Genomic DNA, 144,179 nt, shown 5'->3' with positions numbered 1-144,179 from the left:
ATGCTCTAGAATGTGAATTAATTTAATCCTGATAGCCCCCCTATGAGCTAGACACTCTCATTCTCATACTGTATTTCTATGTGTCGAAACTGAGGGTCCACAAAATTTGTCCAGGGCCACCTAGCCCCTGGTGGCCCTGAGGGTTGAACCAGCAGCCTGGCCCCCAGAGCCTGTGCTATCTCTCCTTGTGCTTTGTCAGAGGGTGTGCTCCTTCAAGTGGGCTCTCTCCAACCAAGACCCACTGGAGCTACGTTTAGGATGTGCCATGTAGCCTCTAAAGTCATATCAATGAAAGCATACTCTGCAAAAATGATGAAAACCCACTCTGCTGTCATGAGAGAATATAACAGCGGTGAGGCCCTACATTTTATTAGAGAATATATATATGTTTATATATATATATATATATATATATATATATATATATATATATATATATATATATATATATATATATATATATATAAAACCACATGCTTAGGCTACCGGCTGTGGGGTGCCACATATTTTCATGACCCACCTCATGTCCTCAAGCAGCATAGACATGCATGGGGAAGAGAAGGGATGCAAACAAGACCAGGAAAAAGAGGAGACAGCTTACGTAAGGGCAAATGTGGGTAGTATGCATTCTAAACTGTGGAAAAATAGAGAGCCAGGAGCTTCTGGAACTTGGCAGTTCTGTTCTACCATGTTGAAACGGCTGTGCAGGTAGAGAAAGGAATCGTATTTCTGGTCAGCAATTCTATTCTTGTTGGATGTGGCTGGAGCGGTTCCGACCATAGAGACCCATGGACAACAGGAGGAGACACGCCTCACCTGGCGCCATCCTCGCGATTGCTGCTATGCCGGTACCCGTTGCTGCAGCCCCTAGGACCACCCATCTGGTTGAGCGTCTTCCTATTCTCAGCTCCCCTCCACTTTCCCACTCATGGCAGCCTTTTCCGGGGACTGGTTCTCTCTTGAAAACATATCACAAGTACATGAGGTGGAGTCTTGCCATTTCTCCTCCTCCTTTTCTTAATTTAAATCATTTAATTGGGGGTTTGGAGAACTCTTATCACAATCCATCCATCCATCCATCCATTGTGTCGAGCACATTTGTACATATGTTGCCACCATCAGTCTCAAAACATTTCCTTTCTACTTGAGCCCTTGGTATCAGCTCCTCATTTTTCCTCCCTTCCTATCCCCCTCCCAACCTCCCCCTTGATAATTTGCAAATTATTGTTATTTTGTCATGTCTCACACTGTTCGATGTCTCTCTTCACCCACTTTTCTGTTGTCTGTCCCCCAGGGAGGAGGTTATATATAGATCATTGTAATTGGTTCCCCCTTTCTACCCCACCCTCCCTTCACCCTCCTGGTATCACCAATCTCAGTACTAGTCCTGAAGGGATCATCTGTCCTGGATTCCCTGTGTTTCTAATTCCCATCTTTACCAGTGTACATCTTCTGGTCCAACCACATTTGTAAGGTAGAATTTGGATTATGATAGTGGTGGGAGGAAGCATTTAAAAACTAGAGGAAAGTTGTATGTTTCATCATTCCTACACTGCACCCTGACTGGCTCGTCTCCTCTCCGCAACCCTTCTGTAAGGGGATGTCCAGTTGCGTAAAGATGGATTTTGGGTCCCCACTCTGCACTTCCCCCTTCATTCACTATAGTAAGATTTTTTTTTTGATGGTGCCTGATACCTGATCTATTCGACACCTTGTGGTCAGACAGGCTGGTGTGCTTCTTCCATGTGGGCTTTGTTGCTTCTCAGCTAGATGGCCGCTTGTTTACCTTCAAGCCATTCTTCCTTCTAAGGAGAGTTCTGGCTGTACTTCTTTCAAGACAGATTTGTTTATTCTTGTGGCAGCCCATGGCACTTTCAATAGTCCTCACCAGCACCATGCTCTCCTTTGGTATTCCCCATTTTATGTCCAAATCTCATATGCATATGAAAAATATGATGCCTTGGGTCAGGCACACCTTAGTCCCAAAGCAATGTCCGTGCTTTTCAACACTTTAAAGCAGCGGTTCTCAACCTGTGGATCGCAACTCCTTTGGGGGTCGAACGACCCTTTCATGGGGGGCCGCCAGATTCATCACAGTAGCAACATTACAGTTATGAAGTAGCAACAGAAATAATTTTATGGTTGGGGGTCACCACAACCTGAGGAAAGGTATGAAAGGGCTCTGACATTAGTAAGGTTGAGAACCACTGCTTTAAAGGGCCTCGTGTAGCAGATTTACCCCATGCAACGCATCATTTGATCTCTTGACTGCTGCTTCCATGAGCCTTGATTGTGGAGCCAAGCCAGACAAAACCCCTTACAGCTGCCCTTTTCCCCTCTGTTTATCATCAAGTTACTTATTGGTCTAGTTGTAAGGACTTTGGCTTTCGTTACATTGAGTTGCAACATATATCAAAGGCTGAACTCCTTGATCTTCATCAGCACGTACTTCATGTCTTCTTTATTTTCAGCAAGCAAGGGTGTGTTGCCTGTATATTAAGGTTGTTAAAAGTCTTCCTGCAATCCTAATACCTCTTCCTTCTTCATGTAGTCCAGCTTCCCTGACTATTGAATAAGTATGGTGAGAGGATGCAACCCTGACACACACCATCCTGATTTTAAGCCATGCAGTATTGCCTTCACCTGCCTTTTGATCTAGTAGAGTTTTCCCATGAATCCCATGAAGGGTTCTGGAATTCCCATTCTTCTCAAGGCTATCCAGAGTTTGTTACGATCCACACAGTAGAATGCCTTCACACGGTCGATAAGAACAAGAAAACACAGGGACTCCAGGACAGATGGTCCCTTCAGGACCAGTGCTGAGACTGGCAATACCAAGAGGGTGGAGGGAGGGTAGAGTGGAAAGGGGGAACCGATTACAAGGATCTACATATAACTTCCTCCCTGAGGGATGGACAAAAGAAAAGTGGATGAAGGGAGACACTGGACAGTGTAAAATATGACATAATAATAATAATTTGTAAATTATCAAAGGTCCATGAGGGAGGGGGCAATGGGGGGTGGATGAGGAGCTGATATCAAGGGCTCAAGCAGAAAGCAAATGTTTTGAGAACGATGATGGCAACAAATGTAAAAATGTGCTAGACACAATGGATGGATGGATGGATTGTGATAAGAGTTGTAAGTGCCCCTGATAAAATGATTTAAATTTTAAAAAAAGAACAAGTAAGTAAACATCTTTCTGATATTTTGCTTTCAGCCAAGATTCATCTGACATCAGCAGTGATAGCCCTTGCTTCATCCTCTTCTGAATCTGGCAGCCTTGGTTGCCATGATAGTCACATGTTGGGCTGCCGACAGCAAGGTCAGCTGTTCGAAACCACCGCTGGGGAAAGATGAGGCTTCTATTCCTGTGAAGCGTTACAGGCTCGCTAACCCTCAGGGGCTGTTCTACTCTGTCCTACAGGTTCACCGTGGACTCGGCGAGTGAGGGAGTCAACAGCCGTAGACATACATAAGTCCACCACCAAGCCTGGGACGTTTATTTCACAAGCATTCCAGGCGCTAAAGATGTCTCTACTTTGAGCACCAGGTCACCCCTGAGTTGACTAGAGCTTCCTCGGATGAGGTTGGAAGGATTCTTCCTTTCCTTTGTTCTCCAATTGTGAGCGCCCATGCCATGCTCCAGTGCCCATGCCATGCTCCAGTGCCCATGCCATGCTCCAGTGCCCATGGCGATGACATGGAGACCCGTGTACCAACGTGATCCTGGGCAGAGAGTAGAGATGCTTACCCCCACCTGTGGGCCTCACCCAGTCAGTCTTCCCCTACCCTGACCTTGACTCTGTCAGTCTTCAGGGAAGATCAGGCACCGAATAACGAAGCTCGCTCTTTCTCATGCCAGCACCTTCCACGGCCTGGCTTTCGCCCACCAGGATGAAAAAGGGGTGAAAAGCTTGAGGGGGGATGGCTATCCCACCCCCTCCTCTATCTGGAGTGGGGTGTGTTTTTGCAGAGCAGTGAAGAGCCATCCAGGCTGCAGGGGAGGCTAAGCAACCCCCCGCGGTGGGAATGGACATGTACGGACACAAGAGGCAGGGGAGAGATGGACTTAATTGGGGCAGGGGCTCCTCGAGGGAGGAAGAGAGAAAATTGTGTGAGGTTAAAATGATGAGATTCTGCAGGGCTGGGAATACAATAGCCAGAGGGACAGGTTTGGGGACGTGGTCTAGGGAGTGACTGAAGTGTTCCATTTCCCAGCTCTCGGCCTATTTATGGACATTCAAGTGTGACTAGCAACAGGGAAGGTGCTTGCTGGAGGTGGCCCTGGGGCCACACACAGGGAAATCTCCACTCCCTCCACTCACAGCTCAGGAAATTCCACTACCGAAACCCTGACAGGGATCGCTGGGATTTGGGCATAATTGATACACGTCCTAGTCAGAATTGCAACCCGGACACACGGGTATGTCCTAGGGCGGACGGCTCGACGATTTGTCACGTTTTCCAGGAGGCTGCCCGGAGCCCCGCGCCTGCTGTGATTCTTGCAGCTGATCGCACACGTGTCGGCCCATGTTAGTGTTGAGCCTGTGCTGTGCTGTCACACTGCACTCCCCCCTGGAAACGTTTGTCTGCTTTCCCTGGTGAGAGCTGAATTCGATGCCCCCTGCATCATGGACATCGACTGTAAGAGGTTTCAGCTCAGGCCTTGGGTCTGCACAGACCACTGGGGTGTGGTGTTCTAAGAGAGGAGTCCATGAGGCATGCGCCTGGGCTGTTCTGCTCCCATGCACTGTGATGTTCCTTTGGTTCCCCACATGCCTAGTTGAAAGTTAGCGGTTCGAATCCACCCAGCGCATGGACGGCGGGGAAAGACCCAACAGCGCGCAGCAACGTGAAAAGCAGCAGGAGTCATATTTTTATATTGCTTGCAATGAATTTGGAAACACCGGGGTACATAAAGCGGCGATGATTCTGCAGATGTAAAAATTATGAACGCAATGTAAAAACGCTCAACTTTTGGATCATCATCAAGAATTCAGTACTTGCGTATTCCCTTCTAGGCATCCTGGCCACTCCGTTTAGCTCCATGGAGATGTCTCCCCAGTCCACAGAAGCCCTTCGACATTCTCTGGCCTGCACTGGGGCAATATCATGTGGTGTGTGTGTGTGTGTGTGTGTGTGTGTGTACTGTTTCAGGCGGTATACTGCTGCAGAATGTCGAGTGGGGCACTGAGGTGTTTTAATGAGGACCTTGAAGAAAAAGAGGCTACTGTCCTTTCAATGGATCACAGCCACCGACAGGCCTTTTTCTTCACTCTAAAGCCAAGTTGCATGCATCAGAATCGGTCCTCTGAGCACAGTCCTGGGGCACCTGGAAAATTAAGTGCTGGAGATAAAATAAGCGCCCCTTTCTTCCCCATGGAATAAGGCCCTGCAGAAAGAAAAGAAGCCAGGATACTTACAATTGCTCCCATGTAGGTTTTATGGGGAAAAGAGTGACAGCCGTCCCATGTAGGACTTAAAATAGCTGTACTTCGGGGAAGCCTAGCACACCGGGGAAATGATACTGGCGATGGTGTCGGCCTCTTCAAGGAAGATGAGTTCTCCATTCCCCATCGTAAGAAGATTTGCCTCCTGATTACAAACCACCATCTAGAGGAGAAATGATTTGGGAAGAGAGAGAGTGAGAGCCAAGTTGGGAAACAAAGAGGCGCTCCTGCTAGGGGTTGGGAATCCACATTTCTGATCCTTAGTGGTTTCGATGGCCTGCGTTGGGGCCTCTTCAAAGAGAGGGGGCATATCTGCCCAGGGCAGCGTCGTTGGTGCTATCAGGAATGAGGCAGGTGGAGAGCCAGGGGGAGGTCGTTCAGGAGGCAGCAACAGTACTCAGGAGAATGAAAGCAGGCCAATGTAAACAGGAGGCAAGGGACCAGAGAGAGAAGCAGGGGCCAGCAGGCATCCCTGCAATGCGTTTACAACGTGAACGGGCTCAGACAGAGAGTATGAAGATGGTGTTGGGCGCCTCTAAGGCACTTCAGGACCCTCCTTCAGATGGCGTGCTATGGAGTGAACTCATTCCTACCTGACCCAATGTCTGGGAGGGAAGCTTGGGGTGTGAGGAGACAGCTCATCTCCCAATCTCATTCTGTCTAAGGGAGGACGCCGCATCTCAGTCTGGCTTGATTCCCCATCTTTCAGTTCCAAACGACCTCCTTGCAGACTGAGCTATAGCTGCCAGGAGGGCTGGGAAATATTCTGGATGCCATGAGATCTCGAAGGGGAAGGAGCACCAATGAAGTTGCGTCTTGTAATTTTCTGGATTAGAGCGTCCCCAAAGTATATGTAAACTGAAGAGAACAGAGGAGCCACCTGAGACGATAAGATGCCTTCTAAAAAGCACCAATGTTTTCCCAAGTATCTCTTACCTTGGTCCAAATCTACCTATATGATTTCGGAAGAAGCAATCGCGCCTCCTCCATATATAGTTGAAGCCCCAAAGGGCAACATCGAAGGACCACTTTTCCTGATCCACTTAGATTTAGTTATGCTGCAGTGACAATCTCCAGATCTCAGTATCTAAAAATACGGAAAAGATTTTTGGGTCAGAGGTGCTCGCCCCAACTTCCCTGCCTGGGGGCCGAGCACGTCTCTGCACCCCACTTATAAAATGGCCATGACCTCTTGCCCTTGAGCAGGAGGCCTGGGTATCTCAGAGTTGTGCAGGAACCCCAGTTTGGTGAGGGGAGAGTGTGGACCGCGGTCAGGTGCATTCTTCACAGAGAAGCGTGGATGCTCTAGGCCTCCACGGAACACTCACCATTCCCCAGGGCTTCTTGCTTTGAAGGGCCCTTCAAGAACAATTTCTGCCGGGCTCTGTGTTGACCTCCTCCTCGTGTCTCAAGAGCCAGCCATGTAGCTGCTGTTTGTTGCTTTGAACGAAAGCCTCAATCGCTCTCCTACATGTTCTTCATTCCATGGGAAGAAGAAAGGGGAGGTGGGCAGAAACCCAAGAACCCCGCACAAAAATAGATGGTCCCTTTCCCTCTCCATGCACTCTCTACTGTCGCTCCATCCGGGACTTCTTCCCCTCTAGGCTTTGGGAAATCAAGCGGGGGAGTTTGTATCTGCTGGAAGGGGGGGGTGTACCCACAGTGCGGAGGATGTGATCAGCATTTGAGGACTGAGCTGGGGGTCTGAGGTCCGGAGTGACTTAAGCTCGTCGCTCCTTCTCTCATCTGCCGAGTCAATCATTTGGCCAAAGACCTTTCCTTCTCTGCCTCCCTTTCATGAGAAGCCACCTGGCTCCCACATCTATGCTCCCTTCTTCCTTCATTGCCAGAGAAACCACCAGGAAGGGGGAAGCCAGAGGAGCATAGAACATCCAGATGCTTCCTGGGGAGGAGGGACCCATGTTTGCTTTCCATGGAATATTGACTTCTTGGCATTTCTGGGCTCATTAGGGCAAAGCAACAAGCCCATTTCTGGCAGAAAATTCCAGGAGATCTTGGCAAGCGGTACCCCGAGGTTGAATAACAGCCTCAAAGAATCAGAACACAGGTGTGGTAGTTACATGATCTGGTGCCAACTTGAGACTATTAAGAGAGAAGGGGTGGAGTTTAACCTGTCAATCAGGTTGCGGCTTGATGACCTCATTTGGAAGCATCAAGCAGGAGGGACACACACATTCTCTGTTTCATGTTCCTGATGACAAGACTCATGCAGCTGTGATATAGCCCGGGAGCTGGAGGAGTCACGTGGAGACCCATGCCAGCACTGAGATGCTTCCACTGCCACTGGATCCGCAAGACTTTCCCACCCACTAGCCTGTGATCTTTCTTCCTGCATTCAGCACCATTGTATGTGCTGCGTGAGTCTGAAGAATTGATAGCCTGGCAACGGACATGTGGGTTAATATCGGATTTATGGATTTAACCTTTACTGGGCTGGGATGTTTTTTAATGTACAAATTGCTTGTTGATATAAAGAGCTCATTTACGCACCTATCAGTGACTCTGGGCTTGTTTCTCCAGTCTACCCGGATTAACACAACAGGGTTCTTTGATTTGGACTGAGTACGAAGCAGCTCTGTGGCTTTGGACAAATCACTAATATCCCTGGGCTGCAATGTGTCCAGGAGTTGTGAATGTCCATGGTTCAGGATTTTTTTTGAGAATTCATTCATGAAGCACGTGTGTGTTGAGGGCCTGTGTGCTTGGCTTCCATGAGCGCTCTACTGTGTGTGTGTTGGGAAATTGACACAAAATAGACAAAGCCAACACTGTTAATGACCCACTTACCTCCCTCTCCCCTCCAAAAAATTCCAGCTGCCATCAGGGGACTCCAGCTTACAGCACTCTCCTGTGTGCTGGTCTACCATGCTCCACAGGCTTTCGATGGCTCTGTTTCCACAAGTCGCTTGGCAGTCTGTTCCTCGGAGGCAGCACTGGGTGATCTCAAACTTCCACCCTCTTAGCTAGCAACCAGGGATACTTTCATAGTCTTGCCTGTCATGTGCCCCTGGAAATAACACGGGTAAATAGCAAATATCGTGCCTGGAGTTGAGCTGCTCTGAGACAAATGCACAAGGGGTCACATGGTTTGGACGTGTGTGTTGATTGCGTAGCATTTGATGCGTCTGTTGCTCTTGGTGTGGGCTACAGTTGGGGTGGGAAGAAGAGGGATCGTAGGGGGGTGCCTGAGCACAGAGGGATGCCGGGAGGCCAGCGCCGGCTGCCCAGAGAAGGGCCACAGCTCAAGTTAGAAGTGATGGGCGGAAGGCCTTGGCGGGGAGAAGGAGGCAGGGAGGCAAGAGCTGAGAATGGCTCTCCTAGAGAGAGGGGAGAGAGAGAGAGAGGCCATGGGGTCAGGCTTGGGGACAGCAGTTAACTGAAAGAGCAGGCTGGCACACAGTGCTGGGACTGACAGTGTTTCCAGTTCGCATTCTTGGCTGATGGTGGGGGGGGGGGGCCCGAACACTTTCCAGGGGAAAACTCCAACTCCAAGCTCACTGCCATCAAGTCTTTCCAACTCACAGCCACCTTACAGGCCCCGGTAAAACGGCCCCTGTGGGTTGCCGAAACTGCAACTCTTTACAGAAAGCCCATCTGTCCCCAAGGTGTGGCTGGTGGTTCGAACTGTCGACCTTGCAGTTAACCCAATGCATAAAAGCTCAGTGCTATAGGGGGGAAAAAAAACCCAAAACCAACCAACCTACCCCAAAACAATGTCTCTTAGACTGTAGGGTGGGATTGAAGCAGAAAGGATATGCGAGCGCCTCCTCTGGCAGCCCCTGCTTGCTTTTCTCGCTCCTGCTGTGGGCCTCCTGGGCTCACGTTGCTCACTCCTTTCTGTGGCATCAAGAAGCCACTTTTCCCCCTCCATTCAGGATGGACTTAGTCCAAGGGAGACTCCAGGGAGAGAGGAATGGGGCCCCCTGTTCCACAGCTCCCTCCCTGCCACGGTCTTGGGCTGTGCTCGCCAGCAGCATGGCCCACTCTTGCCTGGAGGCCCTGCCTCCAGCTGCAGCTGTCTCTCCAGGTTCTGCTCATGGCTCCTCTTGTCCCTTCACGAACAGACTCTAAGACTCCTCACACTTGCGAGGCCCACGGGGTCCCAGGTTTGAGGGTAGCAGGAGCACCAGGGGCTTCCAAGGGAGATCCTCAGCAGGCACTCAGCTACAAGGGTCTCGGATCAGAGGAGGCCTCTGGGCTGAAGACGACAGGCTATGAGCCATTAGCACACCTGTCATCACCCTGTCCACTCCCCCTGAACGCTATGGGGGCAGTTCTACTTGGTCCTATGGGGGCCAGTCTATTGCTGCTCTGGGTGGACACTGTAAAAGAGAGTGCACTTGCAGAGGCCGAGAATGTACCTGAAGAGGAGGAGGAGGAAGAGGAGGAGGAGGAGGAGGAGGACAAGGGAGCCATCTGGAGAAACAGACACTTTGGGCGGTTGGACAGGGGGCCTGGCGGCTGAGCATGTCCTCTCTGAGAGGGAGGAGGAAGCCCAGGGACTCTGAGGTGTCCTAAACGCTGCCAGGGGAAGAAGAGAGGCACAGGCACCAGGGAGTGGTCCTCTGGAGACACCAGGGAGGAGCGTTTAGCAGTAGTAACTCTGTGTTCCGCAACAAGGGCCTCGCTGACTTTGGCAAAAGCAATTTCCGCAGTGGTCCTGGAGACAGAGCAAAGATTCCTAGGCAAGCCTGTTGGAGACTCGGGGGTTGGCTGGCTATTGGTGGGTTGGGTGCCTCTGCATTAACAGCCGAGCTCTGCCGAGAGAGAGAGAGAGAGAGAGAGAGAGAGAGAGAGAGAGAGAGAGAGAGAGAGAGAGAGAGAGAGAGAGAGAGAGAGAGAAGATAGAGTCCCCCAGGACAATAACTCACGAAGCACCCACTTTTCTTTTCTTCCCTGCTCTTCGGCATAAGCAAGGAGCTCCTTCTACCCTTGAGTACATTTGCTGAGTTGAGGTAAGCTAAGGTAAAGGGTCGCCTCTCCCCTGTCCTTTTGGTAAATAGTGGTGGCCGGCGTGGCTATGAAAGAGTCTTTCAAATACAAACAGGGCCACCCAAGGTGGGCAGGTTTCAGCAGGGCTCCCGGGTGAAACCCAACTAGGAAGAAAGGTGTAGTGATGGACTCCAAATACTTAGCCCACAAAAACCTCCAAAACAAACAAAAACAAACTCACGGCCATCGAGTTGGTGCCGACTTACAGCAACGCTGCGGAACAGGCTCGAACTGCCCCGTGAGCTTCCAAGACTGTCCCTCTTCACGGGATGGAGTAGAGCCTGTGGAGTGGCTGGTGACTTCGAACTGCTGACCTTGCAGTGCAGCCCAACTCATAACCAGTAGACCATCAGGGCTCCTGGGGGAATCACTCACCAATACAGTCGGATGGAGGCCCTGGAAGATGAGGCCCCTGTGCTCGTTACATAACCTGCTGTCAATTTGAGGATTCAGAGAGAAGGGGTGGAGTCTAGGCTGTCAATCTGGTCACGGCCAATAAGGTCTCTGTGTGGGCATGGCTTTCTCCTGAGGATTCTGGGAAATCTGGTATTCCTCCCTGGAGGAGGGAGACTCTCTCTCTCTTTCTCCTCACTCTCTGAGAGATGCTCTACTGCCTCCACCGATGAGACACATGGTGCTATGCTCATAGAGTCCATGCCCTGGGAGCTGAAGGAACCACATGGAGACCCCTGCCAGCGCTGAGATACTTACAACGCCACTGGATCCACAAGACTTCCCACCCACTGGCCTGTGATCTTCCTGCATTTGGCGTCCTTGCATGTGTTTTGTGAGCCAGAAGAGGACTTTCTAGATTGGTAACAGATATATGAATTAATATTGGACTTATGGCCTTGATCTGGACTGGGCTGGGCGAGTAGTCAATTACTCTTGCATATAAAGCTCTTTCTTATGCACACGAGTGAATGAATTTGTTTCTCTAGTCTACCCAGACTAACTCACTCACCCCCGAGTTGGGACGACTGGGAAGAGGGTGTGCGAGCGGGCCATGCCTTGTTCTGTTGTGAGTGGGAGACGATCTGGTGGCAGCTCACGATGACAAGGTTCTAGCAGCCAGAGCAAGGAAACCACAGGTGCCACGTGGCTCTGCGAATCCTTGCCTTTTCCCATGTGTACCCAGCTCCGACGACCTGCTGCCTGGCTCGCTGAGGGCTTCCTCCATCAGGCAGATGAAAGCCATGGGGGAAGGCCCCTTCCCATGCCGTCAACGCTCTCTGCAGCTCAAGGCCCTTGCTTTGCAGGTGCAACCCCAGAGTGAAGTGGAAGCAAAAGACAGTGCTTCAATTCAATGCGGATTTATGGAGTGTTTAGTACAGAGAAGTTGCAGACCCCTACCCCCTCTCCACCCCCCTGGCCCAAACAGAGCATTCCTATTCTAACACATGCCTGCGCGGGGCCGTAGCATGTTCCCGACTCACAAAGGCCTTTCACAGCCCCCGTCCCTCTTAACACGCCTTTTCCTCTCCTTGCAGCCCCGGCGCCATGATCACCCCTGGACTGCAGCTGAGGAAACACACCAAGCAGCCTCAGGACCACACAGAGAGGCTGGCCTGGGACCAGACGCAGGCCTTTGGTCTGTGGGCCACTGCATAGCTGTGTTTGCAGAGCCGGCGCTTGGACAGACAGACAGACGGATGGACAGGCACGGGTGCGGGGAGGGGGTGGGAGAGAAAAAGTCAGGTCATGAGACCTTTACAAGGATGGACTCTGAATCCTAGGCCAAGGGAGGCAGAGAACCTGACAGCAAGCCCGTCCTCTTTACTCCCGGCCAGGTTGGTTGTGGCCCAGGGAAGTGGGCAGCATGGGCAGGCTTTGCCGCGCGCTACTGGCTTCTGCTTGTACAGGGAGCTGAGGAGGCTGGGGAGCAGGTTTGACCAAGGTGCAGTCCCTCCCTGGAGCTGGGTGATGGCAGAGCTCTGCAGGCCTGGCAACCCAGGCAGGGTGAATCCTCAGAGTCATTAGTCAGCGGGGAGAGCAGCCAGACAGGAGAGGCAGATAACGAAGAAGAGGTTTGTGTTAGCCCAGGCAGAATAGAGAAACAAATTCTTCGACACTCTTATATGTGTATAAGAAAGAGCTTTATACACACCAGCCTTTGCAATCACGAGGTGCCAAAGGGACCAGGTATAAGGCATCATGCAAAAAATATATAGATATAGATATACTATATATACCATAGTGAATGAAGGGGGAAGTGCAGAGTGGAGACCCAAAGCCCATTTGTCAGCCACTGGAGATTCCCCTCATAGAGGGGTTTAGGAGAGGAGATGGGTCAGTCAGGGTGCGATATAGTACCAAGGAAGAACACAGCTTTCCCCCAGATCCTGGATGCTTCCTCCCACCCCCCCAACTACCATGATCCGGATTCTACCTTGCAGGACTGGATAGGGCAGAGGTTGTACACTGGTGCATATGGGAGCTGGAGGCACAGGGAATCCAGGGTGGATGATATCTTCATGACCAGGGGTATGAGGGGCGATACTGGGAGAGTAGAGGGTGAGTGGGTTGGAAAGGGGGAACCGATTACAAGGATCCACATGTGACCTCCTCCCTGGGAGATGGGCGGCAGAGAAGGGGGGGAAGGGAGACTCCAGATAGGGCAAGATATTACAAAACAACAATCTATAAATTATCAAGGGCTCATGAGGGAGGGCGGAGCGGGGAGGGAGGGGAAAAAAAAGAGGACCTGATGCAAAGGGCTTAAGTGGAGAGCAAATGCTCTGAAAATGATTAGGGCAAAGAATGTACGGGTGTGCTTTATACAATGGATTGTGATAAGAGTTGTATGAGCCCCTAATAAATTGTTTAAAAAAAGAAAAATAAATTAATTAATTAATTAAAAAAAGAATAATTTTATATTAAGAAAACTTCCCAGTCCAGTGCAGATGATGTCCATAAATCCATTTTAGCCCACACATCCAGTACCAATCTATAAATTCCTCTTCAGACTCACACAACATAGGTAATGACGCCAAATGCAGGAAGATCACAGGCCAGTGGGTGTAAAAACTTGTGGATCCAGTGGTGGTGGAAGCATCTCAGCACTGGCGTGGGTCTCCACGTGGCTCCTTCAGCTCCAGGGCTCTGGCTCCATCAGCGTGTCTCCATGTGGCTTGTTAACAGGGATGTGCTGGAGGGAGAGAGTATCTGACCTCCAGTGAGCTATTTACGTCCTTCAAACGAGGTCGTCAAGCTGACTTCGAGGCTAGACTTTACCCCTATAACCTATTTAAGAAATCAACAGTAGATTATGTAACTGCCACAGCGTTTGAACTATGCGGTGCCGGCTTCGGGCACGCAGTCTCACCGCACTGTCAATGGATGTGAGACGCTCACTAAGTTGAGGGCTCCCAGTGTGCTGGAAGGAGTCTATTCTGGGTGTCTTGCTGGGGTTGGCGGGGCTTGCCTTTGAAGTGCCCCGCCACCAGGCGTGCATGAGCAGCTATGTGGGTACAGTCAAACTCCCAAGCACTAAAACCAAGCCTGGAGAACCCCACAGCTGGCATTGAAGTGAGGCTCTCAGGGGCCCGTGGGGAGGAGGGAATGAGCAGGAGGGTGCCGCTGTGGGCTCCCCAGAAGGAACTGCGTCCTACACGGCCCCACCCAGTCCTCCCATCAGAGACTGTTCCAGAACCGGGGCTATCTCTCTAGGTTAGTGGGAGGTGAAGAGTGAACTATTCATTGTCATTCCTGGAGCAGACTTCTAAGAATCAGAGTGCTACCATGTACCGTCAACAGCAAATTAAAGCAGCATAACATCATCTAGCTTTTAAATACGGAAAGCACTTTTATTTCCCTAGGAATATCATCGTGAACCCCAGGAACCAACGATTTGGTACAACATATTCGAGGGACTCCAGTCCTGGACGAACTGCTCTGAATGGACTGCCTGCGTCTTGACTGGGAGAGCCCCGGTGGCACAGTGGTTATGCGTCCGGCTGCGATCCAGAAGGTCAGCAGTTTGAAACCACCAAACGCTCCTCAGGAGAAAAACAGGGCTTTCTCTTCCAGGCCAACAGTTACAGTCTCAGAAACTCATGGTGCAGTTCTACCATGTCTTATGAGCCAGCATTGACTTGATGGCAGTGAGTAATGTCTTGACTTGGTCGTATATTCCTTTTCTGAAAAGACATTGAGTGTATTGGGGGAGCCAACACCCATCTGTCCATCTGTCTTACCATGGTGGCTTGTGTGCTACTGTGATGCCAGAGACTGAGCCACCACACACCCTCAAATACCAGGATGATCAGCTGTAGTGGGCAGGTTTCTGCAGAGCTTCCAGACTAAGACAGACTAGAAAGAAAGGCCTGGTGCTCTATTACCGATTATTAGCTGATGAAAGATCGATGGATCACAATTGAATATTGCCCAGTACTGTGTTGGAAGCTAAGAGTTGCTTATTATACTGTTGGAAGAAGAGATCACTAATTGGAAGTCATTCAGTACAGTGTCCTCCTCAGCCGAGTGTGTCCACAGCACAGGGCTCGGCAGTAGGTCGTTTCCTTGGGCATGGGGTCCTCATACGCTGGAACTGCCTGGATGCAAACAGTGTTTCCCAAGGTGGACAATACAGCCCCCCTGGAGCATGTTGCAGGCTATAGTACACGAGTTTTTTTATTGCCAGGGGGGTTGGTGAGTAATTTTTTTTCTGAAAAGGGGTTAGTAGGTTAGATGAATTTGGGAATTATGATGGCCACAAACAACATCGTTGATGGTGATTAAGCTTCACCAAGTTAATAGAAGATAGTAACTTTCAAGACACCTTAGAGCAACCGTGTTGTCGATGCAGAATTCCTCTCTCCAAACGTCTGACCAATTTCCCCCCTCCCTTGACTCCAAGACCTCTGGTGACAGGGAGCTCCCTTCTCCATTCTGTCTATGGATTTATTTCTTAAAAACCCACTCATTTTGGCCTCTGGAGCTGTGGAAAATAAGTCCTGTCCCTCCGTTGTATGACGGACACATCCTCTGATATTTACCACAGTCTGGTGCCCTGTCCCCAGTGTCCTTTGCTGAGCTTGACCCTCTAGCTGCCTTGGCTCTTCTTCCAATGCTGGCAGATCTTTCTTTGGACACGGTCAGTGCACTTTTAAATGACTTTTTTTTTTTTTACTTTTATAGTTTGGGTGAAAGTTTACAGAGCAATTAGTCCTTCCTTTAACCATGTATACACATTTGCGTGTGTGTGTGTGTGTGTGTGTGTGTGTGTGTGTGAGTGTGTGTGTGACATTGATTGCAGTCCCCTCCATGTAACTGGACTCTTCCTGGCTTCTTCCTGGGTCCTTTGGTGCCAGGCACCCATCTTTCCTGCTCCTTCCTGCCTGTCTTCTGAGCTTCCCTTTCTGGCAAGTCGGGCCCCTTTGACCTCACACCGTGGATCCCACCGAGGCGTTGCTCCCTGGTGTTACGCGCTCCTTCTTTATTTAAACGTTCTGTTTCGTATGAGTGCAAATTTACAGAGCACCCTTTTGCGTTCGAATCAACAAGGTGCAGGCATTCTGCAACTCCTCGGTGTAGGTGTAATGGCACCCTTTGCGCTCCCTCCTCCCTGGCGCCCTCTTCCCACGCCTCCTTCTTTCCCTGCTGGCTCTTTCCAGCCTTCTGAGTTTTGGTTTGGGGCGAATGGCCCTTTCCCCTCCCCTGCTGATTGTTCCTTGTGTGTGGTAGCGCTCACTTCAGAGTCTGTCTGCTGCTGGGCTGAACAACATTCCCTGGAGATGATGTAAGTTCCCGGCCGTGCCTGAGGCACATCATCTAGGATGACGTCTCACCACTGCCCACCATACCAACAAGCCCAGCCTTTTGTAGTTTTGAGTGTCACTCCACATCTTGCGCCTAGTCCCTCCAGGTTGTGGCCAGGGCTTGGCTCCAGCTATTTCTTCTGGTCTCAGGGTCAGGAAGGCGTGAGTTCATATGGTCCCTGGACTCTTTGTTTACCTGAATCTTTGATCTTCTTGACTCTGCTTTGCTCCCAACTGGGAGATTCCCATAGTGGCTGCTTACATGGCCCTTAGATGGAGGATCTAGAACATTGTCTTGGTGGAGTATGTTGTACCAGTTGACCTTGATGTTCTCCAACATTACAGTCTGTGCCTCTCCAACCACCCCACTTCATAGTTTTATGTTTTAAATTTAGATCTTTAATCCACCTTGAGTTAGTTTTTATGTCTATGGTGTGAGGTAGGAGTCCTGCTTCATTTTTTCTCACAGATAGACCTCCAATTTTACCAGGATTGATTAGAGAGACTATGTCTTTCTCCATTCAGTGGACTGTGGCCCTTTGTCGAAGAACAGCTGTCTATCAGTAGACTGGCATATGTGTGCTATTCCATTGGTAGGTGGTTCCACCAAGGTACCAGTACCACACTGTTTGGATCACTGTGGCTGTGCAGGAAGTACTGAGGCCAGGCGGTATGAAGACTCCTACTTAGCTCGTCTGCAATGCTGTTCTGTTTTCCCAGGGCCTCTCTCATTTCCTTAGGAGGTTGGTGATTTGCTTTTTCACCTCATTCATTTTAGAGGCCTGTCTATTGCTTGGCTCAAAGTTGACCCATACTGTCTGGTACAGAAGCTATGGGTGCCGAATTGCCCCTTCTCCCAACCAGAGGTTAGTTTTATCACTTAAGCAAACCCTGAACTTTTCCTTCCCCTGGGCATACATACTTTCCTTCAATGCCTAACCCAAGCTTCTCTATGTTTACGTTAACCTGACTTTATCTACTGTGTTGGACAGGGTTCTCTAGAGAGACAAACCAGCTTGCTAGTAATTATATATAAATATATTTATAAAAATAGATATATAATACAAGAAATGAACCGTTAAATTATATACAGATCGACAATACAAGAAATTAATAGTTAAATTATAAAGCAGTGAGACACTAGCAGTCCTTTAAGGCTTGAGAGCCGCCAGTTGCCAGTCACCTTCTGTAGAGAGAGCTGGGCTGTATATATCCAGGCAGCAAACAGCAAGGCAGGTCCCCAACTGTCATCAACTGTCGGTCCCCAGCTCCAGAGACGAACATTCCAATCCTGTGGGATTGGAGGGACCTCAACTTACAGCGACATAGTTCACAGGCTAGGCATCCCACAGATAGTGTACCCCTTTAAACTGAGGCACAGAACAAGCAAGGCGAGGCTCATCAAGCCATTTATCCCTCTGCCCTTCAGTTAATCCTACTTGTGTTTATCGGCCAGGCTGGCACAATAAACTATCGCACCTACAATAGAAGTATTGAGCCAAATCACCCCAGGTAAAGTCAAAAGCAAACAACTAGAGGAAGTATCTGCAGTGCGTGCTATGGACAAAGTGTTCGTATCAGTTGAGAAATGGGGTAAAGACTAGAGGTCAGATGTAGAAATGGGCAAAGAACGTAAGCAGGTACTGCACAAGCAACTCCTATGCTTCAGACATAGTTAAAAGGGAGCCTAAGAAACCAGGCCATCCGAATTCCACCTTGCAAGTCTGGGTAGAGCAGAGAATGTGCACTGGTGAAGATAGGAGCTGGAGGCACAGGGAATCCAGGGCGGATAACACCTTCAGGACCAGGGGTGTGAGGGGCGATATTCGGAGGGTAGAGGGTGAGTGGGTTGGAAAGGGGGAACCGATTACAAGGATCTACATGTGACCTCCTCCCTGGGGAACGGACAACAGAGAAGGGGGTGAAGGGAGACGCTGAACAGGGCAAGATATGACAAAATAATAATTTATAAATTATCAAGGGTTCATGAGGGAGGGGGAGGGGGAGGGAGGGGAACAAAGAGGACCTGATGCAAAGGGCTTAAGTGGAGAGCAAATGCTTTGAAAATGATGAGGGCAAAGAATGTACAGACGTGCTTTACATAACTGATGTAGGTATGGATTGTGGTAAGAGTTGTATGAGCCCCTAATAAAATGTTTAAAAAGAAAGAAACCAGGCCGATGGCCATCGTGTGGATCCTGGCGCATGCTGACCCCATCGGTTGCGGAGTAGAACTGCGCTCCAGAGGCTTTTCTGGGCTCTCACTTCAGAAACGGGTTGCCAGGCCTTTCTTCAGCTGCACCTCTGGGCGAATTTCAACAGGAGCCTCTTCCTTAGTAACTTTTCATGTGCTTAACCCTATGAGCCACATAGGGACTCCTAAAAGGTGCTGTCCTTCCCTACCAATCACAGGATTGAACATACACAATAAAATGGAAAAAGAATTGTTTTTAACCTCTTGGTTTGACAAAATCAACAAAGAAAGACAATAACCAACATCGGGTGGACCTAGAAAATAACACCCCCCCCCCCAAAATCTAAAAAACTATGAAATAGTGCCATCTTCAAAAGGGCACTTTAGCAATGTTCATTGAGAGCCTTAACCTGTCTGTCTGTACTGTTGATGGTATCATTTCATTGTTACAGATGTGTCCCTGGGGAGAGGGGCGGCCTGACCATTGTACGCAGATGCTCACAGGAGGCCGATTGTGGACGAGAGGGCTGCTGATAATAGCAATAGAGAACTCAGATGGAATGCAAGTCTCTACCATCAAGACTGGATACAATGAAGGCATCAGCCAGGGACTGCAGGGTTGCCCTGGATTGGATTCTTACTTAGATGACTTCAAGGCCGTCCTCTGATGACCTGCCCAGGTACTCAAGAAAGACTGTGCTATTCTTATCTCCACCATCCTGTTTCTGAAGCCGATTGCCTGGGTAACATGCGGATGTAATGTAACCCTCAGACCCCAAGAGATGGTCAATGAGGTTGCAGTCCTGTTCCTGTCACAGCCCTTGACCTGTTGATCTGATTGCCAGAATCGACGACTACTCCCTGTTAGTCTGGTAGCTATCTGTATGTTGGTGTGTTTGTAAAATTTGTTTGTTGTTGCTGTTCTGTTTTTTTCCCAATTATTTTACAACTATTTTGTTATTGTTTTGTTTTTGTGTGTTCATCTATACAAGAAAAGCAGGATGGGCAGTGTGGTAGCTACATAATCTAGTGTGATTTGGGGACTTGAGAGGATTAAGAGTGAAGGGGTGGAGCCTAGTCTGTCAATTGGGTCATAGCCAATGAGGCCTCTGCGTGGGCATGGCCCTCTCCTGAAAGGTCTGGGAAATATGGTATTTCCTCCTTGGAAGCTGGAGACACTTTCTCACTCTACTTCACTCCCTGGGAGACCCTGCAGCTGAAAAGACACATGGAACTACTCTAGTGCACTGAGCTGGAGAAGCCACATGGACCTACCCTGATGCAAGCAGACCTCTGAAGCTGGAGAAGCCACGTGGAGACCCCTGCCAGCACTGACATGCCTATAACGCCTCTGGACCCACATGGCTTCACACCCACTGGCCTGTGATCTTCCTTCATTAGGCATGTGTTTTGTGAGTCAGAATATGACTTTGTAGATTGGACATCTGGGCTAATATCAGATGTATGGACTTGGACTGGTCTGGGTTGGGATGCTTTCTTAATTTACAGTTGCCCTTTATATAGAACTCTGTCTTATACACATATGAGAGTTTCTATGGATTTTGTTTCTCTAGTCTGCCCAGACTAACACAGGCAGTCTGACCGATTGTTCTTGGGAAGCAGAGGGGTGAAGAGTGGGAGGTGAGCAGGAACGGGAAGCCAATAATGACAACTACAGGGGAATAGTATGAGTTCTAAAGTGGACCATGAGGAGGGTGTAGCTTTTCTGGGTGTGTTTGATCAACTGAATTGTATCTGAGAGAAATGAGTAAGGTGAACAGCAGGCAAGCGTAATAATGTGGTAGGAAGAAAAAGCAAAACCCAATTCATATATATATATACATATATGAATGCGTATGTTTATGTGTCTGTGTGTACAACAAGGAAGCAGATGGACTTTGGGCCTCTACTTAAATCTTACCTCAATACAAGAATGGATTGTTCTAATCATGTAGCGCTGTATGATACTCACGCTCCCAACACAATCACTGAAGACAAATGTGTGCATAAGCAAATGTGGTGAAGAAAACTGATGGTGCTCGGCTATCAAAAGATATAGCATCTGGGGTCTTAAAGGCTTGAAGATAAACCAGCAGCCATCTAGCTGAGAAGCAACAAAGACCACATGGAAGAAGCACACCAGCCTGTGTGATCATGAAGTGTCCATGGGAAAAGGTTCAGAAAACAAGCATGCAAATAGGTATGAAGGGGACTGGATATAGTGGAGACCCTAAATCCATCAGCAAGACAGTTGGACAGTCCCTCTTAGTAGGGCTTCATGGAACAGAGGATAAATTCAGGGTGCTGTGTGGCATTAATGAACCACATAACTATCCTCTAGTTCAGTGGTTCTCAATCTTCCTAATGCTGCGACCCTCTAATACAGTTCCTCAAGTTGTGGTAACCCCCCCAACCATAAAATTATATTCGTTGCTACTTTAAAACTGTCATTTTGCTACTGTTATGAATCAGGTGTCCTCTGTGAAAGGGGTCATGACCCACAGGTTGAGAACTGCTGCTCTAGTTCTTTAAGATCCCCTCCCCTTATTATGGCCTGTATATGATATACTCCACTGGTCATTTCAGACTCGAGTATGTTCATTTGTTCATTTAAGATCACTCAGTATCTGGAGGTCAAGTTAAATGACCCCTCAGAGGACCTGACTGGAGGTATGGGAAGTGAGGGTGGGGTGGGGGAGGAGAGTGGGGGAGCAGGAGTTGATAGTATTGATGTATAGCCCCACCTGATGAGACTGCACAACAGAATTGTATGGGAAGGGAAGGGGTATATTGGAATGAGTAAGATATGTCAATAAAAATACTTGAGGAAAAAACAAAAAAAGAAGGGATGACTAATGATGTGGCCTATTACTTCGGCTCTTCCTCCACACAGTATAATTTTCTTAAAGCACATGTTGGGTCATATCACTCCAGAGTGGAAATCCATCCAAAGTCAGCACTTCCATCTAATTGTAGTGACACGTTGAACGCTGTCGGGTGTTTTAGTTCCTGGATGATCTGGTCCTTGCCTACTTCCCAGCCACCTCACTTTCTCTCCCCTTCCCCACGATCCCTCCCACCTAACCCTGCTGCCTCCGTCTGTCCCTTGGGCAGACAAAGCTTGTATCTGTATCTTTTGTTTACCATGCCCTCTGCCAGGAATACTCTTCCTGTTTCTTCACGTGGCTCACTGCTTCCCAGTATCCAACTTCCAGTGTAAACGCTGCACCTTCCCTGCCATGTTTGACCAATGTTGTTATTCTCCATCACGATATACCATTTTCCCATCCTGGGAAGGATTTTATTTGTTCATATGTTTCCTTGTTTACTGATGGTCCCAACGAAAAGGACAGGTAAGTTAGACCCCAAAGAACTCCGTGGAGCACTCTGAGTCACGTGGCCACCATGTGGTAATAGTTCTACTCTGACACATGTGGCCAATATGTGGTAATGGTTCTACTCTGACACATGTGGCCAATATGTGGTAATGATTCTACTCTGACACACGTGGCCAATATGTGGTAATGGTTCTACTCTGACACACATGGCCAATATGTGGTAATGGTTCTACTCTGACACATGTGGCCAATATGTGGTAATGGTTCTACTCTGACACACACATGGGGCCATCATGTGGAGCACATTTCTACTCTGATACATGGAGCGCTGAAACATAAGTGGTTATACAATCTGTAAATACCTAAAAGCCATGTATTTGATTTCTTTTGTAAAATATGATTCTAGAATTTGCATCTAGGAAGCTATTAAAATTTTTCATTTTGATCTCTGCGTTCCCTATCAAATCTATCAACCAGACCTTGGCCCATCTCTTGTCCCTTCACCCGTCGCCTCCTTTTCTGATTCCATACAAGCCCTCCGCTCACCAGCCATACCCCCTGTTCCATCTTCTCTGAGCCCCTCTCCACTCCAGGCCCAACTCTGCTGCCAGCACACCAACATGATAACTTGAGAAACTGATAGGTGACCTTGTTCAAACGGCCCCTGAGATGGAAAAGAAAAACAATAATGAAATAAACTTTCGGACCAACAACATCATCTAAGAAGGACCCCGATGTGTTGAAACTCAATAACCAGTCACTCACTCAAGTCTGCATGCAGTCAGTAACATAAGCAAATCCCCTCACTTGCAGAAGACATGCTCGTTGGCGGGGGTGCAGGAAGCCACTGGGAAAGCACAAGAGAAATGAGTCTGACCTTCTCTCCACCAACAGACACATCACCTCTTCTCTGGCACTCTGCTTGCCGGTCAGTCTCCCAGCTGCACAGCACTGAGGCCCCCTCGGAAGAAGACATACGCCTATTTCTGATCCTGGGCGCAAAGCTTTGGGGGATTGTAACTCGATCCCCCCAAATATCCCCATAATCTAAAACTCCAAGTCCTTCCTACCCCCCAGGGAAATGGCCAGTGTCCACATCAAAAGCCAGATTCGTGAGTGTCGAGTTGCTTCTGACCCATGACGACCCCGTGTGTGGCAGAGCATGGGGAGAGAAACTCAGGTTGAGGCAGTGGGTAGGGGCGAGATCAGTCAGGAGCTTACACCTTGTCAGAGTTTAGTTAATGATCTGTAAGTGCAATGGGATAGAAGTGTCACGATCCCAGTCGTACTTTAGGGAGATGATACCGTGGGGAGGAAGATCAGTAAGGAGCCAAGAAGGCAAACAGAGAGGCAAGCTCAGGCTAAGGGTGGCGTTGACCGTGGAGACAGAAAGAGCTGGATTCTGGCTATAGACATGAACCGAGGGTTAACCGGATCTAGATAAGGATCTTATGGTTCATCTTCACAGAAGCAGATGGCCAGGCCTCTCTTCCACGGTGCCACTGGTTGGGCTTGAGTCATCCATCTTACAGTGAGTCGTTGAGCACAATCTGCTTGTGCCCCCCGGGGGACTTCACCAATGGCCAGAAGTTATGAAGGGAAAGGGCCACTTAGGTCGTGGGGATGACTCAATGCTCGGTGGTAAGGTCCCATCACTTCTAGGCCTCTCGGTCTCCTTCTGTTTGCCTGTAGTTTCCTGGGCACGTGGGGCATGCTAGCCTGAAGTCAATGCAGCTGGACTCTGTGCAGGCTGGAGATGGCTGCTCCTCACTCACTTCTCTCTTTCAGGAGGCTTGGCACACTCTCCCAGGTCCTGGCCTGCCACTGGGTGAACGGAGATGTAAGGCACTGAGAAGCCGAGCAAAGACTATGGAGTCTCCTCACGTGAGCGGGTCCTATGCATCCTGCCAAGCCATTGACTGTGGCCACCAGAGCAACAAAGACCAGCCTCTCAGTTCTGGACCTAGAACATGGATCAAGCTGTCTCATCTGTCTGTCTGTCTGTCTGTCTGTCTGTCTCTCTCTCTCTCTCTCTCTCTCTCTCTCTCTCTCTCTCACACACACACACACACACACACACACACACACACACACAAATTTACAATCTTCTCAATACCACGCAGTCAATTCCAACTCACAGTGACCCTATTGGACAGAGAAGAGCTGCTGCCCTGGGCTTCCAAAGCTGGAAACCACTCCAGGAGCTGCCAGCTCCCCCTTCTCCCGAGGAGTGACCGGTGGGCTCCAACCCCTGGCCCTGTGGCCCTTCTGATGTCAGCATAGGAGAAATGAGGCCACCGTGGCAGCCCTGGGGGAACCGGTCCACAGCCCGCCATGGGGTTGCTCGCAGATTTTCAGTCACCTGGTCCTTTGTTGCTGCTATTTCTTGAGCCCCAGCTGGGAGAACCAACTCTGACCTCCCAAAGGCTGGCGGTGGGGTGACTTCCCGTCTGCCAGCAGTGAGACAAAGGTGGAGCGCAGCCCAGAGCACCTGGGGGAGGGGCTTGCCATGAGGAGCTGCACTTCATGGCCCAAGACTGGGTCCCTGACGTCTCCTCTGACAGACGACAATTTGTCGGTCTCTGCGGGTCCCTCCTGAGACTGGTTGGAGCTCCTCGTTGGGTTGCCCTGGCTGCAGGATGGGCAGACTCGGGGCTGTGCTAGAACCAGCTTGCATTAGAGCCCCCAGCCCCGTGAGAATAAAGATCCTCTGCTGCTTCCTGAACCTTCTTCCTGACAGGTGCTGTGGAAGATAGACATGCCTCATGCTCCCCTGACAAAGTCCCTGTTCTGCAGATGAGGGAAACTAAGAGGCATCCAAGAGAGGATTAGTCAGAAGAAACCAAGGGGGGCTGTCATAGCAATATCAAAATCTCAGGAGGCTGAGACCACAGATGCCATTTCTCCCAGGCGCAGGCTCCTGCTATCTTCTGGGACAGCTAGTGAGTCACAAATCAAGCTGCTTTGATCCTGCTGGAGCTGCTATCCCAAAGCTGGTCTTTATGGTTACCCTGCAGGGTAGAGATGGGGGTGGGGGAGCAGTCTCCCAGGGGACTTTCCTTGCTTCAGGCCAGGAAACAACAGATATTACTTACAGTCACAAACCAAACTCACTGTCACTGACTCAATTCTGACTCACCGTGATCCTATAGGACAGAGTAGAACTGTTCCTGCTGGTTTCTGTGACAGTGACTCTTTAGGGGAGTAGAAAGCCTTGCCTTTCTCTGAGGAGCTGGCTGGTGGTTTTGAACTGCTGACCTGGCAGTTAGCAACCCAGCGGGTAACCACAGACCTGCTTTAATGCTTTCAGTTGCACTGGCATTGATGCCCACTTATGAAACCCAATAGGTGTCAGATTAGAACCAATGTTTTTAGAAGTAGATTGCCAGACCTTTTGTCCAGGCTACTCATCGGTGGTCCCAACCCATTAACATCTTGGTTAGCTGCTGAGTGCATGGACCATTTGGATCCCACAGGGACTTTGCTGGATTGCTGGGGCCTGGGAGAGCAAAGTTCCCTGCCTGTGGGAAGGAGGGGAGAACCTGATAATGCTGGTGAGCCAGGCAGCGTCCCCCAGAGAGAGGTCAGGTAGCCTTCACCACCCTTGTTCCCACTCAAGTCTGAGCTTCTGTCTGTCTGCCTGTATTATCCCTTCTGTCTTGCAGGCGGATTCCCATGAATTTCGTGATCCATGTGTTTAAAATAAGGACATCAGCCTTCAGAGAGTCTCTGCCACCAGAAGCAGCTTATTACCCTCCGTCAACTTCCTTTCAAAATGCCTCCTGAGTGGACAGGTTGGCCTCCGTTAGGATGCATGTGCTTTCTGGACCAGTGACCTGAGATCCAACCTCACATCCGGACGGGTCTTAAGGGACGGTTGTGTAATTGAAGGGAAGAAATTAAGAGACAGGCAAATGTTTTGGCACGCTCCCCTCCGCCATGACTCCAGGAGCCAGGTCCTTGCAGAGAGAGATTACATTTCATCATCACCATCTTATAGATTCACGGGGGGCAGGCAAGCCCCTCGAATGACAGATAACCACACACGTGACAAAGTGGGCTGCACCCTAACCCTAAAGGTCCCTGAGCTCAATGGAGGAGTAACCTAACCCTAGTGCTGGGGGCAGGTAAGGAGGAGTGACAGGCCCCTGAGCAGGCAGAGCAATCGCACCTGTCTGCTCCTGTAGATAAAGCTGCCGCCAGAGAGCCATCAGCCATGTGCTTGTAAGAGGTCACTTTAAGATAGCAGTATTATGAAAGGATATTGTGGGGATTCATCTTAATTATGAGAATGTGATTGGGACTCATCTCTATCTTACAAATGTGAAGGCCTCCCGCCACCTAGAATCCTGGCCTGGCAGGCTTCTTAAAACATGGGAAGAAAGAATTTGTCCGCATACGCTCTCTTCCCATTCCTCAGTTTCCCACACATGGGAGAGCAGGGGGCGGGGGAGGGAGGCCTCCCTGTGCCCAAACAGCAGTTACTGTTGTAACCATGCAGGTGGGAATGGGCGAAGAGGGGTGGACCCTCCAGTCATTAGAGGTTAAGTGGAAGAGGATGCTTCAGACCCAAGTTTGGCTCTGGAGCCTGTGGCTTTGTCATGACTGAACTTCTCCGAATTGTTTCAAAGTCAAATATTTGGAGACAGTCCTCGTGTGTACAAAACCATGGTGAGCACCAAACACCGCATCTCCAATTGGAATTGATTGCAGCCGGGACCACGGGGTCAAGGATGAAGGGGACACGCATCAATTGCTTTAGCTCTGTGGCTGTGGGCAACCCCGTCCACCCCCGTGACAGAACCATCCCCTAGGGCTTTCTAGGCTGTCATTTTGATGGGAGCAGACAGCCATGCCTTTCTCCCATGCAGCCACTGGGTGGGTTGGAAGTGCCAACCTTCCTGTTAGCAGTCAAGTGCTTCATTGTGGTGTGCCACCCGGGCCCTTAAATGTGGTGTAACCACCCCCAACTATAAAATAAGAGTGATCAATCGTCTTTCTTTTCTCCTCAAGGGTCTGGCAACCAGACCTGAACTGCAATCCCATGGCCGCGCGCCCGGCCATGTGTGGTCATTTACCTTTAAAGCCATTAAAGTGCAATACAATCCAGCTCTGGATCACACGAGTCATGTTTCAAGGATGAAAGGAGCCCTGGTGGTACATCGGGTTAAGCATTGTCCTGCCAACTGCAAGGTCAGCGGTGACTCGGGAACCCCATCTGTGAGGTGAAATGGACTCAATGGCGGTGAGCGAGCGATCTAGTGGCCCTGGGGAGGAACACGAAGACTCCGCTTGTATAAAGATTAGCTGCTCGGTGCCAACTCAGCGGCCCTCTAGCACAGAGTGGAACTGCCCCTGTGAGTTGCCGAGGCTGCAACTCTTTAAGATTGTTGAAAGCCTTGTGGTTTCAAACTACTGACCTTGAGGATTGCAGCCCAAGGCACAATCAGGGAGAGAAGGTTGGAGAGGGAGGGGGAAAAATTAGAAGCAGATACCAAGGGCTCAAGTAGAAAGTAAATGTTTTGAAAATGATGATGACTACAAATGTGCTTGACACAATGGATGGATGTCTGGATTGTGATAACAGTTGTATGAGCCCCCCCATAAAATGATTTTTTAAAAGATTGGTTGTCTCAGATCCCCTATAGAGCAATTATCCTCTGTCCTATAGGGTCCCTATGAGTCAGAATCCATTTGTCAGCAGTGGGTGGGAGAGCCACCATTGGCTCATGACCGCTGCATTGGACAGGTCAGCTATAGAACATTTCCATCAGTGCAGTAGAATAGTCTTAAACTCGTCATGGTCTAGGCCTTAAGCACCTAAGTCTTTTGTATGAAGAAAACATTGTCTGAGATACAGGGGCAAGAAAACTCAACATAAGAATGTAATCAAGGTGTTTCATATTAAAGGGAAAAAAGTTGTCTTACTACGAGTAATTCATCTAAATCCATCCAAGGGTCCCACAAAAGAGGAGAAATCAGAACTCAGTGCTCAAAATGACAGGAATAGACGGAACCAAGGGTTAACAATAACTCACTGTCATTGAGTCAATTCTGGGTCATCGTGACTCTGTAGGACAGGGTGGGAATGCCCTGTGGGTTTCTGAGACTGTAACTCTTTACGGGAGTGGAAAGCCTCTTCTCTCTCCCTCAGTGCAGTTGGTGATTTTGAACTTCTGGCCTTGTGTTTAGCAGGCCAATGAATAATCCATTATACCAGCATGGCTCTTACACTGAGAGTTAAGCAATGCTATATATGTCTCTAAAAGCTACTCTCCTATTGGGAACATTCTCCCTCATCCCCAGCCACAGATGAAGGTGGCATAATCTCCCACAAAGGCCACTCTCCCACTGCCAAATCTCTCTTATGTCCCGCCACCCCCTCACCCTCCCTCCTTTCTCCTCCTACATATTTTCCATTGGAAAGTCTTTACTCTCCTTTATGCATATTTCTGGACCATCTCCAGCAGAGTTGGAGAGCTAAGCATCTCTCATCCTTTTAAAAAGAGTGTCCTAGCATCTGAAAGAGGCCTTGTGGTATAGTGGTTACATGTTGGGCTGCCAACCTCTAGGTCACTAGTTCAAAACCACTAGTGTCTCTGTGGGAGAAAGAGGAAGCTTTCTCCTCCTGTAAAGAGTTACAGTCTCAGAAGTCCACAGGGGCGGTTCTACCCTGTGCTATAAGGTTGCTAAGAATCTGAATCAATTCGATGGCAGTGAGTTTGTGTATTTTTTTTTGACTCCTGGTATTTGGGTCACCATGAATCTAAGGCAGGATGACAGAGTCTCAAAGGATGATTGAGTAATCCAACATTGAATGTTGCCCTAAGTGATGTTCAGTGACATCTTGCAGGATGTCTTCTGAGCTACAGGGTTGCTGTGCGTTATCATAGACTTAATAGCACGCACCAGTAATACTGAACTGATATGTACAAGAAGACATCAAAGGGCTCATGGAAACAATTTCTTATCTTTTAATTCTATTGTCCCATGAACTTTTGGAAGCCCCTCCTATAAGGCATGTAAGTGAAATGGCAAAGCAATGTCAGTGTGCTCTGTGGAGTGAGAATTGTTGTTGTTGTTGTTGGCGTCATCGAGGACTTGTTGTTAGAGGTGCCATTTGAAGACTCAGGCACGCCTGACCCTCACCATGGTATTCTCCATTGTGTCATACGCATGTGAAAGTTGGACTTTGATGAAGGAGTGAGCATTATGCCCCCATCAAACCCAAAGACACCAAAACAACAGATTCTGTTGTCAATCAAGTTCTAGGACAACACGAGATTGGAGAGAGTAGTTGGGAACTTTTAATATGAAAGTGTGTCTCATAAATTTCGAGACTGTAATACTATGCCACATTTCCTAAAATTCCTTGACTCCAAGGTCCTCTAATTTGTCCACTAGACCCAAATAGGTGGCCCAAAATGTTAAGGCTTCTTTTCATGGGTGACAGGGCCCTGAAGATCATTCCAAAGGATAATTGTTCCAGAATATTTTCAGCTTTGGGGATGTCATAGTCATCAAAATATTCCCAAGTTGGTCAAGAAATCCAAACCCAGATTGAGCATGTGTTCTGTTGTTGCTGTTGCTGTGGGTGGGTACCACTGAGTCACTTTTGATTCCTAATGACCCCACAGTCAACAATGACACACTGATCAGTCCTGCCCCAGAGTCACGGCCGTTCCCATGTTTGAGACCATTATGGCAACCAGGGTGTCTCTCCATTTCTTCAAGGGTCCACCTCCTCAACTTTACCAAGCATGAGGTCCTTCTCCAGCGGCTGGTCCCTGCTGGAAACACGTTCAATGTTCTGAAGATGAAGTCTCACTGTCCTCGCTTCTGAGCAACCTTTTGGCTGTCCTTCTTCCGAAACAGGTATATTTGTTCTTCCAGAAGTCCAGGATAGGTCCACGTCTATGCACCAGCACCACAATTCAGAGGCACCGATTCTTCTGTGGACTTCCTTATTAACGGTGCAGCTTTTGTAGGTGTGTTTGGGTGCAGGCATAGTTTTTTGTTGTCATTTGTAAAAGTGACTTTCCAGGTACTTGCTACGTCGTGGTTGACCGAAAAGATTGAAGAGAAGAAACCAAGGAGAACAATAACAACAACAAAAATAGATAGGAAGTATAAAGCCAGATGGAAAGAAAAAAACTCAATCTTAATCTAGATTGAACTTGGCTGTGAGCGTTTACATTGTCATGTTTAATGGTTGGATAGTTTTGTTTTTAATTTGTTTTGGGTTAATTTTTATTTTTTTTGGAGATTGAGTGGTGATTATAAAGGGAATTCTATAGGGCCAAACTCAATGCCATTAAGTCTATGCCAACTTGCAGTGACCCTATAGGAGACAGTAGATAAGGCACTGTGGGTTTCTGAAAATGTAATGCTTTTTTATTTTCCAAAACCATTTTATTGGGAACTAATACAGACATCATATCATTCTATAGTTCACTCACATCAAGCAGCATTGTACAATCACTACCACAATCAGTTTCAAAACATTGTCTTCCTTCTTGAACTCCATGACATCAGACATCAGCTCCCTTTTATACCCAACCCACCTGTATACTGTGCCCCCAGAAACACTTATTCTACTTGCTGATTCTATAGGTTAATTAATCCTGTGTTTCATGTACTGGAAAACAGAAAAACATATAAAAAATTCAAGAAAGCCCCATCTTTCTCCCACAGAGTAGCCTGTGGTTTTCAACCACTCACTTTCTAGTTATTAAGCAGCCCAGCTTGTAGTCACTATACCACCAGGGCTCCTCCGAGCCCTCCTTGGTGATGAAGTCATTGATTTTTCTAGTCAACTCTTCACTGCCAATGAAGTCAGTGTCTTCCCATACTATCCACTAGTGTATTTGGTCAGGTTTACCCGCAGGGCACCTGGGCCATGCCTGCCCCATGTACGTCTCTGGGCTCCATTTCCTTCCCACGCTTTCTTGACTGACAGCTTTTGAGATGGTGGAAATGCGAATAATCCTCTTGCATCTCTTATCAGATGGAAAATCAACTGTTGGGATGATTTCTGAGGCTTTTGTCCATATTTGTCTCAAGAAATGCAGGGGTGAAAGGAACCAGGTAGTAACTATTTCTAATTGCCAAGTTTGCAATTCTAGAATGATTTGGCTCAAAATTTAGAACCCTTGCAATATGAGCAGTATTTGAGTGAAAGCAGACGCTACTCTACAAAAGTACAGCTGTCAGGAAATGTCAGGACAGATCAGATTTCAGGCATGTCCCATGCGTACAGCTTCCTCCTGTGTGGGAGGGAGCAAAATTGCCCACAAGACCACACATATTAAGGACTGCTGGCAGAAATATTTGAAACATAGGTTTAAACATGAATACAAAATTCAATAACTATCCACAGATCAAAATTCTTAGCAAAATAAGAATGGAAGTGATCATTCCAAATCTGGGAGAGATAAAAAAAAGACAAAGACGAAAAACCCTATAGCTAATCTCATACTTAATAAAAACCATGGAATAAATTCCTCTAAGACAAAGAAGAAGGAACCCTAGTGGCACAATGGGTTAAGAGTTGGGCTGAGAACTGTTAGGTCTACAGTTCAAATCCACAAGGGACGATGTGGGGGAAAGATGGGGCTGTCTGCTCCTGGGAACATTTACAGTCTTAGTATCCTAAGTAGCAGTTCAGATCTGTTCTGTAAGGCCACTATGAATCAGAGTTGACTCAGTAGCAGTGGGGTTTGAGAGAAAAGAAAAAGTACTCTCATCGGCTTTTGTCAGGTGTTGTCAACATTATGTGGAGGTTTCAGCAAACGGTAATAAGGCAAGAGAGAGAAATAAGAGACCTAAAGATTAGAGAAGGAAATAAAATTGCTTTATGATTTATACACATAGAGAATCCTAAGGAACCTACAGAATAACTGTTAAACAAGCATATACGTTTAGCAGATTTGTAGACTAGAGGCCCATATATGAAAATGAATTTTATTTTTATATGCCAATAGCAAACACGTTTAAAAAATTAAACAATTTATTTATAAAACAGGCAGTTCCTAGGTTACCAATGTTGATTTCCAGACAGTTTCCATGTGCCCTGGAATGTTCATTTGATCAATTAGAAACAATTGAATTCACTCTACTTACAACAGATTCTTTACCACCTTCACCTTGACTTGCTGCAAGAGCAGCTTTTAGATCCACAAAAAGGTATTAAAACCCACACCCCCGCCGTTGAGTCGATGCTGCCTCACAGTAATCCTATGTTGAGTTTCCAAGGCTTGATCTTTACAGGAGCAGACAGCTTCGTCTTTCTCCCAGAGCGAAGGAGGGTTTGCAGCCATCACTGACCTTGCAGTTCGTAGCCCCATGCCATCCACATCATCATTAGGGGTTCTTGAAAAACCATTACAACCCAGGGAAAATCCACTGTCATCAAGTGGATTCCGGTTTATAGTGACCATAGAGAGGCTTTCTGAGCCTGTCAATTGTTATGGGAACTCCTAGCCTCCATTTTCTCCCATGGAGAGACTGGCAGGTTTGAACTTCTGACGTTGCTGATAGCAGTCCAATGCTTACCTGACAGCCTCACCAGGGCGCCTCGAAAAGGAACAGAAGGAAATCTAATAACAATTGGGTGCCTCTGTTGTGACCTGACAGGCACAGTTCCGATGAATCTCGTCCACAGCCCTAGCACCGCCTGTAGAGGGAACACATGAAACACTGAGAAATAAACTTAGCAGAATTACACAATCCCAATGAAAGGAATTTAAGTAGTTTTAAATTAATAGAAAGAACTATGATATTTATGGACTGAAAAATACAATAGCTAAAATGTGAGCTCTCTACCAATAGATTCAATACAATCCAAATTTAAATCCCTGCAGACTGTTTGACAGAAATTGACATTCGTTCTAAACTTTGTGTGGAAATGCTAAGGACTGGAAGAGCCAAAACAACCTCAGAAAATAATCAAAATTTATAAAACTAAACTATAAAATTGTGAAAGTGCCATTATGATAGATAAATCAATTGGACAGAATAATGAGCCCAGAATTAGACTGACTGACACACACACAAATTGAATATATACATATATATATATATATATAATGTCCATATGCAAAAACAACTAAACAACTTTAATCAATATTCACACATTATATAAAAATGAATTCAAAATGATTCCTAGACTGAAACAAAAAGCCTACAACTGTTAATTCACCTGTTAAAGGAAACATAGGAGACAATCCTGTGACCTTGAGTTGGGGAAGGATTTTCAGGTATAGTGACAAAAAAACCCCAAGAACAACAACAACAAAATTTGACCAACTGGACTTAATAAAAATTACCATAAGTGTTCTGCTGTTTGAACAACACTGTCAGGAGAATGAAAAGACAAACCATGTGCTTAAAGAACAACATTAAAAACCACATAACTGGCCAAAGACTCTTATTCTGATTATACCAAGAAGTCTCGCCACTCAGTAATACAAGAGCGGGGCATTCAAGATGGTCCAGTAAGCAGATTGATGGTTCAGATTCAAATATTCCTTGAGGCCACTACTGAAAAAGAAGAGGTTTACACAGAGAAAGACTCATTCTCTGAAGGTTACCAGGGTGGGGAGGGGCAATCCTAAATCGAGGGTAAACCTGATTATTGTGGGGAAGGGCAATGCACAATAGGAAGTTGGTCAGCACGAGATGACCAAGGCAGAGGGGGACACTGGGGCACAAGTGTTGATGACAACACACACCATTACACACACAATTACAATCATACACTTTCACAATCATCATCTGTAGGTGGAAGCACAGTTGGACGCTCAAACTGAACAGGGGTGGGCGGGCCAATGGGACTACAGCCAGGATTATAGATGGACTTGGCAGATAATGTCTCTGCGTGTATTTGTGTGCGCTGCTAAGATATCCAGGAACCCAGTAGGGCACATAGGGCAAGAAGCTAGAAAACATCTTAATTATAACCAAACACCCTGGAGCGAGGAGTCACTGGACCCAGAGGCTTAAGGGACATCTAGGTCAACTGATATAACATAATTCACAAAGACAATGTTCCACATCCTACTCTGGGCACCAGTGACTGGCGAGTGACCATCTAAGACAAGACTCTCTCCCCATCTATAGTAAAGACAAGCAAAGAAAGACAAAGGGACAAGGAAAAAATTAGTCCAAAGGACTATCATGATCCTCCGACTTCATGACATTGAGACCAGGGGAACTAGAAGGGGCCTGACCATCACAGCTGGCCACTTTGAAAAGGGTCACCATAAGAGGTCATGGTCAGAGTGGGAGAAAAATAAACAAGAAAACTCAAAATCATGAATGTGACCAGTAAGCCTGATAGAGATTGGTTGAACTTCCAAGACCATGGCCCTAAGATCCCCTCCAATCCTGGAACTGAGCTCACTCCTGGAACCAGCTTTGAGCTAAAAGCTAAATAGGCCTGTCCTCCGACAGGTATGCACTCATTAGAGACATCGGCCCTACGAGAGCAAAAGTTCAGTGTCTGCCCGTGCGTAAAGCTCAGAAGGCCAGATGGGCTCAGAACGGGCATGCATGATAAACTACTCAGGGACAGAGTGGGAGCAGGACTGTTAGGCTGTTTGTTTGCAATCAGTGTCCAGCAGCAAAATGTGTATGGGTTGATGAATGGAACACCAATTTGCTCTGTAAACTCTCACCCAAGTCACCGTCAAAGTAACATAAAACCATATAAAACACTGAATAACGAGAAAACAAATAGTCCAATAAAGAAAGAGAGGGGCAAGCATTTAAACAGGCACCTTGCCAAACAAAATTACAAAAAGCAAGCATGTACATAAGAATTTGTTTAACATTATTAGTCATTAGGGAAATGGAAAGTAAAATCACTCTAAGATATTTCACTAACCAAACCCCAGAACCAATACCTCACCACAGAGCTGTTTCGAACTCACAGATGCCCTACATATGGTTTCGGAGGAGCCGACAGGCTAATGTTTCTCCAGCAGAGCAGCTGGTGGGTTTGAATTCCGTCCTGTAGTTAGCAGTCCAAAGCTTACCCTACAGCATCACCAGGGCGCGAAAGCTTGTTGCTAGAATGGCTACAATTAAAAATGGACAATCCTAAGTGTGAACGAGGCTGTGGGGCAACCGGAACTCTTAACCTCTGGTAGTTGAACTGGACAACGGTAAAGTCAGTTTAGAGACCACTTTGGAAGTGCCATTTCAGTTGAAGTTGTGACTCAGAAGGCATGCATGCATCAGAAGACTCGTACAAAAATGTTTATGTCTGATTTTAAGAACTAGAGTGCCAGGCCTTTCTTCCTAGTCCACCCTAGTCTGGAAGAACCACTCATGCCTGTTCTGCATGACAGCAACAAGCAAACATCCCAGGACAATCTGATGGTGGCATAGTTAAAGTTCAATGAATACTATGCATACGTAGGATCTGCTACCTCTCGTGATATGTAAGATTACCTTAAAAAGGATACTTTCTCTCTAAACATTTATTTTCTAAGCATTACTCCCGCAGAACTACCCCACCGTATGTGTTTCTCTTGTCTTAAGAACAAACACCGAGTTCTAGGTAGATTTTGGGTCCCGGTTTTCAGGAAAGGCTCTGGGGCAAAGCCCTCTTAGTTGATGGACACGCCTCCTTTCACAAAGGCGGAGCAAAGGGACTGGCTCCTTACATTGGCATCAAAGCAAGTCAGAGTCCAGAGCAAGTGCTTGGGGCTGACACAGAGCTGAGGGGCAGCCCTGGCTCGGGCATTCTCCACTCACCTGTGACTTTGGGCAGGCAAGTTCCTGAGCCTCTTGTCACCCCAGTCACCTCACTTCCTGTAGGTTGGAGGTCACATCTCTACCTCACAGAGTTAATAGACTGTACATCCAAAATGTGCACCTAGATGAATAGTGCAGGGCCTGTTACTAATTTTATGAATGAAGTAAGGCTTCTCCTTAGTATGGCTATATGAGGGTAAATACACTACATCTTCTAGAGGTATGGTGGCATGGGCTCTGCAGTGAGGGGGTGGTGAGAGGTAGGGGTGCTCTGGTTGATTCATGCAGGGGAGGGGTTTATTCCAAACAAAACATGTTCAACATAATCTAGGATCCGTGGATGGCTCAAAACAAGTTCTCTAAGTGATACACTTGTCTCCGTCTCACTCGTTAATGTGCTTTTTAAAAATGCAGTAAAAACACAATGGCTTGGAGGGGATCTGCTGGGCCAGGCGAACACAGGCAAGAAGTCAGCTCAGAAGGCTACAGTGACTATTTGGGGGGATTTCGAAGGGGAAATCGTGATGGGTTTTTTTGGAGGAGACAGGATGATCATGGGGGCTTGTTGTGAAGACACTTTAAAAGGTGGGGATTAAGCCTCTGGTGAATCCCCTCTGACCACGGGCCAGGATTTGCATAGCTTTGCTACCCTGCAGAATGCATGATGGTTGCAGGTGCCGTTGGTTTAAAATTTAGCACCCTATCCTTCAATCTCCCTGATGATCCATTTCAATTTGTTCTGGTTTTCAGTATTGTCTGCTTTCTTTTAGACTGAGGTTTTAACGTGATTCTTGTACGCTTCTGTTTGTTTGTTTTCTAATGCTTTTCTGTAAATGAAATCCATGATCAATAAATCTACTGGAGGAATGGTCCCTAGAGGGGGAATCGGAGAGGAAGTGGGGAGCGATGTAAGGATAAGTTGAAGAATGAAGAATGGGTTCTGAAGTGGAGGGTGGTGATGAGGTGTAACGCGTTTCGATGTGACTGAACTATGGACTGGCATGATAGGTGGCGTCTAGGCCAAAACACTGTTGGGGAAAAGCAGGAAGTTGGGAGACTGCATTGAGGAAAAGGCACCTGCTCATTCTTCAAAGATAGCGAGCGTTGCCTGGGGACCCTAACTCCTTGCTGCCCTAGTTTTGCCCCTTCAGCTGTTGTTTTTGTTCCACAAACTCCAAGAACATTGCAAAGGGACACAATTCGAGGCCCTTGAGGATGCCCAACTGCTGCTGGTGACCATAGATTTCTTGCGGGGAAATTGGAGAGGTGGAAACACTGCCTTCAGAAGACGGCACACCTAGATGGAGGCTATGTCAAGAAACAACAGCCTCACGTTTTGTTATTTATGCTTAATCAAAGTTTCTGTGGTTTACTATATATTTTATATATTTTTTATTTAGCCCCATATACCCTAAAGCAGATGAGTTTTGAAATTTGCATAGGGATTTGTCTGGGAAAATCCCAGAAATATTTCCCTATATCACTTCCTCACCTAAGTGGGAAAGCTAGGCAGTCCAGGATGACCAAAAAAAACATGTGGTCGCTTGGGTTCATATTCCTTGCCCTTCCCCGACGCATCTGCCCATGTGTCAGCCAGGTGGCTTGTAGGTTGCGATGAGTCTGGAAGCTATGGCATCAGTTCAGAGATCAGCAGGCCAGGTTTCATTAAGTGCTTCCAAACCAAGACAAACTAGGAGGGAAAAGGCCTGAAGAGATACTGCCAAAATCCAGCCCGAGAGAATCACAGCAGAATATTTACTGTTGGGCGCAACGCTGGCAGATGAGTCCCTTTGACTGAAACTCAGTAGCCACAGTGATGAACTCAAGCGAATCACCGATCATGACAATGGCACTGATCTCGCCACATTTCTTTCCCGGGGAGACCGTGTGTGGTAGCCATCTCTGCAGCAACGACCAACGTCAACACGCGTCCCACATGACTTTTTTCACGTTCCACTTCCATCTCTCTCCCTGGATCACCTTTGCCCTTAGATCCCCAAGGGAAAGAAGTTCTCGAATCCGGCTTTCACCTAATGAGATGCAACACTTCATCCCTCTTACACATCCGTCGCTGAGATCTGGACTGCTTCGGGCTATCGTCACCGGGGAGTTGACAGGAGAGCATGGAGCCTCAGCATGCTTTCAGAGAGCCCAGCCTCAAATGGGTCTGGGGTATCAAAGCCTGTGCCCATCTGAAACTCAAGGTACCCAAACACTCGCAATCCAAGAATTTCCTACAAATAACATATGCTTCTAGGCTGGCGAGCTGTATCCTGAGCCTTACGGTGGCCTGCTCTGACCCCTGTCCCCAGGACCACATTGCAAAGGTCATTTATTTACTTTTAGAACTCAGGTCAGACAGATCTGGGAGTGGCACTCATGTTGACAGTTCAGGTTGTCAGTACTCACGACTCATGTAGCCAGAACCCACCTGCCAGAGTCCCTGTTGACCTTGGACTTTGTAGTGTTGGTCCTGGTCAGGAAAGGTTTGGGACTTTGCTCATACAAAGTAGTCCACCAATTACCCTTTAGACTTTTTGGACTGCTCTGGGATGCAGTGTTTCGTCTGCACTTGGATGCGGTGTTCCATCGGCTCTGGGATGCAGTGTTCCGTCTGCTCTAGTATGCAGTGCTCTGTCTGCTCTGGATGCAGTATTTTATATCCTCTGGGATGCAGTGTTCCGTCTGTTCTGGGACGCAGTGTTCCATCTGCTCTGGGATGCAGTGCTCTGTCTGCTCTGGGATGCAGTGTTTTATGTCTTCTGGGATGCAGTGTTCTGTCTGCTCTGGATGCAGTGTTTTATATCCTCTGGGGTGCAGTGTTCCGTCTGCTCTGGGATGCAGTGTTTTATATCCTCTGGGATGCAGTGTTCCGTCTGCTCTGGGATGCAGTGTTCCGTCTGCTCTAGGATGCAGTGTTCTGTCTGCTCTGGGATGCAGTGTTCCGTCTGCTCTAGGATGCAGTGCTCTGTCTGCTCTGGATGCAGTGTTTTATATCCTCTGGGGTGCAGTGTTCCGTCTGCTCTGGGATGCAGTGTTCCGTCTGCTGTGGGATGCAGTGTTCCGTCTGCTCTGGGATGCAGTGTTCCGTCTGCTCTGGGATGCAGTGTTCCGTCTGCTCTGGGATACAGTGTTTTATGTCTTCTGGGATGCAGTGTTCCGTCTGCTCTGGGATGCAGTGTTTTATATCCTCTGAGATGCAGTGTTCTGCCTGCTCTGTGGCGTGTTGTTGAGCAGTCCTACTAGAGCTCAGCTCCTTCCTCACTGGCTCTATTGGCTTCCCAGGGCCACCATGGCAAACTTCCACTGAGTAAATGGCTTCAAGCAAAAGAAAGTCACTGTGTCACAGTTCCGGGCACAGGCATCCTGAATGCAAGGTGTTGGCAAAGCCTTGTTCTTGTGGAAGTCCCTCTGGGACGATCCTTCCTTGCCTCTCTCAGCTTCCCGTGGCCCCAGGCATTCTTCGGCTAGTGGCAGCATCACCCGATTCCCTCCCTCCCTCTTTTCCTGGTCTTCTTCTCTCTGAGACTCTTCTCTCTTATAGATAAACGAGTCATATTCAACGAGCATCCACCCAGATGCCCTCATGCTAACTGACACACCGTCAAAGTCTTATTTCCTATCAAGGTCACCTTCTCAGCTTCCAGGGGTTAGGACCTCAAAAGATCTTTTGTGGGGAACAGAATTCAATTCACAGCGCTCACCCAAAGCTCTCAGCCTCAGTTTCTGGAAAGGGGTCCAGTAGAACTAGTTGGCATTTTTGCTTTTGTCTCGTTTTTTTCCTCCCTGTAAGGATTGAATGAGCCTAGTACTTAGTAAGCCCTTAAATGTTACCTATTTTTCTAAGGACTCATTGTAATGGTCTCTTTCGGGGTCATCCTCCAATTCTGCCTATGTTAAAAACTTGAGCACCCAATTAGATGGTCACATCTGTCAGGACGAAGAGAATTTGTCCTCTTCTTAAATATCCTGCAGCCCCAGGGACAATGCCGGGGTGGGGTGGGCCAGTGCCGGCAAATACATCATGCGTTTCGGCAGGCTGCAACGTTCAGGGCTGCTGCTGCATCAGGTGCATGTGCACTGAACAAGCGCATGGATCTGGCGAGCCTTGCATGGGCATGACCTTCTTGGAAAGCTTTCTTTGTGGACGCCCAATTCCTCACACGCTCACTGCCACCCGGCCCAGTCTAACCCACAGTCACTTGACAGGACAGGGTAGAACTGTCCCTGTAGGTTTCTGAGACTATAACTCTTCACTAGAGTAGAAAGCTGCCTTTTCTCCTATGGAATCGCGGGTGGTTTCAATCTGCTGACCTTGCGGATGACTAACCGTTACTTCAGATGATGGTTACCTTTAAGAAGAAAAGAATTCTCTTCAAGAGGAATCACTGAGCTATTTGTTGCTGTCTTCCCCTGGAAGACAGATGAGCTGGTTCGAGCATGATTTGGCAGATCACAAAGCCTTTGTTTTTCCTTTTTACAAGATCCTCCTAATGAGTTCAGTTACAGTGTGCTTGTGACTGAGAAAAGATGGCAATTGCCCCTGGGGGGGGAGCACAGAGAATTGGGTGACACAAAGATACCAGGCAGCTGGATCTCCGCACCAGCTTGGAGTGCCCTCGGGTGACCGGGTGACCCAGGCCACCATTCTCAGGAAGAAACAGGGTGTCTGCGCTGCAGGAAAGAGCAGGTGACAGGGTGCTGTCAGGCTGTGGGATGGCTTCAGCGACTGGCTGCCCTGTAGGCTGTTGGAGGTTTCCTGGGAGCTCGCCTGTCTTGTCACCAGCTTCATAATGGTTAATGGGTAAGCCGGGCAAAGGGGGTCCATTTACCTGAGGCCAAAATGGGCACGCGTGCCCAATCATTGACTTCCTGCCTCACACACACCTTGCTCGCTCATGAGAGAGAAGAACCTCTGGCAGTCAGCTCTGATGATGACATGGCTGGGGCAGTGTCACTCCAAGCTTTTCCTCCCTCATTCCCTGGCCATCTTCCTTTTATGAATCTGGGTCTCCCCTTCTCTGGTATAAGAACGCCAGTCACATTAAATGAAGATCCACCAAGGAGAGTGGCTTGGAGCCAGTTTTACCTGATTTTCACATCCTTAGGAGGAGGCTGGGGTAGGGGAGGCAAGGCCGGAGACAGCAGATGGAGAATTTAATTAAAGCAAGAGTTGGTTCCTTGTCTGTGATCTCTTCAGCCTCACAGACCCCAAACACAAGAGACTGGGACAGAGAACCCCAAGATCCAAATGCAGCTCCAAAGAACCGGTGGAGTCCACGTTCCTCTGCCAGCCATCACCCAGCTCCTCAGAGACATATGGCTTCCAGCAGTGGTGGACTATGCCGTTTGGGGCTACCTACCTCAAGGTCAACAGTTTGAAACCATCAGCCAGTGATTGGGAGCAAGGTGAGGTTTTCTAATTCCGTGAGATGTTACAGCCCCCAAAACCACAGGGGAAGTTCCACTCTGTCCTATCGGGTCACTGTGAGTCGAAATCGACTCCATGGCGGTGGGTTTGAGTTGAGATATGGGAGCTCTGGTGTCCAGTAAGCATTGGACTGCTCACGACAAGGTCGTCAGTTCAAAGCCACAAGCTACTCTGAGGGAGAAAGTTGAGGCTAGTCTGCTACGGTTTAGACTCACAGCCTTGGAAATCTTATAAAGAGCCAATACGAGTCAGAAAGGACTCGATGGAAGTGGTGGTGGGGTGAGGGTGGGCTGTGAGAACTGAGCCCAGAGTTCGACTCCTGGCCAATGCACCTCACATGGAGCCACCAACCAGTTGTCCGTGGAGGCTTGTATGCTGCTACATATGTTTCAGCAGTGCTTCTAGACTACAGTGTACTAGGAAGAAAGGCCTGGCGATCTACTTCTGAAAAGCAGTCCATGCACCTCCCTGGGAGAGAGGTGGACTCCTGAGAAGTCTCTTGGCACAGTCTCTGGGATGCTCGTGGCTGCTCCCCATCTGACCCTCCCATAGTGGGCATGGTGTGAGAGCCACGCTGTGAGATCCCTGAGACAGGAAACGTGTCCTCTCTTTCTTTTGTTTTTGGGTAAGGATTTCAGTTTTACGTTAAGACCTCCTTCATCCAGGTGATGAGAACTTGCTGTTAGCTGAAGAAGCAACGCCCCCCCCCCACCCCGCCCCCCGTCTTCCAGTTCTCGGCTCCAGGAGGCCTACAACATTGCCTTTCAGGGGGCTGGGGAGGAGGAGGCCATGCCAACCAGGTATGGTCACATCTCCGTCCTGCTGTGAGGTCCACGGTGCTCTGAAAAGAACAAACAAACCCACTGCCACCGAGGTGACCTCAACTCCTACCGCGTTTCTGAGTCTGTGAATCTTTACAAGAGTAGACAGCCCGGAGAGATCAGGCGGGCCTGATGCGCTGCCCTAGCTGGCTGAGAGCAGCCCATGTTCTAGCCTACAGCACCGCCAGGGCTTGCTGCAGCACTCTCCAGAACACATGAGGCATGTCACTGGGCCCTGGCCCACCGAGGAAGGTTTCTGAGTGGCTGGCTCAAGCCCACTCCTTACACACAGGCCACAAACATTTCTTCTCCTTAGCATGGCCAGGCAGATGGCATGAGGCGGAGGGAGAGGTGGGGACCCCAACCTGTTCCTAAGCAGAACCATGTCTATGCAGAGCCAGGTGGACAGCCCTTGCTTTGCTGTCATCACTTAGGTCTATATGTTCGGCATCTCCAGCAAGGAGCTCTGGTGGCACAGGGGGCTGCTGGCCGGCCACAAGGTGGGTGATTCAAGCCCACCAGCTGCTCCTGGGGAGGAAATCGAGGCTGTCTGTTCCTGTAGACTTATAGTCTAGGAAACCCTATCAAGGGTGGCTGAGAGTCAGAAGCGACTATGGCAGGGGTCGGGTTTGTGGATGTTGAGTGCCCAGTATTGCACCGTTTCACCTCTGTGGTCTGGTGCATGAAGGCCCTGCGTGGAGCCCACCGCCTCTGTGCTTGAGTGTCCCCCGGAGGTGTCTCTGAAGAAAAGTGCAGCGCGTCTGCTTCAAGATGTCTCAACTCAATGTCCACACACTGGAGTCACCACCAGGCAAGGATCAGGGTTGGGTTTGTTTGCTTGGTTCAGTCCTGCCATGGTTAGTGGTGAGGCGCCATCAAGTCAGGTCTGGCCTGGCGTGACCTTGTGCTCAACAGCACGGAACAGTGTTACCCTCACAACTGTTCCAAGCTTGAGCCTGAGTTCAGTCCTGACATTAGACCCAGCTACACTGGATCCTGGCCCCTGACCTCACAGGACGCTGCACTTGGAAGTATCTCCTTAGACACGTCTGAGTCACCCGCTGCTGTCTGAGATGTGTGCAAATCCCATCTCCCCTCTCCCCTTTGAAGCCCCTCCAACCCACAAGTGAAGTCTCTCAGTTCTCCCATAGGCCCCTGGCCTGGGTCCCTAACAGGTCCCCTCTCCCCGGGGTGTGGTGTTTCTTCCTCAGGATGGTGTGAAATCAGACTGCCAGGCTGGTGCCCCCGACACAGTGATTGGAGGTGATGCCAGCTGTCACGTGGGCAGGTCCGAAGCCCCTAAAAACATATTTTCCTGGCACTGTGGAAACCCTAGGGCAAGGAGTGACCTTGCTCTTGAATCTCCTCCCTTCACTCTGGCAATGAGCAGGAAATGTCCAAGCATTTAAAAAAATACTGATTTTTAATGTCGAAAATAAAAACATTTAATATCTTCGAGGGCAAAAACGCCTGCTTTAGCCAAGGTGGGGAAGGGCTTCACAGCCTTGCTCACTGGATGGAGCCGTATTTCCCAGCAGCAGGGGCACCTGCAGGTGTGACATCCGGGTCGGTGATGCTAGGGACCGGGCCCAGAGGCTGCTGTGCAGGGACTGGGTCTAACAGGTGGGAGGGCAGAGGGTCCCGGGCCTCCCTAACCCAGGGTCTGGAGTGGTGGTTGGCACTGCAGGGAGCAGGTGGGGGTGGCGTTGCGAGGCTGCCCTAGGTCAGGCCCTTCTGGAAGGCGCTCCAGGTGTTGAATCAGCTGGGAAGGCTGCTGCTCGATGCCCGATGGACACCTGGAAGGCTCTCAGACTGAGCTTGATTTCAACCTGGCTTGTCTGGGTGCCCACCCACATGTAGACGCCCCGGCCGTTGTTCAGCAGCATGATGGCATCACTGGCTGGTCACCGAGCCGAGTGTGCTTCATGTACTCAGCGTTGCTGGCATAAAGTTTCCGGGTCCCGAGGCCCACCCAGAAGAAGTTCTGGGGCTCCTCGCCTTCATCGATGACCTGCCGGCTGTAGGAGGTGTCGAACACAGGGTTCAGGATCTCCGGGCTCTGAGGCCCGCTCCACCCACATACACGCATACACGATGCCCTCGTGTCTTTGCTCACAAAGGCAACTTTGCAGATGAAGCAGAATTCAGACTTGAGGAGGCTGGCGTCTGTGGCAATCTGGGTGCACCGGGTGCAGAGGGCACTGTTGTTGATGCGGATCTAGTAGAGGCTTGGCTGAAGGGTGCCCCGGGCCGCCTTCTCTTGCCCCGGTGGATGATGAACTTTCTCTCCTGCTGCTGCTTCATGCGTGCCACCTTCAGCCTGCCCGCGTAAAGGCTCCGGATTTCTCTGCAGGCTGAAGGTGAAGGAGGCCTTGCGGCCCTGCCAGAAGTACACGCTTCACTGGAAGTCCTCCTTGGGCTGCTTCGCCGCTGCCTCAGCCTTCTCTTCCTCCTCCTCTTCCTCCTTCTCGTACTCCATGGGCACCCAGCACCTGCATGGTCAGGGCTGAGCAGGGGCCGGAACCTGGCAGCCCTGCCCTGGGGAGGGTCCCGCACCTGCACAGGAAGACGTAGCAGTCTCGAGTGTGGAAATGGGCAAACTCCTCCTCTGGAAGCCGTGCAGACTTCTTGCCCTGGAGCACAAGGCCCTCCATGCCGCCCCAATCCTTGTTCCATCCTGTATCAGCTGCTCTGTCTTGGCCAATGCCACAGCGGGAGAGGGGGGCTGCCACAGCAGGAAGAGTGCGGTGGGGTCGACCTTCATCTGGTCCGTCTTCTCGGTGTCACGCTTCACCTTCCCAGCCAGGCCCTGGTCTCGCAGCACGGCCTTGGCATTGTGTGTATAGTCCACCATCAGCACATCGCCTCAGTTCTTAAACTTCACCTTGAACACCTGTGCCTCAGTACCTTCTAGGCTGCAGCTGATGGACAGCTGGGTGGTGCGGCCGGTGCAACAAGCCACGCAACTCCTGGCCCAGCTTGACGGCTGCTGCCCGCACTGGGCAAGGGGACTTGCGACCCAGCCAGATGAGCACATCGGACCAGCAATCTAGAATGTACCCACACCGTGTGTCCAGCAGGCCCTGCAGCAGCCACATCGCAGGCATCAGCTCCACCTTTGGCCTGGTCTTGTGCCCAATGAGAGTTTGTAGTTGATCTGTGGCAGCTCAAGGTAGCCCAGGCCCAGGCCCACCTTGTACAGCTTGCGGGAGGGCAGCCACAAATCATCGGGCACATGTGTCTTGATCTCCGAGGGACTCAGCAGATCTGCAAAGAGCAAGCTTTCCAGGCAACGCAGAGACCAAACGTCCAAGAGCACTGTCCGAAGTCCCTGTCCAGTACACCTGGGAGGTGAACTTTGAGCCTCCACTCGGGAATTTCTGGCGGGGAACTCCCTACTCCTGGAGGCATCCAGTTAGAAACTCTCATGACGAGCTATTTTCAGATAAAACCTGACATTTTGTCACCACCCGCACCCCCACTGGCCTTGGCTTGGGATCAAGCCGCACGTGCAGTTCCTCGTCATTTTTCAGAGTTACAGCTGGTCCCGGGACGATAGGCACTGGGCTTCGAGTGCACCTAGTAGGAACGTGGCCCAAGCAAAGATGAGCAGATACACCGGGAGGGAGGCCAGCACCTCCCATGCTTCTTCAGCCCCATAAAGCAGCCAAGATGAAGGGCCGCCCTAGGCTTCTGTGAGATTATGATAAATATCGGTATTAATAACAACAGTGATAGTCCTAATGACCTGATCTGGAAGCAAGTCAGGAAATCATCCAAATGACAATGCATGCCGGAAAACTAAGGGCGGTTCCAGCCGGGGCCGTTTTCAGCGGGGAAGAACAATCGACACTGTGAAAGCGCTTCACTTTCCCCTGGAGAAAACAGCCCCTTGTTATTGTGAAGTTGAAGGAGAGGAGGGTCTCCGGAGCCGGGATGAAAGGATTGTGGCCGTGATTGTTAACTCTTGGCACACAGCATCCCCATGCCTGAGGGGATGTTGGCTGCCCTATCCTGAGTATGTTAGTCCGGGTGCACTGGAGAAACCAATTCACACTCATCTGTGTATAAGCGAGAGCTTTATAGCCAAGAGTAATTGTATAGTAAGAAAGCATCCCAGTCCAGTCCAGTTCAAGTCCATAAGTCTGATATTAGCCCATATGCCCAAGACCAATCTATAAATTCCTCTTCAGACTCACGCAACACATGCAACGATGCTGAATGCAGGAAGATCACAGGCCGGTGGGTGGAAAGTCTTGTGGATCCAGTGGCAGTGGAAGCCTCTCAGCACTGGCAGGGGTCTCCACGTGGTTCCTTCAGCTCCAGGACCTTAGTGCAGGCTCCATGTGTCTTGTCAACAGGAAAGTCTCACAGGGAGTGTCTGTGTGTCCTGCCTCCAGTGAGCAATTTACCTCCTTAGCGGCTCCAAATGAGGTCATCGAGCTGTGACTTGATTGACAGGCTAAACTCCACCTCTTCACTCGTCAGTCTCAAATTGACAACAGTTGTGTAAATACCACACTGAGCCATCACCCGACGACGGCTACAGAGTGTATTGTTGTCACCTATAGCCTGCTAACTGAAATGTCAGCAGTTAGGAGACTCAGATTTCTACTCCCGATAAGAGTTACAGACTCGGAAACCCTCAGAGTTCTACAAGTTGGCATAAACTTGATGGCAAGGAGAGTTTTTATTTTGGGGGTGGGGGTGGGGAGTGGATAGGTACGTCCCAGTGGGGTTATCGATTTGGCTATTAACCTAAGTTCGTCAATTCAAACCCATCAGCCACCGCTCAGGAGAACGATGAGGCAGTCTATTCCAGCAGAGGCAGAGTGTTTGGGTCTCTATTTTAAATGGATTGGGACAGACTTGGGAGTTTGCTCTGCTGACTGCGGAAACAGCAGAACCAGAACACCAGGGCCGCCAGCACACCCGAGACCAACTTCACGGGTGGAATGAAGGAAGGTCCACTTGTCACTCTCCAGTGGTTAGTAATACTGTCAAGTGCAAGATTAAGGAGCTTGACTTTTCTATTGGGGCTGATATTATGGTAACGATTTTTCTTAAAAATGGTGTCAGGTGTTTGGACCCAAACCCATTGCCATTGAGTCGATTCTGACCCCTAGTGAGCCTATCACACAAAGCAGAACTTCCCCTGTGAGTTTCGGAGACTGGAAATGTTTAGGGAAGCAGCCAGCTTCATCTGTCTCCCAAACAGTGCCTGGTGGGTTTGAACCACCTACCTCTTAGCAGCCAGGCACCTTCACCACTCTGCTGCTAGAGCTCCTGGATGCTTGGGCAGGGGTGTGATTTCCATGCTGGCTATCTCTTCGATTTTCTGTGCCTGCAGGAAGCTGGCGAATCTGAGCCCCATCTCTCCTTCCCTCAGTTCAGTCTTGGTCTCTGCTTGTCCCACTCGACCCTGTTAGGATGGAAGACACGGGCTCACACAAATGATCCTGCCTCCCCCAAAGTTGAACCTGGAGATTGTTTACTTCCTGTCAACCCCCAGGGACCGGCTGATTTCCCCCATTACTGCAAATTGCTGCTCTCGGGGCGCTTTGCATTTGTTATTAAGATGCAATCAGTGTTTCCTAACTGATTAACTGCCTCATCCCCCCCCCCCCACACCTCACCCCCCAGCCATCACACCTGACTTGTGTGGGAATGACAGGGGAAACAGGATCCTCTTCCCTGGAGGCTGGGTGTCTGGAGCGAATGAGCTTGGGTGGGCAGCTGGCTGGAGGGGAGTGGAGCCCCGGGAAGAAGCAAAGGGGTACTGGGATCGTGGGTGCGGATAGTGGTGGGTGTCGGGCCGTGTGACAGGCCTCTGGAACAATGACAACTGATGGCAAGGACGGCTTGCCCAATGAGGCAGAGGCCAGCCTGAGCCAGGCCTTCCGGACGAGTAAGCACAGAGTGTCTCTTCAGGCCGAGTGGCGGGTGACTGCCTGCCCGGATCCTATGTCACTTGCCTGCTCCACAGCAGGCGGCAGAGACACCACCTCTCGCTCCACCTGAAGACCCCTCCTCCCTTCCCCACCCTGTCAGGTCTCCTCAGCCCTCTCTTTACTCAGTCCTTGCTTGTAGCCAACAAAATGAACACAAACGGATGGCTGTGTGTTTATACTGGCTGCTGGCTGCACTGTGCGCACACACACACACACACACAGCACCAACTGTACACCACACACCACACACACACCCTCCTGGTTTGAAGCTCAGTTCTTAAAGACATCTGTGATCCTTCCTCATCTCTTCTTCCCCCCTCCCCCTTTTTATTAAAAAAGTCTTCAATTTCATTAAACAAGCGTCTCAGCCCTTGCCCTCCACCAAGTTCAGTGTTGCACAAAAGAGAAAAAGAAGAAATAAGCCGGAGAGGCGGGGCACACACATGGTGGTGAATCCCCGAGGAGGAAGAGGCGGGGGCGGGGGGTTGCACTGAGGAGCAGCGGCCTCGATGCAGCTGTCACGGATTCCAGCAAGAGCGTCAGCATGTGATTGCTGGGGAGCCGAGCCGGGGGTCTTTGTGTGGCGTCCGCAGATAGGGGGGTGAGCTGGCAGCAGACCTGTCAGCGATCCGCTGTCACCTGGGTTTCATTAGCTTGACTGACGCGTTTACAGCGTTCAAAGCAGAGAGTGGGAAGGAAGGGGGTGGACTTTTGTACACCACGGAAGTGCTTTGGATTTTAAGAGGCAGGTAAGCTGAGAGTTCAAATCCCCGCTATGATCCGAGCCTCTTTCCTTGCTTGCAAATGGAGGGAAGGAATGTGCCAGAGGCAAACGCGCCCACACAGTTGCTCTGGGGGAACCCCTGGGACCTTTCACGGTGCATATGGGATTCAGTTTTCTTTCTTTGTCATTTGTTTGTGGGAGGTGTGGCTAAGACAAAGATTTTTTTACAATAATTATTTTGGAGGGGTGTCATGTCCGCTTCTCCTGGTGACCAGAGGAGATTAGGGTTCCCTCCTGGGGGGGTACAGATAGTTAAGCACTCGTATTAGTCTGAGTACTTTAGAGAAACAAATCCACAGAAACTCAGGAATAAGAGAGAGTTTTATATAAAGGTTAAGTGCGCATCAAGGAAACATCTCAACCCAGTGCTGCCCAAGCCCACAAGTCCAACATTAACTCATTAACCCATATGTCCAACATCAATCCACAAAGTCCTCCTCCATCTCACGAAACATATGCAATGATGCCGACTGCAGGGGAAAGCCGAGTCAGTGGAAGGGTAATCATCTCAGTGCTGGCAGGGGTCTCCACACAGCTGCTCCAGCACCCAGGGCTGCATCAGGGGTAGGTCCATGTGGCTTCTCCTCAGGGATGTCTTGCAGGGAGTGAGCCTTGCCAGCTGAAGCAGGGAACTGGCTAACGCAGCTGAACCCTGGTCCGACCATCAGAAAGCAGGAAACCTGAGAACTAAGAAGTTAAGGCTCACAGAGCCATGCATCCCTCCGCCCTTCAATTAACCCCACATGTGTTTATCGGCCAGGTTGGCACAATCAACTACCTCAGTACTCAACTACTAGCTCGAACATTTCGAGCCCACCTGGATGTACCCCAGAAGGCTTGACGCTTTGCTCCCAGAGACCCCAGCCGTGAGGTCAGGGGCAGCACTACCATCCTCTCACGGGCTTGTTGGGAGTCACAGTTGCCCAAAGAAGTGGGATTCCTGAACTCCAGAGTGGCATGGTGTGCGCCCTCGACATATTACACTTCCCTAGCATGCCCTTCACCTCCTCCAGAGCTGACCAGGACCCATCCCAGGAGCCTCCCTAGCGTAGATGGTAAGGGAGAAGGCCCGGTGGCTTGGAGGTGATGCATTGGGCTGCGAACCACAAGGTCAGCACTTAGAACCCACCAGCCCCTCCCTGGGAGGAGCACAGGGCTCTGGACTCCCATAAAGCGTTAACAGACTCAGAAAGCCACAGGGCCAGTTCTACCCTGTCCTCGAGGGTCGGGTCGCTCTGAGTAGGAAATGACTGTTTTTATAGTCAGTGAAGGAAAGCCGAGTGACCCTGTGTTTGCATCTCAGAATGTGTGCATGGCGACAGAGAGAAGTGCATGGCAGAGCTGACCCATCGGTGTGTGTGGCAAAAGGGGTCACATGTGTGCGAACAGACACTCGTCTGCTGGCGCCCAGAGGCCTCTTCTTGCTTTGGACACGGGGAACAGGTACAACAGACATGGGACTGGAGTCCCAGATTATCACCAGAACCCAACAGGAACGAAAGCGACTGCAGCCGAATCAAGATGTGCAGAGCCGAATCAAGAACCAATCATTTTTGCCAAATGCCAAGAAAGATGCCAGAGACCCATTCTAGACACCCAGAGAGCCCCGATGGGTTAACGCTTTATCTGGCAAATGGTAAGACATCTACTATAAGATAAATAAAACAAAAATCAAGACCGGTGTCATTGAGTTGATTTCAATTTATAACGACCCCATTGGGCGGAGGACTGCCTTTCGAATTGAGTTTCCAAACCTGAAATCTTCATGGAAGCAGGTATCACACCTTTCTACAGCAGAATCGCAAGTGGGTCCAAACAAATGACCTTCCCGTTCACAGTGAAGCGCCGAACCACTGCACTAACGGGGGGCTCCCAAGATGGGCGAGCCTCAAACAGTTCACGGAGACGTGCATTTAAAAGGCAACGGAATTTGTCTAGCAATCTCTTTGAAGCTCCATCATATAAGATAGATTGTATGTATTTTAAAAAGTTAAGAATGCATCTTATGTCTAGGTAACAGTAAAACAACGTGCAATTAATAAACAAAGGGGGAGATGAAACAATGGGAGAATTTCTTTATCCCATAGAAAGCCAGCATAAGAGAAGCGAGGTGTGGCGGGAACCACGAGTACCTAGTCAGATGGCATGGCGTGCTTGACCTCAAATATGCACGTGCTTACCTGAAATATCGATACACGGATTATGCCAATTAAGAGACAAAGATGGCTAAAGCAGGTTGTTGGGTTTTTTTCATTTTTCTTTCTCATCTTCTTGCTTTTCAAAAGTCCCCACGAGCCCTTTGCTGAGTCTGTGAAAGGGGCATTGAGCCTGAACGCGGGTTGTGCCCTCCAGGCTGTAGGCCCCTGCCTGGGGGACTCCACGGATGTCTCTCAGACAGAGCGGGTAGGGCCAGCTGCTTCAAAGGATCTCTTATCTTCATGTGTTTCATTTTAACCATGGTGCACACGTTTAAGGAAATGTCTTTCAAAACAGGAACCAAGCCTGAAACATGCCTTTACGATCATGATAAGGCGACTGAAGAAACGAAACGTGGGGTACACCGCTTTGAGTCAGTCGATAACTCCCTCAGCCCATGCAGAGTGGCGCCGATGGACCGGTGAACGTACAGATTTGTTTGTAGTGTCGTTTTCACAGAAACATGGTAGCCAAGTGCTTCTGTAGAGTCGATGGAGGAAACATTTCTGTTTGTCGGGCTCATGATGAAAGACCTGCCAGTCTACTTCCACAAAATGAGTCATTAAAACCCGTGGCACATAGCTCTACTCTGACACATACGGAGTCACCATGCGCTGAAATGATCTCGATGTCAACTGGAAAAAAAGATGCTTAGTGTGTGTGTGCTCACACACATGCTCATACACACATACATATGCACACACACAGAGATATACACATATACACACATAAACACATTCACACAGGTAGGTACAGACATGAACATGCATGCACACATATACACACACAGAGACATACACATGTATACATATATACACACATACACAAATATATACTCATACACATATACACACATACTACCAGACACACACATACATCCACGCAAGATATTTTAAATGTAAGCGCACAGAAAAGTTGAAATAAAGAGTGAGAAAAGATGCACATCAACCAAAAATTAGCTTTTGTAACTATGCCAACCCTGGAGTAAATGATATTAGGAAAAGAGACAAAGAGGGACATCGCCTAAAATAAGAGTGTAAATCTGCGAGGTAGACGCAGTAACTTCACACTCGTGTGCTCAGGGTTGACCACGACTGGATGGCAGGGAGTTTGTTTGCTGTCGTTTATGCTTCTAAAAATAAAACCTCCCAAATGGAAAGCAACACTTGACAGAACTAAGGAGAAAATGAGGGAGATTCAGAATTAGGATGGGGTGTTTTAGCTGAATCCGTAGATGATGAAACCATCAGCAAGAGATGCTGCAGGAGAGCTCAACAACTGCCCCAACACACCGACCAGGTGACACATAGCAAAGACCCTCCCACAGAACGAAGAATGCACACGCTTTTCTGGCACACATAAACTATTTTCCAAGGGGTCTGACATGCTGGGTCATAAAGCAAGTCTCAACAGCTATCTCAACCTTTGCACCACATTGGCTGTTCTTCGGTTACGGTGGAAGTAATTTAGAATTCAATAAGAAAAATCAAGTCAAACAATCATGACACGTGGTCTATTGAAATAGATGCACAGAAGAAAAGGTGTAGCCTCACAGACACATGTTATACAAGGGGAGGGGCTGAGAAACCACCAGGTGTGGGTGTACATGGAGGAGTTAGGAAAATGAAACACAGTTGCCTCCAAAGAAAACAAGAGGGAGAACTATTTCATGAGATAGAATGCTCTCTATTACAATAGAGGAAAATAACAAAATCAAAAGTTGGTTCTTCGAAAAGATGAATTAAAACTATAAACCGCTAGGAAGACGATGAATTTCTGAGTGTCAGAGTGAACCAGAGAGAGATCACAAATTGTCAGCACCAGACATCATTCTAGATTCCCCTGACATTAAAAAACGAAATGATACTATGAACCTGATGCCAATACGTCGGGTAATTCATGAACACGTCTCATCAAAACAAAGAGAGAAATAAGCATTCTGAATGCTCCAACACCTATTAAAAATGGAATGATACTCATAAGAAGAACTCATAGTTTCCCCAACAAATTTTCACAAACGTCAAAGAGGAAATGACATACATGTTACACAAGCCTTTTAAGGAATGAGAAGAAACAAGGAATGTGAAGCCTTGCGTTTCTAAGGCACCTGAGGGTTAGGATGAGAGACAGACACTTCAGACCACCCTCCCTTCAGGAATGCAAACATGAAAGTCCTTATCAACATAGTGACAAATAATTAGTGAGATATAAAAAAGCACACATCACTACCACTTTTGCTTAACTCGAAGCCTACAGGGTTGGTTTTAATAGTCCAAAGCCAACCATTTTACTTTATTGCACTGAAAGGATAAAGGCGACAAAGCACATTGTCATCTTAAGAGATAGAGAAAATTATTTAATAAAGGCCAGCATGCATTTTTTAAAGGGTTGAATAGAATGAGTGGGTTTATTAAAAGGGGATACTTTCCACAGGTCTGTCTGAATAGGACAGGCTGGATGAACTATCTGGATGAAAAACAACGGGACCGACAGTTCCGGGGGGACTTGGGGTGGGGGGGAGGGGGGTTAAGGAAGTGGTGTTAACAAACCCAGGGACAAGGGAAAAACATGGGACCCCAAATGGTAGAGAAGGGGGAGTGGCAGGCCTGGTGGGAAATGATCAAGGGTAAGGTTGCTTAGAGAAGAGGTATACTCTAGCCCAGGTGGCGATGAAGCATGGTAGTAGGGCAGGAGGAAGGTCAAGGGAGATGGAGGAAAGAGCTAGGAGTCAAAGGGCATTCATGGAGGTCTAGACAAAGACATGTACATGCAAATATATATAGGAGGATGGGGAAATAGATCTATGTGTCTATATTTATAGGTCAAGTATTAAGGTGGCGGAAGGACCTTGGGCCTCTACTCAAACACTCCCTCAATGCATGAATACCTTCTTTTATTAAATTGGAACTCTATGATGCTCACTCTCCCAACACAACGGCTGGAGCCAAAGTGGGTGAACAAGCAAATGTGGTGAAGAAAGCTGATGGTGCCCGGCTATCAAAAGAGATAGTGTCTGGGGTCTTAAAGGCTTGAAGGTGAACAAGCGGCCATCTAGCTCAGAAGCAAATAAGCCCACATGGAAGAAGCACACCGGCCAGTGCGATCACGAGGTGCCCAAGGGACCAGGTATAAGGCATCATGCAAAAAAAAAAAAGATATGTGTGTGTATGTATGTGTATATATGTATATATATATCATATTAAATGAAGGGGGAAGTGCAGAGTGGAGACCCAAGGCCCAAGTGTCGGCCAATGGAGATCCCCTCATAGAGGGGTTTAGGAGAGGAGATGGGTTAATTAGGGTGTGAGGTAGTATCGATGAAGAACACAGCTTTCCCCCAGATCCTGGATGCTTCCTCCCCCCAACTACCATGATCCGAATTCTACCTTGCAGGGCTGGATAGGACAGAGGCTGTACACTGGTACATATGAGGGTTGGAGGTACAGGGAATCCAGGGTGGATGATACCTTCAGGACCAAGGGTGTGAGGGACGATGCTGGGAGAGTGGAGGGTGAGTGGGTTGGAAAGGGGGAACTGATTACAAGGATCCACAAAGGGGGGAAGGGAGACTCCGGATAGAGCAAGATATGACAAAATAATGATGTATAAATTACCAAGGGCACATGAGGGAGCGGGGAGCGGGAGGGGGGGGGAAAGAGGACCTGATGCAAGGGGCTTAAGTGGAGAGCAAATGCCTTGAGAATGATTGGGGCAGGGAATGTATGGATGTGCTTTGTACAATTGATGTATGTATATGTATGGATTGTGGTAAGAGTTGTTTGAGTCCCTAATAAAATGTAAAAGAAGAAAAGAGAAAAAAAATGATTAGGGCAAAGACTGTACAGATGTGCTTTATACAATTGATGTATGTATATGTATGAACTGTGAAAAGAATTGTATCAGCCCCAATAAATTGTTAAAATAAAAAAAAATTAAAAAAAAAAGAAGAAGTAAACACTGCAGGGTCCTGCACCATCCTCCCCAAAAAATAAATAAATAAATAAATAAAAGGGGATACTTTGGGAAATAAGTCCCACGGGTCCTTAGTTAGTCTAAAAGGCTCAGCATGCATGCTTGATGAAATTCTTACTTCCCCAAATAGAAGCAAAGGCATTTTTGTACCACAATGCATTAACAAAGAAAAAAAATCTGCTCACACCGTGCTTCAAAGTGAGTACTTTGTAAACAGATCATGGTAGATGTAATTGATGTCTCTGGATTGTGCACTGGAAAGTGTTGAAATGGACAATTATTTGGCACTTACCACAATAAATTCAGTGAAATACATATCCCGTATCTATAAATAGCCCTCCAGGATAGATCAGTATAAAACTTTCAAAAACAAGATAACTGATCCTAGGCATCCAATAGAACCAGTCACCATCAAATTGATTCGGACTCTTGGCCATCTCCCATGTGTCAGAGATGAACTGCCCTCCCTAAGGTTTCCAGTGGCTCCTTGTTCAGAAGATTGCCAGGCCTTTCTTCCAAGGTGCCTGGAGGTGACTTTATGGTGGCAGTCTTTTGGTGAGATAGGAGGGAAGCCATATCTTCAGACTCTCACAGGAACCACGGGGATCAACGCTTCCAGCGCTTCCTCCATTGTCCAGGCCGGTCCTTGACTGAGAATCGCTGTTGTGGAAGGACCATGGGCTGCCAGATGACAAACACACCTGGAGGAGGAGGAGCTAGAATGCTCTGTAGAGGCAATGACGCCTTCATCTCACACAGCTTGGGCACGCTATTGGGAAAGACCAGTCCCTGGGAAAGGACAGCGTGCTTGGGAAAGCAGAAAGGCGGTGAAAAGGCGGAAGGCCCTCTATGAGATGGACTGGCACCTTGGCTGCCACAAGGGGCTCACAGTGCCAAACCTGGTGCAGGACCTGGTGGTGTTCCATTCTGTTGTGCACCGGGTAGCTATGGGTCAGCGCTGACCTGATGGCAGTTAATGGAAGAGTGGTACCTCACAGTGACCATCCTCTGTGCAGGGTACGGTCTCCTGAGACTCCGGAAGAGACAACCCCCCCTACCCCCCGAACTACAGCCTGCTGCATTTCCTAGCTCTCTATCCAGCCCAGCACTCAGCTGACTTCCTCACAATCATAGGAAGCAGGATCCTTGCGCAGTGGGTGCTGTGCTTGGTAACCGAACCACGGAGCTCTTCGGTGTGTGCCCCATTCTAATGCAGCTTGGTTCTGTAGTGGCTTCTTCTGCCTGTTGCCCATGTCTTCAGAGATTCTAACCAGGAAACAGACCCCAGGCTGTACACTCCATTTCTGTCTTTGCCTTTAGGCATCTGTCATCAATCTCCCCAAAGCGCACACTGATGCCTACAGGCTCCTTATAACACCAGTTCATCAAACACCCAGATCCTAGTTCCTGCTTCCAGCCCAGCGGGACCGGTGGGAGCGAGTGTCTCTGTTAGGAATGCTTGGGGCGCTAAGGAACAGAAGCCCTGACCAACTCCCTTAAAGTGATAGGCATTTGCTTTTTCGGCTTAAGAACCGCAAGGGAGCGTGGGCCGCTTGCACAGCAAGCAAGGTAAGCCTAACCTTGTGAAACTGTTCACTACAGAGTAGAAAGTAAACCAGTGCTTACCTTGCGCCCTGGGTGTTCCCTCCCTTCCAAGAGTTGCAACTCGGAATTGAGGCTTTGATTCTGCAGGGAGGGGCTCTGAGATTAGGAGAGAGGCAGATGCCAGCCATATCCAGATGAAGGAGCTAGGCTGTGGTGAAAAAAAAAGGGGGAGGGGGAATGGTTCACAACAGACGACAGAGTAAACACATGTAATCCCACACTTGCCCTGTTTATTGAGGAACCGAATCTTGGCAGGCAGGTGAGGCCGGCGTTGAGTGAGATGCACAGACATATCATGGGAGAGCCCCGTGGTTTGGTTTTGTCCGTTCAGACGTCTTTGGAGATTGCAGTCAGGGTTTCACAAGCTCCATTACAGCTCAAGGCAACACAGGCACACAAAGGGCAGAACCAAGGGGGAACTGGGGGACAGCTCACTGAGATAGTTAAAGTTTATTGTGACAGCCTGGCTGATAAACACATGTGAGGTTAATTAAAGGGTGGAGAGATAAATGGCCCGGTGAGCCTTACCTTTCGTGTGCTCGGGTCTCTTGCTTTGTGATGGTCGGACCAGTGTGTTCCAACCTTAGCCAGTTCCCTGCTTCAGTTGGCAAGGCTCACTTCCTGCAAGACATTCCTGAGAAGCCGCATGGGCCTACCCTGATGCAGCCCTGAGTGCTGGAGCAGCCGTGTGGAGACCCCTGTCAGCGCTGAGATGCTTACATATTCATTGATTTGGCTTTCCTCCTGCAGTCGCCATCAGTGCAGGTGTTTTGTGAGATGGTGGAGGACTTTGTAGATTGGTGTCAGACATATGGGCTAAGGTTGAACTTGTGGGCTTGGGCACCTCTGGGTTGGGATGTTTTCCTGATGTGCATTTAACCTTTATATAAAACTCTCCCTTATACATGAGTTTCTGTGGATTTGTTTCTCTAAAGTAACACACTCACCCTCTCTTCTTGTCTTTGATCCAGAAGGAAAGCCTTCCAATGCCAGCATCCACCCCCTCCACCCCAGGAGACATCCTCTGGGCCCATCCCTACAGGGTCCATTGGCTCCCTGAGATGCAGAGGAGACAGGCAAGAGAGTATTTGGTATTTCAGAGTGGTTTGGGCATTGCCAGCCAGAGAGTCATTCTGAGAAACAAATGAAAAAGGCAAAGGTGTTGTATGATCTGCCTGGAGCTCTGAATAATCACGAGTTGGGTTTACCTGTTCAGCTTGTCTTTCATTTTGGAAAAATTGTACCAAGTAAATATTTTCTATTCAGCCTTTGACCTGACTTTCTTGACATTCCCGTATTCGCAATCAGAATGAGGCTTTTCTTTGGTTCCAACTAGATTTCCCAAACCAAGTGCCAACCTATTTCATTGAGTGGCAACTTTAGACTCTCGTCGTTGCTATTTGCTTGCAAGCCAGAGTCGGTTCCCAGTTCACCATCCTTGACAGCATGATATGGGGGGAGCTCTGCTCAATCAAGTGCCTGATTAATACAGGTGCAGTATGCAAATTACCAACATTTTGAAAATTAAGGGGAAACCGGCTTCCACGGACTATTACAGTGTCTATTCTCTTCTCTTAAATCGCTTAATTACTTCTTCCCAAACACTCCCTGTTACACGGTAGGATACTATCTTGTGTAGATGGTTTTCATTTTATTTTTCCACCTCCTCTCCCCCACCCCCCAGTCTTCCTTGCATTCCCCAAGACTGGTGTCTCTCTGCGGCCAGAGTACACATCCCGGGGAAGACAAGGACGGTGTGCAGAAGGTTTCCATGCATTTCAGATCTCATCCTGAGCAGTGCCCTGATCTGGACAGGAGCCCCTCCTGAGAATCAAAACACCAACAAACACTCTAAACTCACCTTCACCAACTTGAGGCGGACTCATAGGCACCCCACAGGGGCAGGGTTGAATTGTTCCTGGGGGTTTCTGAGACTACAGAAATATCTGTATGGGAGTAGAAAGCCTCGTATTTGTCCCACCGAGCTGCTGGTAGCTAGAAGCCCAACCCACAGCCAGTACATGCCCCGGGCCCCAGGACAATAGACGCTGCTTTATAGACGACATTGCTGTGGCTCTGTGACCGCTAGGTGAGCATTTCCAGTGGTCCTTCCTGGAGCCTTGCCAATCAATGGAGCATCTTAGGAAGTATAGATTGTTCCTCCCCCACGCAGTCTTGGAAAGGAAACCGATGCTGTTGCTCCTGGTTTTGCGCGTGTCTCACGGCATTTCCTGTATGCAGGTCCACAGCATGTGTCAAAGATTATTCCTCTTTAGTGGTTCTTTCACATCGCCTGACCTAGCTTGCAGCGCTCTGAAATTCAAATGTGTTGATGTGCCGAAAACTAAAGGCTTCAAAGGAGCCAGGGAAAGACTACCCCAGCCCCAAACCCACAGCCACCACGTCACTTCTGATTCCTCGTGCTTTTAACGCTGTAAATCTTGACGGGAGCAGACAGCCTCACCTTTCTGTCTCAGAACTGCAGGTAGGTTTGAACTAACCGCTGGACCTTTCAGTTAGCAGTCTGAAGCTTACCCAGCCCCCCAGGGCTGTGCTGATGTGGAAGGAATGGTGAAGGAATGGCCTACAGGTGGGGTTTTAAGGGCCCCTCACTGTCAGAGAGTCCATGCTGGATCAAAGCCACCCCAGAGGACAGGGAAGAACTGCCCCCGTGAGATGGCAATTCTTGACAAGACTAGCAAGCCCTGGTGCTCTCCCGAGGAGCTTCCGGTGGTTTCAAACTGCTGACCTTGAAGAGAGCAGCCCAAGTCATAACCACTGTGCCACCAAGCCTCCTCTTTTAGGGGACAGAAAAGATGAAATACAATTTTAATATGTTAATGCAACCTATATTTGATATCTATATATCTATATCTATATATCCTAAACTTTGCCATTTTAACCATTTTAACTCTACGTGCACGGCATTGACCATGATCACAATGCTGCACAACTATTATCACTATGTACTTCCAAAACGATTTGGTCACCTCAAAAACTCAGGACCCATTCAGCAATCACTCCCAGGTCTCATCTAGCTCTGTTTCTGTGCGCTTGTTTGCTTAGTCTAAATAATTCCTGTAAGGGGGCATCATTCCACACGTTTTCCTGTTCCCCCTGGCTTCTGTCACTCAGCATAGCATTGTCCAGGCCCCCCACATGGTACCACGTATCAAGCCTTCACTCTGTTTCAAGGCTAGATAGGATTCCGTTGCATGGATGCACCACATTTGCGCTATCCATTCATCTGTTGGTGGCCGCTTGAGCTGTTTCTACTTTACGGCTTTTGGGACTCAGCTGCAGTGAATATTGATGCACAACATTTTTACCTGACCTCTCCGAGTGGGAAAATACACAAAAATGCCTTTTCTTTGTGTTGGCCAAGTTCAACTTGGACTTATTGTTTGGTGAACAGAGTATGGCTTGGCACTGGGTCACTGCTTTCCCCTAGCCCCTGGGCACGGGGGTCCAGATGGAGCCAGGCTTGCTCTGTTGAGGGTGAGGTGACTGGGGGACAGAGAGAGAGGACAGTGGGTCTGCGGTTGTGGGTGAACTCTTCCTCGTGAAGAGATCACTTTGTGCTTTCTTTCTTCTTTCTTAATTGAACATCAAGTTTAATCCACACCCGCACTAAGTAAGAATACTGATGCTACTAGAACAATTAGATGTTATTTAAATGGAATATAACACCTGACAAATGAGCTGCAGTTTATTTAATATATTTCCTAATTTAGACTAGATAAGAATATTACACCGTATGCAGTAGTAGCGACCATCCTAATTACACTTAAAAATAATTTTATTGGGGGCTCGTACAGCTCTTATCACAATCCATACACACATCCATTGTGTCAGGCACATTTGGCCGTATGTTGCCATCATCATTTTCAAAACATTTTCTTTCTACTTGAGCCCTTGGTATCCGCTCACTTCCCCACCTCCCCCACCCTCCCTCCTTCATGAACCCTTGATAATTTATAAACTTCTTTTCATATCTTACACTTTGTGCTTTTATTCCATGCCCAGAGAAATGAGTAGGTGAACACACCTTCGATGCCCTGCCCTGGGGTTCCCCAGTCTAGTGGAGATTTGAGGGATTCCTTTTGGTACTCAGATGAGACTGACGAAAGGGGTGCTTTTGGAGACAGAGAGAGGGCCCAGGAAGACACGGTTCTTAGATGGGTCAGTCTGTCCCTATCTTCTTATACTAGTTCCTAGATCCACCATCACAAGTGACCACCAACTGGGCGGCTTCCAACAGAAAGGTACTCTCTCACGGTTCTGGAAGTCAGAAGTCCGAAAGCAAAGTGCCATTAGATTCAAGACCCCCGCAAGACCAAGGAAGATCCCTGCCCCTTCCAGCTCTGATTCCCCAGACTTTCCTAGGCTTGTGGCGCAGAACTCTGATCTCTGCCTTCGTGTTGCATGGCCTTCTCCTCATTTCTTCTCTTTTTGAGTATTTCTTCTGTGGATCTCCTTTGGAGACACTTGGCATTGAATTTCGAGCCCATTCAGATAAGCCTGGACAATCCCCTGGGAGATCCTTCACTGAATTACCTCTTCCAGGAGGCTTGTCCCAAATAAGGTCCCCTTCACAGGCTCTGAGGAGCCCTGGTGACATTGTGGTGACACCAGGGACAGCTAACCTCCAAGGTCCACAGTTTGAAACCACCAGCTGCTCTGAGAGAGAAAGATGAGGCTTTCTACTCTTTTAAAAAGCTACTGTCTCAAAAATCCACAGGGGCCAGTTCTACCCTGTCCTTTGGGGTCCCTGTGAGTTTCACTCACTCATTGGCAGTGAGTTCTGGGGACTGGCGTATGGGCATATGGTTTGGAAAACCACCGTTCAAGCACTCCACCACGCCCCTTTATGCCAGGGGCTCCACCAGTGAAGAATCCGTCTTTTCATCCACTTAGGTGTGAGACCTGCTGCCATGTCTGAGCTGGGCATTGTAATAACAGTGCCGGACCTTTCTTTTGAGTGATGCAATCATTCCTTTTTGGGGTTCAGATCACAGTAAGAGGCCCCAGGATAGGTGGTAAGATTTCCTTTTGGGGTGCCTTCATGAACCAGGTGCACCCCACATACCCAAAGCCTTACTTTTCTGGCTAACTGTGGGTGGTGGTGCTGTGTGCTTTGACATATATTTCCAATGGGCAGCTGGAGATGGTCTAACCATGAGTGGCGTTTTGTGATTGCTGAGACACTGGTGGAGAACAAGTCTTGCCCTTCCTCTTCCTCCTCCTCCTCTTTTTTTCCCGCTCCCTCTTCTCTCTTTCCTCCATATCTTTCTTCTCCTCCTCCTGCTCCATCTCGGTCTCTTCTCCTCCTCCTGCTCCATCTCGGTCTCTGCCCCCCACCCCCTTCTCTTTCTTCTTTTGGAACAAGAGTTACGGGTGTGCCTCTCTCTTAGTGCTGATACAGACATATCAGGAACCTGGGTGAGAAGGCTGGGCCAACCAGCTTCCTAGGACGGTCTTCAGGCCTCATCACACTCCCTGAGCACTGAGGTAGGGTGCTGGGAAATCAAAGAGCTGCAAGGTCGAGAAGAGAGGCAGCAGGGCGCTACGACTGGGCTTTTGTCAGATGTTTTCCGGAAGAGGCTGTGACAAGTCCTACCTCTTGATTGACGGCCTGGTTCTCTCCTTGGCCGGAAGGTCCACTTCTGGATGAGCAGTTTCACAGTGCACGGGCATCTCTGACTCCGGGGTCCGACGTGCTCTTGGCTCGTCATCAAGTTAGTTCACCATGCGCACTGCACGTCACACTGAAATGTTGCCCAGTTGAGCGCCATCTTCATGACCCCGGCACGTTGGAGGAGTGCACGGTCTTGCCAGGCGTGTTGGTCAATCTCACGGAGGGCTTCCCTGTGTTTGCCGGCCTGCCAGGGGACAAAACATGGCGTCCCTGTCTAGCCATTGATCGGTCTTTTTCCTGATGACATATCTTCCTTTCTTCTAAGGTACCTTGTGGTGGTTCGGAGGATGGTACTCAATTATAATCATCTGTATGTAATGGTTCTTTTATCTTCAGTGGGGGTGGGGGGGCAGGGGTGGGGGTGGTGGTGGTTACAAAGTGAGAAAGAGCCAAGGCTGTCATGGAGTCGACATAAACATGCACACACAGGAAACAGAGTACTAATGCCTCACGGATGGGAATCAGCGAGCCGGTCAATGGCAGCATTCCCAGGAAAAGCTTGATCTCAGGCTTCCTTCGATGGAACAATGGTGCTTGATGGGAGAAGGATGGCTCTCCATGCGGGACGGATCTCCAAAAGGGTCGATTCTGGCAGGGAGAGTTGGGGGATGAGAGAAGCAAGAATAAGGGGGGAATGGAAGGTGAAGGCTACACGGAAGCCTTATACCAGGAGTCCTCAAACTTGTGAAACAGGGGACCAGTTCACTGTCCCTCAGACCCATTGGAGGGCCAGACTATAGTTTAAAAAAACTATGAACAAATTCCTATGCACACTGCACATATCTTATTTTGAAGTAAAAAAAAAACGGGGCAAAAACACATGGTGGGCTGGATAAATGTTCTTGGTGGGCCATATGTTGAGGATGCCTGCCTTACACAAGAGCAGAGGCAGAGGGTGGAGGAGGAGAGGAAGAGTGTGGAGCCATGCCTTTGAAAGGAAGCACCGTCCCCTCAGGGAAGTCAGAGGACTTCACACTTTCTGTCTTGTGCTTCTGAAAGGGGTGGGTGGGCTTCACCTTGCCCTTGCATTCTACCTGTCTGTGCAGGTCAGCCCAGCCAGCTTGCTGCATCAAATGGCTTTCCCAGAACAAGGGAGAAGGATTAAGGTATAGCAAAGGATTGAACATGTATTTCGCACCTACCACATGCCAGGCACACATGGTGTGTGTGTGTGTGTGTGTGTGTGTGTGTGTGTGTGTGTGTGTGTGTGAGAGAGAGAGAGAGAGAGAGAGAGAGAGAGAGAGAGAGAGAGAGAGAGAGAGAGAGAGAGCTCATGTAATTTGCACGCTGGCTTTCTGAGGTAGTTACTGTTTGTTCGGAGGAAACGGAGGCCCAAAGTTCCAGACAGAAGTCATGAGCCTAGACTCGACCTGGGCCTGATTCACTCTCCAGTGCTGCTCAGCTGGATGCGACTCTTGCTTCCTATGATTTCCCTCTCTTCCGGGCCGTCTGTGTCTGGGTGCGCCTGGACCCAGGTGACTCCTGGCCGGTGTTCTGCAATGCCAGCTGGGGAAAGAGGCCACTGGTAAATGGTAAATTCACTTTCTTGAGAGCGAGTCACTCCCTGTCTTCGCCACCAGGAGAAGCGTAAAAGTTTTCTCTGATACAGACATGTCCACCCCACTGCCTGCTGCTCTCCCACCCACTGATCCCATTCCCTAGCCAGGTTCACTAATTACTCTCGCAGGGTCGTCTCTTGATTTGGGATGCCCATAGGGCACTGTCAGCTGGCAGGAGTGAGCTGATCTTCTCCCTCTCCTCCCAGCATGAGAAACAGACTCTCTAGGAGTGCGGCCACCTCTCTGGAGGTGATTTTGAAGTTGTTCTAATACGGGGTTCACATACAGGCTGTGTTGAGTAAGAAGGCACACTACCTTGCCACCCAGGGGACCAGCTTAGAAGGTAACGTGACCTGGGAACTGGAGATTGCCTTTGTCGTGGTTTCTATCCTCATACTAGTGGGCTCAGACAATATGTGTCCTGCTGTGGCTGACACACTTCACTGCATACAATGGTTTCTGGGTCTCCCCATGTCATGACGTGTTTCATCACTGTTTTTAGGGGTGCATAGTATTCCTTTGTGTGTATGTACTAGAGTTTCCCACCCCATAGTTTTATTGAGATAAAATCCACACATCACGCTCCCCCCACCCATAGTTAAGTCCCTGTGTACCAGAGTCTCTTTATCCATTCTTCTATTGATGGACATTTGGGGCTGTTTTCAGCTTCTTGCTACTGTGAACTGTACTACAAAGAACACGGGGGAGCATCTGGCTGTTTGTGTTATGTCTCTTACTTCTTTTGGGGGGACTGCTGGTCAGATGGTCCTTCTGTCCCCAGTTGCATTCATGTTCACAATCCCACCAGCAGCGAATGAGAGTTCCAGTCCTCCACACCCTTGCTGGCATTTGGTGTTCCTTGCTTTGCCTTGATTTTGGCTATCATTGGGAGTGTAGGGTGATAGCTCATCGTTGGTTTGATTCCGGCATGGCATGGGTGAAGCCATGCCTTAGGGCAGCTGGGATCCAAGGAACAGAGCTGAGAGGACTGAGGATTCTGAACTGGGAAGGTTTGAGTGTTGGGAACGCTTGTTTAACTGCTCTGTGCCTGAGCCAAGGAGCTCTGGTGGCATTGTGGGTAATGCGTTGTGTTGCCATCCACTTGGTCAGCAGTTTGATTCCATTAGTCTCTCTGAGGGAGAAAGATGAGGCAGACTATTACTATAAAAGCCGAGCACCTCAGAAACCAAGCACTCTGCCCTATAGGGTTGCTATGAGGCAGGATCAAATCGATGATAGTGGATTTGGGTCTCGTGCCTCAGCCTGCTGTCCTTCCACCATCATGAGCTTCCAGCATCATGAGCTCTCCGCTGCTATCCAAAAGGTTGGTTGGGCAAAGCCACCACGGGAGACAGGTGACAATGTACTCCAAAATATCCCTTCTGCCTTCGAGTAGATGGCATTGTGACCTCCAGGTCAAGGTCAATCTGCCATTTTGAATCTGAGAAACTGAAACGGAGCAGAGAGCCTCATCTTTCCCCCATGGAGCAGCAGGTGAGTTTGAACTGCCAACCCTTCAGTTAGCCTCCCATTGCTTAACCCACTAAGCCACTAACATCCCCAGAAATCTAGAGGGTAGTTCTCCTCCATCCTATAGGGTCATTATGAACCCGAATCGACTCAATGGCAATAGATGGCTCTCCTCCCCTGAGTCTCTCCACTTCCAGGGCCAAGGCCACAGGATCCCGACTGGAGTTTGTGCTTCAGTTACTACAGTCTGGAGCCCCTAGGTGGCGCTAGCTAGTCAGTTAACCAAACGTTGGCGGTTTGAATCCACTCCGCGTGGCCAGCTTTGTCTTGGATAGTCTGGAGTTCCTTTTGGCTCTCTTTTCTGGCTTTCTATTTCCCCCCAAAAGCCAGTCGTGTGGGAAACCGAGTGGAGTACAAATCTACTCTACATAGGAAACTCCTATGGTGTTACAATCTACTCCATGATCTTCCCATGGCAGAGGAGGGTTGAGAAGTCAGAAACCAAGATGAAAAGGGGCAGAAAGTTGGGAGACATAAAAGGTGAGAGGAGAAGAGCAAGGCTGAGGGAAGACCTCCTGAAAGGGATTGGACCACCTGCTCCTCTCCCTGCCCTGCCAAGTGCCTCTAGCTGTGATCAGCGGAAAATGGTAGATCAATGAGCTGGAATTTACTGGGTCTTTGAAAAGCAGCTGCTAGCAGCAGGCCCTGAATCAGTCCAGCATTGCTTTCAAAGGACATGCGGCTTCTCAGGCCCCCAGGGGCCCCATGGCAATGGCTCTACCTGGCTGTGACCTGAAAGGGCTTTGCACCCCCCCCCCACACACACACCTTCCTATGTCCTTTCCTCTACTGTCTGTGTCTTAAAAGGTCACGCATGCTTCTAAAGGAAGGTGAAGTGCAGTCAAATAAAGTCTGAATTATGCATCTATTAGAAAGGGTTGCGATGGAGTTCGATTCCAACTCTTAGTGAGGCGATGGGCATTAGAACAGAGCTGTGCTCCCTGGTGTTCCCGAAGGCTATTTTGGCGGGAAATTCCAACTTCAACTATGCTTCCAGTGAGCAGTCGAGCCTGCTAACCCCTTTACATCACCCAACAGACTCCACGGAATACACACTGGGGGGCTTGCTTTCTAATGACCCTTTCGGGAGAGCAGAACTACTCATAGACTTTCCGGGGCTGGTGGTGGCACAGTGGGTGAAGAGTTTGCTAGTTCAAACTCACCAACCGCTCCATGGGAGAAAGATGAGGCTCTCTGCTCTGTTCCAGTCTCTCACTCTCTTAATGGCAGTTCTTCTCTGTCCTGGAGGGGCACAGCGAGTCTCAATCCACTCGAAGGCTGTGAGAATCTTTGGGTACACTGCTGTGCTGACATAGGTGTCTTTTCAAAGGAATGAGAAGTTCTGGACACAATGCTGTTCTTTAGAGAGCCAATCATACCTCAGCTCACACTGCTGTCCTTGAGGCTTGTGTGGACTTCTCTTTGGCTTTGATAGCCTTGAGTTCCTCTGGCTGTGCTTTTCCAAGACCAGGATCGTTCCTTCTTGTGCATCCACACTCGGAAGTGAGCGGGGATGTGGTTTGCTTTGATTTGTCTGAAGTCTTGGCGGCATGGGCCAAGGCTGGTTCCCCTGCTCTTCCTTCTTGTGTCCTGTGAGATCACCGGCAGCTGCCCTACGGAGGGAGAACCCCAGACAAGAAGGGCATCCAAGAGCTTTGAAGAAGATAAGTGGATTGTTTTCTAAAATTGCACTAACATTTTTTTAATGCTACTACATTTTAATGTTAGTGGGTTAAACAATTTCAGACCGGAGGCCTTCCAGACCTGTGACTTCATGAATATAGCTGTCCAAATAGTTTTCTTCCGCCGATCTTTTGTGACTGGGTGGAGGTTGGCTTCCATGGAGGCCTGCCCACCACCACCCCGACTCATTGTGACCTCCTGCACAAGAACAGCATCAGACCACAGCCATCCACACAGTTTCCCTTGGCTGATTTCCAGAAGTAGACACCAGGCCTTTCTTCCTACTCTCTTTCAGTCTGGAAGTCTCATGGCTCCACACAAAGTCCCAATGGCCTAGGGGTGGAGGTGCATAGGCCAAGAATCAAAGCTGGAGGAGATTTAATTATTTGAATGGACTCTTCTAGCCATAGTCCTTGCTCTTGTGATGTTGTGTTAGTTCTAGGCTCTACTTGTGGTTCTAATCCCACTCAGGAGGGGATTATCTGTTGTGCTACAGTGAAATATATTTTGAGTCTCCACCTCGCCAGAGGGTGTGACTTCATCACCACCCTTTGTTTCCGGGTGGTTGTGGTCTGCAGAAGGCACCAACCACATCGAGGCCCTCCTCTTCCTTACAGCATGTGTGCAGAAGCAAGCAAAACCTGTTTTCGTGTTTGAGTAATTTGCTCTCCGCTCTAGAGCCGGCATCTGGCTCATCTCTGCCTGGCATCTAGTTCTTGGGACTTGAGTTCTGGCCTTTCACCAGCTGATTTCACCAGCTCCGATCTTTGTGGATGAGAAGGAGCCACCTGACAAATGTCTGAGCTTCAGATTTGGGACTTACCAACCCCTACAACCACGCGGCCCATTTCCGTAATGGTGCGAGAGTTCTGGGATTCATTGTAGTGGATTGCAGACTCCCAGACACAGGCATTATACAAAGGAGAGGTGGTTGGTATTGGTGATAATGGAGTGGTAAAGTATATTGGAAAAGGTAGAAATTTGGGACATTTCAATCTCCTTCTGATGGGGACTAATCTTCTATTAGTCTTTCTAAAGTGTGTGTGTGTGTGTGTGTGCTGGGTCAGCCACGTGCAAGGTGAACATTCTCTTCCCAAATCACTACTGCCAATTCTTTCACCTAATCTGGCCATTTCTTTCCGCTTCCATCATCTCTCCACTGTGTCCGCCAAGCCTCCATACCACCCATCTGGATCATTGTCATGGTCTCCCTGCTCCACCTTCTCCCCCCTCAGTCCCGTAGTCTGCCCTCAATGTAGCAGTCAGGGCGACCTGTGAAAACAAGTCCCCCCTCTGCTCAGAACCTTGGCCCCCATGGCGTCATGGCCTCCAAGGGGCTTCCCCGTGGACTATGCCCACCCCATCTCTCTGACCACCTCTCTTACCCCCTCTCCTACCACTCACTCATGCCTCTCCACTAACCCAGGCCCCTGACTACATGCCCCTGCCTCCGGGCCTTTGCACTTGCTGTTCTCTCTCTTGTGGCTCCCTCCCACCCCTCTGTGGACCCTGGCAGAAACACAGCCTCCTATCGATGCTGCATTGCCCAGTGTCTCTCCAGCCCACAGTCCCTCGTGTCCTTGTCCTGCCTTCTTTTCCTCCAGGGTACTTTTTACCATTGGCTACACCACACACTTCCTCCTTAGTTGGCTTACTGTCTGAAGCCGGTGAATGTGGCCTACTGAGGATGGGAACCATGTCTGTTTTCACCATTGCATATCTAGAGAGTGCCTGGTGGTGCTGTTGTGCTGCTAATCTCAAGAAGGGCAGTTCAAACCAACTGGCCACTCTGAGGAAGAAAGATGAGGCTTTCTGCTCCAGTAAAGATTTACAGCTTTGGAAACCCTATGCAGGGGGGTGACAAGTCAGAATGGACTCAATGGCAGTGGGTTTGTGTGTTAGTCCAGGTAGACTAGAGAACCAAATGCATAGACACTCAGATGTGTGTAAGAAAGAGCATTATATACAAGAGCAATTAAATATTGAGAAAACATCCCAGTCCAGTCCAGATCATGTCCATAAATCCGATATTAACCCATATGTCAGATACCAATCTAGAAAGTCCTCTTTGGACTCATGAAACACATGCAATGATGCCGAATGCAGGAAGATCACAGGCAGTGGGTGGAAGGTCTTGTGGATCCAGTGGCGATGTAAGCATCAGCATCTTGGCGCTGGTGTGGGTGTCCATGTGGCTCCTTCAACTCCAGGGCTGCATCAGCAAAGCTCCATCAGGCTCATCGTCAGTAATGTCTTGCAGGGAGTGAGCCTGTATCCCATCTCCGGTGAGCTATGTATCTCCTTAGGGCCTTCAAATGAGGTCATCAAGTCATGACTTGATTGACAGGCTAAACTCCACCCCTTCATTCTGAAGTCTCAAATTGACAACAAGTTATGTAACTACCACAGTTTGCTGTTTGTTTTGGGCTTAGTCTAACCCAGGACCTGGCGCACAGCCAATGTCCAGGGGTAGCAGCTGAATAAGCCCATGGCTGGCTTTGAGGTGGTGGAGCAGGACAGAGAATCAGCAGGTTGGCTTCCCTCCAGCCAGAGTTTACAATCCAGTGGTTTCACTTAGCTTGCATAGTCTTTGCAGGGTGTGTGTGTGGGGGTGGGTTGGTGGGGGCTTTGATGCAAAACTGGTGATTTCCCATAAACTCCAGAGGAATGGACAGATGGATATGCCCCTCACCGACTCATGCTAATGGAGCATCCTTGCCTGGTTTGCTTCTCCAGCCCCTGTCCTTCTTGAGTTTGCATCCACCGCTGTCCTGTGCACAGCAGGGAAGGCACAGGAGTGGGGAAGGTGGGGGCAGGCACTGGAGCTGCAACCAGATGTTGCTTGACCAACCAGGGGACCGTGTACTTTGTATTTAGATCCCATCATCCACTGCTCCCTGCTCCTTCCGATCTCCCGGCTGTAGAGCACCACCACCCTGCAGGCCAGTGGCCAGCAATGGATGGGCAAAAAGGCAGCTGGAAAGAGAAAGGAGAAGGCATCCGTGCATGGGGGGCATCGCCTTCTGTGCCACAGGCTGGACGTTTAAAGCAGGCATGAAGCACCCATTTTGGTACAGTGACCCTGCCCTGCAGTATCCCCTGGCCTAGGACTCTAGGTGCATCTCACCAGTGTCCACCCACATGCTCCCCAAATGGTACTCATTCAACAGGGACGAAGAAATGACACCGGAAGACAGATTCCAGCTGCGAACATCCAAGGCATGACTGTGATGAATCATGGGGAGGGGCTGGCACTTCCTCCCACCTGCATCCCTGAATCCCCTCCCTTCTCGGCTCCCCAGCACCACTTCCCATTCCAGGAGCCTGGGCAGAAGTTTCCAGTCGATGGTGTCTCTTTGTGGATTTAGAAATAACCAAAGACCCATCAGTAAGTGCCACGACACACAGAAGCTGCCGTCTTTCTCTCTGTCTGGTTGCCACAGCGAAAAGACACAGGAGCAGCCCGTTAACAGAGGTACTCTACTAAGTTCCTTTATCCCTCACCTTCAGTTACTTCAAAATGTGAAAAACACCCAGCCCCATCTCCTCTCGCTGCCTGCTTGTCCGTCGGAGGATCCTGTGTTGCTGTGATACACGGAGCTTCGTCACTGGTAGTTCAAATGCCAGCGCCCATGCCAAACGTGTTTCAATCGCGCTTCCAGCTTGAGACAGAGGAAGAAAGGTCTAGGGCCTCCCTTCTGAAAATTGCCCAACGAAGCCCCTGTGGTGCCTACGGACTGTGGTCCAAGGAAGTGCTGGGAGAGGAGCCTTTGACTTTGGAAGCATCTGGATGCAGTGGCTGGGTTAGGTTTCTTGCGGGGTGGGGGGGGGGGGGGGAGAAGACCTTGGTTTTTGGCTTCGCACGAGAAAGAAGTCACGCCGAAGCCTGGTTTGTGATCCAAGCAAGTTTTTTTTTTTATAAAGGACGGAAGAGTTTTCAGGTTGTACAGTCTCAAAGAGCACACGCTATTTTGGGGATGTGTTCAAAATGTGAGTCAACCGCGCTGGGGCCACCCCTGAACACAACATGGGCCGTCCTGTGGGACTGCGCACCCACACGTGGGGACCTGAGCTCTGAGAGACTGCAGCATGCCAAGAGGCCCAAGAGCAGGGTCCCAGGAGCTGGCAGAAGACAGAAGAAGAAGCAAAAGAAAGGGGGGAAAAGTGGGGGGCGGGGGTGGGGATGGGTGCAGCGGTTCTGCCATCAAAGTAGTTAAATCTCAGGCTAGGGATGGATGGTCGAAGGTATTGGTTGACCCATTGGCTGAAATAAGCCCACCTAGCCTAGTTTGGGCTGCCCAGGTATACTGCCCACCTGGCTGGGGGGTGGGTGGGTGGGCTGAATTGGAGGATGCCCAGTTAGCCTTTATGTCTGGCTCAGGGGGGCCATGTGTAGGCATGTGGAGGGACAACTGCCCTGTCCCTGTCTCCTGCTACCTAACAGCTGCAGCAGTGGACTTGAACATGGATCCTGAAGGTGACACGGGACTGGGCAGTGCTTCATTCTGCTACCCATGGAGCCCCCACGGTTTCAAGTGGCCTTGCAGCCACAAACAACTACCTCCCTGTCCCTCACACTCAGAGACACCCCTGAAGCTTACGAGATGTCATGTCTTCCACTGAGTGACAGAGTGCAGCAGACTCCTAGCTCAGACGTCATGAGTAACATGTCTCTTCTCACAGATTATTCACTACATACATAGGAAATGGGGTTCACGCACTTTGTGTGCATCACAGCACATCCCATTTGGGGTAAAAACCCAAACTGAACCAATGATGTGCAAGTATCCATGGACCTTTGCTTTAAGCCAGTAGAGAAGTTACTGTTTCCCACTGCTCAGGCTTTTCCCTCAGCAGGCTTCAAGGTGGAGGGGTGGGGAAGCCACGCCACAGGCATTTTTTGGTTAATTGTGGAGACATGGTTTATTTACAGGTGAGCGACACCTGGTCTGCTCAGTCAGCAAGTTTGCTAAGCACCTGCTATGCATCCATTATTGTTGGGGGGTGGGGGGAGCAGGGGCGGCTATGGGAAGCTAAGATAAATTAGGGAAAGGAAGTCCTTCTGAGCTCACACAGTTCACAGCCAGACAGAGGAGCACACAACTGCAGCATTAACAAAACAAAAGACCTACAAAGTCCTGGGGAAGTTTGGGGAGGGAGAGAACACCAACAGAGGGGCCAGAAGGAAGAACTCATCTCTACCTGCATCACAGGGAGCCTTCAGCAAACACCAAACATTGGGTGGCTTCTAAGAGCACATTTTTACTGCCTCATGGTTAGGCTGCTAGTGTCCTAACCAGCCTGTCATCAGGAAGGGCTCCCTGGGGGCGCTTCTGGGGAAGAGCCTTTCTTGTCCCTCCCAGCTTCTAGTGGCCCCAAGCCTTCCTTCGCTTTCAGCTGCTGGAACTCCATCATCTCTTGGCCACCTTTCCTCGATCTATCTTTCTGAATCTGTGCTCAGATTGGATTAGGACCCACCCTACCCAATATAAAAAAATACCCAAAGCAAACTCGCTGTCATGGAGCCAGTTCCGACTCTGAGTGACTTTATAAGAAAGACAGTAGAACTGTCCCTTTGGGTTTCCGGAACTTCACATCTGGTTTTTTTTGTAAGTCATTTTATTGGGGGCTCATACAACTCTATCACCATCCATACATACATCAATTGGGTAAAGCACATTTGTACATTCATTGCCCTCATCATTCTCACAACATTGGCTCTCCACTTAAGCCCCTGGCATCAGCTCCTCATTTCCCCCCTCCCTCCATGCTTCCCCCTTCCCTCATGAACCCTTGAGAATTTATAAATTATTATTTTGTCAAATCTTACCCTGTCCGATGGAACTTCACATCTTTACAGGAGCAGAGAGCCTCGTCTTCCTCCCAGGGAGCAACTGGTGAGCGTGAAGCACAAAGCCCACAATTCAAGGCACAGCCCAGGATGCTCCAAGGCATCCACTCTAATGACTTCACGCCCACTCCACTGCTGACATCTTCAAAGACCCTGTTTCCAAACATGGTGCAGTCACTGGTCCTGGGGCTTAAGATGCCAACGTGAATTCCTCAGCGATAGCAATGTCACCCTTAGGAAACAATACCCAGCCTGACTGTGGGCGTGGTGACCACTGCTCCCTCGGCCCCTTTGGCGAGATGGTTGCCTCACTCTCTAGTTGTTCTTTCATTGGCTGTCACTGACCAGTCCTTTGGAGACACCACTCTGCCCAGGGACCTCAGTCCCTACAGGGAGACCTTTCCTCGCTGCCTTTTTAGACTAAGTGCCCCTCCCCTGAGATCAGGAAGGAGTGTGTCCTGCAGGCCATGGTCTCACTCAACTCATTCTTCTCCTCTGAATCCCAAGTCTTGCTGGAGCAAAGTGCTCGCCTCCATCACCTGCAGGAGGCTGGCCCTCCTTGAGGTGCAACTGTGGAGATGAAGGGACCTGTCTGGGTACTGAGAGCCCTCAAAGGTGGTGAGGTCTGGGGGAGAAGAGGCACCACCTCTTCCACTGAGCGCAGCACAGACAAGTCCTGGAAAAGGCAGCCTTGTTCTGGTCCCGTTTGAAGCATGCACCCAGGAACCCAAGGTGAAAGAGACCCATGAGCATGTGGCATTGGGAGTCTGGGAGGCGGGATGTGCCACGTGACACCATAAATGTCAGCAGCACAGCTAGGGATTGAATCATGGGCCCCTATATATGTGCTGGATTCTAAACGCCTGGGTTGTAAGTGTAATCGTGTTTGCGAATAGGGTTTCCTTTGTTCTGCCTACAACAGAGTGAGCTCTCGATGGAATCATTTCTGAGTTACAAGGCAGATTGCATGCGGGGACAGGAACACCCGGGGAAGGTCATTTACATCATCTAATGAGGATCATCTACAAGCCAAGGAGCCAAGGCGCACCCTGGGCTGCTGCCAAGGATAGAATCGACATGACCCCTAGAACTTCGAGAGAATACATTTCTGTTCTTCAGTGCCAGCCCCTTGTGGTGTCGGTGTTACTGGAAAATAAGACAGGCTCACTTCTGTGATGTGCGGGAAGGAAATGAACGGCAGGGCCCAGTGCTGAGATGTCTCCTGACTCCGGGTACCAGGCAAACCCAAACCAAACTCCCTGTCATCGAATTGATTCCAACTCATAGCAACCCTATAGGACAGGGTAGAACTGCCCCTGTGGGTTTCCGATACTGCAACTCTATACGGGAGTAGAAAGCCTCGTCTTTCTCCTGAGGTGCGGTGGGTGGTTTTGAACGGCTCACCTTTTGGATCGCAGCCCAATGTGTAACCACTCTGCCACCAGGGCTCCTGTGGGATAAGGCAAGGACTGCTCAGTTTACCAAAAACCCTAGCCCTTTACTGTCAAATTGATTTCCTGCATCACAGGAAGCCTGTCAGACAGAGTAGAACTTCCCCACACGGTTTCCCAGGCAGAAACTTTAGAGCAGTGGGTCTCCACCTTCCTCATGCCGTGACCCTTTCATCCAGTTCCTCGTGTTGTGGTGACTCCCAACCATTGAATTATTTTCTTTGCTCCTTCATCACTGTCAATTTTGCTATGGTTATGAAAGGGTCGTTCGATCCCCAAAGGGGTCGCGACCCACAGGTTGAGAACTGCGGCTTTAACTGGCCCCCTGGTGTAACAGTGACTGATTGCTCTGCTGTTCCTGACTACTCGGGTAGAACTCCCCACTTGCTGCACAGGAGAAGCTGCGGCGGTCCTCTCCAATCGAGGTTTACAGCCTTCACGACTGGAAGAGGCCGTCCCCATTGATGACACCGTCTGGGTTCCAGTTAACCTTTACAGAAACTGACTGCCGCATCTTCTTCCTGCGAAGTGGCTGGTGGGGTCAAATGCCAACCTTTATAGTTACCTCTCCTGGGTGTCATATACAGAAAACCATACAAAACTAAACAAAAACAAAACAAACAACGACTAAAGAAAAGCCCTCAGTCAGAAAGAAAGCAGAAAAATATGAATAAGGAGAACAAAATAGAAATGGGTCAAAAGGAGATCAAAGGACCAGTTGTTACACTGTAGCCTAACTTGGTCTGCCACCATCAACTTTCCAAAATTCTCTGTCTGATGGCAAGTCTATTCACATCCCTGGCCAGAGGGGAGACACTGAAGGCTTAAATGATGTGGTTTGCAAATGGATTGGGGGCTTTCTTTGTCCTCCATAGTCTTCTGCAAATCAGGTGTCCAGAATTTAAGCTTTTGTACAATGCATGCCTTCAGATTTGGATTGTATTATTTACAGTTCTTGGGTCCCGCAGGCTGTTGGCCTTCTTCCATACGGACTTAGTTGCTGCCACACTTGGATGGAGGCTTGTTTTAGGACAAGCCTTTCTGACGTCAGACACTCTTCTCTCTTTACCAGGAGCCATTTGGTTTCTTCACCACGCTTTGCAATAGCACCCTGTCTTCAGTGATCGCTTCATGAGGGTAAGGACAGCGGACGGTCATGTCACACGAACTAAATGTTCTGAGGTGCTTTCAACGACCCTATTTCCAAATGAGATGCTCATTGGTAACAGAGGTTAAGACGTCGACGTATCCTTGGGGGGAGATGAAACGCCATCATAACACTTGGTTTCCACCGCGACAGCAAGAAGGGATAATGAGATTACGTCTACAGTCCCTACGGAGTTGAGAGAAGACTGCGTGCCAGCGTCTCTTTTGAGTTCCCGGGGAAAGTACATTGAAAGTAAATGAAAGAAGAGACGGTGTGCATTGAGTATCTCATTAGCCCTTCTGCCTGGTTCTCGTTAGCAAGCCTTCTGGATGATGGGCACACGGGTTGATTTCCACGAGTGAAAGGCAGGTGGTTTCTAGCCCGTGCGATCCAGCTGCTCACGCGCTCCGCTGCTGATAAAGCAACGCAAGCACGGCCCTCAAAGAAAACCCCACAGGAGGGCAGGCGGATGCTGGAAGAGGGAAATGTGCTGTTCTCCGTAAGACGTTGCTCTGTTGAATGAACCCCGAAAAACGTCCAGGCCTTAATGAGAATCATTAGACTTGACAGTCCTGGGCTTAATACGCAGTGTCAGATGGCCACGTTCAGTGCCCACACTCTCCAGCACTTGCTGAAAGACAAACTCCAGTTATTTACAGCGGGCCCAGCAAGGGGTCAGAGGAAAGGGTGGGGCATGAAATGGGTGTGCAGCTCCCTGGGGACCAGCCCTCAGGGAAACAGGTTACTATCGCCCCCACCCCACCCCCTGTGGCTTTCCCTCCAGAGCAGACCATGGTCTAGCCTGGCCCTTGCTAGCAACCCCCTTTTTGGACTGCCGGCCAGACTATATTTATGATCACCTTGCATGTAATGCTGGCTAGCTTCGCCCTAATGAATCAGGAGACCCTCGCTGTGCTCCTGCGCGTGCCGGCTTCAGGAAACACCTCACTTTCCAGAAAAGCCTTCATTTGTCAACAGAAGGAGAATGTTAAAACTTTCCTGACACGTCAGACAGAAGGCAGGGGAGGGAGAAGCAGACAGGGCCCCACGCGGGGTGCGGGGGGAGCTCACGGAGTCTACCTCCAGCCCCCGCGTCTCTGATTTGTTAGCCTCATGCCAGGCTCCACCATCTCATTTTGCAAATGTTTGTCTTCACCCTCCCCAGATGGAAAGGAGTCTTGGAGCGCACATTTGGCGCTGCAGTGAGAGGGAGGTTTTATGTACATCCTTCGGGGGCAGATGGCGCTGCTCAAAGAGAGTTCAATCAACCAGACAGGTTCTGGATCTTCCTGTGCTGAGCAAGCGGGCCTGCAGAAAGGAAGTGGGGGGTGGGGGTGGGGTGGGGAGTGGCATGAGCCACGTGGTGCAGTCTGGATGCTAGGAAGTGGGCGCGCATGGATTTGGACGCATTCAACTTGTGGTCATGATTACAGAAAGTGGCGTTCTTGGGTGGTGAATATGATCCACAGGCGTGCCTGCTAACCAAAAAGGAAGGGGCCGTCCCATTCCATGCAGGGGCATGTCGGAAGAAAGGCCTGGCCATCCAACTCTGAAAACCGTAGCCACTGAACACCCCACGGAGCGCAGTCTACTCTAACGCCGGTGGGGCTGCCAGGAGCGAGTTGAGGCAACACTGGGGTGGGAGTGGGGGTGGGGGTTGTCTCGTTTGGTTTCTGTCGCAGGAGTCATGAAGACCGTGATAGGAGTGCCTAAGTCAGTTTCAAGGTTCATCGCAAGAGTTTAGAGGATCCACTAGCCAAAGGAACCCTCTAATTTTAACTTCTCCATCCTGAAAGAGAAAAACACAAACTCGAGCTAAGACACAGGCCTTACTAGGACTCGCCAGTTTGGCGGTAGTACACGCACACGACTTCAGCATCCACGCTGAAAATTAATTTTGAAACGGAATAATGAACATATGCGTGTCCACATACTGCCATGTACGGCACGGTCATGGACGCGCGCACAGCCATGGACACGCGCACGGCCATGGACACGCCCACCTCGCCTACAGAGTCGGGGCAGAAACTCCGACCCAGTGAGTGGCAGCGGGCTGGAGAGCTTTGTTTTTAATTTTCAATCAAGGATCCAAAGCAGCCTTCAAAGGGCATTGAAGCTGACAGTTTTATTTTCTCCTTGAGGAAGAGAAAAGATGAATACGTGTAAAGCCAGATCATTCTCAAAATAAGTGTAGCCCTGACATATCTAAATGAGTTTGTAAAAGAAAATACAGTGGCAATTGATCTTATTAATTAGAGATGTACCAGAACCGTAATACCCACTTACCCACGGACTGCCTGCAGCTACCAAAATAAAATAAAATTAACCACGTTCTCCTGGGGAACACAATTTCTTTCACTCCCTGCCGTAGAAAGACTCTTGGGGTGGGGGGAACCTTGTTATCTCTCTCTCCGCTCCTTGGCAGTGGATGACAAAAGTAGTTGGGATCAGCTTCTTTTCTGCTGGTAAAATCCAGGGCTTAGCTGGCTCACGCTCTGCCGTGCGTAGGGTAGAAGCTTGTCACAATTGATTGACCCTGTAATCTGACAAACAAACAACAATTACAACAACCAGTGCTAGGAGAAGATGGGGTGCTGGTCGTTTCCCTGTGGAGGATGGCAGGGGCCACGCGGGCAGCCCCAACTCTGCCTCTTCCCCCACGGTAAATCCTATTTTTGCTAACATTTGCTTAGCATGTGGAACAGACATAAACAGAACAGCCCAGTGATAAGATTCTGAGTGACCAGACCAGAGCGACTGGAGATAAATCTTCTGGTTGTGTTTATGGCTCCTGGAAATGTTCACAACGAGCCCGAGGGGCACCATGGTTAAGCCCTTGGCTGCCAACCAAAAGGTCTCTGGTTTGAACCTACCCAGGGACTCTACAGAACCAAGACTAGTGATCTTGCCCCAGTAAAGATTAATCTGACTCAATGCCGGAGTCTCTGAGGCGTGCAACGCTTGACTTGAGCAGGCAGCTTCAACTTTCTCCCTTAGAGCACTGAGTTAGTCCGGGTAGACTAGAGAAACACATCCATAGACACTCACGTGTAGGAGAAAGAGCTTCATATAAAGAACAATTGTACATTAAGAAAACATCCCAGCCCAGTCCAGATCAAGTCCGTAAGTCCAATAGTAGCCCATATGTCCCATACCAGTCTGTAAATTCCTCTTCAGATTCACGCAATGCATCCAATGACTCCAAATGCAGGAAGATCACAGGCCAGTGGGTGGAAAGTATCCAGTGGAACTGGAAGTATCTCAGTGCTGGCGTGAGTCTCCATGTGACTCCTCCAGCTCCAGGGCTCTGGCTGCAACAGCATAGCTCCATGTAGCTTGTCAATAGGAATGTCTCACAGGGAGACAAGCAGAGTCTGGGTGAATCTGGCCTCCAATGCGCTATGTGTCTCCTTCGTGCCTCCAAATGAGGCCATCGAGCTGCGACCTGATTGACAGGCTAGACTCCACCCCTTCGCAAGGTGACACCACATTATGCGACCATCACAAGCATGTACTGGGTTCGAACCACTGATGGTTCCCTTAGCAGCCCAACACCTAACCCACGGTGCCACCGGGGCGCCTGTAAAGCTTGCCATCTTGAAAACCCCAATGGGGCAGTTCTCCTCTGTCACTCCGTCACATGGGGTCGCCATCAGGAGAGAATGGGCTTTACAGGAACATAAACGAACATGATCGTTTTACAGGAAAGGAAAAGAGTGGGGAGGAAGGGGAGGAGCTGGGGAAAGGGACCACAGGGGAGAAAGAAGAAGGAAAAAGAGAGGAGAGTGGAAAGAGGAGGAAGAATAATTAGATGCTTAGTATTAGGGGCGGGGGGGGGGGAGGCAGTGGTTGAGCAGCGAGAGACTTCTTGCCTTCTAGGCAGAAGATCCAAGTGTGCTTCCAGACTGCGCACCTCCTACACAACCCTCCCCCATCCCTCTGTAGAAGTGTGTGTGTTGCTATGATCTTGAACAGGTTGTGTGTGTGAGATTTGGTAAGAGAATTAAATTGGGAAGGCAGGCGCCTCTGACCTTCTAATTGTGTAGGTGAGTTGAACCTCAAACTCAGGTTTGCTTAGCTTACCAAGCTAGGTACCCTAGCAGGGACCTATAGCCGCTCAGCAAGAGATGGCGTTTTCTAGTTTGCACTAATGTGTGGTATGTGGGCTGGAGCCCTGGTGTAGTTATTCATTGTGCTGTTATCTGCTAGGTCAGCAGTTCAAAACTCAAGGTGGGGTGTGTGTGGGGGGTACAGGGCTTTCTACTTTCTTAAAGAGTTCAGCCTTAGACCTCGTAGGGCCAGTCCTACCCTGTCCCATAGAGTCGCTGTGAGTCGGCATGGCCTCGGTGGCAGTGAGTTTGGTTTGGGTTTGGTGGTGTGAGTCAGAGGAAGAAGCATGGGATATGAAAGCCAAACAGGACCACCGTTCTGATGCCAAAGTAGGTCCCTCCTCTTCCAACCTGTCCAAAATAGGAAACGCAAGGACCACCTGTCCCCACTTGTATACTGGCACGCCCCCCTGCCAGAATAACAATAAAACCCAACAACACAAGTCTCTCAAAAGCAAAAGTGCACTCCCTTCTAACCTTCCAGTGATTTGTCTTTATTTGCAGAACTGGATACACTCCTGAAATCTCAGAGACATTTCTCTTGGGTGTATCACCTACCTGCCTCTTCCCTCCTGGAAGCCGCTCTTTCTCCAAGGACTACATTCAAGGAGCTTCAAAAAGTTCACTTCGGACCCTGCAGATGCCAGGGGAGGCCATGGAAAAACCAGGCCCTGGGAGCAGAGCCCAACCTCCGGCCCCTGCCGAGGAAAAGGAGGCATGCTCCCAGGAGGCGAAAGACTGCAGTTTCCTAACAGGGAAATGAGCATTTGGAAGAGGCCTTTCTTAAGGGTCAGGTGTGCAATATTTCAGAGCTTTTGAGAGACAACTGGGTCCTGTCCCGGTTTTTAGATAACACACCATTTGATAACAGTTCTCTTTTGGAACCGTTAGGGAAATATCCAACTCCATCAAAAATGTAGGAACCACAATGTGTGTGTGTGTGTGTGTGTGTGTGTGTGTGTGTGTGGTGGGGAGGGGTGAGGGAGACAGGGGTTCCATCTCATTTTTGTAAATTTGGTGATGGAGACAAACAACCTGAATGAGGCGAGGTCGTTAAGCTAGCGTGAAGCTGGTTTATTGGCCCACGCATTCTGATTTGCACCAAATAAAATAAATCTGTTGTTGGACACTCTGTCAAGGTCAGCTCTCAAAGTTTTGCATAGTGTTTCTGAAAGAGTCTCAGGGGGGTTTCCTTTGTGGGCCTTGATGATGATAACATGAAGAGCACACTCTGAAGGCCAGTGGCCATCGAGTTGACTCTGACTCAGGGCAGCCCCAGGGGTCAGAGTAGAACCGTGCTCTCGAGGGCTGTCAGTGGCTGCTGTTTCAGAAGTCGATCTCCAGGCCTTTCTTCAGAGGCACCTGATGGATGAATTCAAACCTTTCTGTTTCAGTGAGCAGGGAAGCAGGGTTATCATGTGTACTACCCAGGGACCACATCCAATTCACTTGTTATATCTTGGCTCTTCTAAGATAGAAGTGTGAGTGTGTGTGTGTGTGTGTGTGTGTGTGTGTGTGTGTGTGTGTAGAGAGAGAGAGAGAAACTGGATCTCATGAATCCCTGGTGCTGGTGAAAAGAAAGTACTCCATATGTGTGAGTTAATTTGGTAGTTACTATTCTTATCTTTTCTAACCCTGGTAGCATTGTGGGGAAGCCAATGGGCTGCCAACAGCAAGGTCTGTGGTTCAAACCCATCAATCACTCTGAGAAAATAAAATGAGGCCATCTGCCCCCATAAAGATCTACCATATTTGGGAAGCCCTAGATAGGAGTGGCAGTGGGTTTGGCTTTTTGGTTGGTGGCACAGAACACACAGTCTGCCCACCATATGCAACTCAACATAACCAAAATCAATGCCACCTAATAAATTCCGACTCACAGTGACCCTAAACACAGGGAGAACTGCTCCGGCGGGGTTCTGAGACAATAAACCTGTACGGGAGTAGAATATTTCCTCCTTTCCCTCGAGCAGCTGGGTGCTTTGAACTGCTGATCCTTTGTGTAAAAGTGGGGGGAGGGATATGATTTGTAAGATCATGGAATTTCCCATGAACATTTGAAGCCCCCTCGTAACCTTGCGATCTTGTCTTGCTCTAACCTACTCCAACATCTTTGGATTGGTGCCTCTGGGATCTGAGGCAGCAGCATCCTGCTAACCACATCCGAGGATCGTTCTCAATTACACAGGATCCATTCTTGGAGAAGACGAGTCTTTTCAGGAGTGCGTGCAGCACATGCGGGGAGCCTGCGACCCTAACTACTTGCTTTCTCTCGCTGTCACCATCACTTTCTGGCTTGACTTAAAAGGGACAATTTCCACAGGCTCCCGCTGGGATTCCCACTAACCAAAATCAGATTCCCATACTGAGAGACATCAGGAATGGAGGGAGGACTCGGAGAGTGCCTGGAGAGAGGTTTTGCATGTGTCAGCCAGCAAAGTATGTACGGTCTCGCATCAAATCAATGTTCTGCCTGGCGTGGAAGAGTGCCATGGAGACAGATGATTCATGAGAAGACATCGTCCACTTTCTGCCTGGAACCAAATGGAAAAACGTGGTTGACATAATCCCACTCGTGCCCACAGAAGACACATAGAACCGAATTTATATCTTTAGCTCTGGGAATCTACATTAATTATGTCTCTCACTTGACTTGGGAAAGGGGTAAAAATATAGCCACAAGGCACTTGTTGGGTTATAAATAAGGGCTTTGATTATGCATTAGAGTCTGGGGCAAAAGAGTAGCTAATGTTTGCTTTGTGTTTCTGGGTTTATTAAGTGCTTTCGTGTGTACTTAAGTTTCACATTAGCCTTGAGTACAGATAGAATCTATCCTTTTGATGCATGGATTCTGGAGTTGTGAATCACCTGCTCCCTCACGGTGCCTTGTAACGCATACATCAATACTTACGGGGAATTCTGGGTGATTTGCAGACATGTGTAGAGTAACCAAATAAAAGACACAGTCCCAGTTGAGGCTGAGGATGTCAGCAAGCTCTCATACTGTCAAGTATCCTTTCAGCAGCCTAATTAGTGTCGTGCTTTTGAACAATTTCCTACATTGGGTTGGCTATTTCACTGTTTGAAGTGGTCCCAAGTTTCATGGAGAAATGCCACCTCGTTCTCCTAAAGGTAAGAAGGTTGTACAAGGCTGTACTGGGGGGAGAAAGCATGTGTTAGACCTGCTTACGTCAGCCATGAGTTATAGAGCTGTTGGCCATGAGTTCACTGTCAACTGTATATTTAATATAGTGCCTTTAAACAGAAACACACATAAAGCAAGGTTCCATATTGATCAGCTGCAGGAAAGGTTGTGACCAGCACCTTCTAGAAGCCTAATCTTGTGTTTCCCCTCAGGGCCGTGGTTCAGTATTTACTAAGTCACCATCCTCCATGACTTCGTGGAGCATGCATGAAGAACAAGAAACAACCGCATTAGTCTTTTTATCATCATGACTAACTGAAACAAAACATCAATAAGCTCTTTCTGTGAGAGGCCACTCTGTGTAGGTCATCTAAGTGAAGCCCTGATTGAGGCATGTGGCCCTTTATTCTGGGACCAAACAAATCACTGTCAAGTCAATTTCTGACTCACAGCGACCTTATGGGACAGTGTTACTACTCTGTAGGGGTTCTGAGATTAAATCTTTATAGGAGCAGACAGCCTCATCTTTCTCCTGTGGAGCGACTGATAGATTTGAGCTGCCAGCCTTTGTAGTTAGCAAGCCAATGCTTAAGCCTTTGGGTCTCTGGGATTCCTTTGTTTAGCTACTGGGTAAGTTTGTTAGGTGGTCTAAAGTAGGTAGGCTCCAATTTGGGCAACGACCAAGCTTCCCTTCCCTGTAGGTGCAAACTGTCCCTTCCATGAGAGAGACGTCTGTTTCCCGGTAGGAATCTGGTTAATCATGTGATTTGCGTAGACTAACAGTAGGCAACAATGGGGCATTTAGTACCTCTGAGGCCAGGCTTTGAGAGAACTAGCAGCTTCTACTTTTTTCTCACTTGGGATACTCCCTTTTGGAAGTCAGCTGTCTTCTTTTCAGGAAACTCGGGTTAGCCACTCGGATGGCAAAAGGCTATACTGACAATGAGCGGTCTTGGATGCTCCTGCGCCTGACAACCTCCCAGGTGAATGGAGCCCAGGAGCAGGCACCACCACACCTTGGAGCAAAGGACCCTCCCAGCTGATTCTAGTCAATTCACCGAACTGAGGCCAGTCATACAGTGTGGCCCTTTAAAGCCATTGCATTCAGGGCACATCAGTCGACTGAAACATGAAACCAGTGAAATCCTCCGAGATAGTATTTTGACCACAAGTGACTTCCAAATGACCTTCCTAAAGGAATGTCAGTTATGCAGAACTCGGCTAGAGAACTGTACTAAAGCAAGCTCCATTTAAGAAACACGTGCAGGAAATTTCCCTATAAGGTTACAACATTGGGCTTGATTCGTTTTGACGGTGCTTGCTCTGAAGTGCTCTTGGAGCGTCGTAGGACAGAGCAGAAGTGTCCTTATGAGTTAACTCTTTATGGGAGTAGAAAGCCAAGGCTTTCTATGAGGAGTGACTGATGGTTCGAACTGCTAACCTGGTGGTTGTCGGCCAAACACCCCTCTGAGTCAGAATCGACTTGATGGCAATGCGTTTTTACTCTAAACTTTAGGAATCTAAAGGGTCTTCTAAGTATGTTTCTCGACATCTCCTGGCTCACTTGCTCTGAGATTCTAGCATCAGGGAAAACGATAAACTAATGTGTTTTCTTCTTATATAGATACACACTTGAACTTATTTATCCCAGTAGTCTTTGAGACCTTCTATAATCTCCATTTTCTTCGCTTACCCAGCCACCACCCATCTGTAAGGGGAGATTTTTTTGAGTTGCTAAGAAGCTAAACAGGTTTTAGGGGAGCTTCCAGGCTAAAAGGAATTAGGAAGAAAGGCCTGGGTATCTGCTTCTCAAACCCATCAGTGAAAATCTTCTGCTTCGCAATGGCCCGAAGCATAACTGGTCGCAGTGATGGTACAGGACCTAGCAGCACTTCATAGCATGTTCATGGGGGTTCTAAAACACTTTTTCTACCTCTGTAGCAAAACGACTCATCACTGCCCTGGTACATTATAAAGAAGACATTTCTATGCCTCATAACAAGTTCAGGAAGTGACGACCGGCTGGTAGGACCGATGGACTCCATGAAGTCCCTCAGGGGCCCAAGGTCATTCCTTCATACTGCTTTGCTGTCTCCTAGGGCCACTGCGATGTCCCTGTGGTTACTGAGGGCTGGGAGAGAGAGTAACATTTTAAGCTCAGGTCAGAAACTGACTTATGGCATTGCTATATTCCACCGAGAACTTAGTCGCACGGTTAATTGGAAGCCAGCAGCTGGATAGCCAAGCATGTGCCCAGCTGCCATTTCATTATCACAGGAGGTAACATACCTAGTTTCCATGGCATGAAAAAAAAATCAATTCCAGCATATCTGAAATCAGTTATGGCTCATCTCGCTACTACAGAGCTGATTCTAGGACAGAGTGGATCTTCTCCACACCGTTTCTGAGATTGTAAATCTTTACAGGAGCAGAAAGCCTTGTCTTTTTCCTGTGGAGTGGCTGGTGGGCTTGAGCCACTAACCTTGAAATTAGCATCTTAACACCCAATGCATGGTGCCATCGGGTTTTTTTTTTCTATTATTACAGAGTAAAGAGTGGATTTGGGTGCATAATTAAAAATGTGTGCCACAGATGTGTGTTAGTCTTTGAAGGCAATGCTTTGCTGTGAAATAGGTGTGTGGGTGTGGGTGTGTGCACAGGGGCTGGTGTTACATTTCTGATAATCATCTTTATAGTCAATAACTTTACGTATCAAACCTCCCAATAAGTTGTTCAGCCACACCCCCTTCACCTCCCCCACCCGCTTTCTCTCCTCTCCCTCTTGTAGAACACTATCCTCCCCTTTACCACATGAACACCTGCATACTCTCAAGCCTATTGCCTCTCCTTCCCTGCCATCCCTGGAAGCTATCAATTTTGTTTCTTTTGGAGCAAAATACTTTTCGTGGTTTTTTTCTTTCATAATAGTGGTCTCGTATAGTATTTGTCCTCTGGTGATGAACTAACTTCACTCATCTTAATTTTCCATCAATGCTGTGAAGCGTTTCAGAGTTTCATTTTATTCTTCAGCGCTGTGTAATATTGCATTGTGCGTATGTGCCAAAGATTATGTATCCATTCTTCAACCGTTGGGCACTTAGGCTGTTTCGATCTTCTTTTTATTGTGAATAGTGCCATGATGAACATGAATATGCATATGTCTGTTCAAACACGGCTCTTACTTCTTTAGGGTATATTCCAAGTAAAGGAATTGCTGGGTCATCTGATATTTCTATTCCCAATTGTTTGAGGAAGAGCCATACCCTTCCCACAGTGGTTGAACCATTTTATAGTCCCATCAGCAACACATGAAGTTTCCCATATTTTGATCCCTTTTCAGAATTAATTATTTTCTGTTTTAAAATAAAATTTGCTATCAATACTGATAGCATCTCAATAATGTTTAGATCTGTGATTCTTGGATAGCTAATGATAGTATTTCTTCATGGTTGTTGGCCCCCTGGATATCTTCTGCTCATTTTTTTTTTTGGCTCTTTTCAGTTTTATTGCATGGAGTTACACTGTCCATGTAAAAAGTGGACCCCAAATGGTTACTTCGTACGAGAGTGAGACAGAGTGTTGCTGTACAGCCACAGAAATCGGAGGAAACAAAAACCTCAAAAGAAGAAGTGACTGTTTCTGGATGTAACCTGCACCTGGGCCTGTGCTGTTTTCGTCTACACACCTCTGAAGGCGGTGCTTCCATCTCTGACCCTGCCCGGCAGAACTCTCTCTCATCTATACCATGTGAAAAACGGCAAGTTTTGCCTCTTTGAAGGACTCAAAATAATGCTCATTTTAAATGTTCTAATTCTTTCCAAGAAATCCTCTTCAATAGCTTTGGTCTTGCTTAAAAGGCTTGGCGAGATCAGGCCTTTGAGCTGGCTGATCTTCCAACTGTGCTTTTGGCAGCCATCAAGACAAAAGTTGCCCGAGGCCCAGACAGCTGGCTTACAGTGAAAATTGCAGAGCACCGTGAGGGTGGAAACTCCCGGAGTGGTCGATGGACACTCTACAGGGGACGTTCTTCCGCTACGCTCCAGACGTCGGAGTCAGTTTCTTCCTTTGTGGAGGTGGACGGTCTCGCCTTTTGGGGCTCATCTTTGGGGTCTTCCTGACTCTCCCTGAAATGCTTGATCAATTTAGAAACGGTTGTTTTAGATGGGGCAGCAGTCCCGTAAGCTTGTTGCAAAGCCTCGGTGATTTGGGGAGATGTCCACTTGAGCTTTGTTAAGAATTTGATATTAGCCCTGACCTCAAAGTTAGTTTTTTCCATGGCACAAAAAAAAGTATCTTTTTTAAAAAAGTACCACGAGTCTAAAACAAGTGGATCCCCGAGGGGACTATCTGTAGCCACTCAGTGGCTGCATGTATTTGCGTCTGTGCCGGGAAGGGGGCCTTTGCAGAGAAACCTTGTCACTTACCCTGAATGAGCTGTGAGGTTTTAAACTTGTGACAAGGGATGGAGAAAAATGTTCTACTTATTGCAGGGAAACCCTCACTTAAGCGTCCGTGGACCATAAGCACTTAAAACCCATGCACCTTCAGCTGGTCGTCCTTAGTCAGTCCAATCTCTACAAGGAACTGGCATATGTGCTTGCGCTGGTCACCCTGGAGCTGAATCACTTCTCCATATTCTGGAGGATCAATCACAGTCCCATTGCAGGCAAACTTCTTAAAGGCCTTCACCAGCTTCTTTTTGTCGTAGTCATCAGCGATCCCTTGGACAGTGGTCAGGGTCTTCCTGCCGTTGCGCTGTTGAATTCTTATATGGATATAATCCTCTGTCCCCGCGGGAAGCAGGTCATCACCCTTACTGGCATCAGCAAAGGGGTCGAAAGACTGGAGGTTTTGGATAGCGGGCATACGATTCGATTCCTTTTCCTCGCAGACACAGCCTGAAGGAGAAGGTGGGAGGAGGCGGGCGGCCGGGAGCCGGGTAAGAGGGTCCGAAGGAGCAAGCGGCAACTCAGTAACTCTCTTCTGGTCATTTTTAATTGAGTTATTTGTCTTTTTCTTGTTGAGGTGTTGAAGTTTTCTATGGATTTATGTATTAGTCTCTTGTACATAGTATCATTGCTATAACCCCCCCACGCCCCTCCCCCCACGAAGTGTATGGGTTCTCCTTTCACTCTTATGATGAACACAAATGTCTTGGTTTCACGAGGTCCCAAGCACCTAGTTTGTCTTCTGCTCTATGTGTGTATTTTTTTATGCTTGATACTGTTTTGATGAACTCTACTAGAACCTGCAACTTTGTTCCTATTTTTTCACTGAAATTTTTTATACTTCTAGGAGTTACATTTAGGTCTGTAACCTATCTTGAGTTCTTTTATTATACAGAGCGAGGTATGGATCCTTTTGCATTCTTCTGCAAATAGAATTCCAATCGTGTCAGCACCATTTACGGAAGAGACTATCTCTTCCCTGTTGAATGTATTTTGGCCCTTTCTCAAAAACCAGTTGTCTGTAGGTAGATGGATTTATTTTTACCTTCTCTATTCTGTTCCATTGGGCTATGTTTCTATCATTGTACAAGTACCAGGTTGTAGAGTACCAGCTCTATAGTAGGTTTTGTGGTCAGGAAGTGAAGGGCCTCCTTCTTTATTCTTAAGAAGTGCTTTGCTTATCTTGGATCTTTGCTTTCCATATGAAATTGGTGATTCGTTTTTCTGTCTTTAAAGAATGATGCTGGAATATGGATTGGAATTGCATTACATTTATAGACTGCTTTAAGTAGTATTAGCATGTTTTACATGTTAAACATTCCTATGAATGAACATGGAACATTCTTCCACTTACGTAGACTGCTTTTGGTTTCTTTGTAGTTTTCTTTGTATTTCTTTTGTTTCTTAGGTTAGGTTTATTTCTAAGTATTTCACTATTGTGTAGCTATTGTAAGTGGCGTTGCTTTTAAATTTATGAAGACTTGCTTTGTAGCCTAACGTATGGTCTATTCTGGAGAATGTTCCACGTGTACTAGAAAGGAATGTATATTGATTGTTAGTTGGAATGTTTTGTATATGGATAAATAGTCAAGTTGATTGTGTTATTTAGACATCTGATTTTATTCTTTTCCATCATTCTATCTTTCTTCATGAATAATGCATTGAAATCTCCTAATATTATTGTAATATTGTCGATTTCTCTGTTCAACTCTATAAGTGTTTCATTAATGCATTTTAAGAGTCTTTCAGTGGATGTATAAATGTTTATTTTGGCTATAACTTCTTGTTCAATTTTCCCTTTAATCATTAGGTAATTTCCATCTTTTTACATTTCAGCAGAGATTAACTTGCCACTCCTGCTTTTTTTCTTGATTACCATTGGCTTGATATATGTATTTTTCATCCTTTGATTTTGTGTGTGTGTGTATCGTTGTCTCTGTGTGTAAGGTACGTTTCTTGCAAGAAGCATGTTGGTCGGTCTTGTTTTCTTATCGAGTCTGCAATTCTGTGTCTCTACACTGGTGCAGTCCATCCATTTACCTTCACTGTTGTTATTGATAGAGATGGATTTTTGTCATTTTGCTCTGTTTTTTCTTTTTAATGTTTTGTTGATTACTTTGCTTCTTATAAATTTTTGTGAGTTCCTTTGCTTCTGGGGCTTCTTGTTATTTTATTTTTTACTATTTACTAAAATTTTCTGATTTTCTTTCTTGTTATCTTGATGAGATATTTTTGGATTGTATTTGAGGTGACATTGTTATTAATTATTTTCTTCCGAAGTTTAAGACAGTCTATTCTGTCTTGTGAACTATTTGACTTTCTCTCCATTTGAATGTTTTATATCTACATGTTTCCTTTTATTTTCTTTGTAATTATCATCATTGCAGAATTATATGTCTGGTGCCCTTTATTCAGCCACGTAGGCTTGTTTTATTTTGAGTGCTATCAGTTTATTTCTTGGTGGTGCTGTCTTGTATGTTGATCTCAGGTTTATATCTGCTATTGTTGTTGATTCTCTGTCCAAAGAACAGCTGTTAGTATTTTTTCTAGGGATGGTCTTGTTTTCACAAATTCTTTAAACTTTCCCTTATTTGGAAATAACTATTTCTCCTTTATATTTGTGGTATAATTTTGCTGGATATAAGATTCTTGGTTAATTATTTCTTTTCTTTCAGAGTTTCAATGTGTAATTCTGCTGTCTTCTTGCCTGTACAGTTTCGGCTGAAAAATACAATCTAATTCTTATTGGTTTCCCTTTGTAAGTAACTTCTCTCTTCCCTAGTTGCTCTGAGGATTCTTTCCTTGAAACTGATAGTGCAAAATTTCACTTGAAGGCAATTTAAAAAATGATATTTCACAAAAGAAACTGAACAGCAGCAATATCACTGTAATACTCAGATTAGCTCTAAACAAGGCTAATCCCTTATTGGTGCAAATTCTTTTCTGCGTGCCTGAATTTTGAAATATTTGTTTTACAAGCTTATTAACTTATTTTTAGTCATGCCTGGTGTGTTAATTTTCTCATGGTTAGTGTCCAGTACCTTTGAGTTGATTCCAACGCAAGGCGGCACTACCTGTTACAGATCAGAATGGTCCCATAGCAGTTGTCTTGGCTGTCGTCTTAATAGAAGGAGGGCGCCAGGAATTTTCTTTCATGGTGCTGCTGGGTGAGTTTGAACTGCTCACCTTGAGGTTAGCAGTTAAACACAACCCATGTGCACCATCCTGGGACCCCTATCTTTCTAAGGAACAAAGCTAGCTAGAGTAGTAATGATTCAACAGCTGCAGGTCCCAAACCCACTGCCATCCTGTCCATTCTGACTCATAGACTGTGGTGGTTATATAATCTGTTGTCAACTTAAGACTCTTAAAGAGTGAAGGAATGAGTTTAGCCTGGCAATCAGGACTCAGTTTGACAACCTCATTTGGAGGTGCTAAGGAGATAAGAGCTCACTGGAGGTGGGACACACGGACGCTCCCTGTGAGACATTCCTGTTGACAAGACACATGGAGCTACACTAAGGTCCTGGAGCTGAAGGAGTCCCGTGGAGAACCCTGCCAGTGCTGAGATGCTTCTACTGCCCTGGATCCCCAAGGTTGTCCGCCCACGGGCCTGTGCTCTTCCTGCATATGACACTGTTGCATGTGTTGCATGAGTCCCACAAGAAATTCATGGGCGAATATCAGAATGGCGGGCTAATATTGAACTCATGGACTTGATCTGGACTGAGCTGGGATGTTTTATGGATGCATAATTGCTTCTTGATAAAAAGCTTTCCCATACATAGATGAGTGTCTCTGCATTTGTTTCTTTAGTCTACCCAGAGTACCACAGAGAACCTATATAGGATTTCTGAGGCTGAAACTCTGCAGTCATAGACAGGCAGTCTCATCTTTCTCCCTCTGAGCAACTGGTGTATTTGAACCACCAGCCTTGGGGTTAGCAGCCCAACACCTCACCCAGTGCCCCCAGGGCTCCTTTCAGGCCCCAAGGGGAAATAATCAGTAGCACAGATTCTCTCTGCCAGTTTCTTCTAAATGATTTTTTCATATAAGTATGTGCAGCTACGGATTCATGCTCGTGCTTTCTAACAGCCTTGTATTTTCATGAGTGTTAACTTGTGAGGGAAAACTTGCACCTCATCTACTTATCCTGTGGGACTTACAAATTGCTACATATCAAACGGACGGTTTTGATTCAGTAGCATCTATTTAAATTTTTTACATACGAGGAGCGTTCATGGGATGCCATTTCACTGAGCAGTCAGCACTCACATCATCGTTTGATATGCTTCCCATTTCCATGATGTAGCCAAAGCTTTATGTGTCATCAGATTTGCATTTTGTGATGTATTCTTGAGTCGGCCAAACTCATCTAAAAGCAAGCTCATTTGATGCAAAGTAGATTTAAATGTGGCTGCTTGAACATGGACCACCCGGTTTAAATGATCCTCTGGCTGTGATTAGAAGAAACGTGAGTTCTGTGGATAGGCCAAAGGGAGAAGAAGAAGAAGAAAAAGCGAGCAAAATCATTTTCTTCTTCCTGAGTAATTTTGAGCCATGCACCAATAAAACTGTTTTTTAAGAAATCATTTCTTTTTGATGTAAACTTTCCCACAAATTGGTTTAACAGGGGGCCACGTAGGGAAGAATCATCATGTTTAAACAGACCTTGAGAGCGAGTAAAGCCTGCCGTCTCAAAGGTCCCCACATCCCGTGCAGGCAAGAAAGAGGAGAGAGAGAGAGAGAGAAAAGAGAGGAGGGGGATGGGAGGAAAGAGGGGGAAGGATGAAAAACTGGGAAGAGGAAGGAAAAGACAGGAATAGAGAAAAGAGGAGAGCGAGAAAGAAATGAAAATTGTAACACAGAGAGAAAGAAAAGAAAAAAATTTAAGGAGAATTGTGAGACAACCTCAACTCCAATTTTATTTATATCCAGAAGCATCGTCTCATCTCCTGAGTGAACTAAGGTTCGGCCATCTACTGCCAAGTCCACTATAGCCTCCATGATGATGATACTGTTATTGTGGCGATACTGAATAGTTTCCCGCCCAAACAGGATTTGGTATTAACTGTACTTTACAAAATCTTCCACCCTTTACACAATGGAGAACAGAGCAGATTCTTCATCCTGAAGAGCCATGCCTGGTGGCAGCCATTAAAAACAAAAGCCCGTTAGACTTTCAAGACAGGCTTGTGCAGCTTTGGGAGCCTCCAAGTTTTCAAGAGTTGAGCCAGTTCAGTGGTGATATCACCAGACCACCATCTCCTAGGCAATGGAAGTGGTTGCCATGGAAACCCCATGCTGCACCCATCAACAGCTTTCCAATTTTGACAGTTCAGCAAGTGACTATTTAGGAATTTCAATTAGAGCAGAAATATACACATTTAGATCCACAAAATGCTTTAAAAGTCTTTAAGAAATGAGTTAAAGTTTTTAAAAATCAATATATAGATCCTGCATGTGGACACGAGATCCAGAAATAATGGAAATAGCATTCTCATAGGTGAAAAAGAGAAGTTGAAGTTCTTTTTATCCCCTTTCTTTCCTTCAAAAGGGAAGGAGGCACCAAGAATAAATAAGTTGTGAAAAATAATCTGTGGGTGGAGATTTTCTAAAACAGAAATGGGATAGCACAATGTACCATGTTTATCAGGTCAGATCACGTGTGTATGATTAAGGACTCTTTTAGAATTCCCTACTTGCCAATTCTTTCTATTTGAACAGTTCTGTCAGAGTATTCTTTCTTACACCTCAGCTCTAGGACCCAAAGAGGAGCCCTGGTGGCCTCGTGGTTATGTGTTGGGCTGTGATCCACCACGTCCCCGGTCCCAAACCATGAGCTACTCTGCATGAGAAACACTGGGCTCCTGGAGTTTTACTCCCATAAAGAGCTGCCGTCTCAGAAACACACAGGGCAGTTCTACCCTGTCCTAGCATTGATATGAGTCATTAATGACTCAATGACAGTGAGTATGTGGGGGCCAAGAGTCTTTAATTCCTTTTTAATGGGAAGGAAAGTGAGGTTCCTGAGGATGAGAGATGGCCTGGCCATTCTAGATGGATTGCTTTGGTCCTGCTTCTGCTTTAACTCCTGGGCCACAAGAGAAGAGCCACAGGAGCAGATTCTGTTGCTAGAAAACCAGGTCCCATTGGGGGAAACACATGTAGGACAGCCTTTAAGGACAAGACTCAGATCCATAACAAAAGAAGTGAATTCTGTCGTGAGACATACTCAGTACCAACACTCGAACATCCGTCCGTCAGTGTGTCACACTGTGGTGACTGCTGTGCTCCAAGATGCTGGAAGCTGAACCACTGGTATTTCCAATATCAGTAGAGTCATTTAGGGGAACAGATTCCAGTGGAACTTCCAGACAAAGATAGACAAGGAAAAAGGCCTGCCCATCAACCCCCTTGTGAGATCACTATGCCATGCTCTGTGAAAGAAGGGCTGGAAGATGAGTCCCTAGGTGGGAAGGCACTACACAATAGTCACCATAGGCTTGGGTCATTCCAACCATGGTGAACGTGGCTCAGGACTGGATGGCCTTTGGTTCTGTTGTACATGGGTTCCCATGAATTGGTGTTGATGCAGAAGCAACGGAAAGCAACCCTGTTAACAACAGTATTAACTGGTACTGGTTGATAATGTTCCCATTACTAATACCAAATTCACTCCAAAGAAGCCCTGTACTGGTTGCTCTCAATTTGTCCCTGGGCCCAGTTTCCTTCTCTGCCCCCCATCCCCACCCCCCGCGCCGCTCTGCCCTGTACCCGGAGAGGCTGACCTCATAGAGTTCGTCTTCTGCACTCTTGTGCTCATCCCTCTGGTTGGCGCGGCTATGGAGACACAATCATATGGCCAAGGGACTGTGGAGCGGGAGGCCTTGTTCACCTCCGCCCTTCAGGTGGGCATGTTTTCCAGCACTCGCTAGTCCTCACGGATTCCTGAAACCTCCTAATCAATAAGGAGCACACGGTTGTTCCTGGTTACACAGAGTGGGTGCTGACTTGTGGCCACTCCGTGTACAACACAATGAGATGTTCCCTGGTCCTGCACCAGCCAGGCATGGGGACCGTTTGCACCATGTGGGGACTCAGCACATAAAGCCCCACCTGAACCAATGTCCATGGTTAATTTCAACTTATTCTCATAAGCCAAGCCCACTGCCGCCTACTAGATTCTGGTTCGTGCAGGACAGAGTAGGACTGCCCCATCGAGTTTCCAAGGCAGCAAATCTACGTCTTTCTCCCAAGGAGCAGCTGGTGACTTTGAACTACCAACCTTCCAGTCAGCAGGCAAACTCTTTAACCACTGCCCAGTGTGCCACCTGGGCTGCTCCTCTGTGCCATAGATTTGATTTTGCATCAAAGACTCTGAGCTAGCTGATCTTCGCACAACACTTTTGGCAAATAACTTACTTTTCAAGGCACTTCAACAAGATTAAGTAAGACAAGTTGTTCCTGAGAAAACGTGTCTGCGACCCTCCACTGGTGGCAGAGATGTTTAAACACGTGTTGTTTATAGTGAACCCATGTGTGTATAAACAAGTGCAAATATGAAAATATTAAGCAATACTTTTTGAAACAGATAAAACAAACTCACTCCACCAAGTCCGTTCCAACTCATAGTAACCCTACAGGATAGAGTAGAAAGGCACCTGTGGGTTTCCAAGACTGTGACTCTTTATGGGAGTAGAAAGCCCCGTCTTTCTCCTGTGGAGTGGTTGGTGGTTTCGAACTGCTGACCTTGCAGTTAGCAGTCGATTGAGTAACCACTATGCCACCAGGGCTGAATAATATGGTAAACGTCACTGATGATACATAAAACTGGTTGGAATATTTCACTGCATATATTTCACCACAATAAAATTGTTTACATTAAAAATAAAAGACAAAAAAACCTTGTTTCTTTGGGGTTGAGTTTTTTCTATGTTTTGTCTAAGTCATTGTTGTTGGCTATGTCTGTGTGTTTGGTTGGGGGGATGGTTTCTTCCTGTCTGTGTTTCGTATGATCTTCTGTACATGAAATCCAGGTTCGGTGGATCTAGAGACAGGAACTGGATTGATAATTGTCGTGGGGCACAGCAAGAGGAGCTAATGAATATGAGAAGAAAATGTTCTGAAATTGATTCTGGTGATTTTTGCACAAATCTTACTAAAGAGTGAACAATTAAATTGTATGATACGTGAAGTACATGCCAATGAAAGAGAGAGAGAGAGAGAGAGAGAGAGAGAGAGAGAGAGAATTTCCCTTTTTAAGTTCGTTTGCGATTTGGAGAAAAATCTTTGAGATGTTGTGAGAGGAAGCTGGGTCAGTCCAGTCTATGTTTATAAAGTGTATAGCCTATCAACCCTGTGGGACCGTGGGGCCCTGTCCCATCACTCAACCCCCGCATCCATGTCGTCAGTTCATTCTGACTCATGGCGAGCCTATCGTATAAGGCAGAACTGCTCTTATGGTTTTCTGGGACTGTAACTCTTTATGGGAGTGAAAAAGATGGGAGAAAGATGGTTTTGAACTGTTCACCCCGTGGTGAGAAGCCCAAATCATAACCGCTACTCCTATAGGATGACTGAAGTCTGAGTCCATTTGATGGTAATGGGCTTTTGAGTTTTGTGTGCAGCGGTTCAGTGTCCGGCTGCGAACTGAAAGGTCAGCAGTTCAAACGTACCAACCACACCTCAGAAGAAAGTTGAAGCTACTACTAAGTGCCATAGGAAAGCTTTGAGTTGCCATTGATTCCAAGGACAGGTTTTTAAGTTCTTCACTTGAAACATTCTTTTGGCTAAAATAGTGCCTCAGGGCACCTGCTACTTAGAAATAAATCGCTTCCCTTATTTTTAAACTCTGACGCGCGTATCTTCTTAAATGTGCACACTTACATCATGTACTTCAAATGCACCTTTGTTGGCAATGCGCTCCTGATACAGGGCAACTGTAAGGCTGCTAAACACTAGGTCAGCAGTTTGAAACTGCCAGGTTTTCCTCTGGGGAGAGATGAGTCTTCTCCCCTAAAGACTTATAGCCTCAGAAACCCACAGGGGCAGTTCTTCTCTGTCTTGTAGGGTCACTGGGGGCGGGGGGGGGCATCAATGAGTATTGGCATCTATTTGTTCCCAGACCACAGCCCTATAGGTGGTCCCACAGAAACAGCAGCCCAGTAGCAGAAGCACACAGAAAAGAAATCTCAGGCCTATTGCCATGTGGCTTCCTAATGGTATAGTGGGACTTGAACCCAAGTCAGCCTCACTCCAAAACTGGTGCTCTTTTCTTTGCACTGCGGTGTGGAAAATTTACTTTCTTGCAGGCTCATCTGATAAACCCTATTCTGCACATCAGTATGGACTGAGTTGAATAGTGTCCCCCCAAATCATGTACTTCCCAGAGCTTCCAAACCTCCTTGGAGATAGGAGCTTTGTGGATGAAATGAGTTACCTGGTCATACAGGAATGGAAAAACAAAACAAAACTCACTGCCATCCAGTCAATTCCAACTTAGAGAGACTGCACAGGACACGGTTGCACTGGCCCTGTCGACTTTCAGGCTGTGACTTTTTGTGGCATTAGAAAGCCTCCTCTTTCTCTTGCAGAGTCAGAGGGCTTTGAACTGTGGAATTTGTGGTTAGGAGGCCAACACGTAACCCACTATGCCACCAGGGCTCCTCGACAGGAGTACAGAAGATCCTTATTTACAGTGATTGGAGTCCTGGTAGTGTAATGGGTTCCTCATTTGGCTGTCAATCATAAGGTCAGCGGTTGAATCCACCAGCTGCTCCAGGGGTGAAAGATGAGGCTTTCTACTCCTGCAAAGAGTGACAGTCTTGAAACCCACAGAGACAGTTCTCTTCTGTCCTATAGGGTCGCTATGAGTTGGAATCGACTCAAGGACAATGAGTTTGGTGTTAGTCTGGGGTCCTTGTAGACAAGAAGAATGATATAGAGGAAGTTGGGCACAGGGCAAAGGAAGTAGTGTCTGGAGTAATGCGACCACACGCCAAGGCATACTTGGGACCACCAGAAGCCAGAAGAGGCAAAGAAAGACTTCCAGAGAGAGCAGGATTCAGTGCCCACTGGCCCCCAGACATGAGAGAATGAATGCCTTCTGGGGAAAGCCCTACATATGTGATCTCTTGTCACAGCAGCTGCAGAGCCACCCCACTCTACCTGCTGACCCCCCACCTGCTGGGGAGCAGGTCTGGTGCCAGGAAAAGAAAGACAGGTGAGTAAGAGGAGGCCGCAGACGCATCAACAAAACAAACACGTGTTGAAAGAACTGTTGACCCCAGTTTAGCCTTGCTGGGAAATTTCAGAGATTGGCTTATCAATATCCATGGAAAGCCTCCCCTACACTCCCATCCCAGCGCGTGCGCACACACACACACACACACACCCCACTTACTGCCCAGTGTGTGTGGTGGGGAACGGAGTCAAGTGAACTTACAAAAAGCAGGAGACAAATCCGTGGGCCTTGTCCAATTAAATTCATGGAGCTTTATGGTCCACTTCTCCTTGTGCTGTGGTAACGATCCAATTCTCTGGGGAGGAATTCTGAGCTTCGTGAAGCCATTATGAGGCTGTGCTGGTTCTTCCCAAAGAAATTAGTAGAAAAAGGATGGTCACTGGATCTCCTCCATCAACTGTTCCTTCAAGGACTTTCACCACGGATTCCAGAACCTTCCTCCCTTCCTTCTGCAGCTTCTTAGTCCTTGGGTGGGAACAACTATAGGGCGAATTCTCCATCCCACCTTAATATACATACCATCTAACACACTTTCAGGCAACATCCAACCACATATAGTCCCATAAGGTGATAGTATAGCTCAGAAATCCCTGTCAGGAAACCGGACAAAGCAGACATAACAGGTTCTGTCACAAAACACGCCCATCTCACGTCTCTGTGTACAGAGTGATTGCGTTGCCATGTATGGACTGGTTCTGTGCATAAATAAAGAGCCCTGGTGGTGCTGTGCGGGAAGCATTGGGCTGCTAACCTCAAGGCTGGTGGTTCAATCCCACCAGCTGCACCTTGAGAGAAAGAAGAGGCTCTCTAATCCCGTAAAGACTGGCAGTCTCTGAAATCCTAGATCGGGTTGCCATGAGTCAGCATCAACTCAACAGCAGTGGGTAAGGATAAAAAGAGAGGGCAGAGATGTCTTGATACAATAAACATCTATGTTATTGGCTTACGTATGCATTGTAGCCACTTTCTACTTGAACTGTTTACTATGTGATGTGACCTCAAAAAGTCCATGGGAAAAGGGAATAAAGACGATGGTGGAATTCTTCCCCAAAGTTTTTAAAGACCTCTCATGACACATTAGGGGGCAGCAGCATACAGCCCCGTGCCTTCTACGGCTCTTGAGTCTTGCCGTGTTCTGTCTCTGCTTAGTTTTCTTTGGGCTCCATGACCCTGAAAGGCACCAGGGCTCCCGAGCACAGCAAAATGCATGCTGCTCGGAGCAGCCACAAGAGCTGAAGGGGAGGTAACGATTTGGAAGGGAGACAGAAGGTTAATAAACAGCACAAAAGGGGAAAAGTAGTGAACTCAACTGTTTTCGGTGTTGTCAAATGTTGCCCTTGGCAGTCATTGACAATTGCCCCTGACAAGGAAAACGTGCCCCAAGCTGTGAGAGGATGAGTTTGCTGAAGGCTACAAGGCTGACGGAAATGTGAGAGGGACTTCGCTCAGTTAGGAAGAGATCGCACGCCACGTGCCGACTGCGTGGGTGGTGACCAAACTCAAACGCCAATCCTCAGCACATCGACGATGAGGCTGTAGGCATGCGGGTTTGTTGCAGATACTTACAGGAGAGGCAGGGCCAGGTACACTATGGTGTCCAGACAGCGACCAAATCGCATCGTGTCCTAGTGCACACAACTGTATCCATGAAACGGCGCATGACTGCACTGCCCTTGATGGGGATATGGTAGGCTTGCAGAGCAATTGGGCACACACACACACATAAATTCAATTCAATTTTTTTAAAACGCACAATAGGACATAGATAAAGTGTCCCTACATTTCCCAGTCTTAGAGACTACGACCTTATTTCTTCCTATGCCCACTGGCCACTTTTATGAGCACCTTGCGTTTCTGTGCTCCATTTTTTGCTTTTTGTGAGTCAAGATTGAAGCATGATTACAGACTCAAGTCCTTAGAGTTAGAGGTAAACTTTTTCACCTTTTTATATTGGAAACATTTCAATATACACACTACCCATCACTCCAGTTTCAATAATTTTACCAATTCTATTTTAACAATTATAGTTCATTGCTCCTCCTCCATGTTAGTGATTTTTTTTTGGGGGGTGTCTTGTTTTGTTTAGCATTTTTGTTTACAGTGGTGTTGTTGTACTCTTAAATACTTGGAGATGGGAACTCTTAAGGCAGCAGCCAGCCATTGAGTCAGGGTTAGAGCCAAGACCCTGCAGACCTGAGCTGTCCAGCAGGCTCCCCGGCCTCCACTGCGCTGCGTCCAAGGGAATGCGCACTGTGGGTCCGCTCTCATTTACATTGCACCTATTCCTCCGGGTGCTGATCTTCATAATTCCTTCTCAGTAGTTGTATTGTTTGCTTTGAGAATCTGATATTGCACCTCCGCTTAAGGGACGGGATATTCATGGCTTCTTGTTCTTAGAGCGAGAAGCTGAATGTCAACGTCATGAGTGCATAATAAATAAGTAGCCCAGTGGGCTCTGCACAACTAAGGTTTCCTAAGTAGAGAGATGGAAACCATTTGAAAAACAGGCAGATTTCCCTATCATTGAGATGCACAGAGCCTGCTCACTGTACTTATCCGGAGCGCCCCCAAACCTCTGTTACTGTGGAAGCATTGGTTTTTGTAGCCTACAAAAAAGACTTCATAGGTGATTTAATCTACCGCCATCATTTGATGGATTCAGAGATATCAAATCATTTTTTTAGGAGCATGTAGCTTGCTTTCTGATGCTAAATAATGAACATCTTTACCCCTGGCTTAACCTTCTGCCAAATACTCTCTCTCTTCCCTTGAGTTGATTCAGACTCATAGTGATTGCATATGACAGGGTAGAACTGCCCACTGTGAGTTTCTGAGGCTATAACTCTTAATGGGAGTAGAAAGCCTTGTCTTTCTCCAAAGGAGCATCTGTGATTTCAAACTGCTGACCTTGCAGTTAGTAGCCTAATGAATCACCACACCACCACCAGGGCTCCTGTGTTAGTCTAGGTAAACTAGAGAAACAAATCCACAGAAATTCATATACAGCACGTATAAGAGAATTATACATATAGGGTAAGTGTACATTCAGAAAGCATCCCAACCCAGTCCAGTCCAAGCCCATCAGTCCGACTTAGCACATATGTCCAACACTGATCTACAAAGTCCTCCTCAGATTCACAAAATGCACACAATGACACCGACTGCAGGAGGAAAGCCGAATCAGTGAATGTGTAAGCATCTCAACGCTGGCAGGGGTCTCCACGCAGCTGTTCCAGCACCCAGGGCTGCATCAGGGTAGGTCCATGTGCCTTCTCCTTGGGGATGTCTCACAGGAAGTGAGCCTTGCCAGCTAAGGCAGCCGCACCCTGGTCCAACCACCAGAGAACAAGAGACCAGAGAACCAGAAGGGCGAGGCGCGAGACATTTTTCTCTCTGCCCTTCAATGACTCCCACATGGGGTTATCGGCTAGGTTGGCACAATAAACTTTAACTATCTCAGCTCCTAAATGACTAGAACTCATGAAAAGAAGAGTGATGTGTTTGACACTTAGAAAGGGACAAAGAACATTTTTGAACCAGGTGATTTACTTATCACCAATCCACACTAGATGGTCTCTGGGCATTGCAAACAGTTATCATGTTCTGCTGCTAGTGGACATGTTGGGGGTTCAAGACTACCCAGAGGTGCCTTGGAAGAAAGGTCTGGTGATCTGCCCCAGGAAACCAGCCAACTGAAAACTGGAGTGGAGCACAGTTCTGTTCTGACATCCATGGAGTCTCTCTGGGTCAGAATCCACAGGACAGCAACTGGGACCAGGACTAGTATATATTAGATGACATGTCAACGCTTCCTGCTTGAGAAGAAAGGGATTTTTCTGAAGGACAAGGTGCTTCCAATGGTGAGGTCAGCTCAGGTATGAGAGCCAGGCTGTGAACTTGGAAGGCCAGAGCCTCTGGTGTGGGAGGAAGGTAGACCTGACACCTCCACCTCCATTGCTGACAAAAAATGCCAAGTTTGTGTCTGCCAGATGGCCGGTTACTGACAGCGTCCAAAAAAATAAGCTCACGCATTATAAAATAGGCAAGAGTATGTGCAAGCCCCCGGCTAAGAAAACATCTTGGCCTCTGTTCACAAGCCCCATGCTTGAGTGGGGTCTTGCTGATTACCGCGCCAGCGCTTAACTTCCTATCATTGATAAAGTCTGGTCCCTGGAAGATTTGCTACCTGGGCAAGAAAGTACCTCTGTGGGGCGCCGCTGGGGGAGAAGAGAAAAATGGCCTGTTGCACATTAAGGGCTGCTTCAGACGGAGCTCACCCTCCTCTATGACTGACCATCATTCACGACAGGCCCCTCTCATAGACTCTTGGGAAATTACTGGAACTGCAGACAGGCCCGCCCGAGTCTTTCACGGAGCTCCCCCTGAATGAGTTCAGGTCCCCAAGGGCTACAGTGTGACTTGGCCCAGCAAATAGCCTTCACCCTGAAAACCAAGCCTCAAATCTCTGTAGCTTGCCCATCTCCAGTTTAATTAAAAAGGGGAGAGCAAACCGCACCCCCAGTGGAAAACCCCCCTATGTGCGTACGCTCACGCCTGGCACCGAGACCTGCATGTCAGGTGGCATGCACCTGGGACCGCACTGCTCACAACGCCCCATGGGATCATTACGGCTACATCAAGCCCTTGCTTCCAGGGTAGCCCCGGTCCCTCCCTCTTGCCCAAGTAAACGCAACCACATCAATTGGGAGCAAATTAGGGAGGCCAAAGAATGCACGCTTACTGAAAACCAGTGAGAAAGGCCACAGTCTATTTGAAACCTTGTAGAGCATTTTGTGTGGGAAATAAGAGGCCCTTCCTCAGTGGAGCCCAGAACCGCCATTCAGATGGGAACAAACGCCGGGGAAGGGGCCAGCCAAGGGCTAAGCCAGCTTCACCTAAGTCCTTACTAGCTGATGCAAGAAGATTGCCCCACCCCCCTCACCAGATGTGTGAAACGTGGCCAGCCACGAAGTTTCCGCATCCACGGCATGCTTTCTGGGAAGACCGTACATGTACAATTTCCCGTGTAAGAGGGAAAATTGCCCGAGAGCATTTTCCAGAAGGTTGGCACCACGTCCATCTTGGTCCTTTCAAATGTAGCTTTCCAACCAGACCTCTAGAACACGAAACCCGGGCCAGTTTGTGGTCTTCGCCCATGCTTTCTCTATTTCCTTTTAGAGCTCATTGTCATACCTCATATATTAAGATTTTGATTTGTTGAACATCTAGGGGCTGTGCATAAAGACACCCCCAAACACTGATGAATAGGGAGCTCCTGTAGAAGGTGGGGGCGGGGTTTAAGGTGAAAGGAAACACACAGGTGATTTTCACTGACGAATAGGCGTTCTGCCTAGAATCCTGCATAAAAACCTGAAATATGTATTGCTTGGAAAACTGTAGATGTTTAAAATGTCATCTTAAATTAGTAAGTGTCTTTAAATCTTCACGCCTTTGCCATATTTTACTAATGTTTATTACACACCATAAATCTTATTCATAATCACATAAAGTGAGCCCCCTTGGCCACAAGGGGAGACAAAGGCTTTTACTCACGGATCTAAGACTCAAGAGCGGTGGACGACATCAAATATCATGATTGAGGGGCGGGGGTGGGGGGCATGAAGAAGAAGCTGTTCATCGAAACTGATTTGAGGAGAACGGAGGGTCCATCGATCTCTCTGTATCCCTTGGTGAAGACTTACTTTGAGATTTTTTTTTCTTCCTAATTTTTCAGTTTCTCTGAAATTCCGTCTCATGGGTTGGCAATTCAAATAAATGGTCATGCTTCTAATGAAAGGCGAAGTACGTCATTTCAAATACACCTGCATTCAGATTGACTTCAATAAATTGAACAGAAATAAAAATTTTTTAAATATACTCCAGGAGAGCAAATGGATCCATTTATAAAGATGCAGAGGTTATCTGCAACGTGGTCTTAATGTAAGTAAGGAGTCCTATTGGGTAAGTGTTGGACGACTCACCTCACAGACCTGGGTTCAAATTCACCGGGAAAAAGATGAGGCCGGCTGCCCCTGTAGAGAGGTCAACTTGATGGCCGTGGCTTGTGGAAAAAAGTGAGGGGTGATGCTGGGAAAAGAAGATCTGGGGTGAAGGTTCCCATCCCGCGCCTTTTGTTTTTAAACTTCAGAAACGCATAGACTAGGAAGAAAAGGCCTGGCAATCTCCTTCTAAACGTCAGCAGGAGCAGGCAGCATGTCCTTCCATCGTGCACGGGGTTGAATCCAGGACCACCAACAACAGCAGTCAGGGAGTGCAGATGCCTCTTCTGAATTTCTGCCGAGTGGAAGCCCACCAGAACCAAGCTCACGGCCATGGGGTCAATGCTGACTCACAGTGAGCCTGTAGGACGGAGTACACCTGCCCACTGAGGGTTTCTGAGACTGTGACTTTGACAGGAGTAGAAAGCCTCTTCCCTCCTCCTGCCCCTCCAGGAGTTGACCGATGGTTTCAAACTGCTGGCCTTGAGGTTAGGAGCCCAACTTGTGACCGCTGTACTGCCAGGGTAACCTCATTTCTCATTACAGTGAGGTGTGAGATATTTTTAGAAGCTCTCCTGTAGCCTGGCCTCAGGGGCACTGCTCCAAGGGCTTTAACCTGTGGACTGCTCTGTCCCTAACCTAGAATACCTGGGTGTTGAGCCAAATGATTCCCCTGCTCTCAAAGGGAGAACAGTGACTGGCTGAGGAACTCTGGGCTCAACTGGGTCAAAGATCCACCTTTTCTGCCTGCAAAATCCTTGACGTTTTTGTTCAAGAGCCATCTTCTCTTAGAACTATCTCCTGACCGTCCTCTGACTGCCGGCAGTACAGTAGCTGGCAGACTTGCCTGACCAGCAGAGCGATAGATGAAGCATTTCTTAGAATGAAAACGTGGTCCCCCGGCTCCTGAAATGCTAATGAATGTTTTGGGAATAGAAGCGGTGCTTTCAGGACATTGAGACACCATGGCTGGTTCTGAAGCCAGAGGGGCAGGCACAGGTGGAGAGACCATTTTTCTCCCCGGTCCCCTGCCCCTGTGACCTGCCTGTGACCAAGGTCAACCTTGGCAGCATCTTCCTTTTAAGATGAAAGGATAGTACTTCATTTCTTTTCTCTCTTGACAACTACCCTTCTTTACCCTATGTTTACCTTCGTGTGCACGCACACGCGTGCACACACACACACACACACACACATCAAAACAAAATCAACAGCCATTGAGTCAGTTCTGACTCAGCGACTCTCTAGGACACAGCGGAACTGTCCCAGTGGGTTTCCGAGGCCGTCCATCTTTAAGAGAGCAGATCCTCATCTTTCTCTTGCAGAGGGGCTGGTGACTTTGAACTTAGGACCTTGTTAATTGCCTAGTGTGTAACCCACTATGCTAATTCTCCTTTACACATGCACCAAATGATAGAAAACATATTGATTTGCACAATTTTATATGAAGTGCCTGGCCCACGATAGGGGCTGGATTAATACATATTTACCTGTGGCATAATGGTTATGCATTGGACGGCTAACTATAAGGTCAGCAGTTCAAAACCAGCAGCAGATCCACGGGAGACAGACTGGGCTCTCTACACCGGCAAACAGTTACAGTCTCTGAAATTCACGGAGCAGCTCTACCCTGTCCTAGAAGGTCGTTCTGAGTCGGCGTGGGCTCGGTGGCAGTGAGGGTTGAGTGAGAGAGTGAGAACCGGCACGGGGAGTGGAATCTTTTTTGTGCTCTGACCTTTGACCCTGCTTCAGCAAGAAGCACCACACACATCCAAAGGCAGGGCACCAGGACCCACTAAGAGGCACTACCTGGTGACATCATGCTGGCTCGGCTGCAGGGGACAATGGGTGACCAGTCGAGCCAGGAAACTTTGGGCATTGGAGCTTCCCAGGGAGGAGAAAGAAGGGACCCACACCCCAATAATCCTTGACCCAGGGGGTGACTACTCTCAGAGGGACAGGAGGGTAAGAAGATTCATAAGAAGGTCTTGGCTCCCAGAAGGCAGAAGCAACCCTGAGCCTAGTGGAAGGCAGCCGAGCAGGAGAAACAGCAGCAGTTCCTGTGAGCAGTGACGTTTCAATGGAGTGGTCCTCTCTGGGGATGGACCTGGGGCGGCAGCAGCAGTACCAGCAGCAGTACTGGCTGAGACAATCCATTGGCCTGCGCAGCAGCAGGAAGGCTGGCTGGGACACTTGGGGGCCTGTTTGCTGAGTTGGGGGGGTTCTCTTAGAGGAGTTATGCCTGTCCAGAGGCTACTGGCCAGGAACCAGACCATCAGTGAAGGGGACACAGTCCCAAGATGTGCCTGCCCAGTGACATGAGAGTAAATGCTTACTCCTCATCATCAAAGTGTGGAGTCAGCATGAACAAGGAGCTCCAGGTGTTCACACTCTGGGTTGTGCGCCCCTAGGATGCATGTGACGTTATTAGGGAAGGACCTGCGGGTGCCCGGCAACCCCACCTTCACATGACTGACCTCACCTGTGAGTATACCACAGACCCAAGGTGCATGAGTCCTTCCCCGCCCCATCACTCTGCACACCTCCCTTAAACAACAAGAAAAGTGGGTGGAGGACATAGACCCAGCTAGAACAGGGAGTTGGGAGACGTAATGCTCTAGGAAGATGTTGATTCGAGTAGTGGGTGTGCCACTCCTGTTATGGGGCCATGAGCAGCTCACTGCGCTTGCTCGGCCCTCAGCGTCCTCCACGGCCAAACAGGACATTAAACGGCATGATTGCCACGATGCCTGGTGGCTCAGCAATGAACTCATGGGCTGTTGATGTTCTTCAGTGCCAGCGCCTAACCACCCTGTGACAGAGCAGAGCAGCCCCACAGAAGTACCTGTGCGGCAGTCACTGTCCACGGGAGGAGATTGCCAGGTCTTTCTTCCATGGGGCTGCTGGCCAGCTTGACCGGTCAAGCACTTCACTCTTGCACCATCAGGACGTGGTTCTGTGATGATCACCTGGCTTCCATGTTGCTTCATGCCCACATCACACACTATACAATTGCAAGGAAGCACACTTCCAGCTTGAAGGGCTGGCCCTTCCACTCTTGGGGTATGCACTGGGCTGCCAACCTCAAGGTCAGCAGTTCAAACCCAGCAGCCCCTCTGTGTGAGATAGAGAGGCTATCTGCCCCGGTAAAGATGAACAGCCCTGGAAACCCTACATAGGGTTGCTATGTGTCAGGATTTACTCTGCAGCAATGAGTTTTTTTTGGGGGGGGGTTGGTGTGTGTGTGGGGGGGCAGTTTCTTATCCATGGTACTAGTTTGAAAATAGATTTTGCCACCACTGTGACCAGCTGTCATGATACCAGCTGACAACCTAAAAAAGAAAATGCTCAAAGGGCGAGGGGGCGCTTAAAAGAGAAACACACTCCTCGCGTGCAAATGAGGAGAAATGTTCACACTCCTCCATGTCCCCCCACCTGACCCTCCTCTGCCCCACCCCCACTCTGGGCTGCCACCCAGCCAGGGTCTGCACTCAGTGGAGGACTTTCATCGTTAAGTGCAAGTTCATATCCATTGGTGCCGACCACCACCTGTCAGACAATGCTAGAGGAGCCGTGTGGCCACGTGAAATGGCCCAGGAGAGAGAAATGCACCCAGAGGGGTCATCTAGCACATCGACACACATGACCGGTGCCCAGCTAAGTGACAGAGAGCCGGCCCAGAAGTAAACTCCGGGGCTTGCACATTTATAGAGCCCCGTTGATCTGCTTTTCATAAATCTGCTTAGCGCTAATGACTCAAATGCATTTTTAATAAATTAATTTCTGGTAGATGGTGCTCTGGAGGGAAGCTGGGGACGGGCCATCACATCATGAATAGGTAGAGTGGAAGTATCCATTTTGAAGCCCAGCTGTAGCTCCCATAATACTGACTTTGACCTAAATGACCGCCCCCGCCGGTGACCCTAATCATGCCACTGCTCTACAAATGTCCCCAGCCTTTTGTCATCATCTAGGGCCTTGGGGTGGGCATGGGTGGTGCAGTGGTAGAATTATCCGTGCCGTGTGTTGCTGTGGTGCTGAGTCGCTTTCTCCAGGGCTTCCAAACAACGGGGGACAGCTCGGCCACTGAAAATCCTCTGAATCACAACTGCTGGCCCTGACAGGTCGTGGGTGTGTTAGCCCAGGTGGACTAAAGAAACAAATCCAGAGACACTCATATGTAAGAGAGAACTTGATATCAAAGAACAATGGTATATTAAGAGAACAGCCCAGTCCAGATCAAATCCATATATCCAATATCAACCCAGATGTCTGATCCCAGTCTGACTCACACAGCACATGTAATGACACGGAATGCTGGAAGATCACAGGCCAGTGGCTGGAAAGTCTTGTGGATCCAGTGGCAGTGGAAGCATCTCAGCACTAGTGTGAGTCTCCACGTGGCTCCTCCAGCTCCAGGTCCCTGGCTCCATCAGTGTAGCTCCACGTTGTCAACAGGAAGACAAAGCAGAGTGAGTATGTGTCCCAGCTCCAGAGAGCAATTTATCTCCATGGGGCCTCCAAATGAGGTCATCAAGCTGCGACCCAATTGACAGGCTAGACTCCACCCCTTCACAAGTTGACAGATTGTGAAACTGCCACAAGGGGATGGCCCAGGCCACTTTTCATTCCAGGGTGCCCAGGGTCCCCACAAGGGGGCTGTCCATGATGAGTAAACAACCTTTTTGGAAGAATGGCCCATTGTGTACAGAGATTGAGGGTTATGCTGCTGATTCTGGAGCAATGACTTATAGGTCTCCTCCACGCCCTCCTTTGTGCGTGCCGGACTGAGAGTGGAGCCGAGCAGTTAAGGCGGTCAAGATCCAGGTGGCAGAGAGAATCACAGCTACCTGGGCACAGGAGGCTAAGCAGCCACGTACCTCCTTGATCCAACTGACCAAAGAGAGGAAAAAGTCTGCACCGAGGCATGGGGTTCAACCCCACACCCCCACGTGCATGTGTATAATGTCACCACAAGCGACAAGACTTTCATTAGATCCAGTGCCTCACATTGGGGATCCAAGAGTGAGAAGCAGTTAAAGATTTGGGAAGCGGGTGCGGCTCCAGAGTAAGTTTCCCTGTGCATAGGACTCACGGGGTCTCTGAGCACCTGGGTCCCTGTGGCCGGAAGAATGAGTAGAAGCCAAGAGCAGCTTCCACTTGGAGCACGGGTGCCCGGAAAAGTGCCCCTGGAGTGCCCTGACACTCAAACAAACAAGCAAACCCCCAAAACACAGCAACCGTGTTGGTGACTGCTTCATGGTCAACCGTGTGGCTCAGGGTAGAAGTGGGCTTCATAGAGTGTTGAAGGGCAGGCTTCTCTAGTCACCTTTCTTCTGAGGGGCCACCGACCTTTCTATTAGGAGCTGAGCGCCTTCACCATGGGCACTGCCCAGGGCCTCCCACCTGACTCTCAGTGTGGTGGTATGCAGTGCATTTGTGTTAATGCCTTCTCTGGTTTCCACAGCTTGCAAAATAGCTCCATTCGCCCTGCTTGCTGACTTAGCCAAGTGTCACACTCAGTCTGTGTCCCGCCTGGCAGGGAGGGCCGTCTTCAGGCCACTAGACTGTGTGATCACTCAGGCCACTCACCTGAGTCAGCAATGACTCGACTCGATGGCCATGAGCTTTTTTTTAATAACTAAAAGAACTGCAGTCTCTACCTGCACCCGCCTCTTCAGACTATCCAGAGAACATTCCCTGCATAAACATGCAGGTCTTCTCATACCTCACGCCCCCCATCAGCCGCACAGTGAAAATTAATGACTATTTCATAAAATATTGAGACTGAAGACTGGCACTTAAAACAAGACAAGCCTCTTCCTTCTCTTAAAGCCTCTCCTGATGAGATAAACTGCCAAACCTCCGGAATGTTGTGAAATAAACCAGCAAACACCCTGAGATCAGAGCGACCCCCACTCCCCTCACTCTCACGCTCACCAGCTGGTAGCTGGTTGGCTCTCGCACCCATTAGCATGAGTTAATGAGTTAGCATTCCGGAGCCTGTCACATTCCTTGCCAGTTATTAGCCAAACCTGAACTTTCGCTTAATTGCAGAAACCAGCCCGCCCATCGTGAGGATGAGGGCATGGTCCCCATTGTTGTGACTGCCTTCAAAGTGCTAATTGGGGGAGGGACGCTGACAGTTAACATGCCCCCACAACATGGAGAGCAGCAGGTGGGGTGCTGGGAAGATGAATTCTGAGATGAAAAAAAACGGTGTCTTCAAAGCCAGGTGGAAACCAAACCATTACACAGGACCAGCACAAGCTCCTTCTGTCTGTTGGAGGTGGGGGGCAGGGGGGCGGGGGGCGGACGAACACACGAACACACACACACACACACACACACCACACCACACCACACCACACCACACCACACCACACCACACCGCCCCCTCGGGAGGCCTCCTTTCTCACCGGAAGCTTCCTTTGCATTTTGCAGAGATGGACTTTGCTTGTCACAGAATGACCTGGTGAATCAGAACTATTGGAGAAGAAAACACCTCCGGTCTTGTGCCAGGAATTTGGTCTCTGGCTTTGACGTTGTGTTAAGATGCTGCTGTGGTTTTATTGCGGAGCACTTGGATGTTAGTTTAGAGGATTTAAGAGCCCGGTGGCACCGCGTTTCAGGAGAAAGGGGCTTTCTCCTCCCTGCAAAGACTCACAGTGTGGGGAACCCACCGGGGCAGTTCCACCCTGGTCCATGGGCTGCCTGTGAGGCCGAGTGGACTGGACGGTAGGGAGTTCGGTGTACTCATTTACGTATCTTTGTACCTTAGCTCACCTTGCTGTCTCCCTGCCTGGAGACTCCCGCGAGCTGACATCTCCCCATCTCAGAGATGGGTACAGTCACATCCTATGTCCATCTGATGCTTGGCTTGGTTAGGATTCTTTGGGTTGTGTAACCGAAAACCACTAGGGGAAGCTTCACTCAATTGACGAGTGCCGGAGAAGGGGTGCTCTCAAAGGGAGGAAGGTTTAAAAGCGCAAATGCCCTAAGCACTGCAATCTTTCCTAATCTCTGTTTAGCTGTGCTCTGCTCAGCTGGCTGGCCTTATTCTCAGCCAAGTTCTCACCTCCATCAGGAGACTGTAGCTGAAGCCCCACAGGGCTTTCTTCTTAGCCAATAGAGGGGAAGAGTCATGCTTCCCTGATTGGCCAGATCTCAATCACGTGCCCACTTCTTAACCAATCCGTGGACAGGGGGTGGATGGAGTATGCTAATTGGATTATTCTAGAGCAGCTGCTGCATTCTACAGCCTCAGGGGTGGAGGTTCTTTATTTAGACAAGATGGGTGGAACTCTGAGTGGAGCAAAATCACCACACTTTTGCCTCAAGATGGGAAAGTGGGTGCTAGGTAGCAAAACAACAAAGATTCACTGAATTGCCACAGAGAAATGGATGTGTGTCAAATATTGCAAATAAGTAGCATTACATTTCTTGAATTGAAAATCAGAATCGATTTATAAGAGACAGCAATCCTTTTTCTTAAATCTTCTTTCATTTAAATCCTGACAGGAGCAGCCGGATATAACCTGTTCCATGAACTAAGTGGCAGTAAGCATCTGCCTGAGAGGGCAGTGTTGTGGTTCAATTGAAAGAATACGGCCAGAATGAAACTCAAGACAGACTTGCTAATGGGGTCTCCTTTCACGGTTTCACGTTTATGGCAAACAAAGCAAAACCCAAACCCTCACATCACCTGGTGGGACAGGGTAGAACTGCCCCTGTGAGTTTCTAAGACTAACTCTTGCTGGGGGTAGGAGGCCTCTTCGTTTTCTGTCAAGAGAGCCTGGCGGTTTCAAACCACTGATCTTGTGGGTAACACCCAACTCATAACCACTACACCACCAGGGCTCCTACTTATGAATGCGCCTGTCACAATAAATGGGTCAACGTTGTCCAGTCTTTTATTGTTCTTGTCTACCACAGACTCAGGGAAGAAGTCAATTAGAGAAGATCTTTAGCCAGTACCCTAATGAGTAATGGGAGCATTTACATGATTGCTAATGGCTGGATTTACACGATGCCTCAAAGCATCAGTGGTGATGTTTGGCAGCAGCACATTATGGCTGTGATTATCACTATAAATTAAGTTTATGTTGATATAATTAGCAGTTAAAAGCTAAAGTAATATTTATACGGATACAAGTTCTATCAAAGCCATACTAGGGCAAACAGACTGTGAATGTTGACATGGTGGGGATAATTTGATTTTGCAAGGCAAGAAATTTCTGGTAGTGAGTGTGTTAGTTTGGGTTCTTTAGAGAAACAAATCCACAGAAGCTCATGTATGAGAGAGAGTTATATAAAGGTTAAGTGTGCATCAAGAAAACATTCCAACCCAGTGCTGCCCAAGCCCACAAGTCCAACATTAATCCATTAACCCATATGTCCAACACCAATCCACAAAGTCCTCCATCTCACAAAACAGATGCAATGATGCTGACTGCAGGAGGAAAGCTGAGTCAGTGAATGTGTAAACATCTACCACTGGCAGGGTCTCCACACGGCTGCTCCAGCACCCAGGGCTGCATCGGGGTAGGTCCATGTGGCTTCTCCTCAGGGATGTCTTGCAGGAAGTGAGCCTTGCCGGCTGAAGCAGGGAACTGGCTAAGGCAACTGCACCTTGGTCTGACCATCAGAAAGCAAGAGACCTGAACACTAGAAAGGCGAGGCTCACCAAGCCATTTAGCCCTCCACCCGTCAATTAACCCCACATGTGTTTATCTGCCAAGTTGGCAGAGTAAACTAACTACCTCATATAATTAGCAGTTAAAAGCTAAAGTAATATTTACATGGATACAAGTTCTATCAAAGCCATACTAGGGCAAACAGACTGTGAATGCTGACATGGTGGGGATAATTGGATTTTGCAAGGCAAGGATATTTCTGGTAGTGAGTGAGACACCCTGGCAGTGTCATTGCCCTCCACCCTCATCGAGAAACACAAAACACAAACTCCAGTGGCATGCCTTGCAGCATGAGAGTCTGTAACTAAACCAAGCGATCTCCACTTTGTGGGAAATTGGGTACAGGGGTGGGAGGGGGGCTGGGGAGAGAGACTTGGTGATTGCTGGAAAACTAGATGTGCTGATGCACATGGTTTGCCCTTGACTATGAACCAACCACAGGCAATGCTCACACGGACGCAGCAGACAGATCGAAAGATGAGTTACAGCAGGTCAGTCGGCTGCGCAAAACCCTTCCCAATGCTGACAGGCAAAGATGTTACTTTGAGGACCAAGGTCAGCCTGGCCTGAGCCATGGTCTTTTCCATCGTCTCATATGCCTGTGAATGTTGGACATTGACTAAGGAAGACCGAAGAAGAATGGATGGAATTATGGTGTGGGAGAAGATTGAACCTACTATGGATGCTAAAAGGACAAACCAATCTGTCTTGGAAGACCTACCAAGGTTGGAGTGCTCCTTAGAAGTAAGGATGGCAAGACTTCGGCATGCATACATTGGGCATGTTGCCAGGAGAGACCAGTCCCTGGAGAGGCAGTGACAAAGGGGAAGCCCCTGGATAAGATGAACTGACACAGTGGTGGCAACAATGGACTCAAACATCACACAACCACGTCAGAGAGGATGGCGTGCCACCGGCCTGTATTTTGTTCTGTTGTGCTCAAGGTCGCTATGGGCGGGGACTGGTCCAATGGCACCTAACAAGAAGGAACAGAAAGGGGTTCCTTCAAACCAGTCCCACAGCACGGTGGAAGAAAGGTCTGGTGGTCAGCTTCCAGCATTGAAGACAGCCCGTTGAGGGGGTTTAGTCTGTACTGCATAGCTCACCATGAGCTGAAATCCACTCAGTGGCAATGGCTTTGGTGGGTGTTTTGAGCCTGAGGTCGGAGTGATCAGGGCAGGGTCCTTCTGACAATGGTCCCAAGCTGCCTCAACATAACTTGCTTCCGGTCTGTGTGGTCTGGAAACCCCGCTGACAGCTGTTGAGCATCACAGCCAGGTGATCGTTGTGGTCCCAAGCAGCCTCCCAAAATACCGTGACAGGTGGTGGCTGTTGGTGAGGTGATTGGCTTCAGGTCTCACACATGGAAGTCCAGGCTGCTACCACTGCCCACATGCCAGTTACTTTGCACTTTGGATCTAAAAGAGGAGGTACTTGGTGGTTCTTGGGGGTTGAGGGAAGTAGGCAATGAAATGGTGGTGGCAACAAGCTGTAGGTCTCCTGTTGGCCACAGAAATCAGTTTGGTGTGCCAGAGAGAGAGAGAGAGAGAGAGAGAGAGAGAGAGAGAGAGAGAGAGAGAGAGTGGGAGGGTGGCTGGCACCCTGAATCAGAGACCGGGTCCAAACTTTTGGCTGAACTCTAGGTTTCGACCTTTTCTGAGGGCCTGTCAGGGCAGGTGTGCCCATCATCTTATCTCATGCACGCCAGGCAGGCCCTGGAGGTGGGCATTCTTTTTCCAATGTGCTAAATGAGGAGAATGAAGATCAGATAGACAAGCATCCTGTCCACCTAGATCCTCAGGAGCAGATCAGGGAGTCAGCTGCTGGCCTATCTCATACCATGGCCAGGTGACTCTCTCATCCTCCCACCTGGGCAGAGGACACTAAGGAGAAAGGTGGGTAGCCTGCGACTGCCCTCTACTGTGTCCCTCAGAGAGGCAGATGGGAGGCTCTGCAGAGAAAGGCCATCTCCCCTAAGAAAGCCAACAGAGACAGGGCTCTTCATGAGTAACAAAAAGAGACAGGTCAGGAGGTTCCCCTTTCTGCTTTTTGTGTGTATGTCCAGGGGTGTTAATGATCTCTAAACCCCATCCTGGCCTGTCCCCTCACCACCTCACCCCACCCCTGGCCCAAAAATCACACTATCACTGAGGGTTTTTGTGTGTGTGTGTGTGTGTGTGTGTGTGTGTTTTGACTCATAGAAACTCTATACAGTGTTTCTGAGACTGTGAATATGAGAACAGATGGCCCGTGGCTGGTCAGTAGATTTGAACCACTGACCTCCGAGGCAGCAATCCAATGCCTAACCCACAGCACCACCAGCCCTCCTTCTCACAGCCATTGAGTTGAGGCTGACTCATGGTGACCCTTTGGAGCAGAGTACAACTGCTTCTATGCATTTCTGAGACTCTAATTATTTCCTGGAGTAGAAAGCCCCATTATTCTCCTGCAGAGTAGGTGGTGGTTTCCAACTGCTGACTTTGTAACTAGTGGCCCAGCACGTAATCACTTCACCACCAGGGCTCCTTTGTGGTCCATAAATTGATATGGAAGAGCTGCTCCCCCAAAGACTCAAGAAACCCACAACTCACTGCCATCTAGTTGATTCTAACCCACAGTGGCTCTATAGGATAGTTGACCTGCCCCTGGGGCTTTCCAAAGTTATACATCTTTATGGGAGCGAGCATCTTTATCTATCTCCTGAAGCTTTGAACAGCTGATCTTGCAGTTAGCAGCCCAATGGGTACTTCGGAATGTCAGCAGGGTTCTTCCCCACCAAGACTCCAGAAATGAAACTCACTGCTAAGGAGTCAATGCCAACTCAAATGCAATGTAAAGAAGTCCCCTATAGGGCAAAGTAGAACTTCCCTATAGGTCTCTGAGACTGTGATTCTTAAAGGGAGTAGAAAGCCTCGTCTTCCTCCCTTGGAGCCACTGATGATTTTGAACTGCTGACATTTCAGGTAGGAGCCCAAAGCCTAACCACTGCACCACACCACCAGGGCTCCTGTCCCAGTAAGATAGGGATTCAGTTCATTCAAAAGTTAAGCACATAAATACCTTATGACTCTAAAGTTCTCCTAAACTTATACCCCAAGAACTGAAAGCAGACAGTGTCAGACAGACACTTGCACATCAATATTTATTACCCATAGTCAAAGCAAGGGGCCATCTACAGTTGAGTGGGTAAATAAAATGACACGCACATGCAAGGGAGGATTATGTAGTTCTAACATGGATCAGAACGGCCTCGTACTCTATGAAGAAAAATGTGTGTGGGGGTGGGGGCGGTGTCAGGATTGAAGAAAGGCTCATTAAAAACCCGGGGTATGCAGATGACACAGCCTGGCTTGCTGGAAGTGAGCCGGACTGGAAGCCCTTGTGGATGAAGATCAAGGATGGCAGCCTTCAGGATTGATGACAACTCAAAGCCAAGAAGACCCAACTCCTCACACCTGGAGCAGAAGGTAACATCGTGATAAATGGAGACAAGGTCGAAGTTGCCAAGGATTTTGTCCTGCTTGGATCCACAATCAATGCTCACACAGCCAACAGTCTAGAGATCAGACGGCATCAGGAAATCTGCTGCACAAGCCTTCTTTAAAGTGTGAAAAGCAAAGCGGTTACTTTGAGGACTGGAGTGCACTTGGCCCCAGCCATGGCATTTTCAACTGCCTCGTATGCATGTGAAGGTTGGACATTGAATAAGGAAGACCTAGAAAAACCCAATGCGTTTGAACGGTGGTGCTGGCGAACAATATTGAAAGTACCATGGAGTGCCAGCAGAATAAACAGATGTGTCTTGGAAGAAGTACAACCAGAATGCTCCTTAGAAGCATGGATGGTGAGACTTTGTGTTTCCATGTACTCAGGACATATTATTAGGAGAGACCAGGCCCTGGAGAAGGACATCATGCTTGGTCAAGTGGAAGGGCAGTGAAAAAGAGGAAGGTTCTTGACAAGATGGACTGACACCGTGGCTGCAACCATGGGCTCAAAATAACAGAATTGCGGGGATGGAGAAGGATGGAGCTGCGTGTCTTCTTTTGCACACAGGTTTGCTGTGACTTGAAACTGACTTGATGGTACCTAACAACAAAAACAACATGATGAGTAAGATAAGCCAGAGAGAAATGGACAAATAGTGCATGATTTCTATTCAGGAAAAATAGAGAGTAGACAGATGCATTGATTTGGCAGGAATGGGGAGCTTATACTTAGTGGGCGCCGAGTATCTGTTTGGGGTGATGCAAAAAGTTCAGGAACCAATAGTGGTTATGGTTTCAAACCTCAGCAAATAAAATATAAGGCTACTGAGTTCTACACCTGAAATATGGTATATTTTTATCACAATTTAACACATACACACAGAATGATTGCAGGCTTATGTAAGAGCAATCACAACAATAATTAATTAACAGAGAATCTATCCGCTTCTAATGTTGCGTAACTCATCTGTATGTAGTATCTGAAAGATAGGAGACTTGGTGCTGTAGTCGTTAGGTGCATTGGTGCATGGGCTATTAACCACAAGGTCAGCAGTTTGAAACCAGCCCCTGATCCTCCGGAGAAAGACGAGGCTTCCTACTCCAGTACAGATTTAGTCTCAGAAACCCACAGGGGCAGTTCTACTCTGTCCTGCAGGGTCTCCTGGTTGTTGTGGACTTTATCGCTGTGAGAGGTGATTTGTGTTTTTCTAGAATGTCTTATAGAGGAGGGCTGACAGAGTTCAGTGTCAGGGATCTTGGGTGCTGAGCCTGGCTAGGCTCTTTCCCTGCTTCCTCTCCAGAAGTTGGAACCATCTCTGGATGAGTGAGAAGGTCCATTCTTGGATTCTAAGGAGCTGGAAGGAGTGGGATTTGTAGGCACCACTGGAACACCGTCTATGTGATGCTTATGCACATCATCCCCCCTGATTAGACCTCTTGGTAAAGCAGAAGGGCAGAGAACAAGAGGAAGAGCCTCGAGCAGTCAGGTTGACACAGTGGCTGTATGAATGGGCTCAAGCATTGGAACAATTGTGAGTTTGGCACCGGACCAGGCAGTGTTTCATTCTGCTGTGCACAGGATCGCTTTGGTGTGGAACGGAATCAGTGGCCCCGAAGAACAACAGACCTCTCTGACCGACATGCGGCATGCTGGGAAGTACGAATGAGACTGGGATCTCCTGCACATCCTTCTTGTCAATTTCCCAGAAAGTAGGCACCCCGTTTAAAGGTGAGAAGTAAAGGGTCACTTTCTTTCTTTCTTTCTTTCTTTCTTTCTTTCTTTCTTTCTTTCTTTCTTTCTTTCTTTCTTCCTTCCTTCCTTCCTCCCATCCTCCCTTTCTCTTTCTTTCTTTCTTTAATTCTTTCTTTCTTTCCAAGAAACTGAAGTTTATTTTCACAAGTCTGAAACCAAAAGGAACAGTGAGGTTTGCTACGTCCCACCTGCTCCGAAACCCCAAGGCCGACTCTCCTTGCACTACGCTCAGTCCATCTTTGCTTTAGGGAAAGTGCATGGCACGGAGATTCGTGATGGACTGCTGACCTAGAGATGGGCATGTGGAGCCCACCCATGGCGGGATGGAAGGAAAGACCTGATAGACTGCTTTGATAAACATTGTTGTGCTTCTGGTTAGGTGCCATCAAACCCAAACCAAACTCACCACCAGGGTGCGGATGCCCACTCACAAGGACGCTAGAGGACAGGCAGAACTGCCCCTGTGTGAGCTTCGGAGACTGTGACTCTTGGGGGAGGGGCGTTTAGAATCCCCGTCTTTCTCCCACAGAGCAGCTGGTGGCTTCAAAGTGCTGACTGTATAATGTGTAGCCCAGGTGTAACCAGGATGCCGCCCATCAAGTTGGTTCCAACGTGTGTATATATCTAGATGCAACAGAATGTATGGACCACCACCCGGTCCGACACCATTCTCCCAACAGGTGTTAGGTTTGAGCGGATCACAGCCACTGTGCCGTGAGGGTGCTCCTCTGTCTCCCCGACCCCCTACTTTACTAAGCATGATGTCCTGTGCCAGGGATGGCTCTCTCCTGATAACAGCAAGTATGTGAGATCAAGCCTTGCCATCCTCGCATCAGAGGAATGTCCTGGTACGCTTCTTCGAAGACGAGTCTGTTTGTTCTTCTGGTAGGTTACGGGCTATGGCTAAGAAAGCGCCATGGGTCAGTGCTACGCCATAGCACGTAGGGGCATCATGAGGTAGGGCGGGGCATCTACAGCAGTAGCCCTTTCTTATGGTCACTCTACAGTCATAGGGCATGACCAGGCCAAGCATGGTGGACATCGGGTATGGGTTTACGCTGTTGCTTGGTGCCTTTGACTCAATTGTCAAACATGGTGACCCCATGTGACAGAGTAGAATCACTCCATAGGGTTTTCTTGGCTGTACCCCACACCGAAGCAGATTGCCAGGCAGGTGGGCTCGGACTGCCCAACGTTTGGTTAGCAGCTAAACACTTAGCTATGACACCTTGTTGCAACCGGGCTCCAAATGCTTTCTCTAGCTTTGCTGCCTGTGTGTCTTTGGGCTAGTCGGTCAGCTCTCAAGCCTCAGCATCCTGTTCAGTGTGAGCAGAGTGACAGTCATTCCTGTCTCGGGGACTTGGCTAGGATTCATTGTGTTGACGGGCATGAAGATGCTAGAAGAGACCCAGTGCCTACCCGGCCGAAGGGGCTCCTATTAGCTGCTATTTCCTCACCAAACCACCTTTGCATACCCTCCTGGCTTCATTTCTGCTGGGAATCCCTTCTCTTTTGAGCTCAGGTCGTATCCTGCCAACTACAGAATGTACTGGCCACAGTTTGGGGATTTTACTAGCAAATGAAAACCTTCTTCCCAGCCCTGCATTGGTCAAATCCCATTTCGGTTTCAGAAAGAAACAAAAGTGGCCAGCCCAAATCATCCCCCAGAGAATCACGTGGAAGCACCGTCTGCCTGCTCCAGCATGTCCCATGGTTGCATTCCTGTTCGCCGAGACTGCATAGCCCGGGATGCCCTCCAGCAGGTGGAGGTCAGTCACCACACAGTGGTACATGCACACAGTGGAGTTGTGCTCAGCGCTAGGAAGAGATGGAGCCGGAAAAATACCTGGAAGAACCTTCACTGCATCTTGATAAGTACAAGGAGCCAGGGTGCATCCCATGTGAGAGAGTTTCAATTAGTTCCTGGAACAGAGGAATTACAGAGAACAGAGGAATTCCTGGAACAGAGGAATTACAGGAGAAGGTGAATTTTTCTACCAACTTTTGGAAGCCCCCTAGTATGATTCCAATGATATGACATCCAAGAGAAAGCCGGGCTATATAGAGTGTGAAAGATCCGTGGTGGCTGGGGGTTCAAAAGGTGGGGCAGTGGGTTGACCAAGGGGTATTTTTAGGGCAGTCAAAGGATTCTATAGGACATGGGTGTAGTGAACACATGGCATGATGCATTTATTGAAACCACAGAACTTCACAGCCGAAAGTGTGGACCCTGATGTAGACCGTGTTGTTGCTACTTGCTGTCGATGACTTGGTGGTGCAGAGCAGAAGAGCGCTGTGGAGGTTCCAGGCTATCTGTTCTCAGAAGAAGAGCACCAGTCCTGTCTTTCAAGGTGTGGGTCAGAACAGAAGTGTGCGCCATGGGATTTTCATGGCTGAGTCTTCCAAAGTAGATCCCCAGGCCTTTCTTTCAAGGTGCTTCTGGGTGGCCTCGAACCTCCAATCTTCTGGCCCGTAGCTTAAACTTTTCACACACACACACACACACACACACACACACACACACACACCTCCTGCCCAGCGACTCCTCACCCAAAACCTCAGATCCAAGCCACAGCCATCCGTCTGATTCTGAAGCCCAGCGACCCTCCCTGGGCTTTCCTAGACCGTCATGATGGGAGCAAATAGCTGCATGTTTCTCCCAAGAAGTGACTGGGAGATTTGAACCTCCAACCTTGAACCATGCTTAAAACTCTGGGCTACCAGGGTCCCTCCCAAACAAAAGGTCCTTCCCAAACAAACTGCTTACACATGTGCTCCTGCGTCTCAGCAAAGCTTCAGTGTCGCCTAATGGACAGATCCATCCTGCTAACGGGGGTCTTTCAGAAAGCAAAGCTAAAAGGGTGTGTTAGTCCAGGTTGACTAGAGAAACAAACCCAGTATACTCATATATATGTATAAAGAAAAAACATTACATAAAGAGCAGTTGTATATTAAGAAAACATCCCAGCCCAGTCCAGATCAAGCCCACAAGTCTGATATGAGTGCATAGGTCTGATACCAGTCTATAAATTCCTCTTTAGACTCACACAACACATAGGATGGTGCTGAATGCAGTGGTTAGAATATCTTGTGGAGCCAATGGTGGTGGAAGCATTTCAGAGCTGGTGTGGGTCTCCATGTGGCTCCTACAGCTCCCAGGCACTGGCTCTATCAGCGTAGCTCTTTGTGTCTTGTCATCGGGAATATGAGCGGTGAGTGCATGTCTGGCCTCCAATGAGCTGTTTATTTCCTTCATGGCTCTAAATAAGGTCATTGAGCTGTGACCTGATTGATGGACTAGACTCCACCCCTTCACTCTCAATAGTCTCAATTGACACCAGATTATGTAACTGCCAGAGAGGGTTTCTGATTGTGCATGCTCCCAGTCACCCCGGGGCCAGGCTGTGCTCTCAGCCCTGCCGTGTGGTAGTCAGCAGTGGGGAGGCCAGGTCGGGGCTTCCTTAGACACGGCGTGCTTTGAAGCTGTTGTTCAAGGCACTGACCTTGTGTTTATGGGACTTGCACCAACTCACCTCTGCCTGCCCATTTGGCTTTGGGTCTTGGTGGGGAATCGTAAATATTGAGACAGTCTCCAGGGTGACCCAGTGTTTCAGAGCTGACCTCCCGGGTGATGGGGCAGAGGGGCTCAGAGAACCCCCCTGCTCCCCGATTTCAGGGCCTCTCATTGTACTCGCTCACATAGGAAGGCCAACCCAGGGCTGCCCCCCACCCACCCCAATGCCTCCTCTCCACGTCTCTATGGCTGTGCCAGCTTGCTCTTGGTCTTTGTCCCCAGATTTGCTTCGGTGCTCCTCCCCAACTGTAAGGACTCCCATGGGTTGTCAGAGCCACCAGCGGCTCTGTGAGGCAAAGGGGGCCACCTGCCTCTGAGCTGCCAGCCTCAGATGCCCAGGGGCAGGCGGTGTCCTCTGTGCGGCCGGATTGCTATGAGTTGGGATGTACACAGCAAGGGTGCTCACTGGAATGGGATCGGTGCTCCTAGAGGACTGGGGTTTGTGTGCAGAATGGGCCACGGGTCATATGCCTGGGTGCATCTCCACAAGGACAAGGTGTGTGTCTTTCTCACAGCCATGGCCATAGCTGTATGGGGCTGCAGCCAGCGGGCAGCCCCTCTTCCATGGAGACTCGTTAGCTCTGCCCCTCAGACACCTGCTGGCTTCCTTGTTCTTTCTTCGTGTGAAACAGACCTGTATGCCAATCAGATCACATAACAATCAGTCCTGTGGACTTGCCCATAGGCAATCAGACACGTTCAACTCTCTCTGTACAGGTTCAGATGCTTCGCTTTCAGGGGCCAGTGGTGATTCATTGGTGGAAAGCCTCGCCTTCCATGGGGGAGACCCAGGTTCAAGTCCGGCTCGGTGTTCTTCAGGCACCCTCACCATCCCTTCCTATGTCAGAGGGGACTTGTGGACAACCATGGGTTAGCCTGTGTATCTCAGCAGTCAAGGGACGGGGGCAGGACTACTTTCTGGGCTGCATTTCCTTCCATTCTGCTAAGAAAAGTAAGTAACCCTTTCTCTAACTTGCTTTTTTGAAATAGAGCATTTCTGGCCCCTCTCCTCCACACCAAGCTAGATGCTGTCCCCCCAAAATGGCCAAACTCATTGCCATCGAGTCAATTCTGACTCAGAATGACCCCATAGGGCAGAGTAGAGCTGCCCCCGTGGATTCTGAGATGGCAATCTTGATGAGAGAAGAGAGCCTCGTCTTTCTCCTGAGGAGCAGCTGGTGGGATTGAACTGCTGGATCATGCCATTAGCAGTCCGCACACACAGGTATCCAAAAACCAAATGCCTTCTAGAAAAACAAACAAAACACCTCACTACCATCAAGTCAATGTCAGCTCAGAGCAGCCCTGTAAGACAGGACAGAACTGCCCCTGTGGATTTTCCAGACTGGAACTCCATATGGGAGTAGAAAGCCTGGTCTTCCAACTGGTGACCTGGCAGACAACAGCCCAAAGTGTAATGGCTACGCCACCAGACTCCTCTGCGTGCCTTAGACTCTGTTTATCCAGACAAGGGGCCTGGGACTGGGCAGACTCCTTCTCATAAAACCCCCACCCCCACCCCAGAGGTGAGCCCACAGATTTTCTTCCATTTTCTTCCATTTCTTACATCAGGAAATGTAGGCGACTCAGGCTCAGGCTGCACAGCCTTCTCGCTCAGTGGCTGGCGGGGCCGGGCGCAGTGCACACTCACTCTGTAAGCATAATCAGGGGAGCGATTCCGAACCTTGTTAATCAGAAAAGGCCCTTTAAAAATGTCAGGCTGTCAATATAAAACTTTGCTAAATTGCATTATAAATGCCAGATTCAGTCAACTAACACATTTAACACCGTTTCTTAAGTACAGTTTAGATTTTCCCCGTGCCAGGGAGAATGAGAAAGGTACCTCGGGAGCACCCGAGCCACAGATTCATTGTGCTGAGCCCGCGGCCCCCGGAGCGTCCCCTCTCAGCGCCAGGCTCAATAAGGGGTCCCCGCTTTTGAACTGGATAATTCTCCCAGCTAAGGAGGTGAAAAGGGCGGGTGTCTTATATCTTGTTCTTCAATTTGCGGCAGTTCCTGAAAGTGTTCTGTAGGAAGGAGGAGAGGTGCATTGTGTGTCAGGGATGCACACCTGTGGCAGGGAAGCACTCGAATCGGGCTGCTTACCTGCAGAGTCACAGCAGCCCTCCAGCACAAAACAGCCAGGGGGAGGGGCTGGAGGGCAGGAGGTGGGGGGGGTGATGGGGAGATTTGTTGTGAAATACAGAAGGAACAGAGGACTCAGCCCCACCTTCGCACCCAGTGAGGTTCTTCCTGTGCCCTTTGACTAATCTGATGCTGTTTATGGCAGCCCTCGGCAGCCCTGGCGGTATAGGGGTTACATGTTCCACTCTAACCCCAAGGTCAGCAGTTCGAAACCAGCAGCCGCTTCATGGGATAAAAACAGAGCTTCATGGGATAAAAACAGAGCTTCCTATTTCCACAAATGTAAACTCGCATGTGACCATTCACCCCTGCCCTGTAGGGTCGCTATGAGTCTGCATCGACTCTGTTTTGGGGGGTTATGTTAGTCTTCATGACTTACTGGTTGGTTACAATGCAAGGTCAGCAGTTCAAAACCACTAGCCTCTCCAAGGGAGAAAGAAGAGTTGCAGTCTCAGAAAGCTGAGAACTCTGGCAGTTCTGCCCTGTCCTGTAGAGCAGATCTGAGTCAGAAGGCCTTCATGGCACTGACAATAAGGGAATTTGATTAAACATGATGTCCTCTTTCCTGCTGGTGTGTTCAAAGGAACAGATCGAAGCTCAGCTTCCCTTGCTTCTAAGGGACATTCTGGTTGAGAGCTTTGAGCGTGGATTTGCTTGTTCCTTGGCAGTCCTTCTAGCAACCACTTGTATTCAGCTTATTGCACGGTGGTGAGTTCGAGTGCCTAGGACACTGGAAACTATGCCACCAGCACTTCAAACACCACCACGGTCACCTGGACAGAAGTGACTGGAAGATTTGAACCTCCGACCTTGAACCACGCTTAAAACTCTGGGCTACCAGGGTCCTTCCCAAACAAAAGCCCTCCACAAACTGCTTACACATGCGTTCCTGCGTCTCAGTAAAGCTTCAGTGTCGCCTAATGGACAGATCCATCCTGCTAACGGGGGTCTTTCAGAAAGCAAAGCTAAGAGGGTGTGTTAGTCCAGGTTGACTAGAGAAATAAACCCAGGACACTCATCTATATGTATAAGAAAAAACCTTACATAAAGAGCAATTGTATATTAAGAAAACATCCCAGCCCAGTCCAGATCAAGCCCATAAGTCTGATATGAGCTCATATGTCTGATACCAGTCTATAAATTCCTCTTTTGACTCACACAACACATAGAATGATGCTGGATGCGGGAAGATCACAGGTCAGTGAGCGGAATGTCTTGTTGTTCCAATGGTGGTGGACAGACTTCAGCAGAGCCTCACAACTAAGACAGACTAGGAGGAAAGAGATCAATACCCAAACCTTTCTGCCAAGGATCCAGTAATTGCACTCCTAAGTGCAAGCCCCAAAAGAATCGAAAGCAAACACACCAGCAGTGTTCACAGCAGACCAGTATGCAGCCACAAGGAGATGAGGTGCCGACCGAGGCTGGCATGGATCATGCTGACCGAAATAAGCCAGGCACATGGGCAATCCCACTTACAGGAGATACCTGTAGTACGTAAGGCAGAAATAAATACTAAGCCCACATTCCATGCCATGCTATGTAATATTAAGAGGAACAACACGACAGCCAATGCAGAGTTGCCAGGGACGAGCATAAAGATGCAAGGGAAGGAGGCCACGTGGCCCAACCCAAGTGCCCAGGGCCAGTACTCCAGCTCCTGCAGCACCGAGCGGCGGGAGGCTGTGAATCAGAGGCCTGCACAGGATGGCCCCAGCCCCACTGAGCACTCACAGCCACAAGGAGGCCTGTGGGATGGATGGTTGGGAGGTGTGTCTTGCGGACAGGCGGACACCCGAGGAGTAGCAGTAGGGCCCTAAGCAGCTTCTCGGAATACAGTGCTGCTAGGAGCCCCATGCTCTGCGAGTGGGAGAGAGGGTGCGGGTATCCCAGCAAAGCAGTGTGATTCTTGAGTGGAGGAAGCCAGAGCCAAGAGCAGCGGAGGGGTCGCAGCTATCTGTGTATTTTGTGTATTGCTGGAAGGGGGGAGCCTGGCACCTTAGCTCACCCTCATCACCCGTAACTCACAAGCAGCCCCAGGAAAATGGGGGAAGTAGAACAGACTTAGAACCCCTCCCGACCACTTGGGCAAGTGGTGATTTGAATTCTATAAAGTGAGTTCAAGACAAGAAATAAAGTTGAGTCTGTTATGTTGCTGCTGTGCGATTCCAGCTCCTAGTGACCCTACAGGACACAGGGAGCCCGGAGCTAACAAGGCGGACACCTTTACGGGATAGATCACCAGTCTGTCTTACCAGGGAGTGAGCGGCTGGTGATTGGGACCTTTCCTTTTTTGTTGTTATTAGTATTTTCATTTTAATTAGTCGTTTTATTGGGGGCTCTTACAGCTCTTATAACAATCCATCCATCCATTGTATCAAGCACATTTGTACATATGTTGTCATCATCATTTCCAGGCGCCCTCGATATTAGCTCCTCTTTTTACCCCTCCCACCCTTCCCCCCTCACGAACCCTTGATAATCTATAAATTATTTTAATTTTAATATTTATACCGTTCCCTGTCTCCCTTCACCCACGTTTCTGTTGCTTGTCCCCCCTGGGGAGGGAAGGGTGTTGTAGGTCAATCATTGTGATCGGTTTCCACTTGCTCTGCCTTCTCCCCCCAACCTTCCCCCTACCCTCTCATTACTGGTGCTGAGGGGTTTATCTGTCCTGGATTCCTTGTATACATGCTCTGGTCTGGCTGGATTTGTAAGGTTCTGAGATGCTTAACTGTTACACCTCCGAGCGAGACTCCCAGGTCCCGTATACAAATAGAGAAACTGACTGGAGTTGTTGCTGCCATCGATGACTACTAGCCCCTGATTCATGCGAACCCCTGTCCACAAAGGAAAGAGACGTTGCGTTTGCGGCCCCATGAGCAGGCGCAGACTGGACTGCTTGTGCTCAGCATGGTTTCCATGGGCTGGTTCTCGGAAGTGCAGCTCCGGGCCTTTCTCCCTGGCTGTCTGGTTCACTGAAGCCTGTTCCCTCCCACCCTCATGAACCCTTGATCATTTCTAAATGATCATAATTGCCATAATTTATAAAGCATCCCAGAGGACAGGTGGTGCCTGCACCGGGGGTTCCCCAGCCGGGAATTGAACCGGAGCCTGTGCCGTGGAAGGTGGGCACTGCCCTGCTGAACCGCCACTTCCACCGGCAGCAACCCTGAGAGGGATTTCACCAACAGAGATGCTTCAGCCGAGGCGTGTAAGTGAGGCTTGTAAGTGCCTCACCATATGGACTGTTTTGTATAAAGAGGAATTGTAGAGTTTCTACCACGCAGCTGACTGGTAGCCAGAAGCTTACACAGGGGGGAAAAAAAAAGTAGTTCTCAGGAAGAAGAGATGCATTATGGGTAGCACTTTGATTGTGCCTGGGTTTGACCCTAAAATCCATGCCAACGTATTAGACCACATGGGCGTACCTGCACCCTCTGCCGAGGCTTAGTTCTCTTTTATCCCTCCTCCCTTCCTTCCTGCCTTCCTTCCTTCCTTCTTTCCTTCTGCATGCTACAATAACCTGAAACAACAAAAAAAGGTAAAGAATTGGATGCCGGGTTAGCACCGGTGTGTGTGTGTGTGTGTGTGTGTGTGTATTCTCTGTTCACGCTGAGCCTCAGAGCTGTGTTTCCCCCTTGAAGCTGTTCCTGTGTATTTCAAAGCCCCCTTCACAAGTTCAACCCCGGTGGGGAGGACAAAGGACGGGCGCACAGCTTGGAGAGGAACAGAGGAACAGACTCTGGCCACTCTGGTGGGGTAAATGGAGTATAAAAGGCAATTTTTAATTAAATGGGGCTTTATGTGCGATACAATATTAATTTCCTTTCCTTGGGCAAAGGCTGAAGAATTATGTGAAGCCCCTTTATGCATGTGTATGAGAGTGCGTGTGTGTTTGTGAGCGTGTGTGCCTGTGAGGGTATGTATGGGCACAAGTGTGTGTGAATGTATGGGAGTGTGCTTGTGTGTATATGTGTGAGCACATGTGTGTGCATGTGTGTGGATCACACGAGGACAAGCTTTAATGTAATTCTCTGGGCAGGGTGTTGCAATTGGTACCTCTGGTCTTTCACTCTTCTGGTCTTAGCATTCGGACTCTCCCCCATCCCTTCTAACCTGGATGCTTATGACCCTGCTCAACTCCTTTTACACAAGTGCCCCCACGTGCTCCCACACTCGGGAAGATTGCTCCATGTCCACATTCTCATTCACCTCCGTGCAATGGAGTGAGGGGCCAAGCCGTGCAGCGTCACCAGCAGAAAGCTGTACTGTGGCTGCTAAATGCCAGGTCGGCAGTACAAATCCCCCTGTTTCTTCTCTTTGGGAGAAAGATGAGGCTGTCTTCTCCTAGTCGTGGAAACCTTAGACTGTGTTTCTACGCGTGAGTCAAAATCGACTTGATAGTAGTGGGTTTCACTGGCCCGTTGTTTTACCCCCACAATCCTTTCCACGGGAGCCCTGGAGGGGTGGGGGTTTGCATTGGGCTGCTAAACACAAGGTCAGCAGTTTGAAACCCATAGCTGCTCTGTGAGAGAAAGATGAGGCTGTCTACTCCAGTGAAGGGTCACAGTCTCAGAAATCCCCAAGGGCCATTCTACCCTGTCTTCAAGGGCCACCAGGAGTCAGAGGCAGCAACTCAACCGCAGTGAGTTTGGGTTTTGGTTTTGAGTATTTCTACTGCTCCAGAAAATAAAAAAGTAAAGTCACCTAGAGGTGCTCCTGGCTCCCTTCCGCCAAAACATTGCCTGATGTTTCCTGTGGGAGTGTGGACAGACAGAAATCCAAACATCCAAATGAAAAAAGTTGCTCTAAAGGAAGAAATGGAAGCTGAAGCCAATCGGCTTAAGTTAAGCAGGGATACACATGTCTATTGGTGGCTTGGGGCCCGAGGCTGGACGCAGATTCACATTCTATGTGCCCAACTCTTTCAAGGTTCTGAGCTGAGATACTAAGCAGTTACAGGCCATGTTCTGACTTCCCACGTGGACAATGTTCGTGCGAAGCATGTGCACCAGACCCTGCAGAGCTTTGTGACAGAAAAGGACAGGACATGATGGCATTGGGAGAATCCACCGTGCCCAAGGATGCCCAACTCTGACCCACCAGGACCTTGTACACACACGTGTGGACACATCAGTCCACACATTCAAGTGGACCCTTGCCCGTTCTTTGGGCCTGGGAGTGCGCATGGCAGCAACACAGGTGGTCTCTGAGGACACAGACCTGGGTCTGAGTCTCAGTGCCCTAGAGCTGCTGTCACACACAGACCACAGATGGCTCTTCTAAAGAATACAGCTTCACTTTCCCACAGTGCAGGTGGCTAGGTCCTGTCCCGGTTTCCGTGGTCTCCGTGTTTTTCCCTTCCTTGGCGGTCTTCCTGTGTGACATCTGCTTTCCCCCGTTTTGGGGGGCTCGTACCTGTGTCTCTGCTGCTCCTTATATCATGCAGAAGCAACGAGTGAGTGGAATTTTGCTGAAGATCATCCAACAAACATCGCAGCAGCACATTGAGAGGGAGCCGCCCGGGAGTCACGCTGGATTGAGGTGGAACAAGGGATGTCATTGTTGATCCCAGATGGCTCTGGGCTTAAGACAGAGAACATCAGGATAAGGTTTACTTGTGGTTTATTGATGCTGTCAAGACACGCCTCTGTGTGGGTACGGAAAAACTATGGAAAATCTTGAGAAGAATGGGAATTTCGGAACACTTCAGTTTGCTGGTGTTGAACATGTACACAGATCAAGAGGCAGTTAGTTGTATGAACGGAACAAGGAAACATTGCATCGTTTGGAATCAGGAAAGGTGTGTGTCATGGGGTGTATCCTCTTGCCATACTCGTTCCATCTGTTTGCTAAGCAAATCCTCAGGGAAGCTGGATGATGTGAAGAGGGATGCGGCATCGGGACTGTGCGAAGACTCATTAACAGCCTGCCCTGTGCAGATGACACAACCTGGCTTGCTGAAAGTGAGGAGGACCTGAAGCACTTGCTGATGAAGATCAAGGATTCAGTATGGATGACAGCTCAATGTAAAGAAGACCAAAATCCTCACAACTGGGCCAATAGGTAACATCATGATAGAGAAAAGGTTGGAGTTGTTGAGGATTTTGTTTTTTTTGGGATCCACCATCAATGCTCACAGAAAAAAACAGTCAAGAGATCAAAAAAACTCACTGCAAATCTGCTGCATAAGATCTCACTAGAGTATTGAAAAGCAAGGTTGTTACTTTGGAGTCTACGGTGCACCTAACCTAAGCCATGCTATTTTCAATTGCCTCATATGTACATGGAAGTTGGACATTGAATAAGGAAGACCAAAGAAGATCGATGCATTTGAACTGCGGAGCTGGAGAAGAATATTGAAAGTACCATGGACTGCTTAAAAGGACAAACCCATCTGTCTTGGAAGAAGTACAGCCAGAGTGCTCCTTAGAGGCAAGGATGGTGAGACTGACATCATGCGTACTTCGGACATGTGGATACGAAGAGACCAGTCCCTGGAGAAGAACATCGTGTTTGGTAAAGTAGAGGGGCCGTGAAAAAGAGGAAGTACCTATGGCAGTTACATAATCTCCTGTCAACTTGCTCAGGGGTGGAGTCTAGCCTGTCTACCAGGTCACATCTTAATGACCTCATTTGGAGTCTTGAGGGAGATAATAGCTCAATGGAGGCCGGACCCAACTCCCTGCTTCGTCTTCCTGCTGACAAGACACATGGAGCTACGCTGATAGAGTCAGAACCGTAGAGCTGGAACAGGCACGTGGGGACCCACACACGCACTCATGTGCTTTCACCACCACTGGATCCACAAGACTTTCCACCCACTGGTCTATAATCTTCCTGCATTCGGTGTCATTGCATGTGTTGTGTGAATCTGAAGAATAATTTATAGACTGGTATCGGACATATGAGCTAAAATCAGACTGCTCAACGTGATCTGAACTGGGCGGAGCTGTTTCTTAATCTACAATTACTCTTTATATAAAGCTCTCTCTTACACATGTATGAGCGTCTCCCCAGATTTGTTTCTTGAGTCTACCCAGATTAACACAGCCATCAAGGAGATGGATCAACACAGAGCCTGCAATAATGGGATCAAGCATAAGAACAATTGTGAGGCTGTCTCAGGACCAGACAGCATTTTGTGCCATTGTGCATTGGGTCGCCAGGGCTGGGAACCAGCAGTAGTGGTAGAACAACAATTAGGTCTGGGACAGACCCAACCCCTGATGGGACCTCATTAACATGACAAATAAGGCCTTATTATCAAGAGGACCACATCTAAGGGATAGGGGCCAGGGACTCAAATCCATAACAGCTTCAATGATCTACTTGAGGGTCATTTGGGCTCATAGTTCTGAGGTCCTGATTACTTAGCCCAGGGTGCAGAAGGTCAGGGTTTGAGGGAGAACTAGGCTGGAAGAGGTTGAGCAGGGGTCCAGAGGCAGGCGGCTCTGAGGCAAAGGCCTCCAGGCAGGGACTTCCTCTGGCCTGGACCTGGGAGCGATAGAAATGCTGGCACTTAGGAAGGAACTGAAACCAGGCTGAATCTGGCTCTCTCTTGTTTTTGCTTCTCTCTGGAGACCAGCTCCATCCATCTGAGCGTCCCTGCTTCTCTTTCCTCATTGGATGATAGGCTACACCAGTGGTTCTCAACCTGTGGGTCGAGACCCCTTTGGGGGTCAAACGATCTTCTCACAGGGGTCGCTCAATTCATCACAATAGCAAATGACAGTGATGAAGTAGCAGCAAAAGTAATGTTATGGTTGGGGGTCACCACACATGAGGAACTGTATTAAAGGGCTGCGGTTGAGAACCACTGTGCTACACAGTAGCTTCCTAAAATTGCTTAGTGCATCGCAGGAAACAGAGAGGTCTCTGGGACCCCATTTCCAATCCCTAGGAAAAGAGGATATTCTTCACTGGGCGTGGATTATGGATTGACTTCAAGCCGATGCATTTTGGCCAGAGCAAGAGTCACAGCTCTGTCGTGGTTTGGAGCAAAGGCTATTAGTTCTCTGGCTTGGCTTGTGGACAAGATGCATACCTCAAACCGTGTGTGATGGGGAGAAAACTGGTGACATTGTGGCAAGGTTGTCTGATGGAATGCCATGCAGCCGTGACACCTGTGTTCTGAAAGGCATGGCAATGGCAAAGCAATTTGCCGACAATTCAGAGAGCGGAAAAGGAAGCAATAAAACAATATGAAGAGGTTATTTTCTGCCTGTGCTTGAACTTTCTGTGAATAGACCTGAACAGGGATTTTTAACACCAAATAGTGACTTCCTAATTGTGGAGTTTAATACATCAACAAAGGACACTCTGGGGCTAATGAGACTACAGAACATATATTGGACTATTTGCAAAATAGAAAAAGAGATTCCTCTTCCTCTGGGATTTCACTGGCACCGTAACCTGTAAGAAATCCCTAGCCAGAATAATCAGTTCGTGGGCAAGGTCGCCCAGAGGTGGCTCCAAAGAAAGGCCTGGCAATCACCTTCAGGAAAAACCAGCCATTGAAAACCTTCTGGGGCATAGTTCTAAGTTGACCACATGGGGTCGCCCTGGGTCAGAGTCAACTCAAGGGCAAGGGGTCTAATGTGTACATTCTGGCCCTAAGAGGCAGCTGTAGTCTTCCATGTGGGAGGCATGGGAGGCCGGTCTGCAGAGAGAACGAGATTAATGGACAGAGGTCAGATGACGTGCAAAGACAGCCAGCACCGCCCGCATCTGCACAGCTCTTCAGGCCTCAGGACTGTTTACAACTGTGCTCCCAGGTTGGTTCTGGCACTCTTTGATGTAGGTAATAAATGTCTTGGTGTGTTTAGGCTAACTTGAGTTGCTTCTCTTACTTCAAGTACCGGGATCTTCGCAGGTGGCACCCTGGTGGACAGCATGGCTCGCCAGTGGCTGGCAGGGCTGCAGCTTTCCATCCCCCCACACCCTGCAGACACCACAGCCTGAGGGGCTGTCCCAGGCTGGCAGGAGGGAAAGGACTTCTGCCCCCCAGGGGAGATAGAAGGGAGGGAAGAAGTTTCCATCCTACTCATCTTTCGAAGAACAACCTGTTATTCTCCAGAAACATTTTAAAGCTTAACTTTCAGAATCGGGTATGTATCATTTCTCCCTAACACTTATGCAGAATAAATTATTTTCTAGTTGAATTCATACCTTGCCCCTAAACACACACACACACACACACACACACGCACACACACACACCACTGGCTTACTGAGCCTATCTTCTTACACAAGACTCCCCCAGGATCCCCAAACCACACTTGACATTACCCAATACCCAAATATGTTCAGTTTAATTGCTTGCTTCCCCGTGGAACCATGACACACACGGCAAATCCATCACCTCCAGAAAGAGCAAAGGAAATCGAGAGTGGCTGACGCAGTGGGACACCTGTGTACAATTGCTGGTCAGGAGCACTGAGCAAGGCTGCGGGGGTGAGCGGGGTAAGACGGGGCTCCCAGGTATTGTAAGTGCCCAGAATAGGGTACTTGGGGCTGGCTCTGCCACACACACCACAAAACCTCAGAAGCTCTGTGCTGGTGGCCAGTGTCCTTGGTTAGCAGTTAGGTGTCTCTCCTAGGGATTTGAATAGACCATTCATTGAGGGTAGGAAAGCACGGACATTCTGACGCCCCTGAGGGGAAATAAATGAAGCACTTGCGACACGGTTCCAGACTCTACCGTCATGAAGCTGTTGTTCTACAGGAATGAATGCAGACAGGCAGAGCAGACAGCCTGTGATGGCGTAACAGGGCACCTCAAAGCGGCGTGTCGGAGAGGAGATTTGGCTTGAGATGAAGCGGGTGCTGAGGCGGCCCGTCTGGACCAGCAGGTGAAAGGCCCTCTGGCTGAGGTGACTCCGCACAGTGGAATGTGGAGCTGTAGCTCACAAAGACACAACTTTCCCATCAGTTTGGGGGGAGGGGAGAAGGAAGACGCTAGTGGGGCAGAGACGTCCCAGGTAATTGGTGAGGGCAGTTGTCTTGAAAGGACCTTCAAAGAACACATTTGTCCTTGAATCTCTAAGCTCATTTGGAGCTGTGAGTGATTAATTAGCAGGATTGTCTGCCCAGAAGACAGGAAGGATGGTGAGGAATGCTCTGTGCGAAGACAGCCAGCAGCAGAGGCCCTAGATGGGAAGTACTCTGCTTGGCAGCTGGGAGAAGGTTTGGTTCTCCAGGAAGAGCAACAGGGCGGGCACCCCAGCTGATCAAAGCCACCGACTTGCGGAGACCGGTTTCTCAGGAAGTGATCCAAGTCTTTTCTTCATTGAAGTCGGTCTGGGTTTCTATCCTGGCTGTTGGCTGCTTCAAAGAGAGTTTGTTCCCAAGCCAGATGTGGCACAGCTTCTGGGGCATGTGCTTCTGCCCCTTGACATCATTACTGTCCCATCCTGGTGCCCGCGGAGGAAGGATGCTCGTGGAGACATGGACGGAGTTTCTCTTTGAAACCTCACTTTGATCCGCCCAGGGAGGGATGGGTTGTTTCGGCAGGGCACGCCCAGGAAGCCATGGATACGGGAGCCACAGTTTGTCCTCCAGCTTTGGGCCCAGAGGTCCTCCTGGTCAGTCATTTACTTAGTCCATGAAAATGGCCTAGCTTTTACATGCTGCAAAACCTCAACGAAGCATCCGACAAAGTGAGATCTTCAACTCTATAGGGATATTTCATGATTTTCAACTAATTTGTCATATACTTTCTCCCTCTCCCTCACACTAATCTTCAACAAATGTTTCTGATTTATTGACAAATCGTCTGATAGGCTGTACACCTCAGCGTAGTGTTAGAGGGTAGAGCCATGAACCCAATGGTTGGAGGCTCCATTCTCACCAGAAGCACCTCTGAAGAAAGACCTGGTTGTCTGCTTCCCAATAAAAACCAGCCATTGACTACCCTAGAGCACAGTTCTACTTAACACTTGTGGGTCCGCTGTGAGTTAGAACGGATTGATGGCCTCTGGTTCTAGTGTTATTTAGTGTTTTGTTTCCTTTTAGGAAGAAGACAATGTGTGCAAATGTTGCTCCATTCCAAATTAGGGCAGTAAACATTTCTTTCCTCATTTTTACGGAGGAGAAACAGAGGCTCACTGAGGTGTAGGAATGCATCCCGTGCCTCAATCTGGAGGAAGTTAACTATTGCCTTTTTAATTATGTTTCTTAGGGCATACAGTTTTGATGGAATTATTTTACTAGTTGATGTTTCTTTGTTATTTAAGTCCAGGAGTTCATTTTTAATGTAAAGAATAATAATCCAGAAATTTATTGAATCTAGAGAGTTACATCCGCTGATTCAAAAAACATTTTGGAAAATTGTTGTTGTACCAAAAATGACTGATTAAATAGCAGAATTATCCTCTCTGACACACACAGTGGCAATGCCTCCAAACTTGGGGAAGCCGTGACTGAGCAGAGTATTCCAATTTCTCTTGCTCTAGAGAAAACACTGCCCGTCTCCAAGTACAAGAGAAACGTGCTTTACTCTCTTCTGTTGAATCGGTGCCTGCTACAATGCCTGGCACACAGTACCAAACCACTCACTGCCATCGAGTGGGTGCCCTCTCATAGTGACCCCATAGGACGAGGTGGAACTGACTCCGTGAGTGTCTGAGACTGAAACTATTTATGAGAGTAGAAAGCCCTGTCTTTCACTGCAGAGCAACCAGTGGCTTCGAACTGCGGACCTTTCAGATCGCAGCCCAATGTGTAAACACGACACCACCAGGAACCCTTGGGCACACGGCAGTTGCTGGATACATGTTGAGCGAAGGAACAGTTGAACAAGTGGGTCCAATATTGTGTTAAAGAAAAGGCCCTGTCACAAAGAACATGACCTCAAATTGGATGAGCTGCCTGATTATTGACTTGAACCCACACATCCTATGAAAGCCAACATGAAGGTAGCACACCTAACATGGCATGTGTGAAAATTTCAATGAACCAGCCTCGTTACAGAGGGCTGAGTCTCAGATAATTTCCAGAAATGAATAGAACTGGAATTGCTGTAATAGGATGTCTCCAAAGATCTTTCCCACAAGGAATGGTTTCAGGAGTCTAGACTGAACAGTCCGCGCGCACATTTGGAATCATCTTGAATCCGGTTTCGACGTACCTGACTCTCCAATCCCTTTTCCCGTGCATTTTGTTTCCAGCACTCGGAACGGAGAGTCAACACTGCTTTGCGATGACAGCGTTATGCTCTCCAAACTCCCTCCCGCCACGGGGAGGAACTAAAGGCCTGGGGTGCAAATGAACCCACGAGCAGAAGGTGAAGAGCCCCAATGGGGCACAAGGTGATTGCGTATGTTCTGCGGGTGCTGTGGCAAAGGCTCCTGAGAGTCGCATGGCCACGTGATGAGTGAGCGTGTACGTGGCATCCTGAGACATGACCACTTGACTTGGGTCCACCAACTGGCGGTCCCTCTTCCCCAACAATGCCTTTGCTTGGGCCACCCCGATGTTGGATCCCCCTTGAAATTCAGAACAGGGGTGGGATGAAGGTCCTGTACTCACCAGGCTCAGTCAGACCTTCCTGGTGGTGTCCGACTGCAGTTGGGTCTGCAACTGGACCACTTTTCCATATGGAGGGCAGCTTAAAACAGTTGCTAACATCGAAGCATCATGTTGTGAGTTCTTTATAAATCCAAGCACTGATGAAAGATGGGGCAGAGTCAAGGAAAACGACAGGCTGTCTTTTGCAACATATTCTTGCCTTCCTTTATTTATTGTCCAATAAAGTGAATGTTCATGGGAAAGAATGTGAGCCCACCCTAATATTTGCCTGTGGAATGCATTTTTTTCCCGACATGAGGTAGCACACATCTGCATAAAGATTTGCGGGTCGAGACCTTTCGCTGTAATTCTATCATTACAAATCTGAGAAAATGGGCTGGCTTGTTCCCAGGAAGCAGATCATTCAGGATGCAGCACTAAAGCCCAGGCTTCAGTATCCCAGTCTCTCACACACGTTCATAAGAACATGCAGACATTCCAAATGAGATTCATCCCTCCCTCCATCCTTCTCTCCCAAACTCACTCTGCATTTGAATCTCTTCCCTTCTCTGGAACTCATCACACATGTGTGGAGTAGGCACCGAGCCAGTTCCGGCCATTTTTTCTTTGGCACTCTGACAGGGTAAATGTTCAAGGCAGAGGATATCTGACTCCTCTGCCACGCTCCTTAATAATGCCCTAGACTGGTCCATGGCATTCCGGGAAGTGCTCTACTTAAGATTACAAGTTAATTTGTAGTAAAAAGATAGAAATGAGAATCAGGCAGAGGGTGGGAGGCAGAGGGCAAGGTCTGTAAGTATCAAAACTATGGAGCTTCTGTGCCTCCAGGTACATGTTATCTTCCTGGCAGGTTGATATGTAGATATCACCAGCCAGGGGCGCCCAATTCAGCCAGTGTCTAGCAAATCTCTAATGTGCCCTTAAAAATCCCCATGGCCTTCAATTGACTCCCAACTCAGAGCAACCCTGTGGTCATGTGCCTGCACTGGGTCTCTGGGAAGCCCCATCCTGAGTCATCTCATTAGCATAACCTATCAAGGGTCCACCATGATTCCCTTCATTAACATAAACTATCAGGTATGGTCTGAGCCCCGCCCACCCCCAACCCCTTGGTAAGAATCACAAAGACCTCCAATCCCTTGGGAAATGCTGAAGTATAGAGGTTACCTCCGAGGAATCAAAGTCAAAGGTCAGGCCACACTCGGGGCAAAATTCATTCTTCAAAATACAGGTAACTTTATCCTGAGTCCCATAAGGAAACATCCTGTTTGTGAACGATCCATGTGGCAGAATCATCCTCTGGAGAAGCGATCCAAACCAAACACCTGCTGCCTTCTAGTTGGTTCCAACTCATGGGGGCGACTCTGTGTTAGAGAGTGGGACTGCTCCAGAAGAGTCTCTGGGCTGGCATCTTTACTGAAGAGGATCACCAGGCCTTTTTTCCACAGCGCTGCCCCGTGAGTTTGATCCATCCATCTTTAGGTTGCAGCTGTAAGCCCACAGTGGTGCCCCCAAGGATCTGTGCTTTCGGTAGCGTAGAGCCTGTAGTGTCGACGCTTCTGTAACTTTCGGCCAGCCTTGGGCTGCCGTTCTCCACTCGGTTTTCATCTCTTGGTTCGCTTGTTCGCATTTTGATGTTCAACATGACTACAGGTGCTTTGCGCGCAGGCTCGTTTTGTTGTTGTATGCTTTGCTGGAAGTCAAACATCGCAACAGGGTGAAATGTTGAAGCCCAGGCCCTTCAAGTGACAAACCAGATAAAGCCAGACAAGAACTTGACTTCCACAATCAACAGGCAGACCAGATCATGTCTACACCCAATCTTGTAGACCCAGAATATTGTGTCCATCCCCTCCTCAAAGTCCTGACTCAGTGGAACAGAAAACCGTGGAAGCATAAGACTTAGAATTTAGCTGAGAATTCAGATGGCAAATAACTTGGTTGGGGGAGCTCATTCACAAGTAAACATTCCTGAAGGCATCGCACAACCATCTTCCTTTCGCAGGCATGTAGTTTTGCTGGCTCAGCCTCAAGGCAAATAATTATGGGGGAGGTTTTTACTAGACGGTTCTCAGTAATAAGATAGACTGATTAGCGTTTCCCCAAGAGCTCATCTTGAGGTTGGAGGGAGTACTGGGACAGTGGCATCGGAAGTAGAAAAGCAAATGTTACTGAGGAGACAGGGGCCAAACAGAATTGGATGTTGGCATGCAAGAGAGAAGACTTGGTGGCGTAGTGGTTATGTGTTGGGCTGCTAACCTCAAGGCCTGCAGTTCAAAACCACCAGGCACTCCATGGAGAATGATGGGGCTTTCTACTCCTGTAAACAGTTACAGTCTTGGAAACCCACAGTGGGAAGGTCTACCCAATCCCAGAGGGCCACTATGAGTTGGCACCGACTGAGTTTTTGGAAACAAGAGAAAACATTAAGCTCTTTGAGGCTCACCAAAAGGTTGATGGTTCAAACCTACCCAGCTCCATCGCAGAAAGACCAGGAAATATGCTCCTGTCGGGATTGTGCCATTGAGTGGACTCTGACTCCCAGCAACCCCACAAGAGATGAGGATGGTCCCCACAGAACATCCTCGACTGTAATCCACACAGGAAGAGAGTCCAGGTCTTTTCTGGTGCGGAGCTTCCAGTGAGCTTGACCTGCTGACATCTTGGTTAGTAGCGGAAGGCTTAACCGCTGCACCACCAGGGCTTCTCCCTGTAAAGATTGCATCCTACAAAATCCGATAAGTCCGCTCTTCTCTGTCACATGCGGTCTCCACAGGTGGAAAATCAACACACGGGCATCCCACAGCAGCCATAGCATGCAAGTGAGAAGCAGCAGAGGCAAACGGTGTGTGCTATACCTTGAAACAGACGCACCCAGAGCTGGCAGTTGGCATCAGAAAATGATTTGTCCATGACTGGCTCCATTGCAAACACCTCATACAAAGATTATAAACACCCCAGGCTTCTTGAGGGCAAAGGCGTTGTCTCACTTATTTCTGCACATCCAGTGCCTAATACAGAGCCCGACGCACTAGGATCCCTCCTCAAGTGTCTGCTGCTTTTGAGTAAATAATGAGTGACACGTGCATATCGTGTGTATGTGTGTGTGTGTGTGCGCACACGCATGCGCGAGTTCCACCACCAGAGAAAAAGACGTCCCTTCTTTTAGGCGGATGCATAGAAGTGCAGATGAGACTGGACACCTCTATCATCTCATATGCATGGGCCTGACCACCGTGGACTAAGGAGCTGGCCTTATTTTGCATTCTGATGCTCTCGGCAGAGATTGAGATCAATATGTAAGCATCTCTCCTATGTCTGGCGGAACAGTGTGGGTCCTCAAGGCCGGCCCCCACCTCCACTGATTCAGCCGGAATGTTTAAGCTAAACGACTCATCCCGCAGGAGGACAGGAGGCCCAGCCACTATGAGAACAGGCCTTCTCCACGGCTTCCTACGACGCACAATAAACCCTTGACAGCTCTGAGAAGTTAGCTCCACGGAGAGCTTTAGTTTACTCTCACTGCACAATAATGAGGTCATGAATCAGTGGACCTTATATAAATAACTACATGTGCATGAAATGATAGGACAGATTCAGTAGCAAATAAAGCAAAATTACATGTAAGTCTTCTGTTTCTCTTTTAAAAAGAAACCCCTACCATTCACAGAAAAAGTGAATTGAAGGCATGGTGCAGTGAGGTAGCTAGTTTACTGTGCCAACCTGGCTGATAAACACAAGTGGGGTTAATTGAAGGATGGAGGGAAACATGGCTCAGTGAGCCTCACTCGGGTCTCTTGCTTTGTGATGGTCGGACCAGAGTGTACTTGTCTTAGCAAGTTCCTTGCTTTAACTAGCAAGGCTCACTTCCTGCAAGACATCCCCAAGGAGAAGCCACATGGACCTACCCTGATGTGGCGCTGGGTGCTGGAACACCAGTGTGGAAAGCCCTGCCAGCGCTGAGATGCTTACATATTCACTGACTCGGCTTTCCTCCTGCAATCGGTGTCATTGCATGTGTTTGGTGAGATGGAGGAGGACTTTGTGGACTGGTGTTGGACATATGGGTTAATGTTGGACTTGTGAGCTTGGGTAGCACTGGGTTGGGATGTTTTCTGGATGCACACTTAACCTTTACATAAAACCCTCTCTTATTCATGAGTGTCTGTGGATTTGTTTCTCTAAAGCACCCAGACTGACACATGTGACTAGCCAGGGAGCAGCTGGAGTCCACTGGTGGCTCTGTGAGAGAAAGATGAGGCAATCTGTACTTTAAATAGTTAATATCCACACACACACACACACACACACAGACAGACACCATTATGACCTTAGTTTTGCCTCACTAATCTTGCTAGACCTACATATATACACTTGTACAATCAAGGTCTTTTGATGCACAAGATTTCAAGACAGATAAATTCCTCAGAAATATTAATGGGATCAGTGATTCCCTGAGGGTATGGGAAGAGGTGTGGGGAGGAAGGGGGAAACGGGAGAACTGATAGCAATGATGAATATATGACCTCACTCAAGGGGAACGTACGACAGAATTGTAGGTGAATGGATACTTGGGATGGTGTAAGATATGGCAAAAATAATATGAACAATAAGCATATGTAATATAGTAAGGGTCCAGGGGGTGGTAGGGTAGGGAGGGGGGTATAAAGGGGAGCTGGTAACAAAGAGTTCAAGAAGAAGAAAAAATGCATTGAGAATGATGATGGCAGCAATTGTACAATTATGAATGATTTAATGGAACTATGGATTGTAATAATATCTGTAAGAGCTCCTAATAAAAGGTTGGGGGGAGAAAACCAAGTTTACATTCTCAGCAACACCAGGAAATAGTTCTACTCTGTCTTAGAAGGTCACTATGAGTCAGCATCCAATTGATGGCAGTGTGTTAGACAAAGAAGTGAATGCCATTGTGAATCATTCTACATAACTGTACATCTTTAAATGTCTTACTGCTGTTTCCAAAAGACCAGGCTCAGAAACCATGAAGGGAACGGGAAGGAGGCTGACTAGGAATGGTAAGCACTGAAAAGGAGTGGGAATAGTGTTGTTACATTGTGTGTGTTGCGATCAGTGTCCCAAAACAAAATGTGTTTGCATTGTTAAAAGCAAAACCAAGTTTCTCTGTAAACTTTCGCTCAAACCGCAATTTTTTAAAAGTCTAAGAAAAATTGAAGAATATATATATACATTTAATCATTTTATTGGGAATCTTACAGCTCTTATCACAATCCATACTTCCATCCATTGTATCAAGCACATTTATACATTTGTTGCTATCATCATTTTCAAAACATTTTCTTTCTACTTGACCCCTTCGTATCAGCTCCTCATTTCCCCCCATCCCCCACTCCCCCTCCCTCATCTTGATAATTTATTAAATCACTATTATTTTTTTCATGTCTTACACTGACCAATGTCTCCCTTCACCTACTTTTCTGTTGTCCATCCCCTTGGGAGGGGGTTATATGTAGGTCATTGTGATTGGTTCCCCCTTTCTCCCCCCACTTTCCCCTCCCCCTCCTGGTATCACTACTCTCATTATTGGTCCTGAGGGGCTTATCTGTCCTGGATCCCCTGTGTTTCCAGCTCTTATCTGTATCCATGTACATGCTCTGGTCTAACCAGATTTGTAAGGTAGAATTAGTCAAGATAGTTGGAGGTCAGGGGGGAAGCATTAAAGAGCCAGAGGAAAGCTGTATGTTTCATTGGTGCTATACTGCACCCTACCTGGGTCTCTCTTGTGACCCTTCTGTAAGGGGATGTAAAAGACTATATTTTAAGATCAATTTAACTATTGATAGCTTTCCATCTGAAAATACATACTGAAGTGCAACTTTTCATCCTCTTGTTTTTGCATTGTTTTATAAATGACAATCAACTAAACCTACTGTCATGAAGTTAAAAATAAAAAGATTATCATTAACAGAAAGAGTTAAGTTAAGGTAGGGGCAGGAGAATCCATAACCAAAAATCAAATGCACTTACCAATGAGACAGACGATTCCCTCATAGGACGGAGTAGAACTGTCACATCTGGCTACTAAGCTCTGGGTCTTTCTGGAAGCAGTCTGCCACGTCATTCTCTGAAGGGGCGGCTCGTTGGATAAACCATTGACTGTTGAGTTAGCAGAAAAGCACGTAAGCACTGCACCACCAGGGTTCCTAAAGTCAGCCATACTCCCATCATTGAGTTAATGCTGACACTCATGTCGACCCCCTGTGGGTTTCCGAGACAGGAGTAGAAACCCAGCCTTTCTCCGTTGGAGCTGCTGGTGGTTTGGAACTGTGTAACCACTACACCAGCAGGGCTCCATAAAATTAGCCGTCGAAAGTCATTATATTGAACCAAATGAACCGAACCAGAGAAGCAGAGCACTGATTCTCTATTTAACCAGCCAAATTAAACATGGCATGATTACGGTCACTCTTCTGGGACCCCGTTACTACTAATTGTGCCTTGTTTAACTTGGCCAATTAAAGGCCAACCTCTTTTCTAAATTGGCTCTTTTCAAAAGAATCACACCTTTGCACTCAGCCTTTCTTCAACTTGCCATTTTTAATTTAGATATTTGACTCCTGGGAGGATGTGTGTACATGGACCTGGGCCTAAATATTTGTACATGATACAAAATTAATGTGCATTTAAATTGGGCAAATCAACTGGCTTCTTATTACCATGTCTTTTAACTAGATCAAAATTACACACACGCATTTATACATCCAATAATGTTCAACATCTGGAGAAAGTATCTAAGCTGTGAAATTTTTGCCTAAGGGGAAAGTCTTACAAAATAACTTTGATTATAAGTGTGAATAAGAAAAAATAACCTGAGGAAGCAGGTCTTCTATTTCTTGGGATTAAAAAGCAGGAAAGAAGGACTACCTGTCCGTTTTGCTCTCAGTCATGGGCGGGTGTTTTCTCATTTATGCTGTCCCCACGAGTCAGGTCTTGTTGTTGTTAGTTGCAGTTGAGGGGCTCCGAGCATACCTGGGTATACTCCGGGAGCATCCCAGTGCTGCCCGCTTCTGCACCATCTTCCCGGTGGAAGCAATGGAGGTCGTTGGGTCAGTCGACCTCACTAAGGGCTCTGCTCATTTGGGCTGGCCTTACCTACACGGTCGCCTTTTCTAGTAATCAAACCTTCCCGATGATGAGTTCAAAGAGAAGAGGCCCCCGTCTTGCCAGGCTCACTTCCCTGGAAGAGTAGGCTTGTATTTCTCCCAAGACTGAGTTGATTCTTCTTCTGGCGATAGGGTTGCCATGGGTCAGCGTGGGCTGGAAGCCATGGGCTTGATTTTGGGTTGGGTCAGTGTTCTTCACCTACATGTATTAAGTGCTCATTCTGTGCAGAGAGCGGGCTCTCGGGGATTCTACTAAGAGCCCCAGAAGAGACCGCTGTCATCAGAGCATCCCCTGGAAAAGGAAAGCAAGAGGAGACCCAGCTTACCTGGCCCTGAAGCTCAAAGGGCTGGAATCTGGCCTCAGTGATGCATTGGGCTGTGATCCACAAGGTCAGAGGAAGGCGGGGCTTTCTACTCCAATGAATAATCCACAGGGGGTCCCTCTGAGTCTGTATCGACTCCATGGCAATGCATTTGGTTTTTAGAGATCTACATGCTAAGGCACCATGGTGGGACACACAGTGTGTGAACTGCAAGGCCAGTGGTCCAATCCCCTTAGCTGCTTCATGGAAAAAGATTATTTCATCTTGGACTCCCTAGAAGGCAGCTCTCTTCTGTCCGAGAGAGTCACTGTGAGTCGGGATGGAATGGAAGGCAGAAGGTAGTGTTGGTCGTGCTTAAGTGTTAATACCTAAGACTGCAAAAGAAGAGAAAACAGGTAAAGAACTCTTCTATTCCAAATCAAAGTCGCTGCCATCGCGTTGACTCTGACTCATAGTGACCCTCATAGGACAGGGTAGAACGGCCCCCGTGGGTTTCTGAGACTGTGACTCTTTATGGGGGTAGAAAGCCTTGGTCTTTCTCCCAAGGAGCGGCTGGTGGTTTCGAACCACATCATCTGGATAGCAGCCCAATGCATGATGCTCTGCCACCAGGGCTCCACCAGCCAGCCTCCTGCCCAAATGTCCTTGGCTTCACTTGCTCTGTGGGCTGGGAAGTCCACTGCTCTGGCTCATGCACTGACTCCTGGTTCTGCTGCTGCTGCTTCTCTGGTGTCAGAGCTGTTTCCTGGACCAAGAAGACTCAGTGCACAGACTAAAAAGGACACGCTCCACTCCAGGCTCTTCTCTCTAGTTGGGAGTGAAATCCCCACCATTCTGCCTGTGACAGAGTTTATTTTATATCTAGCAGAAGGACCATCACAACTAACTCAGTCCACAGTCACTCACAGTTGAATCATGTACTCCAATGAGGATCTTCCCCACCTATGTTAGCCCAGGTTGACTAGAGAAACAAATTCAGGGACACTCGCCTGTGTATAAGAGAGAGCTGTATCTCAAAGAGCATATTTATATTGAGAAAATATCCCAGCCTGGTCCAGATCAAGTCCAATATTAGCCCATATGTCAGATACTAGTCTACAAATTCCTCTTCAGACTCAAGCAGCACAGGTAATGCTGCAAAATATAGGAAGATTGCAGGCTGGTGGGTGAAATGTCTTGTGGATCCAGTGGTGGTGGAAGCGAGTCTCCATGTGGCTCCTCCAGCTCTCTGGGTGTGGTTTTTCAACAGGAAGGTGAGGCAGAGAGAGAAATTCTCATAGGGGTCAGCAAGTCTCAGTGTGGTTTGTCAACAGGAACAAGAAGGCACAGAGAGACTGTGGCCCATCTCTCAGGAGAAAGAGAAGTTCCCAGAATCCTCAT

General features: G+C 48.4%; 2 pseudogenes; both read right to left on the bottom strand.

Moving 5' to 3' along the window:
- Nucleotides 1–43,494: 43,494 nt before the first annotated feature.
- On the bottom strand, nucleotides 43,495–77,188 carry LOC142440984 (protein flightless-1 homolog; annotated as a pseudogene).
- A 9,322-nt stretch (nucleotides 77,189–86,510) lies between these two features.
- On the bottom strand, nucleotides 86,511–87,333 carry LOC142437493 (eukaryotic translation initiation factor 1 pseudogene; annotated as a pseudogene).
- Nucleotides 87,334–144,179: the final 56,846 nt, after the last annotated feature.

This window comes from Tenrec ecaudatus, chromosome 1 (assembly GCF_050624435.1).
Source record: "Tenrec ecaudatus isolate mTenEca1 chromosome 1, mTenEca1.hap1, whole genome shotgun sequence".
In the NCBI taxonomy this organism is placed as follows: Eukaryota; Metazoa; Chordata; class Mammalia; order Afrosoricida; family Tenrecidae; genus Tenrec; species Tenrec ecaudatus.
This window is presented reverse-complemented; position numbering and strand designations above follow the sequence as displayed.